The sequence below is a fragment of the Pyrus communis genome, chromosome 12 (assembly GCF_041283825.1).
Source record: "Pyrus communis isolate YQ-2024b chromosome 12, ASM4128382v1, whole genome shotgun sequence".
Lineage (NCBI taxonomy): Eukaryota > Viridiplantae > Streptophyta > Magnoliopsida > Rosales > Rosaceae > Pyrus > Pyrus communis.
This window is the reverse complement of record NC_142576.1, coordinates 23744293-23869027: the sequence shown is the minus strand read 5'-3', so window position 1 is coordinate 23869027 and position 124735 is coordinate 23744293. Positions and strand designations below refer to the sequence as shown.

General features: G+C 36.3%; 12 protein-coding genes and 2 pseudogenes across 25 annotated transcripts; 8 read left to right on the top strand and 6 right to left on the bottom strand.

The window, feature by feature from the left end:
* Positions 1-3713: 3713 nt before the first annotated feature.
* LOC148692543 (uncharacterized) lies at positions 3714-5505 on the top strand. Its single transcript, XM_088681967.1, has 8 exons — positions 3714-4007; positions 4169-4310; positions 4452-4617; positions 4687-4773; positions 4881-4916; positions 5009-5066; positions 5147-5201; positions 5287-5505. Exons 2-8 carry the CDS (start codon positions 4307-4309, stop codon positions 5346-5348), a joined length of 468 nt encoding a protein of 155 aa, XP_088538093.1. The 5' UTR covers positions 3714-4007; positions 4169-4306; the 3' UTR covers positions 5349-5505.
* Positions 5506-12013: 6508 nt separating this feature from the next.
* On the bottom strand, positions 12014-12987 carry LOC148692542 (uncharacterized). 2 transcript variants are annotated; one of them, XM_088681092.1, is made up of 6 exons: positions 12845-12987; positions 12688-12774; positions 12533-12572; positions 12388-12441; positions 12251-12307; positions 12014-12165 (listed from the first exon to the last, which is right to left on the bottom strand). In XM_088681092.1, exons 1-6 carry the CDS (start codon positions 12985-12987, stop codon positions 12106-12108), a joined length of 441 nt encoding a protein of 146 aa, XP_088537218.1. In that variant the 3' UTR covers positions 12014-12105. The 2 variants fall into 2 exon arrangements, 1 of the variants encoding a protein (XP_088537218.1); XR_015954052.1 differs by lacking the exons at positions 12251-12307; positions 12688-12774; positions 12845-12987 and having other exon boundaries at positions 12020-12165; positions 12388-12535.
* A 15175-nt stretch (positions 12988-28162) lies between these two features.
* LOC137744136 (uncharacterized) lies at positions 28163-30152 on the top strand. The gene has a single exon (XM_068484002.2). It carries the CDS (start codon positions 28275-28277, stop codon positions 29457-29459), a length of 1185 nt encoding a protein of 394 aa, XP_068340103.2. The 5' UTR covers positions 28163-28274; the 3' UTR covers positions 29460-30152.
* Positions 30153-33352: 3200 nt separating this feature from the next.
* LOC137745763 (F-box/kelch-repeat protein At1g57790) lies at positions 33353-36224 on the top strand. The gene is made up of 2 exons (XM_068485771.2): positions 33353-33462; positions 34921-36224. Exons 1-2 carry the CDS (start codon positions 33434-33436, stop codon positions 36017-36019), a joined length of 1128 nt encoding a protein of 375 aa, XP_068341872.1. The 5' UTR covers positions 33353-33433; the 3' UTR covers positions 36020-36224.
* Positions 36225-36550: 326 nt separating this feature from the next.
* On the bottom strand, positions 36551-39483 carry LOC137744579 (heterogeneous nuclear ribonucleoprotein Q). Of its 2 annotated transcripts, XM_088681055.1 has the most exons (7): positions 38722-39483; positions 38525-38641; positions 38170-38310; positions 37750-38073; positions 37482-37663; positions 37083-37168; positions 36551-36906 (listed from the first exon to the last, which is right to left on the bottom strand). In XM_088681055.1, exons 4-7 carry the CDS (start codon positions 37787-37789, stop codon positions 36771-36773), a joined length of 444 nt encoding a protein of 147 aa, XP_088537181.1. In that variant the 5' UTR covers positions 37790-38073; positions 38170-38310; positions 38525-38641; positions 38722-39483; the 3' UTR covers positions 36551-36770. The 2 variants fall into 2 exon arrangements, with proteins under 2 accessions (XP_088537181.1, XP_088537182.1); XM_088681056.1 differs by lacking the exons at positions 36551-36906; positions 37083-37168; positions 37482-37663 and having other exon boundaries at positions 37848-38073.
* Positions 39484-41404: 1921 nt separating this feature from the next.
* On the bottom strand, positions 41405-43522 carry LOC137744049 (replication protein A 14 kDa subunit B). Its single transcript, XM_068483911.2, has 3 exons — positions 43396-43522; positions 42284-42533; positions 41405-41687 (listed from the first exon to the last, which is right to left on the bottom strand). The coding sequence occupies exons 1-3, from the start codon at positions 43411-43413 to the stop codon at positions 41623-41625; spliced, it is 333 nt and encodes a 110-aa protein (XP_068340012.1). The 5' UTR covers positions 43414-43522; the 3' UTR covers positions 41405-41622.
* A 7639-nt stretch (positions 43523-51161) lies between these two features.
* LOC137744881 (F-box/LRR-repeat protein At3g58900-like) lies at positions 51162-53123 on the top strand. Its single transcript, XM_068484691.2, has 3 exons — positions 51162-52191; positions 52429-52596; positions 52809-53123. The coding sequence occupies exons 1-3, from the start codon at positions 51181-51183 to the stop codon at positions 53121-53123; spliced, it is 1494 nt and encodes a 497-aa protein (XP_068340792.2). The 5' UTR covers positions 51162-51180.
* A 3283-nt stretch (positions 53124-56406) lies between these two features.
* LOC137746025 (F-box/LRR-repeat protein At4g14103) lies at positions 56407-61869 on the top strand. Of its 3 annotated transcripts, none has more exons than XM_068486072.2 (4): positions 56407-56632; positions 57020-58078; positions 58629-58808; positions 59056-61869. In XM_068486072.2, the coding sequence occupies exons 2-4, from the start codon at positions 57074-57076 to the stop codon at positions 59308-59310; spliced, it is 1440 nt and encodes a 479-aa protein (XP_068342173.2). In that variant the 5' UTR covers positions 56407-56632; positions 57020-57073; the 3' UTR covers positions 59311-61869. The 3 variants fall into 3 exon arrangements, with proteins under 3 accessions (XP_068342173.2, XP_088537495.1, XP_088537496.1); XM_088681370.1 differs by having other exon boundaries at positions 56415-56632; positions 57340-58078; positions 59056-59562; XM_088681369.1 differs by lacking the exon at positions 58629-58808 and having other exon boundaries at positions 56410-56632; positions 59056-59562.
* LOC137744634 (uncharacterized) lies at positions 59598-112544 on the bottom strand. 6 transcript variants are annotated; one of them, XM_088681380.1, is made up of 9 exons: positions 64804-65025; positions 64564-64687; positions 63910-64074; positions 63591-63702; positions 63260-63401; positions 63076-63132; positions 62859-62951; positions 62630-62689; positions 59598-62154 (listed from the first exon to the last, which is right to left on the bottom strand). In XM_088681380.1, exons 4-9 carry the CDS (start codon positions 63599-63601, stop codon positions 62077-62079), a joined length of 441 nt encoding a protein of 146 aa, XP_088537506.1. In that variant the 5' UTR covers positions 63602-63702; positions 63910-64074; positions 64564-64687; positions 64804-65025; the 3' UTR covers positions 59598-62076. The 6 variants fall into 6 exon arrangements, with proteins under 6 accessions (XP_088537506.1, XP_088537502.1, XP_088537501.1 ...); XM_088681376.1 differs by having other exon boundaries at positions 63260-63702; positions 64564-64720; positions 64804-65030; XM_088681375.1 differs by having other exon boundaries at positions 63260-63702; positions 64804-65029.
* Positions 66838-67816, bottom strand: LOC137744578 (heat shock 70 kDa protein 4-like). Its single transcript, XM_088681368.1, has one exon. The coding sequence runs from the start codon at positions 67660-67662 to the stop codon at positions 67057-67059; it is 606 nt and encodes a 201-aa protein (XP_088537494.1). The 5' UTR covers positions 67663-67816; the 3' UTR covers positions 66838-67056.
* LOC148692541 (heat shock cognate 70 kDa protein 1 pseudogene) lies at positions 67672-68903 on the bottom strand (annotated as a pseudogene).
* Positions 79949-83464, top strand: LOC137744577 (E3 ubiquitin-protein ligase RGLG5). 4 transcript variants are annotated; one of them, XM_088681374.1, is made up of 12 exons: positions 79985-80155; positions 80310-80514; positions 80604-80799; positions 80892-81005; positions 81096-81193; positions 81407-81453; positions 81533-81638; positions 81723-81850; positions 82104-82215; positions 82932-82988; positions 83067-83162; positions 83339-83464. In XM_088681374.1, exons 2-11 carry the CDS (start codon positions 80341-80343, stop codon positions 83148-83150), a joined length of 1116 nt encoding a protein of 371 aa, XP_088537500.1. In that variant the 5' UTR covers positions 79985-80155; positions 80310-80340; the 3' UTR covers positions 83151-83162; positions 83339-83464. The 4 variants fall into 4 exon arrangements, with proteins under 4 accessions (XP_088537497.1, XP_088537500.1, XP_088537499.1 ...); XM_088681373.1 differs by having other exon boundaries at positions 83275-83464; XM_088681372.1 differs by having other exon boundaries at positions 83263-83464.
* Positions 85373-87053, top strand: LOC137744576 (UPF0481 protein At3g47200-like). 2 transcript variants are annotated; one of them, XM_088681053.1, is made up of 2 exons: positions 85391-86500; positions 86608-86744. In XM_088681053.1, the coding sequence occupies exons 1-2, from the start codon at positions 85480-85482 to the stop codon at positions 86610-86612; spliced, it is 1026 nt and encodes a 341-aa protein (XP_088537179.1). In that variant the 5' UTR covers positions 85391-85479; the 3' UTR covers positions 86613-86744. The 2 variants fall into 2 exon arrangements, with proteins under 2 accessions (XP_068340456.1, XP_088537179.1); XM_068484355.2 differs by having other exon boundaries at positions 85373-87053.
* On the top strand, positions 97632-99183 carry LOC137744575 (UPF0481 protein At3g47200-like; annotated as a pseudogene).
* Positions 112545-124735: the final 12191 nt, after the last annotated feature.

Here is a 124735-nt window from a genome sequence, read left to right as displayed (position 1 = left end):
TCTGCAACCTTCCACATTGAGTTTAAACCACCTTTCTAGAGGCTGTTCCCAATGAAAAAAAGAAGCAAAGGGTTCTAGGTGTCTTATGAGTGGTAATAATATTAGCTTGCAACCATGCGAAAATAAGAGAAAATAATAATTTTGGGATCACTTAGGAAGACAAAATCACTCTAAAAGTGCTTTTATTATGCCAGTACCAGATGAACCAACAGGTGACATAAAACACAAGACGCCATTCAAATTGATCAAGGAAGAGAGCCTTTCGAACAAAATTTATTATGCACCCATTCAAAGATATCTCAAGGGTAAAAAATCCCAGTACAGTGAGGATTCTAGAAAATTAAGGATGCTTTGAGTCAGAAAAGATGTCGAGAATCAAGGGATGAAATTGAGTGATTAAAGAGCTTGGTTCAGAGTCCTATAGGGGTTAGGATTTGGTCGAGACCTAATGAGATTGGGTTAAGGAATCTAGTCCGAGCTAAATCATACTTCGCCATGGAGGAAATCATTACTATAAATAGAGAGGGGTGTGCATCATTCAAAACCCCTCTAATTCAACACACAATTGCCTAGTGTTAACCTCTCAAACACCTTGAGATTTTTATTTTCTTTTTTCCCGCCAACACATCTTCAGTTTGGATAAACAGCACTGTGGAGGCAACCGGCAACATCTTCAGTTTGGATAAATAGCACTGAAGTTGTAGAATCAGTTGACTAAGGAGCAGATTCAGTTTGGTTAAACAACATTGCTTCAAGACGGACTGGTTATTTATCCAAGTCTCGGCCAACAAGGGTTTCCAAGTCCTTGTTGGGAAAGGTCATCTAATTAGCCTTATCGGTGAAGTGAGATGTTACCAAGTTACTACATTTGGTACACTGAGAGTCAAATTTAATATTGAACTTCGCAGAACTAGCAGCCTTGTCTTCAAACTCTAGAACCCAAAGGTTGAGACGTGTTCCTTCCTTGACCACAGTCGCGAGATCAAGAAGTCAGCAGCGCGCCCAACTCCACATCAATATATTTTACTCTCCGGCCAAGCTCGGTCGATGAGTTGGCATGCCCCGCATTCGACCGAATGACGTAGTTAGCTTATTATTTACTTGGCATACGCGCCACGTAGGCTAGGTAGTTTTTAGGATCAACAAGAACATAATTTATAGTCTTCATATTTCAAACTTGAACCGCCTACAATTTTAAGTACACACACCTAACTCCATTTGACCAAAGAAAATTTTGATTTGGAAGATTGAGAAGAACCACATTGTTCGTGGAATTAGTGGGAAAATTGAGAAGAACCACATTTTCGTTTTTGTAAACGAAGTAAAGATTAAGACTGATCGAGTATGAGTTGTCGCATCAGTGTTAACCTATTACCAACACTTACCTCAAAAATTTGGGTGGCCGAGAAAAATCATAAATAAGTTAGGAAGAGAAATTTCTCAAATAAAAGTTCAATTAAAATAAAAAATAAAAAATAAAAGATTCTTGACTGTCTGAACCTAATTGATGACGAACAAAAGGGATCCTCTTCGGATCTCTTCCAACTAATCCTCCTCATCAAACAATCCGGACCTTTGAAATTTGATCAAACGGCTAAAGTTATTATAACTTTTAAAGTGGGCCTCTGTTTTTATCCATTTGATCAAATTTCAAGGGCCCGGATTGTTTGATGAGGAGGATTAGGTGGAAGGGATCCGGAGAGGATCCCTTTCCAATGACGAAATCTAATAACAAATGAGTCCTAATCGGATTAAAAAGGATAATTTGTTCCATGACAATAATCTGTTCCATTACAACTTGCTACATTAATACTTTATTTAACGAATCCGAATCTTTGCTGGATCCTCGCCGAATTCTCTTTGTGAGAATTTTGGAAATCCGTGAATCCTGTATATTTATGCGGTCAGAAATCATTTTAGTTTTTTTTATTATTTAAAATTAAACATAAACAGTAGTTTACAAAAATTGACCACACGATGTACGATGAACGGACACGATTTACCGATACTAAGGATTTTCACAAAGAAAATCTAGAGAGGATCCTATTGGTTATTTAACTGCTTCTAATGATCTAGGTCAGATGATATCTATATATATAAAGTGAGAGCCCCAGTTTGGTGAAGCTTTCAATATTCCCATAATGTCCTCATTCAATAAAAAAGACAACACAAAAATAACTGCTTATAATAAGGGTAACATAGTGAAATGAAACACAACACACATGGGAGATGCTTACGTGAGATATACTTTTTCTACACTCTTAGCCAAGATTGTTTTTATTCGTTGGATGAATCAAACCCTCCCTCAAAGCTTCACAATCAAACCCCAAAAAAATCAGAAAATAAGGACAAATTGGTAAAAAACTCATAACCGAATAGAAAACTGTATCTATATATATAAAGTGAGTTCCCAGTTTGGTGAAGCTTTCAATATTCCCATAATGTCCTCATTCAATAAAAAAGACAACACAAAAGTAACTGCTTATAATAAGGGTAACATAGTGAAATGAAACACAACACACATGGGAGATGCTTACGTGAGATATACTTTTTCTACACTCTTAGCCAAGATTGTTTTTATTCGTTGGATGAATCAAACCCTCCCTCAAAGCTTCACAATCAAACCCCAAAAAAATCAGAAAATAAGGACAAATTGGTAAAAAACTCATAACCGAATAGAAAACTGTATCTATATATATAAAGTGAGAGCCCCAGTTTGGTGAAGCTTTCAATATTCCCATAATGTCCTCATTCAATAAAAAAGACAACACAAAAATAACTGCTTATAATAAGGGTAACATAGTGAAATGAAACACAACACACATGGGAGATGCTTACGTGAGATATATTTTTTCTACACTCTTAGCCAAGATTGTTTTTATTCGTTGGATGAATCAAACCCTCCCTCAAAGCTTCACAATCAAACCCCAAAAAAATCAGAAAATAAGGACAAATTGGTAAAAAACTCATAACCGAATAGAAAACTGTATCTATATATATAAAGTGAGTTCCCAGTTTGGTGAAGCTTTCAATATTCCCATAATGTCCTCATTCAATAAAAAAGACAACACAAAAGTAACTGCTTATAATAAGGGTAACATAGTGAAATGAAACACAACACACATGGGAGATGCTTACGTGAGATATACTTTTTCTACACTCTTAGCCAAGATTGTTTTTATTCGTTGGATGAATCAAACCCTCCCTCAAAGCTTCACAATCAAACCCCAAAAAAATCAGAAAATAAGGACAAATTGGTAAAAAACTCATAACCGAATAGAAAACTGTAATGAAAAAAATATTAAATTTTTACTATAAATTGAGAGCAAGGAATACAAAAAAAAATACATAGGAAACCGGAAATTAAAACGCATACTGGTCACGAGTCCACGTAATAGATAACCCATGAATGCAATATTGGTACTCATCTTGATTTAAAAAAAAAAAAAAAAAAAAAAAGTAGATGAAAACATAAAGAGACGGATGCCGTTAAAAAAATGAGAAAAAAACGAAAAAAAATGTTGGGAAATTGAGGAAAGAAACGTGGGAGAGAGACTGCAGGTTTTAGTTTACAAACTCTCACGTTATTGTAAAATTTGATCGAATGAAAAAAAAAAAACAAATATGTTTAGAATTAGAAAATTTTGAAAAAAAATTGAGGAAAGAAACGTGGGAGAGACTATAGTTTACAGACTCACGTTATTGTAAAACTAATGGAATAAAAATAAATAAATAAATAAAAAGAACCCTAATATGTTTAGAATTAGAACTGCTATTCAGCAGTTGAACACTTGAAGCGTGTGAAGGGAGTAGTTTTGTAGAACTATAAACACGATCGTGCATGAAAAAAAATTCAAACGTGAGAGAGGAAGCAATTTTGCGGAATGAGATCTAAGTAAAGCACAAAATAAAAGAACCTGACAATAGCAAATTGAAATTGTTTTGCTGGAGCCCGGAGGAGAAGATGAAATTGGTGAAAAACCAACAAGAACTGGTCATTCGATAAAGTATGTGTATTTTATTTTATTTTAATTTTTAATTTTTTTTGGTGTTAATTGAGTTTAATTCCTCCTCCATAGTTCTCAATTATTAATTAAACTTTTGTATTTTGTTCTCTGTCACAGTACTCCTTATTCCTTACTGTTAATCTTCTCATGCATTTTCACAGAATTATTGAATTGAATTTCTTCTACAAATCAGTCTCTGGAATTTACCAATCGTGGAACAAACAAGTGACGAGGTTTGAAATTTGTTTTCTATGTAATTGATTTTGGCATTCTGTTTTTGGCTTGAGGAGGCTTTGGCAATGGGTAAGTTTTTGTTTTTGTTTTCGGTTTTGTTTGAGGAGGCTTTGACAAATTTCGGTCAGATTATGAGTTTCACTTTTGATTATCTTAATGTGCTATACGTGTGCTATGGTAATTTTAAAAATTATTTGTTTTCATTCTTAGGATATTTACAAGAATACCCACAAAAAATGAAGAAGGAACCTATTGATAAGATCTCAAACAGACGTGTCTCTATTTTTACACCTGGTTGGGAGATATCTGTCGGAGTAAAAACTACTGATCTAAGCCAACTGATTCTCAAAGAGTGGAAAAAGAAGAAGCATGAGCAGTATGTATCCTAAATTATATACAAATTTGTTACAAGAAATCTAACATTATATATACCTTCAATATATAGGTGGCGCATGAAAAAGGCTGTGGAAGAATTAAAACCTTCAACAACTCCTCAGATCATACGTATTTGGAATAAAGTCCAACAAATAAGGTACAACACCATTTCTTACCTATTTATTTTTAATGGCATTCTCTATATCATTCTACAAATTAATTATCTCAAATTATAAAATAAAATAAAACAATTTATGGGTGCAGAAAAAAGATTAACAGTGGCCAAACAACTTTTTCTAAATATGGTAAGTCTTCTCTTATTTTCATACAAAAGTATTCTATAAATTCAAATTGCATTCAATTTTCAAATATAAATAAAATTGCATTTTTTGTCAGTTTTACAAGCATCACACCCGTCTCAAAGTACAAAGGTTGAAGTACAAGATTAAGGTAATATTTCTTATTATTTAATTTTGTAAATATGGTTACAATTTGTTACCTCAAACTTGACAAATATATTTATCTTTCAGTATTCTACAAGTAACTGGAATAAAAGTATTGCCATGAGAAAATTGTCAAACTTAAAGGTATTTAGGTTAAGTTGCTTACAATCTTTATAGTTGGGATTATGCATTATAGTTAGACTTCTTATTTTATCATCATTGCTTGCAAATTAACCATGAAAATCTAAAGCATCAAGTGCAAGCAAATGGGTGGCAAGCATGGCTTTGATTTCACACGTAGGCGCTATGTTTACTTATGTACATGTTGACCATATTTTGCTTTGCTTCATATATTAGGAGTTCATCCCTAGCTAGCCTATAACTTTGATTGAAAACTTATGAATCTGAAACATTTTGATTTAAGGACATTAAGTGTTGTCAATATGTATTTAGAAATCAAATTACGTGTCATATTTTCATATTTTTTTTTATTTATAAATAGTATATGTTTTCCCATTTTATCTTCGTTGTTGTTTTAAAGAAAAAATAGTAAAAAATGTATGAGAGATTACTCACATATGTGCAAATTGGATGGAATATATGCTCCTAAATTATTCAACAAATGTGGCAATATGACAATATGGCATGCGATAACACCATTATCACTTTGGAATGATGAGGTGATTATACGGTAAGACCATTATCTCATCAACCTTTCTTCAACTCAAGCAATTGGAACTACGTAGCATGGCCCATGCTCTAATGTTGAACATCTCAGTCCCAACCCAAAATGGCACACCCATAATTATGTACCCACTCCTCTAACTGCATCAACTATCCCATTCACACAACCATTGAACAAATGATCTGCCAACCTGCTCGAATGACGCCAAATATTGCCCATAATACCTTTTTGTCCACCATAATAAAAAAATGTTGTTGTGCACCCTTTTAATACAACCACTAATCCTCATGTTACAAAATATATTGATCATTTCATATTTTCTATACAACATTAAATAATTAAGCATATTTTTTTTTTATATGAGAGTTTAAGGAACCTAACTATTGATCTTCTTCTGTACAATATATAAGGATAAAATGGTACTAATGGAGATAACAAAATTCTAACTAGACTGAGTAACTTAATTACCAAAGTCGTAATAATGATCAAGCATAGCTCATTTTGTGAAATCAAATTCTATCAGCCAAATAAAAAATAAAAAAAAGACACCATAATAATTAGCAAGCACAAAAAAAAAAAAAAAAAAAAGGTGGATTGGTTAGTGTACAATTCATAAATTTCATTTTTTGGGTACAATGGGCAGGTGCAAAAAGACTAAGTTAGATGATTGAACATAATAAAAAATTGAAAATAATAAGAAATTGTTGTGATGGACACAAACACAATTTATAAAATAATCACTCAGAAATATAAGAATATCTAAAACAACACATCTTTGGGGCGCGTAGCGCCCGTGATGCAAAAATGCCTCTTGCACGCACGTTAGTGCGTGCAGAGAGACTAGTACCTTAGAATGGAAAGAGATCCTCTTAGGATCTCTTCGACTAAGGCCACCGGATCAAGCGATCCGGGTCTTTAAAATTTCATTCAACGACCGACCTGTTTTGATCCCTTAAAAGCTATAATAACTTTTAACCGTTGGATGAAATTTCAAAGATTCGGATCACTTGATCTGGTGACCGTGGTGGAAGAGATCCGGAGAGAAAGGATCTCTTTCCCTTTAGAATATGTGCCACTGCTTCCTGATGAGTAAAGACAATTTGATTACTTGAACAATACATTATTGATGGTTTTAATAACAACCATGTATTATTAATCGAATTGGCCTATATCAAAAGAATGTAAATGTAACTGTCATACTGTGATGTGATGTTGCTATTTTATGATGACGTGATATTACTTTAATTTATGAATGTGAAGTGACTACGTAGTTGTTTGAACCTAAAATTATTGGGTTTGGCCGAGTATGGAATTGTTCTCGGCCCAGAAGCTTTGCTCGAGGATTTCTACAAACTAGCCGGTTCATGGGCCGCCTAACTAAAGTCGGCCAAGCCCTGTTTGGAAAAAAATAGTCCAGATGAATAGGGAGTAGGTGGGCCTTATTGCGAAGCGGATGAATGAAGTGGTTAAGTCCTGATGCAGTAAAGATTCTCGGCCAGATAAGGATACCGAAAAGTGGAAGTGGATGTGGCCTAATAAGAGGTTGAATTCAAAATCCTAATAGAAGTATGATTGGCTGAGATAATATGGATTGGGGTAAAGAGTCCTAGTTCGAGTATGGTTAGGATTTGTTCTTCCTGCTATAAATAGAGAACGGAGTGTGCAATTAAGACCCTTCCAATTCAACACACAATTGCCCTGCGCAACGTTCTCAAACAACTTGAGATTTTTCATTTTCGTTTTCCGCTAACACATTTTTAGTTTGGATAAACAGTACTGTGAAGGCAATTGGCGAACATCTTCGGTTTGGATAAACAGCATTGTCGCCTTAAAATCAGTCGACTGCAAGGCACCTTCATTTTGGATAAACAGCACTGCGTCGAGGCCGACTGATTACCTATCCAAGTCTCGGTCGAGAAGGGTTTCCGAATCCTTATTGGCAGAGGTCATTTTATTAGCCTTCTCGGCAAAGTAAAGTGTTGACGCCGAGTGATTTTATGATTGGATACTCACAAGTGAGTTGCAGAGTTCGGCATTCTGACAGCTGAACCATATTTACCATCAAGACATACATCACCTTTGAATATTTGTGTCTATATAGTCTGGTGTCGATTTGACGTGCTTATACTCTCACGAATATAATCATTGTGACCGAATCCAGCGCCGATGATTCGTGAACTTCGCAGAACCAACAGCCTTGTCTTCACGGTCGAGAATCCAAAGGCCGAGATTTGTTCCTTCCTCGGCCGCAGTCACAAGATAAAGAAGTCAGCAACGCGCTCAACGCAACATCAACAAATTTTACTCCTTGGCCGAGCTCGGCCGACGAGTTGGCATTCCCCGCATTGAACCGAATGACGTAGTTAGCTTATTAGTTACTCGGCCTGCGCGCCACACATGTTTTGTAATTTTTAGGGTCAACAGTAGTATACTAAAAGGGGTTTATATACATATATATATATATATATATATATATATATATTTTTTTTTTTTAATAATAAAAAAAAAAGGATTGGCTGATGGCTTCGCCACATCAGTCCACCATTTAGAGATCGAGAAGACTCTCAAAGGCCTTTTAACATTCTTCTGGCCACCATATTGTGATTTACCAGTGCCATAATCGAACCTAGGATGTAGCGTGTGGAATATGGACATAAAATTCATCCCCAACCACTAAATCATCTAGTAATGATAACTAAAATAAGTTTAGGTACATATAGAAATTTCTTGTATTAGAAATATAAGTATAGAAACTTTCACTCCACTTTATCTCTTGGAAAGCGAATTTAATTCACTCCTTTATATTCATTCTTCAGCGAGTAAATTGAATAAATAAAAAATAAATAAAATACAAAATAAAATGGCAAAATGTGAAAAAGAATGTGCAAAAATCACTAGCAGAAAGAATAAGGGAAATTAGCAACATCTCTCTCGGATCGTAAGAGACAACCCATGCCTTAATATCATCAGCTAATTAATCATTTTAAGAGATTGGGAGGCAGTTGGTTGGTCAATTTTGTGCCTTGAATTATATTTATATATTATGGCCTATATATAGAGGGCAAATGGCGTGCTTGGATGCCCTTAAATCAGGGGAAACAAAATTATTAGCAATTAACTTGCAGAAGCAATATGCGTGATTGCATGTGATGGGTTGCCATGTCTCCTACTCGTTAACATTATCTAGGTTGCAATGTCTCATATGACATATGATCACACACTGACATATGAGAGTCCACCCATGCATGTCCCCGGCCGGCCCCTTCTCTCTCACTAGTGTATATGTATTTTCCTTTTTTTTTTTTTCGTATATACACCAACCCACATATATACATGCAGGGGCAGATCCATTTATAGACTCGGGTGGTTCCGGGACTAGTTGGTAATTCGAAGAAGCGCCTATCAGGATCTTCGAGGACCACCCAACGGTTTGGGCAGGTGGTGGACATAGAAGACCACCATGGCTGTGTAGATGCTGTGCAACAGAAGCTTTGAACCAATAAGAATGATCTAATTCTAGACGAAGAGGAACAGGAGAAGACCACCACGACTCTGCTGTTCTTGGACCTTGGTTCCAACGAAGAAAAACGATTTTCTCTCTCCATTTCTCACGTGACCAACTCTCCATTTTTTTTAAAAAATTGTTGTCCAATTAGTTTGTGCCACCTAACATTTTAATTAATAAGGGATGATGTATTACTCAATCAGGACTTTTTGTACCATATGTTTGACATCCTTTTTTTAAATTCACTATCAATTCATACGACATCTGAAAAATATTTCATAAAGAACTATGAACTCGAAATCACTTAAACTTTCATCTCATACCATCAAATTCACTAAAATACAAAATAAAAAACTAATATTTTTGTATGGTATTGTCAAATAATAAACCTAATTAAAATAATAAACTCAAATTCTCAATATAAGTATAGTTTTTTAAGTGTAAATAGAGACTTATTTATATGATATACAATAAATTTACTTAAACTAGGCTAGTTCATCTAGGTCATGTCTAGGCGCATAGGCGTTAGATCTGCCACCTGACTAGCATCTAGCGTACCTTAATTTAGACCATCCAATTTTAAAATCTTGAATCTACCACTACATACAAGTATACATATATATACCAGTATTGCACATATGAGTGCATGTATACATAATATAATTTCGGAGAGAACAAGAATGGTGAAGTAAGTAGTACACTAGCCAGTGTTGATAACTTTATATGCATAAAAGTTGGATCAATAATTAACCAACTGTTACTGAAGTTGACCTCTGCTGGTTTGTCAGTAGGTAGAGTGTTAGGTGATCCACAAAGAAAACAAAGTATGGAAAGGCACGGGTGTGATACTGGCCCAAAAACCGCAGACGTTTAAGTTATCAAAGAGTGTTTAAGGTAGTAAATGATGATTAACTATAAAAGGTAATAGGGGTTTCTATTTTATATAAAAGTGAGGTTGTTGGAGATTCTTAAACTTGGGAAATTAGAAATTTATGACGTTTGTTGTGGCATTCATGCTTGCGGTGATTGGTTTCTAGGTCAAAGGAAAACCTCTCATTGGTTACGGGAATAGTCAATAGGTGTATCTGCCACGTGTCGTGGCACTCAGTTATTTGGTTTAATTCATGTGCTTCAGCATGAATGCTTCAGTAAATTCTTAAGTGATGGCTTAGATGGTAACAAGTAATCGATAAATTCAGAATTGGTTATATACGGTACAAACAATTCAAGCTATAATCTCATCTTAAAAATAAGAGATTTTTCAGTGTGTCGAGAATATGGCTCAGTACATCAAATGTTATAATACAAATTGTTAGATATTTGAAAAAAAAAAATTTCTAAATACTTGTATTATAATAATTAGTGTACTGGAATGTGTTCTCGACACCCTAAAAGTTTCTCCTAAAAGATTACATGATATATTTATATACATAGTTCTTTTTTTTCTTTTCTTTTTGAAGAAATATATAGACTTCATTTGATTATATGAACCTGAGGGAAAATATAGGTAGGGTGGTTGTAATTATTCAATTGATTATGGTAGTTGCTTGTACGTACAAACATGCAGGTTAGGAGAATGTTTAGTACGTAATTGCCAGCATAATTGCTTAACAACCGTCAACCCTTTCCAACCACCCCGTTTCTTAAGTAATAACTAGCCAGTCTGCACGTACTAGCGTGCGTGCGAGAGGTATTTTTGCATCACGGGCGCTACGCGCCTCAAAAATGTGTTGTTTTAAATATTCTTATATTTCTTAAGTGATTATTTTATAAATTGTGTTTGTGTCCATCACAACAATTTCTTATTATTTTCAATTTTTTATTATGTTCAATCATCTAACTTAGTCTTTTTGCACCTGCCCATTGTACCCAAAAAATAAAATTTATGAATTGCACACTAACCATTCCACCTTTTTTTTTTTTTTTTGGCTGATAGAATTTGAATTCACGAAATGAGCTATGCTTGATCATTATTTTGACTTTGGTAATTAAGTTACTCAGTGTAGTTAGAATTCTGTTATCTCCATCAGTACCATTTTACCCTTATATATTGTACAGAAGAAGATCAAGAGTTAGGTTCCTTAAACTCTCATATAAAAAATAAAAAAATATGCTTAATTATTTAATGTTGTATAGAAAATATGATCTGATCAATATATTTTGTAACATGTGGATTAGTGGGTGTATTAAAAGGGTGCACAACAACATTTTTTTATTATGGTGGACAAAAAGGTATTATGGGCAATATTTGGCATCATTCGAGCAGGTGGCAGATCATTTGTTCAATGGCTATGTGAATGGGATAGTTGATGCGGTTAGAGGAGTGAGTACATAATTATGGGTGAGCCATGCCATTTTGGGCTGGGACTGAGATGTTCAACATTAGAGCATGGGCCAGGCTATGTAGTTCCAATTGCTTGAGTTGAAGAAAGGTTGATGAGTTAATGGTGTTACCGTACAATCATCCCATCATTCCAAAGTGATAATGGTGTTATTGTATGCCATATTGTCATATTACCACGTTTGTTGAAGAATTTAGCAGCATATATTCCATCCAATTTGCACATATGTGAGTAATCTCTCATACATTTTTTACTATTTTTTCTTTAAAACAACAACGAAGATAAAATGGGAAAACATATACTATTTATAAATAAAAAAAATTCTGAAAATATGACATGTAATTTCATTTCTAAATACATATTGACAACACTTAATGTCCTTAAATCAAAATGGTTTAGATTCATAAGTTTTCAGTCAAAGTTATAGGCTAGCTAGGGATGAACTCCTAATATATGAAGCAAAGCAAAATATGGACAACATGTACATTTGTAAACATAGCGTCTACGTGTGAAATCAAAGCCATGCTTGCCACCCATTTGCTTGCACTTGATGCTTTAGATTTTCATGGTTAATCTGCAAGCAATGATGATAAAATAAAAAGTCTAACTATAATGCACAATCCCAACTATAAAGATTGTAAGCAACTTAACCTAAATACCTTTAAGTTTGACAATTTTCTCATGGCAATATTTTTACTCCAGTTACTTGTAGAATACTGAAAGATAAATATATTTGTCAAGTTTGAGGTAACAAACTGTAACCATATTTACAAAATTAAATAATAAGAAATATTACCTTAATCTTGTACTTCAACCTTTGTACTTTGAGACGGGTGTGATGCTTGTAAAACTGACAAAAAATGCAATTTTATTTATATTTGAAAATTGAATGCAATTTGAATTTATAGTATACTTTCGTATGAAAATAAGAGAAGACTTACCATATTTAGAAAAGTTATTTGGCCACTGTTAATCTTTTTCCTGCACCCATAAATTGTTTTATTTTATTTTATTTTTTTATAATTTGAGATAATTAATTTGTAGAATGATATAGAGAATGCCAATAAAAATAAACAGGTAAGAAATGGTGTTGTACCTAATTTGTTGGACTTTATTCCAAATACGTATGATTTGAGGAGTTGTTGAAGGTTTTAATTCTTCTACAGCCTTTTTCATGCGCCGCCTATATATTGAAGGTATATATAATGTTAGATTTCTTGTAACAAATTTAGTATATAATTTAGGATACATACTGCTCATGCTTCTTCTTTTTCCACTCTTTAAGAATCAGTTGGCTTAGATCAGTAGTTTTTACTCTAACAGATATCTCCCAACCAGGTGTAAAAATAGAGACACATCTGTTTGGGATCTTATCAATAGGTAGTTCCTTCTTCATTTTTTTGTGGGTATTCTTGTAAATATCCTGAGAATGAAAACAAATAATTTTTAAAATTACCGTAGCACACGTATAGCACATTAAGATAATCAAAATTGAAACTCATAATCTGACCGAAATTTTAAAAAACGCACAATGAAGATTTCAAAGGAAGAAGTTAAAAGAACCCATATGAAGCTAAACTTGGGAATTCATACAATTACATATTATGCTTACATGAAAATGTGTAAAATGAGTACAACCATGCAGGAAAAAGAAGTGAAAAAAAGGAGCTTACACCTAGATTAATTTCCTTTTTACGCCTGGGGAGAGGGAGTGGGAGAAGAATGGCAAAGCAAAAAAGCGAAAAAATTGAAATAAAGAAGAATGATGACTCGGGCGTTGCTTAATACCCGTTTTATCCCATGTTGGTGTCACATCCCGGCCCGGGGCGGATCACTTCCCGGGCCCGTTCCACCACCGTAGCACGATATTGTCCGCTTTGGGCTTACCATTCCCTCACGGTTTTGTTTTTGGGAACTCACGAGCAACTTCCCAGTGGGTCACCCATCATGGGATTGCTCTGGCCTCCTTCTCGCTTAACTTCGGAGTTCCTACGGAACCCGAAGCCAGTGAGCTCTCAAAAGGCCTCGTGCTAGGTAGGGATGGGAATATACATTTAAGGATCACTTCCCTAGGCGATGTGGGATGTCACAATCCACCCCCCTTAGGGGCCCGACGTCCTCGTCGGCACATTTCCGACCAGGGATAGGCTCTGATACCAAATTGTCACATCCCGGCCCGGGGCGGATCACTTCCCGGGCCCGTTCCACCACCGTAGCACGATATTGTCCGCTTTGGGCTTACCATTCCCTCACGGTTTTGTTTTTGGGAACTCACGAGCAACTTCCCAGTGGGTCACCCATCATGGGATTGGTCTGGCCTCCTTCTCGCTTAACTTCGGAGTTCCTACGGAACCCGAAGCTAGTAAGCTCCCAAAAGGCCTCGTGCTAGGTAGGGATGAGAATATACATTTAAGGATCACTTCCCTGGGCGATGTGGGATGTCACAGTTGGAGTGTGAGAGTCTGTAAAACCAAGCAACAACTGTTGATAGCAGTTGTATAACTGAGGGGAAAATTAACATTTGAATTTGGATATGGGAAAATGAGTAGAAACGGAAAAAATGGGATTATACGAACTGGGAAGTTAGTGCTTGTAGTGGGCGAGCTTCATGGTTTTTTGAAAACCCACGGCAACCTCTACCCTTTTCTTTCTCCCACGTTGGTTTCGTTTATTTATTTATTTATTTTTTTAATCTATATATCATTTTATAAGATATTAGTATCTCCTCCTAAAATGGATAGAAATTTGTTGGAGACGTCCTAATCCGTCTAAATTAGTTGGACCATATGCATATGTTAGTATAATGTATTAGATACTTTTTTAATATAGATATTAATATTTTCTCCTAAAATGGAGGAGAAGTTATTCCGTTCTTGTTGTTTTATTTGTTTTTTTTCCCCAATATAACAAATTTGAATTTTTCTATTTAATATCACTCTCCTAAAATAGAAAGCAGTTATTCACCATGTGACCTTTTTTTAACTTTATTTTTTAAATATTTATCTCCTAAACTGATGTTCTCGACTTTATTTTTTAATTTGTTTTTGTTGCCTTTATCATTTATCTCTCTCTCCTCTCCATAACTGCTATCTTTTAGAGGATAATTATCATGATTTTTTATCTCCTTCTAAAATGGATAGAAATTAGTTGAAACATCCTAATCCGTCTAAATTAGTCGGACCATATGCAGATATTAGTATAATTTATTAGATTTTTTTAATATAGATATTAATATTTTCTCTTAAAATGGAGGAGAAGTTATTCCGTTCTTGTTTTGTTTTGTTTTTTTTCCAATATAACAAATTTTAATTTTTCTGTTTAATATCTCTCTCCTAAAATGGAGAGCAGTTATTCACCATGTGACCTTTTTTTCACTTTATTTTTTAATATTTCTCTCCTCAAATGGTGTTCTCCACTTTATTTTTTAATTGATTTGTTTTTATTAAAGTGTTGATTTTTGTTTTTAATTAAAATGTTGTATTCTAGGGTCTTAAAAGAAAATGAGGAACTGGACGCACTTTTTTCTTTGTTTTACTGTCTAAACCGCAAACTGCTAAATTTTAGAGGATAATTATAATGCTTTTTTTTATTTTTTTATTTTCTGAAATTTATTCTTTTCCAATACAATTTTTTTGTTCGGTTATGGTTTTTTTTACCAATTTGTCCTAACTTTTTGAACTTTTAAAGGTTTGATTGTGAAGAAAACAAAGGGGCTTTCTTGGCATTTCTGAATGCTTCACCAAACTGGCCTTCTCCCTTTATATATATAGATTATATCCAAGATTACAACGACGTTTGAGATGCTATTACGTACCGTATATCTTGCATTATAATATTTAGGCGCACCTATTGGAATAAAATTTCAGTGCGCTCGAAACACACGGGGCAGTATATCACGTATTATTATAAAATTAAAGATAAATTGTTGTTGTTGTTGTTGTTTTTTTTTTTTTTTTTTGTCAAGTGTCTCTCTAATTTTATAATAACATGTGACGTACTGTCCATGGTTCAAAAAGACTAAAAGATCTCTCCACCTATAGGCTTTTGGCTTTAATTTCATAACGTCATCTTTTAGTACACTACGAAATGAGAAGAGGATTTGAACCTCAAACACGAGAAAACTCGTACCTATTAAGACAATCTACCACATCGATATTTTTTTTCTTTTAAGAGTGAAAGGAAGGTTCCCTTGCAAAGACAAAGATGACGAAATTAAAATGAATAGCACTTATTTACAAATATATACCCAATGCAAATGCCAGTGAAATATTATATATAGTTAAAGGGAGTTTGGTCTGACTTTTCTCCAACCATCGCTAACTAATATTCGGCCTTTAGTCAATATCCCTACTAATTATGTTTCAGTAGGATTGATGCATAAATCAACCTGCAGTCCGAGATCGGATGAATTAATTGGTTGTATTTTCATTATCATAGCGATTGGTAAGTTTATATGATTAAATTTACAGTATACGAAAAAAAAGTTAAGGTTTCACTATAAAATTAATTTAATTAACATAGAAAGTAACCAAATTACTTGTAAAACACATATAAGGACCATTTTTTCTGATATAATTAATATACTCTAAACAATATATATGAGTGCTTCTAACTCCCTATAAATAGTTTACAATAATTACAATTATAATTTACAAGATTATAAGGAAATTAATAATTACGAAGAACAGTCTAGAATAATTAATCCCAGTCTGTAAGTATGAGATTCCTTTGTCATGTTTAGTGAGGGAATGACATAACCTATTCGATGCACCAGCGTTTCATTTATTTATTTAATTACATGCGATATTTTATTCTAATAAACATTAAAAAGGAGAATGAGGATTGAATTCAAGACGCAAATGTCATAAACACGAAAAATATTAAATATAGTGTTAGTAGAGGAGTATTGTTAAAATTCCAAAGATGATTTAGTGACCCACTACTATTCACATTGAACCATTCAACATAAGATATCATTCCAATTAGAAGTGAAACTGTTTGATATTAAGAAAAATTAACTTAATGAGGATTTTTGATGTGGAACATGCTTTAAGAAGTATATAAAACACATGAAAACCTTTTAATTATGGAATTGTTATTAGCACTCCAAAAATCTCATTCTACACTTCAAACTTTCTTTATTAGGAAAAAAAATACACTTGTGAGGAGTGTAGAATGAGAATTTTGGAGTGCCAATAACACTTTCCTTTAATTAAAACCCTTAATAAACTTCTTCAAGTAAAATGAACAACGGTTAATTTACTCGGTACATAAATCCTAACATATATCATTATTGCCCGAATTTTATGAATTGACATCCTTTTTGGATCTATGTGTTAAGAGTCGATAGACTCGGAAATTGAGACCACTCATTCCAAAACATATTGTCCTTATTAGTCAATTTTACCGACCCACCTCACACAAGTTAAAGGTCCGGATTTTCTTTTTTTCTTCAACGGTTCGGATCTTCGAATTCTTGATATCTGAATATAGAAATCCAAAAAGGATCTCAAGTTACTTTTATAGATTCATTGGCCTTTGCCTTTTTAATGAAATCCTCTTTTTTGACCAAAGAAAAAGAAGAATTTTATGGCTTCATGGCTAAATGTTCGATTAGGGCTTGGCAAGCTGAACTAAACTAAGCCGACTAATGAAAGGGAGCCGTTGTTGGTGGTGGGGTAATGGTTAACTGTTGGGAGTCCAAGAAGAAGTCATAGTTTGTAGATAAAGACGAAGGATGGATGGATTAACATACTACATAATTGATTAATTAAAGATATATTGATTAGCTTGCCAGCCTAATTCCAAAGTGATTAAGCAAAGAAGCCGCCAAAGATGAACTAACTAATACGTGAGCCATGATCGATGACACCTTTAGTAACCTTCTAGAAGATGAAGCTTTTCTAAGACAGTACACTGATCGATTAATATGCTTTTCTTTTCTCTATTTACTATATATTTATTCTTCACTATGTCTTAATTTAGAATCATGTATATATATATATATAGTGTTATTTTAGTTCCGGTTTCTAATCAAGTTAATTATTCGAGTGAAACTTTATTTGTTTAAATATATTGATTGAGGTCCTTAGCCTAATTTAGGAAATTTAACTCATGCATTTATGCGTTTAATATCTCACAAATTATGAAATTTAAATAAATTCAAATAATATTTTTAAATATAATAAATTCTTAAAAATCAATTATAGAGTAATATTGTTCTTCACAAAAATTATAGCAAAAAAATAATGTACCCACATAATTATTAACATGTTTTAAAAAATAACTATTGATATATTTTAAAATATAAAATAAATACATAAATTAGCATGGGTACATTTAGCAAAATTAAAAATGGGTACAAATAAATTAAAAATATGGGTACAAATACAAATAAAAAAAAATAGGGCACAAAAAGGAATTAATATATGGGTACAAATTAAAAATAAAAAGAAAATTGTTACAAATTAAAAGAAAAAGTTGCAAATTAAAAATGGGTACAAACTAAAAATAAAAATATATGATAAAAAATTTAGCCATGGATATAAATATAACAAATGTAACGTTTCTAACATTAAATGAATATATTTAGAAATAAAAATATTTTATTATTGAAATAATTAATGATGTTTATTAAAATCTAGGGACCTTGATCAAAAATTGAAAAAGAATAAGATTTTAATCAATGAAGTAGGAAAAATACAGATAAGAACCTAATTTTTCCATATATGTGTACTTAGTAATAAAATAATACATGATTTTAATATGTTATGAATAATACATGTTCTGTTGAATTGTGAATTCGAATCATCGATCATGAAATTAATATTTGTCCGAAAAGAGGTTACAAGATTTGTTTAAATTATATATAGGGCAATATATGTAATTATATATATGTACAAATTTTAGTTGCACCTGTAGTCACCTTGTGTAGATTAATGTTAACCCAGAACTCTATCTCTTATATGTGGATATTGGATAATTGTGATTGTTCCTTTTGATATTGTTCAAGGGAGCAATAAAATAAAGAACTTATGTGTTTGGAGTTTCCCTCAAAATATTGGGTTAACTACTCTTTAAATTTGCAGTGATTTTATGTCGGAGCAATATTAGAAAATATGAAAATAACACAAGAATTCAAATAATAATAACTATAAAGAAAATCACAACATCAATAATATATGAGTTTAATATAAACAACTAGATATAAAGTAAGAGAGACTGACAAACTTGGAGATTGAGCTTGCATAAATGCAACGTTCTAAAGACAGAATTATGCCCCTACGCTTGTGCTTGTAGTTCAGTAGGCGTCCGTCTCTCAAGATTCAACAATCTATAATCCGAAGTCAAAGCACTTCAATCTTCGAACTCTGGCGAACTTCATATATTCCGTACTCCCAAGGCACGACTTGAAATTTGATTAACAAAGAATAAAAGATATTGGAGAAAACTCTTCTCTTAATTTTTTTTTAGACATGTGGGATGCTTGAGTTTATATAGAACTCAAGCCATCCCTTTTTAAAGATTGTGATTGTTGCCTAAAGTTCCAACAAACAAATGCCACTCATGAATTTGAATTCAACTATAACACTTGACTCTTATTTTTCAGTCATACAGAAATTAAATAATATATATTAATATTACAATATACAATTTCCAACAATTTTCAAAATGAGTTACAAAGTTTTAATTTTCTCATATTGCACCATAAGATATTGAAAGTATCAATGTTTTGTCGTCAGCCTAATTGATTGTACGTTAATTTATTAAATTGATAACAATGTGAGCTTAAGACCTTTACATGGGATAACTTGTAAACTACATTTGCACCGCATTGACAAAGAAAAAAAAATCTCTTTAATTTAATGGATTAATAAATATTCGAAGCGACAAAAAGTTGTAAATTGATACAACTTCAATACCTGTGCAATGTGAGAAAAAAAAATGAAATCTCATAATCCCATTATAAAAGTCAACTCGGATCTAAAGGGTGTAAAATGTAGCTAGACCTAAAAAATGTTACCCTAACAGAGAATGGATATTGTCCAACATTTTGTTTCTGTTTTTTAAGAATTGACATTGCTGGATATTTGTCAACCCTAGGGAAAGTAACTTAATTAATACATAGAAAACCAAAAAAAATTGACCCCATAAAGTATCAAATTATGACCCTAGATTCTCCTTACAAAAAAACCAAACTAGTCAGAGAAATGTTAAGGAAACTCTCTCAATATATGATTAAACATGGATTTTCTGACACCTGATCACAATTTAACGCCAATTTTCGTACCAACATTATAAATATTGTGCCAAAAACATGAGTTGATAGAGATTCTGTAAAAAGTCTCACTTTTGAAAGAATCTCCTCCATGTTTCTCAACCAAACAATCTTAGGAATTGAGTGAAAACTCAAGTTCAAAAAAATCTTCTCTCCGTTGTGAGAGTCCTCCTCAGTGAGTTTCTTTTCTTTCCGTCGTGAGAGTAATCGACTTGTGGCATCTCTGTTGGCCTTGTTTGGGTCCACATAGTTTTATTCCCCTTGTTGCTTTTTCCTCTCATTGGGTCCAAATTGCTATTTCTTTGTATCTAATTGATATCTTCTGGTGTTTTTATCCTTATTACTCGACAAGGCTTTTATTTCCCTTCCTGTCACCTACTACTGTGGAGGGCAGGCACGGGAAAGGAAAGCCCTGTGGACAAAGCACAATTGTACCCTTTTTGGGCCCTAGTTTATATAGCTATAATCAGGATCCTACTTTGGTGGGTGGTGAGGTTTTTATTGCAGTACTGCAAATAAGAGGTTGAGGGAACGAACAAATGGAAGCGCATCCAACTTTCTATCGTACTCAACCACATAAGCAACCAAATCATGAGTTTAGCACAAGACAACAATAGGTCAAGGGGGAACGAAGAGGTGGAAGACTTGGTGGTGCACTTAGAAGAAGCTCTGGAATTAACAACCATAGAGTGAGGTGTCAAGCTAGTGGGGGCTGTGATAAACGATAAACCTTTGAATAAATGGGGGGTTAGAAACATTCTGAGATCCGATTGGAAAGAGATGGGAGAGGTGCAAGTCAAATGGGTCAAGGACAACATTTTCATTATAATTGTCCCTGATGAGAGCTCAGTAAGGAAAATCCTTTCTCAGGTTCCATAGGCTGTTATGAAGAAAAAAAAAATTTTCCATTAAAAGGTGGCCTCAAGAATTAGCCCTGGAGGAAATTCAACTTGTTCATGTTCCATTCTGGGTCCAGATAAGGGGTGTTCCTTTGTGTTTTAGTACGGAAGTGAACATATTGTGCTTCGCGAATGAGATAAGGCATGTTGAGGAGTTAGAGGACTCTTCATTGGCCCGTGGATTCTTAAGAGTGCGGGTGATTATGGACACTGCCAAACCACTTTTAACGGGATGTTGGCTACCAAGGAAGTAGAATCAGGATACTTGGGTAGAATTCAGGTATGAAAAACTCCAAGATTTTTGCTATCGGTGTGGAAGAATTGGGCATATGAACATAGGGTGCTCTTTTGAACCCAGAAAGGGTGGTGGCACTGGATTTGATTAATGGATCAAAGCAACACCTGTTCAGGAGATTCAGGAAAATCCAAGACTTGCTCCTACTAGCTTAAGGGAAATAAGGTTGGCTAGAACGACGAAGAGGCTTGAAAGAGATGAGGGCTTTCAGCGCATGAGTGACACGAAGGAAACTCCTAGGTGAGGAAGTGATGATCGAAAGCAAGGGTCCATCAACCTTCATGAGGTATGCATTACAAAAGCAATGTAGACTAAAGGATAGTTTGGGGGTGCTAGCAGTTTGAGTTAGAGGACAGAGTCCTTTCACTGGTTTATGGAAACGAATACCCAGATTGTTAATCGTTAGTTGGTTCTGGGGTATGGGATATTGGGCCCCCAGACTACATGCATAATGGAAGGCCACAACCAGATAGAGGGTGGTCTGTTAGCGAGTATAGTGGAGATAGATGGGAACCCGCATTACGAACCCATAGTGGACCAGATTTCAACAATTAATAGATTTAATGAAAGGCAAAGCCCGATTAAGGAAATGGAGGCCTAGGAGGAAACAATTAATAGCTCGAGTGAAGCCCGCAATAATTTAGAGGGGTTGATTTCGCAAAAGGTCTTGGCCTAGTCAACAAACCTGTCTCACAGGGGATTAGGCAATAAGAGAAGTCTGGAGATGAAGCAAATAGATTTGGCTCTTTCAGCCCAGAAGAAGATAAAAAAAGGTGAGAGTGGAGCATTGAGGGGGGGGTAAGGAGCGTTTCCGCAAGATGATTGTTAGGGAGATGTGCTTAGAGGGGGAACATGCGATATATGCAGAGGAAAACCTGCAGGAGGTTCCTATTGAATGTAAAGAATATTGGGAATACTTGGAGGAAATAGGGGAACACGAGAAGAAAGCTTTTCTGGCTCGAAAAGAAGAAGGATCATCCCGAGGCGGTGGCGGTTGGCCTTCAACAGTCGCAAGGCATCCATGATTCACCTCCTATAGAACTGTCGTAGTCTTGGGTCGGACATGGTAGTTCGGGCCTTTTATGGGCTGATTAGGAAGTACATACCCTTTATGATCTTTCTATTCGAGACAAAGATGAAAGATCATAGGATTGATGGTGTTCGAAGACATATGGGCTACTCTCATGGGTTCCACATACCTTCAGTTGGTAAGGCTGGAGGTCTAAGTTTGTGGTGGCTGGAAAAGCTTAATGTTAACATATTTTTCTCCTCAAAACATGTCATTGATGTTTGTATATGTCTAGAGGATTCTAGCTCTTGGGTTCGAGTCACTTTTGTTTATGGAATGCTCTATCATGCTGAGAATGTGGAGTTTTGGAATTGGATGACTTCCTCGTTTGGGCCGATTGACATCCCATGACTTTTTGGTCGGGATTTCAACGAATTCATGTGGAACCATGAAAAATCGGAGGGAGCTTCTGTTTTGTATAATAGGCCAGGTTACCTTTAAAGTTTTCTAAATACGGCGAAATTGATGGACCTGGGTTTCACAGGCCCGAAGTTCACCTGGCGGGGTATGAGGATGGGTCAGCTTGTTGAGGAATGTCTGGACAGGGCTGTGATTAATTACTTGTGGCAAGACCTTTGACCCCACACACTGGTCACTCATGGAACGGTGGTTGGATCTGATCACTGTCCTGTTATTATGCAATCCCAGCTTAATGTTCGTAAGGAAAAAAGACTCTTCCATTTCGAGGCATACTAGGCAAAGAATGAGGATTGTAAAGATATTGTGCATAGTTGTTGGAGATGGCGAGGCTGCAAGAACTGGATTGATACCTGGCATAAGAAGCTCTTGGATTGTAGGTCTCAATTATTGACTTGGAGTGGAAAGAAGTTCAAAAGGCGAGGTATGAAAATTAAGGATTTGGTGAACTAACTGGATTCTCTCCAAAATAACTGGGCGGAAAACTTTGAGGAAATAAAGTCTATAACCACTCAAGTTAATCAACTACGGAAACAGGAGAAAATGTTTTGGATGCAACGCTCTAGGGTGAAATGGCTCCAGGAGGGGAATGCAAATACTGTTTTCTTCCATCGCACTACTGTCTAACGGATGAGGCAAAATATGATTGGAAAAATTAAGGGTGAAGATGGTCAGTGGATGGAAGATGAAAGACGCGTACCAAATTTGGTGGAGGATCATTTTAAATCTCTTTTTACCTCGGAGGGCTGTAAGGGTTGGGGGGATATGTTGGATTGCTTTATACCTCTTGTTATGGAAGCAATGAATGCAAAGCTTATCAAACCAGTGGCTAACGATAAGATAAAAAACGTTATTCAACAAATGGGGGGACTGAAATCCCTGGGCCCGGATGGATTTCAAGGTATTTTTTACCACTCTTATTGGGATATTATTCTGGAAGAAGTACATGGTTTGGTTAGGGATTTCATGATGGGTGTTGGAATTACCAAGAGAATTAATTCTACATATATTGTTTTGATTCCTAAAATTGTAAGCCCTAAATCTGTGTCCCAATACCGGCCTATCAGTCTATGTAATTTTTGTTTAAAGATCTTGCAGAAGGTGTTGGCGAATCATTTGAAACCATTGATGCCAGGTTTAATTTCGCATATGCAAAATGCGTTTGTGGCGGATCGGCAAATCCAGGAGAATATTGGGATAACTCATGAACTATTTCATTTTCTGAAGTTGAGGAAAGCTAAGCGAAAGTATGAATTGGGTATCAAACTTGACATGCACAAGGCATATGACCGAGTTGAATGGGATTTTTTTAGAATCAGTAATGTTGAAAATGGGCTTTTGTAGGGACTGGACCAACCTGATTATGAATTGTGTGTGCACGGTGGAGTTTGCGGTTTTGATAAATTGGAAGCCTGGGAATAGTTTTTCCCCATCCCGTGGAATCCACCAGGGTGACCCCCTTTCTCCATATCTATTTCTCATGGTTAGTGATGTCTTTTCTTGGCTTATTCAAAGAGCGGTGGACCAAGGGGAGATTAATGGTATCCAAATGAACCGTCATGGGCCCAGTATTTCTCACCTGTTTTTTGCGGATGATACTCTCATTTTTCTTCAAGCTAAGAGGGAGAGCTGTGAAAATATAATGAATATCCTCAATAATTATTGTAGGGCATTGGGTCAAATGGTCAATCTCCAGAAATCCAGTATTTATTTTGGCAAGAATGTTACTCCTGACTTGCGGACCCAACTTGGTTCAATACTTGGGATGTCATCGGTTTCAAACCCGGGGGCGTACTTGGGATTGCCAACTATATGGGGAAGATTGAAGCGTCAAAGCCTTGCCTATGTTAATGGGCAAATGCTTGGGAATATACAAGGATGGAAAAAGGCATCTCTTTCACTTGCAGGGAAGGAAGTTGTAATTCGGTGTGCAAGGATTCAGACTCTCTAACTGCCAGGTTTTGGTGGGGAGATAAATGAGGGAAAAGGAGGATCCATTAGGTGAGCTGGGACAAGTTGGGGCTGCCAAAGAACGATGGGGGACTGGGCTTCAGAAAATTTCAAGATTTTAATGACGCATTGTTAGCTAAACAATGTTGGAGGCTTATTCACAATCCCAATTCTCTTTGGGCTTGGATCCTCAAGGCTCGCTATTGTCCACATACTTCATTCCTTGACGTTAAATTGGGGAGTCGGGCCTCTTGGGCTTGGGAAAGCCTCCTTGCATGCCGTGACGTTCTCAAGGCTGGAACTCATTGGCAGATTTTGAATTGGAGGGACACCCACCTTTGGGTTGATAGGTGGCTTCCCTCACTTCCTCTCGGACACCCTGACCCCCGATGTTCCAATCATATTACATTGAATATTAAGGTCTCCTTCCTTATTTGTCAAAACACCAAAATGTGGGAAATTAAGTCCTTACGCCCTCTCATCTCTGTGGAGGAGTTTAATGCCATTCGGGATACTCTCCTAGGGCATTCTTCTAGGTGGGACATATTGATTTGGTCAGCTGATAGATGCGGTAAGTACTCAATACGGTCGGACTATCATTGGATTCAATCATCTCTGTCGGGGATTGGGGTTTCTCAATCTTTATCCCCCATTACTTTGGATGATAAGGTTTGGAAAACAGTATGGAAGATAAATGCCCCACCGAAAGTTAGGAATTTTATTTGGTGAGCTGTGCTAGGGGCGTTGGCCATTTTGGAAAAGTTATTCTCTCATTGGTCGGTTCCCTTGCCAATGTGCTGAATTTGCAAAAAGTAGGAGGAATCGGTGATGCATATGTTATTGCTTTGCCCTTGGGTTGAGCCAGTTTGCTTTGGTGTTCGCTTGGCTTTCAGATTAATGGGTATGGAATTTCTTCCCTTGGAATCTGGTTTGGAAAGATGATTGATGTGGCTAATTTCCCATCGAATAGGTCACGTTTCCTTTCTGTTATTTCCTTTTCTTGCTGGCAAATTTGGAAGGCGCAATGTAGTTATGTCTTCAATGCATAAGCCATTGCTCCTTTATCAGGTGGTGCATGTTATTTCCTTCACACCGGCTTCCTTTTGGAAGGCTACTATTCCAAGCTCTCCTATTCCTCGGTCACCTCCTGATTCATCTAGGCCAATTCCCTATTAGTGCCCCCCAAATGACCCATATATCAAACTGAATGTTGATGTAAGCTAGAACCCGGTGAATGGTTGGGCTTACTTGGTAGCGGTGCTGAGAGACCACGAGGGTCAATTTGTGGCTACCTGTTAGCATTCTCTTGTGGCTCCGAAGGTGGTGGTTGCTGAAACGTTGGCAATGCTCCGGGGTTGTGAGTTAGCGGCTGAGTTAGGCTTGCATTGGGTTATGGTGGAATTAGACTCCATTGGGGTAATCTCTTCATTGCAAGGAGATATTTCTAATGGCAGCTGGGAAATTTTTCCAATCTTAGAAGGAATTTGAAGTTTGGGAAATTCTTTCCAGAGTTGTCATTGGTCTTGGATACCAAGATCGGCCAACCAGACGACGGACTGTTTGACATCGAGGAAGAACATGGAGATGTGCGATAAAACTTGGGTTAGACGGCCCCCATCTTCATAGGATGGTTTTCCGTGCCCTCCTTAATAGGTTTTTGCTGCGGGGGTGCTTTGGGGTGATGCTTGCTTCATTAGCAGCGTCTTACTATTCCTAACCCTAGCATTGCCCTCTCATATTTATGTTGCTTTGTTGCCCCTATAGTGGGCTTTCCTTGTACGTTTGGCTTTCGCCTTGGTTATATATGTTTCCAGTTCTTAAAAAAAACTCAAAAGTAAAGCACTAGTGCACTTTTAAGGGTAGTGGTTATACAATCACATCAAGCTTTTATTTAAGTTGCACCACCATAAAAAGGTTTCTAGATGATCATATTGAAATTTGAAGATATGAATTTCATAGCTTTTCAAAACGGAGAGGGAAAGAATTAAGGATCAAGCTAGCTGGAGCTTGGGACCTGCTTCTGCATTCTTCCTTAAACAAAATAATGGACAAACCAAAAGGGAAAAACGATTGTGACCTATTGCTTAAACTCAATCATGCATGTTTTATATTGCTAAAACCGCCATTGTTTAACTTCTGTGCTAAAATTTTGAAATGTCCATATTCAAACAGTTCTTGATTATGGTTGATGCACAAATGTAAACCAATTTAGATCTAACCGTAAGATTACACACACATAAGTTTAGATCTAACCATAAGATTACACACACATAAGAACACAAGATATATGTGGTTCATTCAAAGTTGGGGCTACGTTCATGTTGGTGTAGTTTTTGTTTCCACTACATAATCAGGTTAATTACATTGTACATGAAGGCTCGCACTTTTGAGATGGTGTACAATAGCTAGGGTTTAGAATACAATAAGAGGCTCTTCCTAAATATGGTACAACAATTATTGAAGTTTTTATTTGTTTTTTAAGACATCTCCAATACACACTAGATAATTTAGACTGAAATCTTAAAAATCAAAATTATAAGAATATAGGTCTAACCCTCTAAGAATGCAAGCCTTTGCATTGGAGAAGAAACTTAAAAAATGGATATAATTGTTTAAGAATGTACCCGTCTAACCATTATAGTTCTGCGTCAGTAGATACCGTATAACCGTCTTAGAATGTAAGTTTTTGCATTCCTAATTTTGTATTATGTGATTTATGAAGTTTGATTAATGGATAAAATTGGTTCAAAAATTCCACCAAATTTACACAAGACTCATGATTTCCTTTATGACTACTCATCCAATAGGCTACTAATTTAAGATATTTCATTTAACAGGCTACTGATTTAAGATATCTATCCAGTAATTAATATTGCTTAATTGAAAAATCCACTTTACACTCCACTCTATACCTGAAAATATGAATTCATAGTGACGAAGCCAGAATTGTGGTCCAGGAGCCCAAAACACTCTCCATATTACCACTCCAAACCTAAAAATTCCAGCATATCTTGCTTCGACCAGTTGTTTTACCAACTCTTTTATCCACATCTTTCAATTCCTAGCTAGCCAATCTTACCAACTATTTTTTTTTTTTGTTGGAAATCAATCTAGCAATCCTCTGGGGAACAATTTTGGTTAATCACTTGTGTCACTATCTTTTTTTAATAAAAGTGATATAGTTATGTCAGTTCGCTAAAGTAGTATGTTCACCCTTTCATAACCAAGTTGAAATTCTTCTTCAAAAAGAATAGTTTAATAGAAAAGACATATTTCAAAAAACAGAAATTGAAACTTAATAGAAAGAAGTCTTAATTTGAAGAAATATTTCATAAAGCTAATAATGTGATGAGACATTGGCATGAATTAAAAGTTTAGAACAAAATATTTCCACTTGTGCAACATATCAAATGTTTTTTCGTTCGAGCACCAAAAAAAAGGTGCAGCAAGCAAGCAAAAGTTTGTGGGTCAAATACATAAATACAGGAAATATAAGATATATATTAGCGAATAACAAAAGACGACAAGGACTTCCCTACAAAAAATCCTCGATGTCTTTCGAATTTTCAGACCGTTGAGGCCCGTTGGCCGACAAGGTAACCGTTAAGATTCACAAACCACATCAAAAGAAAAACTTCCACGGCCATGCCCAATCCTCAATCCAATACCCCACAAACATTGCTTCTAATCAGAAAACAGAGAAACAGAGAAAATCATTGACAGAGAGAGAGAGAGAGAGAGAGAGAGAGAGAGAGAGAGAGAACCCCACTAGTCAATGGGCTGCGTTTCATCGAAACTGTTCAAGAAAGAAGATAACAATGGCGGCGGCGAATACGTCATCAACCACGTCGTCTCTCTCACTTCCAGCACCTACGGCGTCCTGAACCTTGAAAATGACCGACAACCCACCAAAGACAGCGCTGAGGAGAGTAAGAGGGTGGCGAAATCTTCGCCTCCCCGTGAAGATCCGGAGGTTATCAACGCTTGGGAACTCATGGAAGGACTCGAAGAAGGAGTGCCCATCGCGAATCCAGCGAAGAAGAGCCCGAAATCGCGTGCTCTGCTTCGCGGGTTTGTGGATTTCGATTCGAGGAGTCCGTTCAAGTTGTTGAATCAGATCGGGTCGCCATTGAAATTGAAGCGATATGGAGGGAAGGAGAATAGTAAAGGGAGAGTGGTGAATGTTAATGTGTTGGGTTATAGCCCGAAACAGGTTCTGAAGCCGAAAAATGGCGGTGAGAATTCGTGCAAGAAGATGTTGAATTGGAGCCCCGGCGTAAAAGGGTCGCCAGTTGCGGCGAAAAGGCAGAGCTTTGGCAGTGATTCGTCGCAGAGGAGTTTTAGTCCCCTGTTTGATCCGGAACTTGTTGCTTCTTACGAAAAGGAAATGTCTGAGGAGAAAGAGCAGATCAAGAGGATGGTTCCGCCATCACCAAAGCCCCGAAAATTGAGGAATTCGTCCAAGGATTCAGAGTCTATGCTGCAATTATTCGAGAAAAAATGCCCACCGGGGGGAGAAAATGCTGTGGTTGTGTACACAACTACACTCAGAGGAATTAGGAAGACTTTTGAGGATTGCAACAACGTCAGATCCATCGTGGAGTCACACCTCATTCATGTTCTCGAGCGCGATATATCTATGGATTCGGGTTTTAAGGAGGAGATAAGGGGACTAATGGGTACCAAGGAGGTTAAGGTTCCACTTGTGTTTGTGAAGGGCAGGTTGATTGGTGGCACCGATGAGGTGGTGAAGTTGGAGGACGAAGGGAAGCTTGGGATTCTGTTTGATGGGATTCCAAGGGCGGTCATGGGATGCAAAGGCTGTGCCGGAATGAGATTCGTGATGTGCATGGTATGCAATGGAAGCTGCAAGGTTTTGGATGAGTTGCAAAAGAAGATGGTAAAATGTGGTGAATGTAATGAGAATGGTTTGATCCACTGCCCAATTTGTTGCTGCTAATTGTAATTCCATTGACAGATTTTCAGGTTTTCATGTTTACGAAATCTTTGGTTTTCTGAAGGCAGAACAAGGATTTTTTTATTTGATTAGTGGGATTCTAAAGTGTGTTTTAGGCCCCTTTAGATGCTGGATTTGTAGTTCAAGATTTTTTTTTTTTTTTTTTTTTAACTTAAGATTCTGGATTTCCACGAATTATATACAGTTTCCTGTTTTGTAAGATGAAATCCTGCTTTGTTGGATTTTTCTTGTGTTGTGAAAAAGGGCAAGTTACAGGGTTGGTTTCCATCCGAGAAGGTTTTGGGTCTCGTCCATGGCGGCCTAACTTGGAGTGATGGATTCAGTCGTCATGTTAGGAGTCAAATTCTTCCCACCAAACCCCCCATTCCTATGAGTAATTCTTTCCAAGAAATGGGAATGTGTGTGGTGTTGAAGCAGTCCCCTATTAGATTTCGACAAGGGTGGCGATGATCAGGAAAGCCTTGATTGTCGAGACAACCTACGTGATCAGCATAGGAAGTTCATCAACATCTTGATAAGATATTTGGAATGTTGCGGGAATGACAAGAAAAGAAGAAGCTGGAGTTAGATAATTGAGGCTTCATACGACGGGGTACTTGTTTATAGAGGACACTACTATTGCAGATAAGTTATTGAGTTGTTCGTTTGAGAAAAACTTCAAAGAGTTAGATATAATCCTTCGACTTGGTAGATTATTTCAGAGGATCGACCCGAGAATTAAGAAAACTATTATTGCTTATCCCGAATGACCTTTCTTGATGCAAAATCTAAATGATCTTCGATTGAAATGATTGTTTGTAGGAGTGATCTACGAATGAGGATTCAAAAATTGAACAGTTAAGATACGTTATTCGTAAATGTAGGGATATGTGCATCTCCACATTGGGAGATGCAGTAGTATCCATAGCTAAAAGAATTTTTTAGAACCAAATACTCTTCCTACCTAAACATAAAAGCATACAGATCCGAAAATCTCCCTAGTTAACTTTAAATTCCTACACATATAAATCTACAAAATATATGCAACTTCTCTAATACTTATTCCTTAACAAGGTTAAGGAGAATTGGACTCCTAACATGACGACTGAGTCCATCACTCCAAGTTAGGCTGCCATGGACGAGGCCCAAAACCTTCCCGGTTGGAAACCAATTCTATACCTTGAGAAAGTATGGAGGAACAGGTACAGAACTGCAAGGTATAGGCTTCCCTGTAAGCATTTCGAGTTGGGGTATAAAATAACTATGGGAGCATAAAAATGCAGCAGGTCGTCCAGTTCAAGATCGTACAGTAAGCCGGGATTGAATGCGTTGTCAGGGTTCAAGTGCCCGGATCCTATGTCTCAGGGTGCTGCTTCAGTTTTACCAGACTGATCGCAAATGGTATTTTCGTTGTTGTCCTTGGTTTTAGCTGCATAAGAATGGAAATTTGATAACATGTTCGACAACCGCTAGACAAGTAAACAGCGGAAGTTTAAGTTGTTAGGAATTTGATCAATAATTTTTATCAAGGTAACCAATACACCTGTAGTCATTAAGGCGGACATTATTTCCGCAGGACTCCATTTCTTGTATTAAGCTTTTAGAACTGCTGCAACACCCGCGACGTGCGAACACACCGTTGAAGTACCTGAACGCATATTGTATGAAATTGCATTGGCGGCTTGATTTTTACTCGGTGGCGCTGCTGCTAAAATGTTGACTCCTGGTGCAGTGATGTGAGGCTGGACAATGAGAGCAAAAAAATCTCAGGACTGCTTTTGCAGCAAGAAAATTTCAACTCTAATAGTTCTTTTATTCCTTGGTAAACAAGTAATTGCAAGCTTACATTGATATTGATGTCAGGTGTTACAGAATTAGGTCCTCTCCACGAAAACAACGCCATCTTTGGTGCCAGTTCTACACCAATTACTTCCCGAGTCTCCAAGATACTTGCGATCGGGCGTCTGGAAAATCAAACAATTAGTCAAACATAGTTCAAACTATTACTCATCTGCAAACAAACCGCTATAAATATGAATGAAATGTTAACCTTCTCGTAGCCATATAATCGGAAAGTTTGCGTCCTTCCACGCTACTAATTACCGAAGTAGGGAGATCAAAAGAAGGAAGCTGCTCGTTGAAGTTATCAAATTGATCGATGAGAATCATTCCAACGGCTCCGCCTTCTTTTACGACCTTTGCTTTCTCCACCACATCGTCGTTGATTTTATCCATGATACAAACCACAATCTTTCCTCTCATCATGATTGAGTGTACCATTTCGTCAAAATCTGTAAATAACATACTGTCAATAAGTATTGAAGTTACTAACTTGACGAGCAAAAATAATGTGTGTGCAACTGTGCAAGAAAACATACCTTGCCTCGACGTGCTTCACCTCATCGACGAAGTTTACCCCATGAAGTGCGGCATCATTTGCTGATAGGAGTTGGTAAGGACCCTATGAGTGTTGGAGGTTGAATCCATAACCCTACAATTCAATATACAGATTAATCATGGATTTTCGACGCGATTAAACGAAGTTATAAGGTTTCTTTAAAAAAAGTATCAGTTACCTTTATTTCTTCTTTATTGCCAAGACGTACAAAGTTATAAACTTCTCGATCAATTGTACTCGCAGCAACGGTAAGAACCCAAGGAGCAACATTAATAGCTACAACAAGAAGCTACGATAATTTACCTTTCTACTATTATAAATAAAGGTACAATGAGGTAAGATAATACACTTTAGAATACACCTCAAACTAACCCAATTCTCTCTCTCCTTACAGCCGCATCCCTCCCCTCTCTGCCTTTGAATAATTTCTCAGTTAAATAGGCTTAAAACAATCTTATCAATATTAGCCAAATTTTAGTCAATTTTACTTCAATAATAACTAAATTTGGCCCACTTCGTAACATATCCTACAAAAAATTTGATCAAATTGAAAAATAGTTCAGTTATTAATTTTTATTTTATAAATAGACAAACATAGTAATTAATCTATAAATAATGAAAAATATTCACAACAATAATCAAATGAAGTGAGTTTTTTAATTTTATGCAAGGAATTTACAATATGGGGTTGGCAAGTTGGTTTCAAACTTGCTATCTGCGAGATTCAAGCGTAAGATTTATGAGTAAAGAGAAATACTTAAACGTGGTCAAATTAATGAAGTGATTTTTGACTTTGATGAATTTTTAATAGAATATGATAACTTCAAAATCAATTGTTTGAACTATGGTTTTACATTGTTCAAATAAGAGTACTTTATTACGTAGCTTAACTTAAATTTTCACTAACCAGATATTTCTGAGTGCCCAAGAATAGTGTCGGTTATATTTTTACATGAAAAATAGAGTAGGATTTTTTTCTCTTCCTATTCCTATTCCCTTTCTTATTCTCTTATCACAATTTGTTTTTTGTCTTTATAATTAATATAAAATATTGATATGATTTAATCGTAACCATTTACGTATAATGAGAGAGATTAAGACACAAATTAAAAGGGACGATAATCCTCCTCCATGCAAAGCGGTTGGAGTCGGTTTGCTGTGTAGTACAGTAATTCTGACAATCAACAGCGCCCGGACAAAAACGAACCGCACACTCACTCACACAGTAACTAACAACACGGCATCCGATTCCACCGATTGTAGCGCGGTTCTTTCACCTGAGAAATTTTCCAAATTACCTCACGAGCTGCAACCAATAAAAACCTGCCACATTATACAAATTAAAAATATTTTCTATGCTGTCGCTTGGTGATTAGTGGTAGCCACTGTAAAACGTTGGAGACGCGTGCACCTGATTCAGCTTGACTGAGCAGCTCACACGTGTTGTTTTCTATGCAAGTGGTGCCGAGAGTGATAATAATACAACTCCCATCCCTCCTCCCCCAAACTCTCTCTCCTCTCTCCCTGCGTCTCTCTCTCTCTCTCTCTCTCTAAACGGCACTGACATTGGGCTATCGCCATGGGCGGAAGAAAGAGGAAGCTGAAATCGTAAGATTTGAATTCTGAATTCTATATTTCTCAGTGAAAGCATTTCGTAATTTGCATGTTTCATTTCTTTGTTCTTTCACTCTGGATTTTGGAAATGATTGTGAGGATTTTATTAATTGGATCAATTTAGGTTTTATGGTTGAAACCCAAATGTATTTAAGTCAAGAATTAGGTTTAATTGATGAAAATTGATGCCAATTGTGAGAATTTTGATGGGTTTTCGGAGTAGGGTTTATGTCTGGCAAGATTGTGAATTTAGGGTCTTGGCGAAGTTGGGGTACGTGAGTTTTTTTAAAAGAATCTCAAATTGATTTAGGATAAAAATTAGGTTGAATTTGTTTAAAATTGGATTCAAGAGTCACAATTGAAAATTTCGACTCGGCTGTTAAATTTGTTAAAACCCCAGCCATTGTTAGATCATAGGGTCTTTTAGGAATGTAGTAATATCAAGAAACAAAGGGTAGGCTTTAATTATGGAAAAATGTTAAATTGAATAAATTCTGAGCAATTTCATGGTTTTCGGTTTCATGTTGTGCGCATTTTAATTTTTTGATAAATTTGGGCATCCAAGGTAAGGGTTTTTAGTGGTTCTTGTGTGATCATTTTTTCGTTTTTATATGAGCTCATTATGTCATAGGTTCATTAATTACTTGTTTGCCGATCTTGCTTAAGCAAAAGTACTGGTACGATCTTGTACGTTACCCAAAAAAATAGGGTAAAAGAATATGATAGTTGATTAGTTACAACCAGGTTTATCTCTTGTCGGTTGTGGGGATTGTGTGTTCGCTTGTCGGATTCACATGTTGTACGTTACCCAAAAAGAATGTGATAGTTGATTAGTTACAACCAGGTTTCTCTCTTGTTGGTTTTGGGTATTGTGTTTATTGGTTGGATTCGTATCATCCAGTACGTTACCCGGAAATGAATATGGTAGTTAATTAGTTACAACCAGGTTTTTTTCTTATCGGTTGTGGGGATTGTGTCTATTTAACGGATTCGTAAGATCCTTTATGTTAGCTGGAAATGAATATGATAGTTGATTAGTTACAACCAGGTTTTTCTCTTGTCAGTTGTGGGGATTGTGTGTTTATTTGTCAGATTCGTACAGTCCAGTACAACTATTGATTTCTTGTGTGTTTCTCTTTAGTAGCGTTAACCTTAATCATATGTTATTGAAACGGTCGAACCTTTAGTATTTCTGAAATGACTTATATGCTCTTCTGTTTTGGGTGGGTGCGGATGTGGTGTGTGGCTGTTTTGGGGAAGGGTTGCGTTTGGCATTTGGGTTGGCGGTTACATGCTAAAGAATTCGGATTAATATAGAAAGGAATTTAAATATGCGGATGATGTTGATTTATTCATATCTGCGTCTTAATTTCATGGAAATAATTCTTTTTCCTTTTCCATTTTGTTATAGCATACTCACCTCATATTTGTGTTGGAATTTATGATGTATAGGTTAGCTGAAACAATCACAAACAGTAACAGAAAAGCAAGCAAGAAAAAGGAGAAATTGGAGCTGCAAACTTGGTCTGACCTTCCTGCTGAACTTTTGGAACTCATTGTGTCTCGTTTAACGCTGCGGGATAATATTCGTGTATCTGTTGTGTGCAAGAGATGGCACTCAGCTGCCATTTCTGTGCGGGTGATCAACCAATCACCATTGCTTATGTACTTTCCCAGATTTGGTGATCTATATGAATTCTATGATCCATCGCGGCGCAAAATCTACTCCTTGGAGTTACCTGAGCTGACTGGGTCTAGGATTTGCTACACTAAAGACGGTTGGCTACTGTTATACAGACCCAGATCTCACCGTGTGTTCTTCTTTAATCCCTTCACTCGCAAGATAATAAAGGTACCAAGATTCGAGTTGACTTATCAGATAGTTGCATTCTCCTGTGCCCCAACTTCTTCCAGCTGCATACTGTTTACGTTGAAACACATCAGCCCCACGGTTGTTGCTATTAGCACTTGTCGTCCTGGGGAAAGAGAGTGGACTACTGTTAATCTCCAAAACCGCTTGCCCTTTGTGAGTAGCATCTGGAACAAGCTTGTTTTCTGCAACGGAGTCTTTTATTGTCTGAGCCTCACCGGTTGGTTAGGGGTGTTCAACCCCGAAGAACGCAGTTGGAGTGTTCTTGCTGTTCCTCCACCCAAGTGCCCAGAGAACTTTTTTGCCAAAAATTGGTGGAAAGGTAAGTTTATGGCAGAGCATGAGGGAGACATATTAGTTATATATACTTGTTCAAGTGAAAACCCAATTATATTTAAGCTGGATCAGACAAACATGGTTTGGGAAGAAATGACGACCCTCGATGGTGTGACACTCTTTGCGAGTTTCTTGTCGTCTCATGCAAGAACTGACCTCCCTGGAATAATGAGAAACAGTGTCTACTTCTCGAAAGTCCGTTTCTACGGAAGGTGTTGCATATCCTACTCTCTCGACTCTTGTAGATACCACCCTCGCAAGGATTGCCATGACTGGGGAGAGCAAGATCCTTTTAAGAAGATTTGGATTGAAGCACCTCAAGACTTCTCAACCTTAAATTGGTGAAAGTTGTAGTGAATAACTCGCGACAGCGCGATCAATTGGATGTTGTGCAATAGTATAGATGGTTTATGTGTAACAAGTTGCTTATTGGGGTCAATCATACTCCTTAAGAAACTCATTCAAATCTGAACTTCTTTCTTAATGTGCACGTTATCCTCGAGTTATGTAAACATTTTCAGACATGATGTACAAATGCTTCATTTTCTAAGTTCGTAAACTTTAGCTTCTCTCCATGTTTTCAGACCCCGTGGTCGAGTAGGTTTAGCAGCCGCGGCGCTATTTTCCTACCCGAAGTTTTGTCTCACGTGGTTTTCTTCCGAAAGGTTTTTACCGAGCAGGTTTGAATGCCAGAGTTTTCTCGGAAACTTATTCACAAAGTACTTTTGCACACCGAGTTTTCGGTTATGATTTTTATTTTTCCATAACTGCTGCTGGTGTGGCTGATTAAAGCATTGTCTACGTTTTAACGAAAGAAACCTGTTAATGGTGAGATTGCATTTTTACGACAAAATTCGGGATGAAGAGCTTGAATCGTACGGAAAAGCAACCAAATTCATAGTTTAACTAAACCTTGTTTTAGTTTAAGCATACTACACGGGCGTCGGCAGAATCAAACTACATTTGATTTTGTAACTTAAAACCAACTGCACAACCACAAATGTGTACATTCCTTCGTACGCCCAAAGTACTTGATTGTCAATCCAAGACGCCATCTTATTTCCGTTTTCTTGAGACAAGAGACAGAACTCACTAATTAATACGGGTTGTAGCGACTGCGGCCACGACTGCTCTCACCGCTTTGCCTTCCACCACTTGAGCTGCCACCGCCACCACTTCTTCCACCTCGGGATTGCGGTGGAGGCATCTGTGGTTGTACTCCCGGCTGTTGCCTAGAGAAAGAAACGCAAAGTTCAACTTCAGAGTAAAAATACGAACTTGAAAAAGAGTAAAATTCCATATGCAAGAGATCAGCAGGCAATATATACGAGACTGATTTGTACAGGCCCGTAAATTAACTATGAGACAGTACATGCAGCAAACAAATACCAAAAGAAACGATACTTACAGGACATATCCAATCCTTCCATCAGGCCAAAGCATAGGCATCATTGCCATGCCAGCAGGAGTTGGTCCCCTACCGTATATCAGTGGCTGCAAGAAATTGAGACCTATATCAGCAAACATATCCAGAGAAAGTTTGCTACAAACTGAGTATCGACATAGGAAGCATCGTAGGAAGTTAAATGAGCAAATTTTTTCCATTTTGACATTGGTCTCACGGGAGAGACGTGTAGTTGCTGTTGTCAAAATTGTTACATAAACAAAGATACTTTTAATTTGTGACTTACTGTATTATAACATACAAATGCAGTTTCCCCGTATGTTCAATATGTCATCAGATTAACAGACAGTTAACCCTATTTATTTATTTTATGCCACAATAATACTATAATTTAAACCTTACTTGCGCAATTCCCGGACCACCATATCCAGCACCTAAGCCACCACCATATGGACTACCCCCTACCATGCCATAACCAAGACGTGGTGGGTAGGTCGGCAGTAAGGCTGACCGTTGTTGAGTTGATGATCCAGAAGACTTCTGATCTGATTGTGGTTTTGCAAGAGAACACTCCAAAACTTGACCTATGACACATAAGATTTGAATTAAGATTCTCTACTGAAAATTTGGCTTGACTACTGAGAATAGTAAAAGAGCATTAGAAAGCTACCATCAATTTCATATTTTTCAGTGTTCTTCAATGCCTTCATGGCACATGCCCTTTCCGCAAAGTGCACAAAACCAAATCTGCTCTTTTCCTGTCCCGCTTTTGCAGGTGGGAGAACCACCTTTGTGATCTTTCCATGATGTTCAAACAGATCCTTCAGCTGATCCTGAGTAATGTCTTTTAAGGATCAGCCCAGCTCACAGTTGGAGCATTGGTGTCAAGCTTAAATTTTGGGGTTGACATCTTTTGTCTTGAGTATTCTGCACAGGCATGATTATAATACTCGATGAACGCAAATCCCCGATTTCGGCTGGAGTTCTGTGGGTCCTGTATAAAGAAGATTCAACCGAAAACTGAATTAGATCAAGATACAAGAAAAATCATCAAGAAGCAAAACAAAAGATTAAGGAATATATCTCAAACCTTCAACAATTCCACAGAAATGACACCTGGTCCAATATCTGTTACAGCCTTCTTCATATCTTCCTCTCCCCAACTTCTTGGAACATTTCCAATGAACAACCGATGCTTTGCTTGAGACGTCGAACATTTAATCCTTTTTCCCTACAAATGGAAGACAGCAGAAAAGTTAGTGTTGCAAGAAATGAAAACCTTAGTTCCAATTTCCATTAAAGATAAGGAGAGCAAGTAATTTATCTCAAAAGGAGAAGTGCGAATGAAAGTAGATGCACATATTAGTAGTGCCACAAACCTGAGTCGATAATTTACAAAAGCAGTGTTTGCGGAAAAGAAGTGACCAAAAGTGAGTTGAGATTACCTTTAACTCTGAATTATTCAGTTCCTCGATTGCCTTAGAGGCCAATTCTTTGTTTCTGAAGGTTACAAAAGCATAGCCTTTGGCCTCACCGGAATCTTTTCCCTTCATTACTCTAACCTGTGAACATATATAGATTTCTATGAGCCTAAATGTAAAAGACACAAGCAGAGCTTTACAATCAACAATATATGTCTTACCTCAATCACTTCCCCAATAGATTCACAAAATCCCCTCAAATCCACTTCGGATGCATCATGAGGAATGCCACCAAGATACACCTCTGACCCATGCGGAGGACGAGCAAGAAGCTCAGCATGCTTCTTTTTCTCCTCCTCGTCCTCTGCATCAGCAACGATCATCTCTTCATCACCATCTGAGCTTTTTCTCTGCAGGTCGCTTGTTGTCATCCTCTTCCTCAACCTCCTCTTCAGGATCTTCTTCTTCCTCTCCTCCTCTTCTTCCACCTCGACTTCCTCCTCCTCCTCTACTTCTTCATACTCAACCTCCTCTTCTATTGTTTCCTCGGGATCATTGTCTCCCTCCAGATCCACCCGCTCGTCAGATTCTACAAGCCTTTCAGATGCATCCCCAGAAACATTTGTCCTTGTTTTCGGCATCTTATATATCTAGAAAGACAAGCTTGCAAGGCAACTGTGAAGAAAGCACAGAGGCCAGAAGCATTCACAGAAGAAAGAATACAGAAATGGAAAGGTGGAAACAACATGAGAGGCCAAACGAAGTTGCAGGGTAGGAATTTCGAAAGAATCTGTGCCATGAGGTATGGATTCGAGGACTTGCAAAGTCAATGATTTTCAATTAAGGGGTCATTATATTGTAAAAATAGTAACAGAGACAGCAACAGAAGAATTCTGCATGATTTATCAAGGGGATGGTGATGCTCAGCAGGCGAAACAAACAATGAAGCAGTGAATTTCTCGGATATTTAGATATCGACATTTGACAGTAAATGGATGGTGTAATTGTTTATCTATCTATCTGGAGAGGTTCATGCACAAGGAGGACAAAAACAAAAAGGAAAAAAAACATGAATAAGAAATCAAACAACATATAGTGGAAATCATAGATATACAATAACACATTGTAGATTACAGCTGAAACAGTAAGAGGGTGACATGTTGCAAAGCACTGAAATTTTCAGATTCTAGCATTCCCTTCGATATAAAGACGGCTATTACTTTCAATAAAACAAGATTATACTGAAGCTTGAGAAAAAAATGAAACCCAACCCGACCCAACCGCATCCCACTTTTTCTTTTTCTTTTTCTTTTTCCCTTATACAAGGGATATTGGGAGAGGGGGAATTGAACTTGTGACCTCTTGAGCAAGGGGGAATGCTATTAACCGACTAAGCTACAAGTCCCTTGCTTAATCCCATCCAATTAAAAAACAACTAAATGCCTCAAATTTTAGAACTTGTAAACTATTCCAACCATCCCAAAATTACCTTAATTCCCCTAGAGTGTTGTTATTCCCACCCCGTGTTTATCTCCCCGCCCACTTTTTAATGAAAATTTTAATTACAAGTTTTCCCATTTGTAAAATGACCGATAAGGATCTTAAAAGATATATAATGATAATAGGTTGGGCACGAATAGGTAACAGGAGCCCTAGACTCACATTGGGTTGTGAAGGGAATAGACAATATGTAAGCCGAATTCGCAAAAAAGACATACAGGATGAAGACAGAAGGAATTCTGGAACGAAAAGGTGGATGCCCTTTCTAGTTAAAGGGCAACAAGCTATAGCAACTGATGATGGTTGGATATTGATGCTAGTTATTGGAGTGCATAATCACACAACAGCAGAGCATTTGAAGGGTCATTCATTTTCTGATAGATTATCATCAAAGGAGACTTCGTTGTTGGGGAAATAGCATTTCAATCTTCTAACTTTTTATGGTGGGTGAGATTATAATGTGGGTGGGGAAATAAACACAGGCTCTTTTTCCCTAAACCTAGCCAACCCACCAACATTTAATTCGTTTCCCTCTTTACATTTCTACGCAGAAATAATACTACCCAAGTGAACAAAAGCCATTAATTTGCATTTTTAGTTATCCAATTAAGAAATGAGAACGGAAAATTGAATATTTCAACGAAAATAAGCCCAAAAAAAAAAAAAAAATTGGAGAGAAAAATCCAATTAAAAACAGTGTAAACTTTGATAGGACCTGGTTCGGTGATTCGAACAATTAATTCGGCTGCGGAACCAATTTGTTCAATTTGGAAACCCTAACTCGGTGCTCTGAGCTTTTTACTGAGCTCGAACCCAACGAACGAAAACGAAAACGAAAAGGAAAAGGAAAAGGAAAAGGAAAAGGGAATCGCTTTTTGAGGGTTGTGTCGTCTTGCGAATTTTCAACAGAGATATGTTCAAAGTTATTGGATTTGTAATCTTTGATATTGGGCCGTAGTTGTGGGTTTTCGGCCCATAATTTATGTGACATGGACAACTTATGGATTTCTGCCCATTATTTTACATCTTAGGTATTCATGATGAATCGTAATGAGTAAAAAATATTCATGATCAGCCTTGACTGAATCGTTGTAAGTTAAAATATTCATGTTATACCCTCTATTGCATTTTTGAATGACTAAACGATGGATTCATAGCAATGATCTTCGAATAAACATTAAAAATTTGAACAGTTCAATTATAAAATTTACACCGTGAAAATACGTTGTTTGCAAAAGATAGGACAAAGTCCTCCATCAATTAGACAGCCCAGCTCACAGTTTTTGCATAGATTAGGCAAACTTGCAGCTCAAGGCATCAAAAAATATGAAGTCGAAATAAAAATTGAAGGGTAAATCATTGAATCTGCAAAACATGAAACAAAAAACTCAACACAGCAATCTCGCGGATAATGAATCGCATGAAGTTTGAAGGACTAGTAAAATTTGAATATCTGAGACTTCTGCATATGTCAAATAGCGAAGATCTTAATCACTTCGCTGCCATAAAATTCGAAAAACTGCGAAATATAGTGTTAAAACTACATGACCAACTACATTAATTGTCCCATCACGATGTAACTAGGAAGCGCCTTCCCGCTTACAACTGAATCTCGTTGTAACTCAGACGAACAAGACTTTATATTCCCCGTTTACAATCTGACAGAGCTGATTGTAAGTGTATGTGTCTGCAAATAGGTGAAGAAAAAATTGAATTATATCAGAACCAGCAAAAGAACCTGGAATAGTAGACTCTAATACCCAAACGATTAAGCACTAAATAGACCAAAAAGATGAACTGTGGCATGGACACCGAAGAAGGGGGTACATTTCGGGTTTCTCAAATTTATAACTACTTCTGGACATAGTTCATTGGTTCCAAAAGATTAAACACCACAGTTTGAGGACATAGATTTTGGGATGCTAAATTAACGCAAGCATTCTATAGAAGTTTCATGCAAGATAACCAATTTGAAGAACGAACATACCCCGCGATTAAAATGGGAACTCACTTTTTAAGGTTATGTTGATGCATGTTTAAGCTCCAGTTTATTTTGCTTTAAACAGTTAGGCAGAAACTGTATATTTCGGTTCTTAAAAGTGTCGATAAAATGAACTGTTTTCTGGCAACTTTAAGCTGAAGCCCCTTTCTAAAGATGCTGAAGCCCCTTTCTAAAGATTCAACTTCACCCAATCCCAAATCCAAGCACCATAAACTTCCGACAGTGACAATTACATATCCCTAGGTAGAAACTGAAGAAGGCTGGGGAAAAAGGAGGCATACCAGTTGTCTCTCCGAGGTTGGTCCACGTGTCAGCTTGGATGGACGTATCACTGTCAGCAATGCCTATGACCTCAACAAATTTTGTAAGAGGAAACGTTGGGATGCCCTTCACAACTAGCTGGCTTTCATCAGTAGATTTTCCAATGATAGTTTCACCCTCAATTTGCACCACCTGAATCAGTGCCCGAACCCGCTTTCCAACATACAATCGCAACAACTCTGCATTGACAAAAACCGCAGGATTCATATCCTGCAAAACGAAACAAAGGTTGATTTGCTCAGAAGCTCGCCAAAATCATAAACTGCTCATTGACTAAATAAATAAATAAATCACATACAAGATGCAAAATCATCTCCAATTTTACAAAAACCCAAAACCCCTTATGCAATTAGATGGTACAGAGAAAACCCCTATGAGAGCTGCAATAAAGTAGTTAAAGGGCTCGTTTGAGAGCTGCTTCTATAGGAAACACTACCTTGACACTTCTGTTAGAAGTGCTTTTATTATAAACATGTCAAAAAATATATTAAAAAACCAAGTGCTTCCTGAAAAAGCACTAGAAAGCGCTCCCTCGAGAGTGATTCTTCAAAAAGCACTAATGGGTCAGAAGTTTTTCACCCAAATGAAGTTAGAAGTTCTTTTGATTATCATAAACACGTTTAGCCCTTCCATAACAAAATCCCAAACAAGCCCAACAATTGAATATTTTCGGCATTCTTTATCTCATCACTCTCATGTGGACGTCAATTGAAATCATTAGAATATTTTCTTTATGGTGAAATTCGTAATCGATTTCGAAAATCAAACAATCGTGCGTAAAGCCTAATATAACTAACATCAACATGAAATTATTCTAACAGCACCCTGCTCAATCCAATTTCATACATAATTAAATAAAAAATGAGGACAAAATCAACGCAGTAAATCAGCACTTGAAAACAATATTTAAAATCGAACAAAAAAAGGAAAAAAAAGCACATTGAATCACTGCGTTTGGTTACTGAGAAACAAAAATCGAAAGTGAAATGAACTTTCCCTTTCGATAGTTTCTCCGTAAGAGCCAAACGGTGGGTTTCTCATTCGAGAGAGAGAGATGGATTCGAGATCTTACTCGACGGCGGGGAGGCATCGTCGGAGAATGGAGTGGAAAGAGAGAAGTAGGGTTGGAAATTGGGAGGTTGAGCCACAGAAGGGCTGGACTCCAAGCGCGGCAAAAATGAAATGATGAAGGGATTTCGCAGTGTGAGGATTTTATGGAGAAATTTTTAGTTGTAACGGAACACGAGTTGTTATGTAAGTGGTGAGAAATTTTATTTTTTCAGTTCTTAACTTTTTAACACACATATCTCACCATTTATATAACGACACATAGTGTACCATTCTGTATGACGATCATACTAAAAAATCTCTCGATTTTATGGGAGCAACTTCACCGCTAACCCTGCAACATGTGGATTTAAGTTTTGTAAAACAATTTCTCAAATAATCTAAAACTACATTAATGAAACTCTTTTTATTAATTTGTTGAGCCATATATTTTCACAAACAAAATATATTACATTAATGAAACTCTTTTTGTTAATCCTGCAACACATGGATTTAACTTTTGTAAAACAATTTCCCGCATAATTTAAAATTACATTAATGAAACTCTTTTTGTTAATAAAAAAAAGTGAAAAAACATTTTTATCTTTTATCACAACAAAAAAGTTAAAGACGGTAACGTAATTTCATAAAACAAAATTTTGTTTTCTTTTTTTAACATCATCTATATGTAAGTTTATCATCTCTAATTTTTTTTCTCTCCCTCTTCTCCTCACTCCCACGTTCTCCTTCACTCTGTTCATTTCCCCTTCAATTTTAACAACTAAAGTAAAAATTCCACACACTTTGTGTGCGGGCAACAGGCATACACTAGTACTCATAACAGTTAGGTATTTTATATACTTATTTTTTAATTTGATCAAATAAAAAAAAAAGTGTTTTTGTTTTTTAAAGTTGAATAAAAATTAATAACATGTTCATTATAGAGATGCTATGATAAAATATACGTAATGTTTTAAAAAAATTAATTAGTTTGTGCGATATTAAATTATTGTCCATAATTTTACGTTGTGGTAGAAACCAAATTATCTTAAAAAAATTAATTAGTTTGTGCGATATTACATTAGTGTTCATAATTTTACGCTGTGGTAGAAACCAAATTATCTTAAAAAAAATTAATTAATTTGTGCGATATTACATTATTGTCCATAATTTTACGCTGTGGTTTGTAGACGAAAAAGATTTTATTAATGGGTAGTGCCTATTCACACACTCATTTTTATTTATCACATACTCCTTACAATTTTTTGTCGGCATATCGAATAAATTGAAAAAGACTAATTGCAAAAATTAACAAGAATGTGTGACAAAGTAAAAATTGGTGTACTAATAGGTAACATGGTAATTAAGTAAATTTTTATATTTTTTATAAAATATTCGCAGCCCAATCTCATGAGAAAAAAGAAATTTTTTTTGCACACATGTAGTTACTAGTCAATTTATAATAATTTTAGAGTAAACTTATTCCCCCTCAATGTCTTATCTTCTCATCTATCTTTTAATGAATTTTTTAATTACAAATTTGTCCATTTGCAAAAAGACTGATAAGGACATGAATTATCTTGTTTTGCTTAATTAAAAAAAAAGGTTGGCTGTGGGAGACGATTTGTCTACCTTAAACCCCAACTCATATTTTCATCTCCTATCATTCAAAGAAAGTAAAACAAATATCAATGGACTTAGATGATGACTTTTTCATTGAAGAGGTGGAAGATGACGCTTCTACGGAAGAGGTAGAAGATTATGTTGCCATTGAAAAGGTAGAAGAATAATTTGTGTGTGGGTCATTTGAATTTGTCCATCGTATTTTTGATTTTGTCGTTGTTGAATTCTTTTGAATTTGGATACCTTTGTCGTTTCCATTTGAATATGCAGACCTTAGTGATTTTCATTTACATATTATTTGTTTATATTTTTTAAGACACAATTTTATAATTTCACATGTATGTTGAATTGTAATCTTGTCTTGGCCCAAAGATAATTGATCCGGCCCATACACAAAGAAAGATCCATGCACATGCTAGAGAATTCTAGCAAAGTTCAAGTTGGTGGAAGAGTCTAGAAGAATGGTGAGGATTCCACCAACATATAAGATTAGTGTAGATAATTCTAGCTTAGGAAGGTAGTAGAATTATCTAGATGTCTCTAGCATGATGCTTCCATGCTTCTCCAAGGTTCCATCCATGCCTATAAAAGGAGAAGGCATCCACGCCATTTGTAACAACCAAGAGAGCAAGTAGTAAGAGGTGAGAGTGTCAAGTAAGAAGTAAGAAGAAGCAACAAAGCTTCTAAGAGTTTTTGAGTGTTTCCTCTTGTACTAGTTTGTGAGAATAAAAAATTTGTATAACACTTTGAGTGTTCTTTGTTTCTCTTGCCTATCAAATTCCACTGCATTACATACTCCTTTGTGAGATAAACATCTCCAAAGTAGTGAAGCATTTTTGAGCTATGGCTAGCAACGTTATGGCAGCCTTACAAGTTCCAGTGCTCGACAACAACAACTTCGATAATTGGAGTATCAAAATAAGGCCCTTTTGGGTGCACACAATGTCTAGGAAGTCGTGGAGAAAGGCTACACTGAGCCAGAAGATGAAGCTACTCTGTCTCAACCCCAGAAGGAAAGTTTGAAAGATTAAAAAAAAAAAAAGACAAGAAGGCTCTCTACCTCATCTACCAAGCATTAAATGACAATGGCTTTGAGAAGGTCTCAAGTGCAACCTCTGCCAAGCAAGCATGGGAGAAGCTTCAAACCTCTTACAAAGGAGCTAAACAAGTGAAAAAGGTTCGTCTTCAAGTATTAAGATGTGAGTTTGAATATCTATAAATGAAAGGGTCTGAATCAATCTCTGATTATTTCTCAAGAGTCTTAACCGTTTCCAATCAATTAAAAAGAAACGGAGAAAAGTTAGAAGATGTTAGAATTATGGAGAAGATACTACGCTCGTTGGACCCCAAGCTCGAGCACATTGTCGTGACGATTGAAGAAACTAAAAACTTGGAAGAAATTAGTATAAAGCAATTAATGGGTTCGCTACAAGCATATGAAGAGAAACATAAGAAGAGGCAAGGGAATGATGAGCAGCTCCTTAAGACGCATGTTTAGCCAAAGAAGAAAGAAGAAAGCTTCGACAACGAGAGAAGCCAATATGAAAGAAGTCGTGGCCGAGGTCGCGAACGTGGACATGGACGTGGACGTGGTTGGAACTTCAACAACCATAGCAACTACGAAAGAGGAGGAAACTCAACAAAAGGTCGTGGAAGAGGACGCTCAAACTTGAGGTATGAAAAATTTCAAGTTCAATGCTACAATTGTCAAAAGTTTGGGCATTATGCTTGGGAATGTAGAGCTCTAAATAGCAGACTTGATGAGAAGGTCAATTATGTGAAAGAAGAGAATGGCGTTGTGCTACTAGCATGCAAGAACGATGATGGAGACCAAGACTATACATGGTACCTTGACACCGGCGCCAGCAACCACATGTGCGGAAGAAGAAGCATATTCGTAGAGCTCAATGAATCAGTGAGTGGCAACGTTTCTTTTGGAGACAAATCCAAAATACCCATAAAAGGAAAAGGTAACATCCTTATTCCCCTGGAAAATGACAGTCACCAATTAATTCAAATGTCTACTACGTGCCCAATATGAAAAGCAAAATTTTGAGTTTGGGTCAACTCTTAGAAAAAGGTTATGATTTTCATACGAAAAATTATATCCTTTTTCTTAGAGATGATAAAGGAAGATTAATTGCCAATGCGAAAATGTCAAAGAATAGGATGTTTCCCATGAACATTCAAAACGATGCTGCAAAGTGTCTCAAGATATGTTGCAAAGACATATCTTGGCTTTGGCATCTTCGTTTTGGGCATCTTAACTTTGGGGGGCTGGAGTTATTATTTAAGAAGGAGATGGTGAGAGGCTTACCGTGTATTAGGCACCCTGATCAAGTTTGTGAAGGATGTTTACTTGGGAAACAGTTCAGGAAAAGCTTTCCAAAGGAGTCGACCACAAGAGCCCGGAAGCCATTCGAGCTCATTCACACCGATGTATGTGGTCCAATAAAACCAAGCTCTTTGGATAAAAAATAATTATTTCCTTTTCTTCATTGATGATTTTTCAAGGAAAACCTGGGTGTATTTCTTGAAGCAGAAATCAGAGGTATTTGGAGCATTCAAGAAGTTCAAAGCCACCGTAGAAAAAGAAAGTGGTTACAAGATCAAAGCCATGAGATCTGATTGAGGAGGAGAATTCACTTTGAAGGAATTCCAAGAGTTTTGTGAAGCAAATGGAATTCGTCGACCTTTGACAGTTCCAAGATCCCTCAACAAAATGGTGTGCCAGAAAGAAAAAATCGAACCATCCTCGACATGGCTCTAAGCATGCTCAAAAGCAAGAAATTGCCTAAGGAATTGTGGGCAGAAGCTATAGCATGTGCTGTCTACCTATCCAATTGGTCTCCAACAAGAAGTGTGCGGGGAAAAACTCCACAAGAAGCATGGAGTGGAAGAAAACCAGGTATCTCTCACCTAAGAGTTTTTGGAAGCATAGCCCATGTACATGTACTAGACGAGAGGAGAACCAAACTCGACGACAAAAGTGAGAAGTTCATCTTCATCGGTTATGACACAAATTCAAAAGGATATAAGCTGTATAATCCGAACAATGGGAAGACGGTGATCAGTCGAGATGTGACGTTCGATGAAGAAGGAGAATGAGATTTTGGCTTGCATGCAGGTGATCTTCACTTCTTTCCTCAGTTTGAAGAAAAGAATGAACAAGGGATGATGGAGCAAGCAATAGAGGTTCAACAAGAATCCACTACTCCACCTGCTTCAGCAACATTAACCAATTATGGTAATTCACCAGCATCAGCATCGTCAAGTGGGAATCTAAATGAAAGAGAAGTACCATGCACAAGAAGTATATGAGATCTCTATGAGGTAGCTGAAAGACTTGATAATCCTACACTTTTCTGTCTCTTTGGTGATTGTGAACCAGTTGACTTCCAAGAAGCAGTGCAAGATACTAAGTGGAGGAAAGCAATGGATGAAGAAATTGAAGCAATCCAGAAAAATGATACATGGGAACTCGCTATTCTTCCGAAATGACACAAAGCCATCGGAGTCAAGGGTGTACAAGACAAAAAAGAATGCCAACAGAGTGGTCGAAAGATACAAGGCAAAATTAGTGGTGAAGGGCTATAGTCAAAGAGCCGGAATCGACTATGATGAGGTATTTGCATCCGTTGCTCATTTAGAAACTATACAATTACTAATTTCTTTGGCAGCTCAAAACAGTTGGAAGATTCAACAAATGGATGTGAAGTCTGCCTTCCTAAATGGAGTAAGAAGTCTACATCCAGCAACCGTTAGTCTATGAAATCAAAGGGCATAAAGACAAAGTTCTGAGGCTGAAGAAAGCCCTGTATGGGTTAAAACAAGCGCCACGAGCATGGAATAGTCGCATCGACAAGTACTTTCAGAAGAACAACTTCATCAAGTGCCCTCATGAGCATGCTCTCTACGTCAAAGTCAAAGATGGAGATATTTTGATTGTGTGCTTATATGTGGATGGTCTAATCTTCACCGAGAGTAATCCAAGCATGTTTGAAGAGTTCAAGAGAGTGATGACCAAAGAATTTGAGATGACTGACATCGGGTTGATGGCATACTACATAGGCATTGAAGTGAAGCAGAATGAAGAAGGCATTTTCATCTCCCAAGAAAGCTACACAAAGGAGATACTGAAAAAGTTCAAAATGAACGACTGTAAGCCCATAAGCATGCCAGTGGAATGTGGAATCAAACTAACCAAGCATGACAAAGGAGAAAGCGTAGATCCAACATTTTTCAAAAGTTTAGTTGGAAGCTTGCGCTACTTGACTTGCATAAGACCAAATATTCTCTATGCCGTCGGATTAGTCAGTCGCTACATGGAGAATCCCACAACTACACATTTGAAAACCGCCAAAAGAATTCTTCGATACCTGAAAGGTACTGTTAACTTTAGCTTGTTCTATTCAAGTTCTGATAACTACAAACTTGCTGGATATAGCGACAGTGATTGGGCAAGAGATTTCGACGATAGAAAAAACACTACTGGATTTGTGTTCTTCATGGGAGACACTACATTCACATGGATGTCGAAGAAGCAACCGATTGTCACACTATCTACTTGCGAAGCTGAGTACATAACTGCTACCGCATGCGTCTGTCATGCAATTTGGCTAAGAAACTTGCCGAAAGAATTAAGCATGTCGCAAAAAGAACCAACAAAGATTTATGTCGACAATAAGTTTGCAATAGCTCTAGCAAAAAATCCAGTATTCCATGACAGGAGCAAACACATAGATACCCGTTATCATTTCTTAAGAGAGTGCATTGCAAGAAAGGATGTGCAAGTGGAATACGTGAAGTCTCAAGACCAAGTCGCCGACATATTCACCAAGCCACTCAAACAAGAAGACTTTGTTAGACTAAGAAACTTAATCGGCGTCACAAGACAAGATTAAGAGGGGATGTTGAATTGTAATCTTGTCTTGGCCCAAAGATAATTGATCCGGCCTATACACAAAGAAAGATCCATGCACATGCTAGAGAATTCTAGCAAAGTTCAAGTTGGTGGAAGAGTCTAGAAGAATGGTGAGGATTCCACCAACATACAAGATTAGTGTAGATAATTCTAGCTTAGGAAGGTAGTGGAATTATCTAGATATCTCTAGCATGATGCTTCCATGCTTCTCCAATGTTCCATCCATGCCTATAAAAGGAGAAGGCATCCACACCATTTGTAACAACCAAGATAGCAAGTAGTAAGAGGTGAGAGTGTCAAGTAAGAAGTAAGAAGAAGCAACAAAGCTTCTAAGAGTGTTTGAGTGTTTCCTCTTGTACTAGTTTGTGAGAATAAAAAATTTGTATAACACTTTGAGTGTTATTTGTTTCTCTTGCCTATCAAATTCTGCTGCATTACATTCTCCTTTGTGAGATAAACATCTCCAAAGTAGTAAAGCATTTTTAAACCCCACCAATGTATGTATATATTAAAGGTTATTTAGAGAATAATAGTGGGTGAAGAAATAACGTTTTAATTTTTTAACTCTTTAAGGTGGGTGGAATTATAATGTGGGTGGGAAAATAAGACACATACAACTCTGCAACCTTTCCACCGTCTTCCTAACGTGCCCGGAGGTGAATGACCCACCGTCGGCAACCGTCAACAAGCGAAGGCCATCGATCGAACCAGTGCAGAATACGATAAGCATCTGAATGCACCAAGCTGTATCAGAGCCGTATTTCAGCTGCTCCGTGCCGCTCTCATCCGCACCAACGCAGAAGATTCCGGCCAATCCGGATCCCGCTCCCGTGCTTCACAGGTTTTCTCTAATTTATTTATTTTTTAATATAAATAATATAAAAAATCCCCTACACTTTTTAGGGTTTCGAGGGCAGTGTTTAAAAAACCTACACTTATCAGTTGTGTTGTGTGCCGCATTGCCGCTGGCTACTTGGAACGGAGCCATTTCTTGACCAATTACCTTCTTCATCAAGCAGTAAACCCCTTGAGTTAGCCCATGGATATACTAGTACTTCAAGTTTTTATTTGATTCCATGATTTTGTTCTTTACAATTATTAACCCTTCATAAACTGTATAGCTTATGTACATAATGCCTTAGGGTTTAGTTGCTGTTCATAATTTCGTGTCGTATGTTTACACGATTTCTGTTCTTATGTCCTTAATCAATTCCTTGTAGGTGTAAGGTCCTCTTATACAAAAACTAAAAGGAACCAAGTGCCATGGAACACAAACGTCAGTCATTGGCAACTGCAATTTCTCAGTCTCAAGGTCCTCGTCATGAGAGATTAATAGACAGATTTAGTAATCTTCCAGATGAAGTTGCTCATCACATTCTTTCCTCCCTCACTTTAAGAGATATCTGCCGAGTGGGCTGTGTGTCAAAAAGGTGCATGCACTTTTTTTTATCCACTCCGTCGTTGAACTTTGATGTAAGGACTTTCGGTAGGCGGCAGCGATTGAAGTTATTAGGTTATTTGGATAGGTTCTTGAGTAAACGTGGTGATAATAAGATACAACATTTTCGTATACGTTGGTTATGTCGAGATGATGATGCAAGCAGCTATTATGATGAGTATTTTCGAGTGATCAACTGGATGTATACAGCTGTAAGATGTAATGTTGAAGTACTTGATCTTTACTTTCCAGGTAAATATGAGCTAGGGAGACCAGTACTAGAATTACCGTCCTGCATCTTTCTCTGTCAATCTTTGAGGTCACTAATGGTGGACTTGCATGGGGATAAGCTTCTTAAAACTCCCTCCTTTGCTTGTTTCACTACTCTACAATGCCTAAAATTGAGCAGTGTTACAATAGATGAGGAGTTTTGCAAATGGATTTCATGTTCATGTAAATGCATTAAAGAGTTAGAGCTTGAATCCGTTGTTGGGATAGAAAAAATATGCATTGAAAGCTCATCTTTAGAATCATTTCGATTTGTGCCTAGTTACCGTCATGTTTGCCATCTCAATATCTCTGGGGAAAAACTTGAAAATATACAAATGTACTGGATTTATCAATTAAGCCAGCTAAGTATTTTCGCTCCCAATCTTAAACGTTTGAAATGGAAAGGGAGGGTGGCAAGTCTCCTAAATCTGGAGAAGGTCATGTGTTTGGAAAAAGCTGAGATTTTTCTCCAGCCTAGGATAAAGGCTGATTTTGGCAATTTATTTGAGGCGTTTTGCAGTATTCAGAGAGTTGAAGTTCTTATGCTAAATGTAGCGATCATGAAGGTACGGAACACTTCCCTAACCCTAGCTATACCCTTTTCAAACCTGCTTATTTTTATCTCAATTCAGTATCTAAACTACAATTAGCAATGTACTAAAAATCAATTCCGAATCAAACGTTTGGAAGGTTTGGAATCCTGAACCCAGCCTGCTCGTTTCTATATAAAATAATGTGGCCTTTATAACATTGCAGGCTCTCGTTCTTTCTCGATATAAAATGTTGTCTTTATAACATTGCAGGCTTTATTTTGGAAAGGTTCCATGCCGGGATTATTAGCTCATGTTGGTCACTTTTGTGTGCGTGACATGAGCTTGACGGATCACCTAGTCAAAGTAATGACCTCTCTGCTTAAACGAATGCCTAACTTGCATACTTTGCACATTGTAACCTCAAAATCTGTTTGCTGTGTAAGTAAAACTGCTGTTTGCTCTCTCTTTCTCTCTCTCTCTCTCTTTCTCTCTCTCTCTCTCTCTCTCTCTCCAACAGAGATTATCCGATGTCTTAGATGATTCCTGTAGTAGTTCGATTGTACTAAATATATATTTGGAAAACTATTGCGTGGTGTTTTTTTTTTTCTTTTTAAGAACTTCAATATATTTGTCTGTTATATCTTTTGCAGGCATCTGGAAAGTTTGGTAACAAATATTGGAAGCTCAAAAACCTAGCTTGTATTAATCAGCTTAAAGAAGTAACATTTGAGATTTCCAATAATGGGACGAATGAATGGGAGTTAGCAAGGTATATCATCGAGAATGCTAAGAATTTGAAGAAACTGTTCATATATTATGTGCCCAATCAGTTTACTCTCTTTAGGGAGATAACTGAAAGCGCGACGAACTCCCCCGCCACAGTTGAGTTTAAGGTATATGATAAATCCAGAAGAGTTTACAATGATGATCTTATTAGTCCTGATGTACAACAGAAGACTAATTGAATCGTCTTCCCGAATAAAAAGCAGAGGTTTCTCTCCTTATTTGCCAATTCCAGCTACTTCTTTCTCATCTCCTTTGCATCTTTGCATTTCTATTTCATTTTGGCCCTTAATTTCTTGTGTTCTTTGAGCTTTTGTCTCAACTTTCCTAAGCTTGTCTCAATTTTAGGCTTTTATGGACCCTTTTCCTCATATGTAACTTCCCATTGTCAGTCTTCCACCTCCAATCTCTGCTACTCGGCCCATCAAGTGTCTCTCCTCGGCGGTGTACTTTAGTGTTGGATGGTTGTTAGGGTGGTATTAGCACTATTTGATAGGATTCTGGGAGTGCTTTTTGCCCGAGTGGCTCACTTAGCCCCATTTTCTGTTCAACCAGTTTGTTCATAGGTTCTCCTTCTTGGTGGTGGCGGTGGATTTGTGATGGCGTCGCAGTTGGTGTGGTGGAGACAACAATCTTCCAGATCTAAGGTTTTTTTGCTGTTGTGGGTTTGCACTTTTTGGACCTATCCATTGTATTTCCTCTTGACCTATGCTTGTATTAGAATTGACTTTTGAGCTTTTTATAGCTTTCTTAATTAATGAAAGTTATCTTTTTTGAAAAAAACAAAAAAAAAAGTCCTGATGTACATGCAATGTGAAATTTCAATGGATAGTGAGATTTTACTTGATATCAACAGTTTTACTATTGATGGAATTATGCTCACTAATACCTAAAGCACAATGCTCTTCGAGAGGTCCTCTAACCCTATGTCATGCATCAATTTAGTTTGGGGTCTTAATATGCTAGTATTAATTTAAATTAAACATAACGAGATTTTGCTGATTTTGAAGTTTTGAACTTTAACCCCAAACATTACTATAAACAACGTGAGCATATATGTGAAACTAGTTTATAGCCCCCGGACATTACTATAAACATTGTGCAAACATGTACATGATGAGCATATAAATGGTATAAAAGATCATGCCATAGTCGGATTCACAATACTCATAAACTACAGTATCAATTTTCTAAGTAAAAGTCATGGCATGATATACGTGTATTCAAAAAATAGTTATGGAAACCATATATAATAAATATAATTTGAAAACTAAAGCCCACTCACTGATTCGTCGTAGGGTCGTAGCTATCTTGCCTTGTCTGCCCTTTGAAATCCTCGAGATCAATCTCTTCTATATGCAATTCAAACAATTAAGGAAAACACTCGAAAGTTCCTTTTTGTTAACTTATTTTGGGAGTTAGAAGTGTTTGAAAAAGGACTCACGCACTACCGCTTGCCGTACCTAAGATTTTTCAGAAGCATGAGGCAAATAACAATGCACTTGAGGTTTTTGTAGTGTCTACAAGGTTAAAGTTCTTATTCTAAGTGGAGAGACAACCAAGATAAAATAGTTGAAATAAGGATTCTACAAATTTCTATTGCTAAAATGATCAAAATCAAATAACGACAACATCAAACAATACGCAATCTATCTCTTCACGAATATCCACAAAATCTCAAAAAATAATCATTTCACCAATCAATTAGTGTTATCACAAATTTTCCAATAATCCCCAAAAATATAACCTTACAGCATCTCCAAAGGAAATGTCAAAATTTCCTCATAGGCATATAATAGTAAAAAAAAAACTCTCTCCAACCGATCCTTCAATTTCTTACGTGACACTGAGTCAATTAAAAGCAAAGCCTTTTGTTGTCAAATTTGACAGTAGTTGCCAAATTCATTTAATAATTATTTTAATAGATTTAATGCAATATATAATAAATATTGTTGTCTAGTCTAAGAATTTGATTGGTTGCCTTCACAAATGGACCCCACAAAGTGATAAAAAAATATTTAGAATGACATTATTATTTAATACATCTGGTAGAACAAAAAAAATATACCAAGGGAGGTGTAGTTAATTTGGATTTCAGGGGATTTTAATGGATTTTTTTGAAGTGATAGATTTCAAAGGATTTTAATAGACTTTTCAAATCTATATGGATTTTAACATATTTATATGGATTTTATTACAGATTTATATGGATTTGTATGGATTTCTTTCATGAATTTTTATGGATTTATAGTTGATTCCTACAACATAAACGATATAAAAATTTGAGACACAAAGTAGAAATTCAGATAAAGTAACCACAACAAAAACACATTGTAAAAGCTCAAGGTCATGTACTGATCTGCTATGCATCAATATCCTCATCACCCAATATCTGTCAATGAAATGCTAAATAGATGAATACACAATCAACCATTAACTATATTCTACACACAACCTTCAAATGGTGAGAAATTCAACGTGAAAGATGCTTTGAGTTAATTGCTCAAGGTAAAAGTTTTTCTTCATTTCCTTTGAGGAAGAGTTGTGAGCAATTGGCAAACCTCTGTTGTCGGTTACCCTTGCTTGCACTTTGATTCCTCTTGCGACCATGTTTCAATGGATGTCCATAGTTGGTGTTTTTCTTTTATCCCCCGACCACCATGTTTCAATGTGAAATATGCTGTTAACGCTTTCAAATCAAATCCAGCAACAACTGCAACGGTACCTCTCCCAGACGAGATGTCGCACCACACCTTGACTATTCCAGTCTTCCATCCTTACTCCTTCAGTCTATACAAACCCCTGCTGTTCTTCAAAAAAAAAAAAAAAAAAAAAACCCCTGCTAAAACCAGCACCGTGGTGCATACGCTGCCAGGCCCCTGAAACCCCGCGACGGCAGCTACCAAGCTCAAGGCCGAAGATGTAATTTTGCCAAGGTGGACGCCTGGGAGAAGAACAAGGTGTCGCATGAGTACGGCATCGAGAGCGTGATAGAGAGAAGTGAGTTTGAAGAGAAGCTTGAAAGAAATCCTAGGGTTGGAGATGAGATTCTTCATAGCATAAATTGGCTCTCAAATCCTACGAAATCCATTACTTAATGAAATCCTTCAAAATCTATAACATTTTGAATACCTATAGATTTATACATTATATTTTAAATACTACACCTGGATTTGAATGTATGTTAATCTTACTTTGACTATACTAGGATTTTGAACTCTTTTAAAATCCTCTTTAAAATCCTAATAGACTACAAGCTGATTTTAAAATCTTTTAAAATTCTTTCAAATCTTAATTTAACTACACCCCTCAAAATATCAAATTACCATATAAACCATCAAATATTAATTTAACATTTTAAATATTACATCTCTTTTAAAAATGTTCTTACGAAGCAGAGAGCCCAAACCCAACCCAAACACATAACAGTAGGCCCACCCAAGCAGGAAAAAAGTCTCTCATGTTAACTAGGCGGTAGCCAAATGAAGAAACGCGCACATTTCTTTTCAATTTCCCTCTCCTAATAAATAGCTTTTTCTGATCGCGGCTTTTTCCAGAAATTTCGACTTAAATAGCTTTTCTGACAGCGGCTTTTCCAGAAAATTTTGATGGGGTTGTTTCTTGTTTGCATGCGATTGCTAAGTGCTTACCGCGATTTCGAACAGAGGCTTTTGCGGTGAATGAATTCTGGGTAAGCCCAGCTTCTACTTGTTTTCTGCTTCTGCTTTTCTTTTTGGTAATCAATAGGAAGATTTGGGATGCCATTGATGGATAAAGCTTCAAACTTTATTTCGTTTTATTTATTTATATTTGTGAAACGAGTGATATTGACGACGTCGGGCAAATGGGTAGACGCTCTTATGGTGTTTTCTGTATCTCAAAATTTTGAATTTAATTTACAGATGGTATGTGAGGCTTTTTTTATGATTTGTTGCAAGTGTTTGTCTCCTAAATTCATTCAAAGAAACCCAGAATTCCCCTGAAAAATTGACACAATTGTGTTCAGATTATATCTAGATTAGAGGGGAAATACTCAATATTTGCATTAATTTTGTTCTCCTGTCCTTAATCTTTGTAGGTGTAGCTACTAGGTAGGTGCTCTTACCAAAACAAAAAGAAATCTTAGTGTGGCATGGAACACAAGGATAAGTTATTGGCTATTGCGAATTCTCAAGCTCAAGGACTCTGTCCCGAGAGTGTAGTGGACAGGTTTAGTAATCTTCCAGATGAAGTCGCTCATCAGATTCTTTCACTTGTCTCTTTAAAAGAACTCATTCGAGTAGGCAGCCTTTCTAAAAGATGCAGAGGGCTTTATCTCTCAACCCCATCATTGAAATTTCGGTCATCGTACTATGGAGATAAGCAGGGCCAATTAAACTTGCTGAATTCTTTCGATAGGTTTTTGATTCTTCGTGGAGGTAATAAGGTACAGAAGTTTCAAGTACATTTGGATCTCTGTTCAAGCTTACCTGATGAGATTTTCCGAGTGATCACGTGGATCCACATTGCAGCAAGGTGTAATGTTGAAGTGCTTGATCTTCAGTTGAGGGTATACAAAAATGATATGGCTTCGTTTGAATTACCATCTTGCATCTTTCTTTGTGGATCTTTGAGATCTCTGATTGTGACTCTGTATACAGTTCTTAAAGTTCCCTCCTTTGCCGGTTCCACTAATCTCCGACACTTAAACTTGAGTTATGTTCATATAGATGACGGCTTTTCCAAATGGATCTCAAATTCCTGCAAATGTATCAAGGAGTTGCAGCTTTATCATGTTGGAGCAGTAAATATCACCATTGAAAGCTCATCTTTGGAATCATTTAGGTTCGTTTCGGTTCAGAATGACACCTGCCATCTTAACATCACAGGTGAGAAACTTGAAGATATACATGTTAATTGGGAATATTATCAACGTGGCAGCAGATCATTAACTATTTCTGCTCCAAATCTCAAATATTTCAAATGGATTGGGAGTTTATTGAACCGCCAGAATCTCAGGGAATTAATGTGTTTAGAAAAGGCAGAGATTTTTTTGAAGCCTAGGAGAGGTATCTGTGAAAACTTTGACAACGCATCCGAGTTTCTTTGCAGTATATGCAGGGTTAAAGTTCTTCTTCTAAGCCACGAGACCATTAAGGTAAAGATGCACTACCCTGCAGACTAATATTCTCTTTTGGCCATAACAAGAAATTTGATTGTGCATATTGTATTTGTTTTGGGATCTATAAAAGGATATTTCATGGAACATATCTTGGCTATGGGGTTATGACATGCCAATAATAGATAGCTAATTCGTGTTTCTTAAACTACAAAGTGGTTTAAAATTTGAAGATCTTTGGTTTTACTATAGTAGTGACATCGGATGGAATGAAAATTAAAGGAGTAATGCCTGTGCGCAGGGTTGAAGAGAGGGACGAGGAATAGATTGCGTTGTTATCTATTACTCCGCTTCTCTTCCTCATGTCTCTCATCTCAAAGTATAAACCTTACCAAAAGTGTGAAGCAATTGATTTGACCTCTGAATTTGGTAGCATTATATGGGCTTGAATATATGAACAATTTATGATTATTCATGTTTCTTGAAAAATGTTTTTTTTGCTCAACTTTGTAACTTTGCTGCTGTATTATTTTATAGGCTTTAAGGGATACTTTCATCTGTTTAAGAGTCTGGCTTTATAATATTGCAGACTCTGTTCAAGGAAGTTTCCATACCCCCGCCGTTTGATAATATTTCTTACTTGGGTTTGCGCATTACGAGCTTGAGTGATGACCTAGTCCCAGCAATGGTATCTCTTTTGAGAGGAATTTCTAATTTGAATACATTGCGAATAGAATCTGACCTTTCCTTACTCTTCCATAAACCTAAAGTAAGTTAAAAGTCGAAGTTGACTCTCTCTCTCTCTCTCTCTCTCTCTCTCTCTCTCTCTCTCTCACACACACACACACACACACACACACACACACACACACACACAAATGTACGCTAGTTCAGGGACTGGCACTTCCTTGTTTCATAGTTTGTATTCATATTGCTACTTTTCGTGTGTTTTGGAATGTTTTTTTTTTTTTTTTTTTTTTTTTTTTTTTCTATTGATTTGGCTGTTGTGTTTTCAGGCACGCGGATGTAATAGGAAATACTGGAAATCCCAAAACCTGAATTTTACAGATCAGCTTAAGGAGGTAACAATAGAGCTTTCCAACGGGTTCAATGCCATGGAGTTAGCAAGGTATATTCTCGAGCAAGCTCAGCATTTGGAGAAAATGTTCATATTCTATTTACCCCACCAGTCATATGTCATAAAAAGAGTAAATCAAAGCAAGAAAGCCTCCGCTGCCAAAATTGTCTTTCGGAAGAAACAGCAGAGATGATGTGCAAAGGTGGTTCTGTATTTTTCAAAAGATTTTGTGAACAGAAGCTTAAACCTTGTAAACTTTGCTTTTAAGGTTTTGAACAAACTTGGTGCTGTATCGTTGTGTTTGGTACACTTGCAAATTCGGTATCAGGTAGAAATTGATAGATCAAATTGTGCAAATAGTGTTAGTGTTTTGGATAGTTTTAGGCTTAATTGTATTTGTAATCAATTCAACAAGTAAATGAAATGAGATTGGAGAAGATATATGGAAGATGAAATTCAGAGAAGAAAGGAGTGCATAGCTCCTTGAATCTACGTTGGATTCGATACACCAAAGTCGGCTTACATGGTGGGATTTATAGCCGTTGCATACCCACACACATTTGCAGCATGACTATGATCATGTGCACAACACATGTTTTCATTTAACTTCTAATGAACTAGACACGTGGCCAAGTATACACCATAGAGATGATATAATCTTGTTCGTTCATTACATTATTTGAATATGAGCTGCTCTAGCACTTAGAACCATTCGAACTCCATTTCCTTCTTCCATTCTTTAGCTGCTATGCATTTGTGATCCAGCTACCATGCTTATCCACCAACACTCCCTTCTAAGCTAGTAGCTGGTTTAACTCCAAGCTTCTCTTTAAGTGTGTAGAATCGATCTTTGGGTAGTGCCTTAGTGAAAATATCAGCAAGCTGATCTTTTGATTTACAATAGATTAGCTTGATGATGTTTGACTGCAATGCTTCTCGAATGTAATGATATCTTCTTCCAATGTGCTTTGTTCTTTGATGGAACACATGATTTCTTGTCAGAGCAATGGCATATGTATTATCGTAGTAGAGATGAGTAGCTTTAGTTTGTTCTTCACCAAAATCTTGAAGTACAAACCTCAACCACACTTGTGTGGTTGCTTATGTAGCACTCATGTACTTAGTTTCAGCTGTTGACAATGCAACACTGTGTTGTTTAACTAAGGCCCAAGAGAAAACCCCACTTCCAAATGAGAAAGCATAACCAGATGTGCTTTCCATATCAGTTTCATCTCCACTCCAATCACTGTCACAATAGCCTTTAAGAAATGATACCTTGCCTTTCTCATACTCAATTCCATAGTCTAGTGTGCCTTGTATACCTGAGAAGTCTCTTAGCTGCTCCCAAGTGCTTCTTTGATGGTCCATGCATAAATCTAGCAAGTAATTTAAGTTAAACTCAATTTAGTTTAGGGTCTTAATATGCTAATAATTTAAGTTAAACTTAAGGAGATTTTGCTGATTTTGAAGTTTTGAACCTTAAAAGCATGAACAGAGCTAACTTGTGCCCACTCGTCCTCGTGAGGAGGGTTTAGTTCGAGAAAGTCGGAACAAAGAGTCTGGGAGTTTTTGCGTACGTAAACCCTATGGGAGCGACGGCGGCTGTATAGTGGGTTCACGGGGATTGTTGGAGAGCTTTGTGAGTGGTAGAAGGCAGTGCAGAGGGCGGGCGAGGATAGGAGGGCTGCTATGGAGGAACTGGATACAGATGGTGTTATGGAAGAATTATGGCAGACCTTGGGAGATAAGTTGTAGCTCACCGATAGAGAGAATGAGGGAGTAGTGATCGATAGAAAGGATGTAGATGAGGCTTTGATCGGCTTTCACTATATGTTATTGGCAGAGGTGTTGACAGTGCGACTGCGAGCGGTGCATGAGGAGGCTTTCATCGATAGATTCACGTCATTGTGGCGTGGGAAGGAAGGTGTCTCAATTAGGGACATTGGTGATTGAAGGTTCCTGATCAGGTTTGTGGCTAGGAGGGATATGCAGCGAGTTCTTGACTCTGAATTCCCTTGGATGTTTCGTGATGACTTTGTGTTGGTGGGGGATTGCACGAACAGGAAGGAGGCACAATGGAATTCATTATCAATGGGAGACATGTGGATTCAGACTCATAAGGTACCACCGTTGAGTATGACGGCGACGGTGGCTTTGGCAATTGCGGGGAAGATTGGCACGGTATTAACGGTGGATAAATCAGCGAGTCGGGAATGTATTGGTACGTTTTTACTTGTTCGTATTCGATTCAATCTAAGGGAACCATTGATGAGAGGTGTGATGGTTACGTTCCCGGATGAAGGTCGGGTGTGGGTTGAATTTCGATACGAAGGATAGCCCAATTATTGCTTTTATGGTCAAAGATCAACATATCAAGATTCTACCAAAAAACCCCAAATCTTCACTTCAATCAAACCACGAAATTAAGGAAAAACAAACACCACAGCTTCAAAGAATAGGCATCATACAAAATCAGTAAACAATATCACCTGATTCACGAAACTCACACCACCAGATCTCCGAATAACATCGTTTTAGATCACCAAAAACCCAATCTTCGAGCAACACCCAAACCAGCGGAAGGCCTCCCCAGAATCGAGAATGGCGACGAGCCAATTCCAACGATGATACCATATTAACACACATAAGAACTAGGAAGAACAATGGATGACAGAGTCGAAGAAGAGAAAGAGAGAGTGAGAGAAAGAGAGATTGTAGTAATGCTTTCAGAAAATATTACAATGTATTCCTTACACAAATGAAAGCCCTATTACCTCTTATATAACGACAGGTGCTAATTACAACAGTACCCTTATACCTATATTAACTAACTCATCTTCTAAATAATGCCATGTGGCATTTCTGATATATCGGTTATTAACCAGCAGATACAGACCACCATCCAAAAGCAACAATCAACAAAACGATGATGGAAAACCTATATGAACAACTGGAATTCTTAGTACAGCTGCATTGGGGTCCCAACACTTCCACATTTTGGACATGACTGAAGGTCTCGTGCACATTCCAAACATGTCTGCACCAAGAAGATAAAATGAATAAGCATTAACAGTAATAAGGTTTTTATTTTAATCCAAAATGGACTCTAAGATTGGCATAACTTCTTACTTTGATTTCTGCGATTTAAAATAGATAAAAGTGGTCTATGAGATTGTCCAATTATTTTGTCATTATGTGATAATTTTCCGTTAAATTGAAGGTTTTTTTTTGTCAAATTTGCCCCTCTCCTTAAACTGGTGGCTTCTTCAATTTAACAGAGATTTTTCACAAAAGAATCAAAATGATTGAAGATGGACTTTCTCAAGGACCACTTATACCGATTTAAATATCGAGAACCAAAGTGAGGAGTTATAATAATCTCAAGAACCGTTTTTTGGCAAAAAAATCTAAAAATCTAATAATAATAATAATAGTAAATAGTATTCTCCTCTAAATCCACCTGAAAAATTATTTGTATTTGAGATAATATTAATTCAAATGAAATTAACTACCTGATGCCCACAACCAAAGACCATGCCTTTTGGATTAGCAAGGCAGATGGGGCACCAAAACTGTTCAACAGCATAAAAAATGTTAGCCCCAGCGATGAACAGTCTGAAAACGCAACGAATAAAAGTAGGAAGCATACAACTGCATATGCATACAAGAGAGTGTAATTGGCCTATTAATTAACAAAAATCTTCAAGGATACCATATGCAATGTATGGTAGAAGATCATACCTTTTCATCCCCACAAATCAATTTTAGTTTGGTAAGTATTGGGGTTTGACAATGTGGGCAATGATAAACCTTCTGTTCGCATGTGCTACATATCTGCACCAAAAGATGAATTACTACACAAAATCTAACCCTTCAACTTTCATTCGAAACCGAGGCTTTTTTTCAGTCTCAGTTGGGCAAAAATGAAGTGGGAGAAATAAAACTCAAATGAAAATACCCGATGCTTGCAACCCAAGGCAATGTCCATTGGATTATCGTAGCAGATGGTGCAAACCTGTTTAAGACCATATAAAATGTTAATCGTAGTCATGAACACCCATAACACGATAAATTGTACCACCAAACATAAGCATCAATGTAGCAGAGACTCGTAGTAACCACATTTAAGTTTAGGTTATTACTTTCTTGCTTGAAAGTACCATTTTCATAAACAAATCAAAATATTTTAGCTCCCTGAATCGCCTATAGTAAGGAGCTATGAGGCCCTTCCGTTCTCCTAACTCTCTCCATTCCCGGTGGAGAATCCCCATGTTGAAAATACCCCTGTTGCAATTATAACCAGCATGGCCAAGAATGGATAGTCTCGTATTAGAACTTCGAATATGCTGTATGGCATTTTTCACCTCCATATCATAAATTCTCTTGATAATACAAGTACCAGCTGTTTGTGAAAAAAAAAAAAAAGAACCGTGTGAACAAAATCTAGATGTGCCAGCTTAGAAGTCTGTATACCTCATTCTCATTGGTCGAACTGGCAGCGGGTGGAGCTGTGGTACCAGAACTGGTTTCTCTATAATGAAAAGGACAAAGAGGAACCTTCTGGGAAAAATTGCCAGCCTGACCGCTGTCCATTTAAAAGAAGGAAATATGTATGCAAATGATGTCAACATGTAATCAACAGGTATTCACGAATGAGAAATATAGAGAACATTGCGAAGGGGACCCTTTTACAGAATATTTTCTTTCCAACCTCTTTTTATCATCAGTGACCAGACCACGAGCATCATATGGTGATGGAGGATAGGAATAAACTAACGATGGATATTCATACCTCTGAATTTTTACAGGATCTGGAAATTGGACTTGAGGAAGTCTCAATCGAGAAGACCACAGCCTCCTCGGCATTGCTGAAATGCATCCACCCATTAACTCAACTCTCCTAGGGAAATTCCCTAATTCTAGACAAAATCCTCTTCTGGTATTCACTATGCAGAACCTACGACAAAACCCAGAAAAAGGAAACTTTGAATCCAAAACTGCAATACATGCGAACGCACAGACCCACAAATACAAACACTTACACAAACCCACAAATATAAAGACAAACACACAAACGCATATGCCTACTCAGTTAAGCATCTCCAATTAGCAACTTAGCAAATGATTAAGCACCAAGAGGTGAAGGTCCGCATTTCAACGAAATCCCATCTACATTTTGATATTTCCAATCTTTATTACTGATAGTTTTATATGCAAACAGAAAGACAACCAGATAACCGTAGGCTTGTAGCTGCCAGAAAGGAAGTAACTGCAGAAACGCAGCAAACTTTATTCGATTCAAGGGCTTCTTTTTTTCTTGTTAATGGAAAAAGATCGATGGTATTCAATCACATGTAATCAAAATATAAATTCTCTCATAAATATTCATAATTTCAAAAAAAAAAAAAAACACCCGAAAGTTGAAAAGCCTTGAAGTTAGAACTACCTTCTTGCTCGTTAGAAGGAAATAAGCAAAACCCTTGTCCTCTCTTGCTCTAAAACGCCGTTCACGTTAGGCTGAGACCACAGGGTGTATAAACGGCCAAAACCCTTCTCTTCTATTGCTTCTTCTGTTGGATAAAATACAAATATACATATTCAATCTGCAAATTTGTTCAAACAGCAGAAGAACAAATCAAGAAAACTTGAATTATGAAATTGCTAAAATTCTTCAAGTGAGAAATACCTGTTAGGTTTAGGTTGGAACTTGGAACTGCCACCGCCGAAACCCTTTACCTCTCTTCCCTATTGCTTTTGGTGAATTCAATACAAACACATTTAGACTCGTTCAAATAGATTAGGGATTTGTCATTGATCGTTGGATCTACAGGTAAATGAGCAACTTTTAATTTTACTTTTAATTTATTTATTATTATTATTTTGGAGATATGAAAAATGTATATAGCGAAATGAGGGTTGACGAAAGGTGATAGGGGAGAGGAAGAAATAATTAAGAAAGGAATGAAAATAAAATCTTGAAAGTAAAAATAACTTAAAATGTTCTGAATTTTTTTATAGTTGTAAAGTAAAATCTAAAAGCGAGCGATAACAATGAAACCATAAAACAACAATTACAAAATTTTCCCAGTAAAGATGGAAGCTTCAAGCTTGGTTCTCTCCTGTTTTTCTTATTTGAAATTAAGTCAATATGTAAGATCGTTATGATGGCAATGGTACGTCGATCAAGTTACTTGATTCTCAAGTAACTCGATATCCAAGTTAGTTGATACTCAAGTGATCTTGCAGTCTTGACGGCGGAATAGAACGAGTAGAGGAGAGAAAAAGGATTTGGTTTGAACATTTATGCAAGTTAAAATTGTCAGTGTCAAAATTCAGATGGAGTTTGATTGGGTTCAACATGTGTTATGAGCTTGAGTGACGATATAGTCCCAGCAATGATATTGCTTCTTAGAGAAATTTCTAATTTGAATACATTGCACTATATATTCCAATTAGACTCACACAATGTAGCCGCTCGAACTGAGCAGAGAGCCCAAAACTATAACACAAAGAAGTAGGCCCAAACGAAATAAATTCTCAGCTTTGTAACCTTGCTGTGCTACAAAGAAGACCCTGCGAGTTGTCCCAAAAAATAAAAAAAAGGAAGACCCTCCGTATTTCTTTTTTTATTTTTAGTCAAAATAATTTTTGAAATAGACATAACTCTTCATTTTAGTCTATGAAGTTTGAAATCAATAGAAATGGTCATGAGTTTGTCGACTGTCTTAGTCATTTCATGAAAAATCTCTATTAAATAAGGACTAATATGACAAAATATCTTCAATTTTCGTCAAATATTTTGATCCATTGTTTATTAAATTGAAGGTATTTTATAATTTTGATCGTTATTTAACATAGATTTTTTTAATGTAATGACAAAGATGATTGATGGTGAACAAACTCAAGAATCACTTCAATCTTTTCAAATCATTAGGACCAAAGTGACGAGTTATACCAATCTTAGGGCCATTTTGGCTAAAAAGCCAAATTGCAAGCTTTCTTTAGAGAAGGATCAACGTCATTCCCACTGGGTAGTGCCATCCACACACCCATTTATACTTTCACACTTCTCTTAATTTTTGGCCATTGGATTGAATGAATTGAAGAAGATCAATAACTAAAAATTTAAGAAGGGTGTGGAAAGTAAAAATAATTGTGTGAATAGTTCTATCTTTCCCATTAGATCAGGTACACAAATTACGAGCTTGAACGAGGACCTAGTCTCGTCAATGTTACCTCTTCTATGATGAAAGACTACTTTGAATACTGTGTGCATAACATCTGATCCACCAAGTACCAAAAGACAGACTGGTAGATCATCTTTAAACCGTTCTGAAGCGGAAGAAAATGATATTACTGTACGTATGTTGCGCCTCTATCACTCTCTTGCACACACTCATGAAGCACATTTTACGATTTTCGAAATTTCTTGCATCAATCAGGAGAATGGTTGAATAAACTGTTTCTAACTTCTCCTCATCGTATCTTGAAAAAAAAAAAAAAAAAAAAAACGAGCAAGAGTACAAATATTATAGCATTTTAAGCACTTGATAGTGAAGATTTAGCAATCGGAATACGATAACATGTGTATCTATGTCAGGCATTTTGTATATGTCTAACGTATTGTGGTCTAGTGAACTAATAGAACTCCAAAAACATGATTTCTTGCATAATTAATTATACTAATCCAGCAGGCAAGTCTGCTCCCAAAACAGGGATAAAAACCAAGAGTCTAGCAAAGAAAACCAACATGTCAAAACAATGGACCAACAAGAAGTAAAATGGGTGACCATCGACTACCACACACCAGCAGATTCTTAACAAACATGGAATGACTAAACCAAATGACGAAAAACTACAAGTAAACCAGTAGCAAATTGATTTTCGGTATGCTATAATTATATGTCGTTACTTACTTCATCCTGTAAATTCCCAAAGTTCATCTTTTGATTGTAATCTCCTTCTTCTGGCCAGTGGACAAGACCTCAGCAGAAGCATTCAGGATACCATTTGCATCAATTGAAAAACAAACATCTACCTTAGCAACACCCTTAGGAGCTGGAGGAATGTCATCGATGTCAAAGCCACCCAAATAATTATTATCTTTGGTTAGCTCATTCTCACCCTCGTAAACTCCACAGGGGACAGAACTTTGGTTGTCGTGACCAGTTACAAAAGTATGGTTCTTCTTGGTGGGAATTTTGGTGTTTCTTGGAATCATAACACGCATGAGCTGTTCTTCTTCACCATATTCTGTCCCAAGTGACATAGGAATGACATCGAAGAGAGTGAAGTCTTGAAGCTTCAAACTTTGATTACCATTCAAGACAGCAGCTTGAACAGCAGCACCATATGCCACGGCCTCATCCGGATTAATGCCGTTGGACACCTCCTTGCCGATGAACACGTTGTGTAATAGCTCCTGCACCTTGGGAATTCTAGAGGAGCCACCAACAAGAACAACATCATCGAAATTGAATATGTCCATTTTGGCATCCTCCAAACATTTCTCCACTGGCTCCATGCACTTGTTGAAGAAATCCATGTTCAGTTGTTAAAGTTTTGCACGGGTAAAAGTTGTATAAAAATCAACACCATGATACAAACAGTCAATTTCAATATCTGTCACAGACGTAAACGAAAGTCTCCTCTTCGCCTTCTCACATTCATTTTTTAACCTCCTAAGAGCTCTAGGGTTTCTACCGACGTCCAAACTATGCATCTTCTTAAACTTCTCAACCAAGTAATTCACCATATTGTTATCAAAGTCTTCACCACCAAGGTGAGTATTTCCAGCCGTCACCTTTACTTCAAAGTCACCAGAACTTATGGTAAGCAGTGACACATCTAAAGTACCACCACCCAAGTCAAATATCGTAACATTTCTCTTGCTATACCAACCAGCCTTATTGTCAATTCCATAAGCAATGGCGGCCGCAGTTGGTTCATTGATGATTCGCATCACCTCTAAGCCAGCAGTGACACCAGCACATTCTGTAGCCTGACGTTGTGAGTCAGTAAAGTAAGCAGGGACAGTAATAACTGCTTTCTTCACACTTGAGCCGAGGTAGACCTCAGCAATCTCCACAGCAAACTGTTTCTCTTGACCCTCATGGGTAACCACAATCATGGGCTTGTGATCAGGACCTTCAGTGACCTTCAATGGCCGGAGCTTCAAATCATTTTGAATAGAAGCGTCAGTAAATCTCCTTCCAATTAATCGCTTTGCATCTGTAAAATGAATGCCAAACTTAGAAACTCAATCAAATAAATTGGAAGGATTGCAAACAATGGTGTAACATAAACCAAAAATTTCAGTTAGCTATATCTCTATTTATTTGTAAATGTCAAGTACTAAAATGAAAAATGTTTCACTTTTTCCAAGTTTCTCATTCAGTCTGACCGATCTAAAAAGATGCTGTTATCAAAGTTATATAATGTCAGTCAGTCCCTAAATCATTTAATTATGTCTTTTACATAACCAACCTCATTAAAATGCAAAAACTAGTTAATTTGGGTACTGTATGTCTGTAACTACCCAAGAAATACCCATAGGATATATTGGGGTGAGGGACTTCCAAATCCCACAATATTAATGTCAAATTAGTAACGGATCGATCACTAAACATTAGGAAGGATTAGAAATGCATCGTGTGAGCATTACAAAGGTTTGTAAGAGGGATTTATAAACACCTTGCAAGCAAGGGTTGACAAATCTCTCTCACATTGCCTTCCAATGCTCATGTGGTGCTTTTTTAATCCCTTGTCTACCAGTTTGAGATCCATTCCTTGCTAACTTATCCTCAGACCCTCGAGACTTGAAAATTCCCTCACCCAACCATAGCATTAAGCACCCATTAGCAGGATCACAAAGCTCAGATTAAGAAAAGTCAATATTTAGCTAATGAAAAAAATGATGATAAAAAAACAAAGCAAAAACACAAAATAGTTTATAAGAATGCAAACACTTGTAGCCTCGAAGGGTATAGATGTGAGAAGATTAGCATTACCAAAGATTGAGTTTGAGGGGTTTCTAATTTGTGAAAGCAACATAAGACGGAGTTGTTCTGTTCCCATGACCATTCACTATGATTTCAATGTGATCATATTGTTGGAAGCTAAATAGTTTTTGAAGTCGAGGGATCGAAGGCAGCAAGGAGCTCCCGAGGATGGCTGTTGTCTGCATCGAAGAAGAAAGAAGAAATGAAGGGTTTTAGTCCCAACGGCTAGTTTTTCAGTTTAAATGTATGTGTGAGCGTGTGAGTGACAAGTGTACACTCCAGATTAGATCACTTAAAACCCCAAATGAAGGGCTAGGATGCAACCTGGAGTAGTATGACTGAAATGGTTGTTAAGCCTCTTGTCAATCACTCTCTTAAACAAGTATGGGTCATGGCAATGCACCATACCCTAAAAACATTCACCTACTTAATGAAGTAATGGCTGATGCATTGAACACAACCTTGAAAACCGTCAAAAACATGTCCAAAATTCTCTCCATTCTAACCCAAGAAAACCACCAAAACAAACAAACTTTAGCATGGCCTCAGAGCTTAGTTTCTGATCTTACAACTTTCTGGGAGTAATCTGTGCAAGTTGAGATCTTGGGAAACACCTACGTAGTGTCCTCAACAACAAAAATCAACAAAACAACCCTGAAATGAAGGGATTTAGCAGTAGCAGTGAGCTAAAAGCTCCAGTCTTTGATGGGGAGAACTATGATTTTTGGAGAATAAGAATGACAACCATTTTCAAGTCCTATGATATATATGTGATATGGTTCAAAATGGTTATGAACTACCTGAGATAGAGGTCGATGCTCTAAAGTAGGACCTCACAAAAACACAACTCAAAACACTGAAGCAGAACCGGATGAAGGATGCTAGAACACTTGGAATGATCCAAGGTGCTGTCTTAGACACCATTTTCCCGAGGATAGCAAATGAAGAGACTGCAAAAGGAGCTTGTGAAGTTTTACGGCAAGAGTACAGAGGAGACACCAAAGTCAGAAAGGTAAAACTTCAATCCCTTAGAAGAGATTTCGAGTATATAGGAATGAGGGAAAATGAGTTGTTGAAAGATTACTTTACTAGGCTATTTGATGTTGTAAATAAGATGAGAACATATGGTGAAGAACTGCCAAATGAAAGAATTGTCCAAAAATTGTTGATTAGTTTGACTAAACCCTATGATTTAATAGTGAGTGTCATTGAAGAAACCAAAGACACTAAAACTCTTAGTGTGCAAGATGTGACAGCATCCTTAAGAGCTTTTGACCAAAGACTCGAGAGGCATGCTGATTTTGCCACTGAGAAAGCATTTCAATCATTCTCTGTTGGATCTAGTAGTCAAGCTAGTGCAAGCAAACAAAAACCACAGTGGAAGGGCAAGAACAAGAAATGAGAAGGAAAGGGGTATCAAAACCCTAGACCTAATCAAGGCAGCAACTCAAATGAAGGTCCAAGAACCAAGCAACAATGCAAGCACTGTGACAAATTTCATCTTGGGGAGTGTTGGTTCAAGGACAAGCTTAGATGTCACAAATTTAACAAGTTCGGGCACATTATGAAGGATTGCAGATCAAAGAATGTGTAGCTAGTGAACTGCGCAAATCAAGTGCAAGGAAAAGAAAATGTGTTCTATGCTTTCAGTGCAAAAATGCAGAAAAACAATGAAGTGTGGTACATTGACAGTGGCTGCAACAATCACATAACTGCACATAAGTCATTACTCATTGATATTGACACAAACTTCATTGGAAAAGTGAAAATGGGAGATGGAAACATTGTCAAAGCCACTGGAAGAGGAACACTGGTCATTAACACCAAGAAATGAAGAAGATGCATAAAAATGTGATGCTAGTGCATGGATTGGATGAGAATCTACTTAGTGTGGGTAAATGATGGAGAATGGCTATTTCCTACTCTTTGGGGGAACTGTGGTCGAGATCTATGATGACAGGTGCCTATCAAATCTAGTGACTAGAGTGGAAGTGAAAAACATAAGCTTTCTACTTATGTTGAAGTACTTAGAGAAAGTGGCAAGGAAAACAAGTGTGACAGGTTCTATGAAGCTATGGCATAAGAGGCTTGGTCATTTAAACATGACAAGCTTACAAAATCTGCAAAAGCATGAAATGGTGTAAGGTATACCAAAGATGGATTAATGCAATGAAACCTGTGGAGGTTGTGTGTTTGGTAAGCATCACAGAGATCCATTTGAAGTTGGAAAGGCTTGGAGGGCAACAAAGCCACTTGAATTGATTCACACAGATGTGTGTGGACCAATGCAAACAACAACAATCAATGAAAACAGGTATTTCCTAACCTTCATTCATGACTACTCACGGATGTGTTGGGTGTATTTCATGAGGTTCAAGTTTGAGGTATTCACAATATTCAAGAAGTTCAAGGTAATGGTGGAATTGCAAAGTAGATACCAAATCAAAAGACTGAGAAGTGATAGGGTAGGTGAGTACACCTCACATGAGTTCAATGCATTCTATGAAGATGTGGGGTTGGAGAAGCAACTCACTGTGGCATATTCACCACAACATAATGGGATTGCAGAAAGTAAGAATAGGACTATAGTCGAAATGGCTAAGTTTACGATGCATGAGAAGAACATGCTCTATACATTTTAGGGTGAAGTTATGAATACCTCAGTGTACCTATTGAATAGATGCCCTACTAAAGCACTAAATAAAAGACACCATTTGAAGTGTTTAGTGGAAGGAAGCCTTCTGTGAAGCATCTGAGAGTGTTTGGCTCAGTATGTTATAGTCACATTCCTCAACAACTAAGGCAGAAGTTGGAAAAATCAAGCAACAAGGGTGTGTTTGTGGGTTATGGAACCAGTGAAATAGGGTATAAAATTTACAATATGTCAACTCAGAAGATAAACCTATCAAGAGATGTTATCTTTGATGAAGACTCAACATGGAATTGGGAAACAAGTGTAGAAGAGAAAGACAAAGTATCTCTACAACTTGACCTCAACAATGGGCAAACAAGGCAGTCTATGGAAACCTCAATTCAAGAAGAAATTACAGAGAATGGTGACACACAAAGGACTCCACAACAAGCAAGCATGAGTCCACAACCGAGTCAATCACAAATAACAACTCCAAGTTCAACTCCAATGAGCTTAAGAAGCTTGGATGAGATCTATGCTACATGTAACTAATGTGTAGTGGAACCAGAAACATATGAAGAAATTGAGAAAGACAAAGCTTGGAAGAAAGCAATGAAGGAAGAACTTGAAATGATTGAAAAGAATGACACTTGGGAACTTGTAAATCGACGAAGTGACAAGCTTGTGATTGGTGTGAAATGGATGTACAAAGTGAAGCTCAACCTAGATGGTTATGTGCAGAAGAACAAGGCCAGATTGGTAGCTAAAGGCTACTCATAGAAGCCTGGAGTAAACTTCAATGAAACCTTTGCTCTAGTAGCAAGGTTAGACAGCATAAGGACCTTGATAGCCCTCGTAGCCAAGAAGGGTTGGAAGTTGCATCAATTGGATGCTAAATCTGCATTTCTAAATAGAGTGCTAGAGGAGGAGGTGTTTGTGGAACAACCTCAAGGGCTCACTAGCCAAGAGTTTCCAGAAAAAGGTGTACAAGCTAAGGAAGACACTCTATGGCCTAAAGCAAGCTCCAAGAGCTTGATATAATGAGATTGATTCCTATTCACTGAGAAATGATTTCAGAAAAGTCCTGGTGAAGCTACACTCTACACCAAGACAAAAAGCAACAACAAGACACTCATTGTCTCAATCTATGTGAATGATGTTGTCTACACTGGAAATAATGCTACAATGATTGAAGAGTTCAAAGAAGAGATGATGAAGAGGTATGAGATGACTGATCTAAGCCTCTTGCATCACTTTCTTGGCATTGAAGTAATTCAAGAAGCAAATAGCATTTTCATTCATCAAAAGAACTATGCTAAAACATTGCTTGAAAAGTTTGGGTTCAAGGGATGAAACCGGACTCTACACCCCTAATTGTAAATGAGAAGCTTAAGAAGGATGTTGGAAGTGAATCTGCAGATGCTAGTCTCTACAAAAGCATTGTTGACAGTTTATTGTGCCTGACTGCAACAAGGCCGGATCTAATGTTCTTAGCAAGCCTACTTTCTAGGTTTATGCAGAATCCTAGCAAGATACATATAGGGACAGCTAAGAGAGTGCTAAGATATGTGCAAAGAACACTTGATTTTAGGATCAAGTATGAAATGGGGAAATCAACTATCCTAATTGGATTTTGTGACATTGACTGGGTGGCAGTGAAGATGATAGCAGAAGCACATCGGGCAATGCTTTCACCTTTGGTTCAGGGGTATTTTCATGGGCCTTTGTGAAGCAACAAAGTGTTGCACTGTCCACAGCCGAGGCAGAGTATGTGAGTGCATCAGAAGCTACAGCTCAAGCTATTTGGCTAAGGTTCATACTTAAAAACTTTGGGGAACTGCAAGTTGATGCCACACCACTTCTGTGTGACAACAACTCTGCAATCGCCATGACCAAAAACCCAGTATTTCATCAGAGAACAAAGCACATCAAAAGAAGATATCATTTCATCAGAGAAGCATTGCAGGACAACACAATCAAGCTAATTTATTACAGCACAGAAGATCAGATCACAGACATTTTCACAAAAGCATTACCTAAGGAGAGATTCAATTACCTGAGGGGATTGCTCGAAATGACTCCTAGAAGCAATTTAGAGGGGAGTGTTGGAAGCTAAACAGGTTCTGAAGTCGAGGGATCGAAGGCAGTAAGGAGCTCCTGAGCATGGCTGCTGTCTGCATTGAAGAAGAAAGAAGAAATGAAGGGTTTTAGTCCCAACGACTAGTTTTTCAGTTTAAATGTATATGTGAGTGTGTGAGTGACAAGTGTACACTCCAAATCAGATCATTTAAAACCCCAAATGAAGGGTAAGGATGTAATCTGGAGTAGTATGGCTGAAATGGTTGTTAAGCCTCTTGTCAATCACTCTCTTAAACAAGTATGGATCATGGCAATGCACCATACCCTACAAACATTCACCTACTTAATGAAGTAATGGTTGATGCATTGAACACAGCCTTGAAAACCATAAAAAAACATCTCCAAAATTCTCTCCATTCTCTGCCATTCTAACCTAAGAAAACCACCAAAACAAACAAACTTTAGCACATATCTCCACATTGCTACACATGAATACGTTGTCCCCAGATCAATTCCAGTTGCGTGGCCTCTTTTTCCACTCATTCTCAACTCAGGAACTGGGAAAACACAAAACAAGGAGAAAAATATTGCAAAGCGTGTTGAATGAAGAATGCCTGGGTAAGTACAATCCTCGGTTATGTCTTCAAGTTGTGAAGTAAGGTTTCACAAATAAACGCGGCAATGAAATTGTAAACAAATGAAATAAATAGCTTATCATCAAATGACAATAGCATGAAAAGAGGGAGTAAATGGAAGAAAGAATAACTCTTGGTGGGAGTGAAGTTTCCTGTCTTGTGTTTGGAAACGCAGGGAAATAGGGTCATGAAATACCATTTAAAGTTCCCTCCTTTGCCGGTTCTACTAATCTCCAAAACTTGAAGTTGAGTAATGTTCGAATAGATGAAGGCTTTTCCAAATGGATCTCAAGTTCCCGCAAATGCATGAAGGAATTGCAGCTTTATGATGTTAGAACAGTAAGCCCTAGTTTGGTACTGAGGTGATTATGAAAAAAATGACTATAAAAAAATGCTGGGAGCTTTTTTATGTTTGGTAAACATTCAACTTCAACTTTTTTTTCACAGTTTTGGGTGAAAAAAAAGCCAAAAACACAAAGCTGCAAAACCTAGCTTTGATAAACTAGCTTTTTTCCACATCTGTTTTACATAAAAGTTTATCAAACACTATAATACTGCTTTTTTTTTTTCAAAAGCACTTTTACAAAAAAGTTTACCAAACACGTTACTGCTTTATTTCGCAGCTGCTTATTCTCACAATACAGCAGAAGCAGTTTTTTTTCAAAGCACAACAATTCAAAACTAGCCCTAAATATCACCATTGAAAACTCATTGTGTCATTTCACAGTGGCATTTGCCATCTTAACATCTCAGCTGAGAAACTTGAAGATATACATGTAGAGTGGGAATATTATCAACCTGGTAGCAGATCATTAACTATTTCTGCTCCAAATCTCAAATACTTCAAATGGATTAGGAATTTCTTGAACCGCCAAAATCTCAGGGAACTAATGCGTTTAGAAAGGCAGAGATTTTTAATAGTTATTAGATTTAGATTTAGGTTCTAATAGTTATTTGGTTCCTATGTTTAATTTAATACCAATATTAGGTGTTGGTTCTAATTAGTTAGTTGGTCCTATTTGTTTAAAGGACTGGAATCTCGAAGACAATGTGAGTGGTGGTAAGCATAAACATGAAACATGAGAGAACTAATGGGTAATTGAAAATTGGATATATAAAGTTGTAAGGAAGGGCCAATAGAAAGTGGACAATATTGTGATATAAATAGCTACTCCTCTGTACTCATAGATTGAACAAAAAACCAGGAAAATGTGTATGCCTTTGAAATCGGGATTACTTTTAAGCCCACAAATATTTGATTACTAATTTAGACATGTGCACAAAATATAAATATTTTATTTTGGTAACCATGAATTTTTTTAAACATTTAGTTTGCAAATAGTTTAAAATCGAAATCAAAACTATTTGAAACCGAACCGAACCACAATCAAATAGTTTGGTTTGGTTCCAATTTGTGAGAATCCATATTTAAAAGATATTATCAGTTTTTGAATTTCTTTTTTAGAAAACTTTGATAGTACGATGAGAAATTTAAAAAATATATCTAAACTATATATTAATAAAACGCTCTTTATCAACAAAAAACTCATAAAATTATTACCATACCCTTTAATACAAAACCGAAAGAATGTATTAGAAAAGAAAACAATGTAGGTATTTAAAGTACTTTTGTACCAAAAAGTTTTTACTATTTTTTTTTTCTAAACCTCACAGCAATGTCACTTTGTCAATACCCTCTCTAACTCATTCTTCTCTTTCCTAACTACAAACCCCTAGTTTCTTAGGATGCTTGCCAACCTATTAAAAACAAGGGTATATTATCAATTTCCCCCCTGAACTTGTGACCATTGGCCAATTTCCCCCCTGAACTTTAATTTTGGCCAATTTCCCCCCTCAACTCTCATAATTAGTCAATTCCCCCCCTGAACTTTAATTTGGCCAATTTCCCCCCTCAACTCTCAAAATTAGTCAATTTGCACCTTACTGTTAATTTTTTTTTTTTTAATTTTTCATCTATTATTTTCTTAATTTTCAATCTTTCTAATAGCTTCCAACAAAGTACTAAAATTAACATAAACTCACCTGCATAATATAGGGTAAAATGTACAAAAACATAATACAGTTAGTATGTGACATGGGTTGATTATAAGAAAAAGTTATGAATCGGGTTTAAAGCATGTAGAAGAAGAAATAATAACAAAAAGAAATAATAATCCTAAACTCATGGATCAAACCTATTTCAATAAAATGGGTTATTCTTAATAAGGAGTCGAAAATTATGAATAGACTAGCCATTTTTTTACTAAAGCTCGATTCTCCGCAATTTACTTGAACTTAGCTTTCACTTTTACAAAGAAAATTGTATTCACATACAAAAATTTACACATCAATCCTTTTTGTTATCAATTTTGTATAGTCAAAAATCAAATAAAATTACTCCATACTGATTTATTATGACTAATAATACTATCTATGATAAATTGTAAAATTCTAAATTTTAATCTATTTGTAATAGGATAAAGAAATAGGAACATGATTAACATACATCTTATTTAGTTTCTTACACACACTTGTTTAATTATGATCAAATTAAAAATTTAACAGTAGGGTGCAAATTGACTAATTATAAGAGTTGAGGGGGGAAATTGGCTAAATTAAAGTTGAGGGGGGAAATTGACTAATCATGAGAGTTCAGGGGGGAAATTGGCCAAAATTAAAGTTGAGGGGGGAAATTGGCTAATGGTCACAAGTTCAGGGGGGAAATTGATAATATACCCTAAAAACAAATAACTCCTCTCATAAAACAAAAAAAATGAAAAAACAAATATTTAAAAAATATAAAAAATATATTTCTCAACATACTGAGTGTGTGACCTTTACTAGTGTGTGTGTGTGTACACACACATATATACTATTATTTTCTAGTTTGACTTAGGGTTTTCACGTGAGGTGCTACAACTAATATATCACATGTACATATACTTAGTTAGCCAATAAGTTTGCAATCTTATATATTCTTCATATTGAAGTTTCAGTACATGCTGTTGACTCACCATTATTGGCTTAGCATGAGGTGTTGGTAGGAAAAAAGGAAGGGTGGAGCTGTCTCTATAGCTAGAGGGGTGGCATTCTCATCATCTTAAAAAAAAAAAAAAGTTATTGTGGACTTTAAAGCTTTTTATATTTAAAAAAAAAATAACATTCTTGTTTAAGAAGAGTGCATAATAAATATTTTAATTGTCAATGATCACTCCCAAACATAAGTGGTGCATTAGAAAAGGCATCCGGAAAAAGAAACACAAGATATTTGTAGTGGTAGGTATTAGAGTAAATGCAAATTAAAAAGAATAAATTGAAGAATGACTTTGAGGTACAATTTGAATCGTTTTTTTTTAAATGTTATTTGCCTCACTTGAATGAGTTTGCTAAAGGGTTCTTGACAAATCACTTACAGGATACAACAATGTTTGAAATTCGATTAGCAAATAACTAGAAAGAAATTGTATGAATGTGGGAGAGAGAAGAGACAATAAGGAAATTGTGTAAACAATAAATTTCTGAATTAATTTCTCTTCTACAATTTACCAATACATAGAGGGGATTGCACCCGTTAGACATATCCTTTGGTTCTTTTATTTTTATTTTTTTTTTATTTTTTTTTAAATGGGGTCAACTGGTGACAAGTCACAGTTTTCCATCCATTCCGGGGGCCGGAAAGACTCATAGAGGCATTTCAACCTCCCCTGATCACAATTCTGACTTGCACACCAGCAGCGAATTTCGAACCCGAAACCTCCTTTTTAGTTTTAAGGAAGTCTCGTAATTCGTCATTTACCACTGGGGCACCAGATCGTGGTTCATATCCTTTGATTTTGGGTATGCCTTCTCGTCATGGAATACAACTGAATTAATATTACAGCAATATGCCCAATACGTATGCCTGATGCAAAGCATCAATTATCAAAGGTTATATCTGTTAATAAACTATGCACTAGTTAGCTATGGATCATATCTTTTAGCAAAGTTGGAAAAGCAACATTGCTTTAATCTGGTGAAGAGTAACTCGGGCAAATACCCAACTTCTTCCACACGAATATGTTAATATATTCAACAGTAGGATCTCTTCCACTACAGCACTAACAAATAATGAACTGGAAAAGCATGTTTCTAATTGGTAGTGGATGATCTTTTCTTAACTTTAGTTTATTCCTATGTGATTTTGTTTATTCCTTGATGACTTGAGCACTAATGGGGGTGATTTTTGTTTTTTTTTTTTTCGGTTTGTCGTGTTAATTTTAATAATATGCTCACTTTATATAGATTCTTCAACCTGACTCACTAATCTTTAGAGATATGAGAATGAATCTATATAATTTTTTTCTTTTTTTGAACGCAAATCTATATAATTCTTTAGAGAGAGAAACGAGAGAGAGAGAACTGAAAATGTATTTCTCCATTATCAAATACTTAAGACATTACATCCATTGGATTAATAACATATGACAGATAAATGACACGTGTCCTATTATTTATTTATCACATTTCACTATGGGAATGAACTCGAATCATTAGGCACTAAAACGGTTAATAAGGACTTCGTTAGCTTTCTACACCGATCATTAGCTTTCTACACCAATTTCGAACCATTAGCTTTTTACACCACTTATTTAGTTTGGAAGAATTCGCTTTTTCTTGTTTTTGGAAAATTCTGCCTTTTCGAAAAGTAAATTGCCATTTGACATTTTGAATTATTTGAAATCAGTCGATTGATCCTTTGAACTATTTTTTTAGGGTATATTCCATCCACAACTTCGTCAAATTCAAAGAAAATTAGCATTCCTTCATCAATTCTTACTTGTTAACTATAACCACCAATGAACTTATGACATTTGAAAACAAATAATGTATAATGACAATGTGAGATGGTCCATTACATAAACTTTTGGTTTCGCGGGTTGATCGAAAATGACCCGTTATTTAACGGGTTGACTCATTAACAACCCGACCCATTAAATAGTCATCAGAATACTAATTTTAACAGGTCGGGTTTAAAATGCTAGGTATCAATTTGAAATTTTAATTCTTAGGAATTTAAAACCAACAATCATTAATTAACCAAATTGCAATAAATTAAAAACAAATACAACCAAATGCTTCATCACATAATAAGGGGCATTATGTAATCTCAGTCATAAAATAAATTTAATGAATTTTTTTTGGTTAAAACCCAGCCAACGGTTTAGGTCAGGACTCAATATATGATGAGTTAAAGTCAAAGAGTTTTAAGGGGAATCCAAATTAAGGGTTTAGTTGGTGATACTAACACCCCACTAAAAACACACTTACCACAAAGCCAAAATTGTTGGAAGCATGCGTACAATATACAAATATGCGTACGATCAAAGTTGTTGGAAAGCTGAGAAGGGTCAAGTGGCCAGAATAGCCAAGGATGAATTGACACGTTTCATTCTGTCGGAATCTTTAGGCACTGTTTGAAACAAGATTTGAGGGAAAAAAGATTCTACGGGTATATATTCGGGAAACGAGCTTTGAGCCAATGGGAAAGCGTGTAAATCCTCAATGCGAGATCTCCTATGCCACGAAGGGTAACGAAAAATTGAAAGCAGCGGCATATAAATATAGGCGGTGCAAGTCCCTGGAAAAACAGTCCTGCCTCCGACCTTGGCCGCGTACTACATAGTTATCTGCTCTCTAATTCATTATCTTTAGGTATCTGTCATTTTTTTGATAAAATTTGGGCCCTAATCATGGTTTCAGCTAAAAATGTTGTTTTAGCTGAAAAGTAGTCAAATGTTCATCAGTGCTTGTGTTCGTGTCTTGTAGCTTCGGATTCAAAAAATTTCTTTTTCTGGGTTTCGTCCAGGATTGGAGAATTTCTGCAGAGAATTGAGCTAATGGGTGGATTTGGATGCTTTCCAACCATGCTGAGGCGGCCGAAGAAGTCTCGATCAAGGCCTTATTCAAAGAGTGTATATCCTCAAGCTCGTTCCCAAGATTCTGAAGAAACTCAGTGCTATGACTCAAAGCTGTACTCAACAACTGCTGAGAATAACAATTCCCTGAAGGCGGTGAGATTGGCATTACTGGACTAACATTCCGTTGAAAGTTTCTTACCTGCCACTGCCATTGCCAAACTTATTTATTTTTCTTGATGCAGGTGACTCGGGCTCTTGCACGTGTTGGTCTCGACTCTTCCAAACTTATTGTGGGTATCGATTTCACAAAGTCATTTAACAGAAGAAGCTTGCATCACATTGGGGACAGTCCAAATCCCTTTGAACAGGCGATATCCACTATTGGAAAAACCTGCGCTCCTTTTGATAATATAATCCCCTGTTTTGGATTTGGAGATGGTAATTATCAAACCATTACTTTCCTTTTTGTTTCTCTACTATTTTATCCTATGGAAAATGGGGATGTGAAACACTGTTTTTATAATTTTCAGCGACAACTTATGACAATGGTGTCTTCTGTATACGTCCGGATGGCAGACATTGCGATGGTTTTGAGGAAATATTGACAGCCTACAAGAAAATTGTTCCTTCTCTGCGACTGGCAGGTTTTTACTGTTGCATCCTACGTATTTATTGCTCTGAGAAGTCCTCATATTCGCTAACTAGTCATTCTACTTTATTCTTGTTTCTGGCAGGTCCAACTTCATTTGCACCTATAATTGAAAAGGCCACGTCTATCGTTGACAAGAGTGGTGGCCAATTCCATGTCCTGCTGATAATTACGAGCGGCCAGGTATTTTGCCTAAATATCATTTTCTTTAGTTGAATATATACTAGTAAGTTAATCTACAAAACAATTTGGTTTTCTTGTTGGCTGGAAATTTTGTGTTTGAGCTTACATTTCAGCACAAATTCAGGAGTCTGCGTCAGTATTTTTAGTTTCAATGTGAGTAGTAAACATTTGATGTAGTGTGACTAACTTGAAGTGGTGATACTGCATGATAAGCTTGGTGTGCAGAAGCAGAACACATTTGATGCCATCGTTGAAGCAAGGTGAGTGGTAAACTTTGTATTAATAATAGTTGTTTGTTCTCCCAGTCATTCTTGATCTGGTATGCTTCTTATATCCCAGCAAGTTCCCTCTATCAATTATACTAGTTGGTGTTGGTGATGGGCCCTGGGACATCGTGAAGAAACTTGGTGACTCTACTCCTAGTCGGTTATTTGATAATCTCCAAGTAAGCTTTTAAAATTTTATGTATTCTTGATTCTAATGATTATTGGAAAATACTGAATAGGAAAGAACGTTTCTTTGTTTGCAGTTTGTGAATTTTACAGACATTATGACAAAGAATGTGCCACCTTCGAAAAAGGAGGCTGAATTTGCACGAGCAGTTCTGATGAAAGTTCCTTCTCAGTATAAAGCAACAAGAAACTTCTCTATGTTGGGGTACCAGTGTTCTTGATATTTCTCATCTGTAAAAGCTTTTGATTATCCGTTGACATATTTCTTCGAATGAAATTTCTGTTTCTTTTTTCTTTTTTTTTTCTTTTATTCTTTTTTTAAATTGGCAGTGGTTGGAATGACAATTTTCCCAAATGGTTTCCTCCTCACAATGTTCTTATGTTTCTCATCCGTGAAAAGCTGTTGGTTACCTGTTGACATCTTTTTCATACATACTTTCTTCTTTTTAAATGGACAGTGGTCAGACTGGCAATTTTTCGCAGAGGGTTTCTCTTTGTCCTCCTCATTATAGAGAAAGGAGTTCTGTTACCACGGCTCCAACTGTTGTCAGATCTACCGATGAGAATGAGGTATACAGATTTCTAAGCTGTCACATCTAGATTTTGTTCACACAATTCCACAGACAGCTGGTACTTGTATTATCAACGGAATTTAGGACACGGGGGTGAAAAACATCATATTGCACATCTGAAGTTCAATTTAAATTATGCAGATGTATTTTGATTTGTTTATGAAAGTGGTACTTTTGTGTTGAAAAGTGATACCTATGAGTATTTACTACATAGATGTTTGTGATTTTATAGTTGCTACTTTCGTGTTGAATTCAAAGCCCTTTGGAACACGGGCATCACGAGATTAAGCTTAGGTCTATTCTTGCTGCTGGTCTTTTGTGTATGGTTTTGGTTTTTTTTTTTTTTTTTTTTTATTGTTCTGTGCAGTCCTTGTATATTGTAGACAGACACATTTTGATTTACTCGTGAAGATGTTTATTTTGAACAATAAGGTGCTAACCATAAACTTAAAAGCAGTAACTGTTCGAAACCCTTTAGGACATGGGCCATAGCAGAACCCAATTTGTTTTCATAATTCCATTTGGCGTGGGTATGGAGTTTTGACAGTCCACCATCTACTGCACAGAAACCTTGAAGCTTTTGTGTGCCTTTATGGACCTGTATCACATTTGGATAATTACATGTGTTTGCAATTTTCTGCTACGATGGTTCTACGATTTATTGTGTCTTGGGTGTTGAGGATCAGGATTAACATTTTGTGTTGTCTTGTGCAGGTTTGCACCATCTGCTTTGCTAATTCAGTGAACATGGTCTTGTATTGCGGGCATCAGGTATTTTGATTTGAGTTTTGCTCAGCAGACATGCTGTGATTGCTGACAAGACCTTGAACTTTCTTCCCCTTTGTGCAGATATGTGGCGAATGCAAACGACAAATTTATCATTGCCCATGGTGTCGAATTCAAGTGGGGACCGAAGATTACAAATTGATATAGGGATTTGAAAAGGTTTGATAATCTTCCATCTACTTTGTATGCATATGCAATTGCTTGCTTCGTTCTTTTAACACACTGTCTTCTGAGTGTTCATTTACATGCTGTTGAACAGTTTTAATTGCAGCCGTACCAACCGGAGAGCATATTATTGCTATTATTTCCTTTTACAACTCATCTTTTTGGTGCAGACATGTTTCGAATCTATGCGAGTGAGTTCAGAAATAATATTTCGTACAAGTGGCTATATTGATTGGGTCTTATTGCGGCCCTCTATTTATTTTTTATTAGATCAAATTTGATTGTGCAGATTCAGATTGTATTTGTTTTATGGGGTCATATGGTCTGGTTTGAGTCAAATATTACACAGTTAAGAGCAATTCCAGCGTATGAAATCTCCCCCAGGCAATACACTATGATATCCACTCAATGAACAGTAAATGCCCTTAATGAACAATAATCGTTTTTTGCATCTCCACCGTTGCACTTTAATAGCCCAAACAATAGGCAATAAATATTAGTAATTTTTTTATTTATAAAATAATACAAAATAATTGTAATTGTAATTTCAGATAAGATTTTTAATTGTTCTCGTTGCGTCATTATCCAAAAAATTATTAAATAATACAAAATAATTTTATTTGTAATTTCGGATAAGATTTTTAATTGTTTTCGTTGCGTTTCTTGTCATAAAATCCGAAAATACAATTATTGGACATGGATTTTCAATAAGATTTTTAATCGTACTCGTTGCACCACGTGTCATTATCCGAAAATACAATTGTTGGTGATGGATTTCTGATAAGATTATTAACCAATTACGTTGCGCTACGTGTCATAATCTGTTTACAATCTTAAAGGATAGATTTCCATCATATTTTTTTTTCGGATTTTTTACAATTTTTTTTTAATTTTTATTCAATTAATTAATCTCTGCCATTGGATATAAAAAAATTTGAATTCCAACACTCCAGATTGTGCCACGTGTCACAACGATAACTTTTCTTAATTTTAAAACTATTTTTCTTTTATTTATTTATTTATAAAGCAGATTAATATCAATCGTCGATCTTAGATCGAACGATTGATATTAAATCAAAATTTTTTTTATTACCGTTGCAAATCGGACGGTCCAATTTAAAGAGCCGTTGAGATCAAACGGACCGTGGAAAGCCACGTGGCTTCCCAACGGTAACTGACGCAGACTGCATCGCGGGCCCTTGGGGTTTGAAATATGTCGGATGACGCGTCCCCACGTGCCTGACAGAAAAAAAGTTAAAAAAGGGATTGACGCCAGGCTGACGTTAGCCCTGCGTCAAGTCCACCTCGGGCTCGCAGGCTAGCGATTAATCACATGCCTGTTGGTCGGGCCTGCCCAGTCCCTCGGGCTCCCAATGCTGGAGGCCTTCAGCCGGGCTATTGAGCCCTGTTTGATACACTGTCCCTCGAGCAGTCCACAATGGTGGACTTGCTCTAAACGATTCAAATATTATCTTTTTTTTTTGTACATACGTACAATTAAACAATTCAAATATTATCTATTTTTGTGTATACAATCAAATTTCTTGTTATAACCAGATTATCTTATTATTGGATTAGGTACATAAGCTTAAATTAAAGACATTTAATTTCTTCTTATTATATTTTCTTGGGAAATCTCCAAACAACATTTAACATTTCCGAACATCTGCATGAACATTTCCGAAAGCATTAATATTCAACTGCTTCAAAATTGGCTTTAAAAACTTAAGGCTTTCCTTAGAGAGTAAGCATTGACAACCATTTGCAAAAGAAAAGAATGCACTAACCAAACTTGTTGAAAACGTACAGAAAGGAGTAGGGCCAGATGCTGTAAATTTAGAAAAATAAATCATTGGTGGATGAAAGAGCACTATGCTGCTACCATTTAAATAATAATCCCGGAAACTTCTGCGTGCTTGCAGAACTTCTACCAACAACTTTATAAATGAAATTTCGACCAAATGAAATTATCGTTGATCAGAAATGAAATTTCAACGAAATTTTCCAGTAGACAAACAACACGACTTTTATTATAATATTCAAAATAAACTGTTATTAGCATTTCAAAAATTTCATTCTACACTCCTCACAAACGTATTTTTCTTTCTAATTATAGAAAGTTTGGAATACCAAATAAAAATTTTCAAGTGCAAATAACAATTCCCTATTTAAAAGCGTGACATATAGACAAACAACACAACTTTTATTATGATATTCAATAACACAACGAAATTTAGCATTACCCTCCATGAGTAATCTATATACATAAACATGATGCTCCCATGTTTCCTTATTCACAAATTGTAGAGAGATGGATTATAGTGGGGCTATCCAAGTGGTAGCAGCGCAAAATTGTACTGCAGAAGAAGTCGTGATTGATATCGGCGAATCTGCAGTTGATATGCAAAGCCGTCTTGAACAAAACAGACGAGAAATTCCAACAACAAAAAATAGGAGCTCGGTGTGCATATATAGAGTTCCTCCCGGCCTCGCCGGAATCAGTCCAAAAGCCATTCAGCCAGAGATAGTCTCCATCGGGCCATACCACCACGGCAAAAAGGAGTTATCGGAATTTCAGAGCTACAAATGGTGGTTTCTTGATCGCCTCCTTTGGCGAACAAAGCGCGGCCTACAAGACTACGTGAAAGCCATGAGCAGGTTGGAGAAAAGCACGAGAAATTGCTATTCCGACCACCACGAGTTGAGCGTCAGCGACTTTGTTGAAATGATGGTTCTTGATGGGTGCTTTATAATTGAGCTTTTTCGATTTGTTTGTGAGAGCAATGACGATGATCACGTCGTTGATGAAAATGATCGCGAGGGCAACCCGATCTTAGCCACGCCATGGTTGATTCCAATTCTCACGAGGGACCTCCTTAAGCTTGAAAATCAACTCCCTTTCTCTGTCCTCGAAACATTATACGACATCTCGAGGGATCAACGTAAAGCCGCGGTTCCACTAGTCATTCAAGCGGTGAAGTTCTTCAGTAATTCATTACTTAGGCCTACTGAGGTCCTTAAAAACTCAAGATTGTTGGAGCCTGAGCACTTGCTTGACTTGTTTCGCTTAACCTTCCTTCCCCTCAAAGGTACTTCAAATGATCAGTACTCTTCTCAAAAGTTATACCGTCCATCCTCCGAGTCAATCCAGTGTACCACAGAACTACGATCCTCGGGGATCGAGTTCAAGGCACGCAAAGTAGCGGACAGCTTCCTTGACATCAATTTCCAAAACAGGGTTCTATATATCCCACCTTTAACCATCAATGACTTCACCACTACTTTCGTCATCAATTGCTTGGCCTTAGAACAATGCCTCCAATACAGTACAGGTACGTGGTTCAGCACTTACATTACTTTCATGAGCTGTCTCCTCACTTCAACTAGAGACGTCAAGTTACTGTGTTCTAATGGGATCATCAGCACCGGCTTCTCACAGAATGACCAAAACGTAGCTGAGATGTTTAGAAAGTTGGGGGAAAAAGCTGGATTCAACATAAGAGATTGCTACCTCTCCAAGCAATTCAGAGATGTGGAGGCCTATTACAGCAGCCATTGGGCTACTTTCATGCGCACCTATTTTAGCAAGCAATGGTCCTTCATTACAGTTTTTTACGCCTTCATCCTTCTTGTCGTTACCGGAGGCCAAACTGCTATGGCTATCATGAGCTACATCAACAATTAAAAGAACAACAATATTGATATTTTGATGAAGGGGGCTCTTGGCTCTCCCTCAAACTTTCTGTTTTGTTTTAACGTGAACAATAATTGGCTGCTCAAAATTTTGAAAGAAGTCCTCTCAAAACACTGTGACTGATTCACTGAATTTCTTGCTCATGAAACTGTTCATATTGTAAATCAATAAAGTATGAAATGATTTAGTCATCGAACTATATACAAGCAAATGGCAAGAAATCGCCCACAAAATATTTCGAGGACTTGTTCCTTCAAAAAGTTTAGTAGCAAGTTTTTTTTTAATCTTGGAGGGAGGCGTTGTTCTCTCCCTCAAATATAATACGGGCCCATTTGGTGGACTACATAGAATTGGGTTGGCAGGGATTGATTAGGCTTTGTAAGACAGAACTTATAACTCATATATAAAGACATGTTATATAATCCACTCTATTGTAGATTCATAACATACGTCTAGCTCTCATTTTTTACAACAAACAATAGACTAGACTCAAATCTATTTTAATTGATCACAACTTATTCCAACCAGCCCACCAAATAGGTCCTACACGTTTTGCTCTTCCTTTTGTCAAAAAAGTCTATCTACTTACCTTCTTTCACACATTATCAAATTAGATATTTAGAAAGACTTTTACATTGGTGTGAATTTGGCTTCTCTTACACAGTTGAACTACTCATCTAACAACCACTACTCTGGTATTCTTTTTACCAAAAAAAAAAAAAAAAAAAAAAAAAAAAAGGTCTTGGTTCTAGTTGTTGTGGCCTATATTTAACTAGGGGAAGAGAAAGGAGCGGCAATAGGGGAAGAAAGATGGATAATAGGCTTGAGGAATTCTGTGTGTTATTTCTTAGACCTTGTACCTTTATGTATAGTGATAAGGAGGAGAGAAACTTGCTTTCCAAGTAATACAAAGTTTAATAGGAAAAAACTTCTAGATCCCAAAGGATTTCTAATCTATTTCTACTTAGGAGAGTCCCACTTTTGAGAGTCTCTTTAGCAGCTCTTTTAATATTTTAACAACAAGATGAAGTATGCTTTCCGAGATTCTTTCCGGCAAATGAGCCATGTTTGTCTGTGTGCTAGAAGACAGACAGATAGTAATTTGACATCTGTCACAGGTTTGATGGTTCATTGGGGCGTACATTTGGGCAATTGAGTTTTCAATTATGCCAATCGTTAATTATATAAATCTCAGGGACCAAAGTGAAGAGTTATGCCAATCTAAAGGATCGGCTTTCCTATGAAGACTAAGAAGTAGATTTAGCAAGGATCATTAACTTTGACGAGGTTCAGTCATCACCAGAAGACTCATGCGAAACAAGGTGAAGAGGGCTCCAATGAAGAAGAACCTTCTCAAGAATCTCAAACGCCCTCCTGATGTTGAACTCTTATGCGAATAATGTAAGAAAGATGCCGCATATGGGAAGGTGAGGGATAAATGTTACATAACATACAGCGAGAATGTCACTATTTTACTAACTTCATACCTGAAAATTCACTTGTGATAACCCTCCCAGATCCATCCAATCTAATTAAGGATACGACACTACCCATATCATGTTGTCCAATGATACTAAATTAACCCTTAAAGAGGCACGATATTCTCCTCATTCCGGAAGAATGTTGTTAAGCTTTAAAGACATTCGGGATAATAATTATCACGTTGAAACCAATGACGAACATGAAGCTGAATCATTATGCATCAATTCATATGAATATGGCTAGCGTATTCATGAGAAGATTGAGCACATTGGCCAAACCCCCTCCCCCTAATCTTGTGAGCTCGTGAGGCTTTGGTCTTTGATCAAAGGTGTTATTCGTTCGTCAAGATTGAAAACGCCGGAATTTTGCTATCATAAATTAAGGGCATTTGTGTCAAATCAATCCCTCAACTTGAACTTGCGATTTCTTCAATTTAACGGAGATAATTAACATAAAGACCAAAATGATTGGCGGTGACCAATCTCAGAAACAAGTTCTATTGGTTTTAAATACCAAGGACTAAAGTAAAAAGTTATGCTAATATGAGAGACCATTTTAACTAAAAAAAATCCATCATTTTATAAGGCCAATGGCCTAGGAAGGAATATTCACACAAAATTAAAGAATAACTTACTAGAAATTAAAAAAAACGCAGATGGAATTAAATTAAAACTGGGGTGCCAGGGGTGCTAGCACCTACTTAATTATATATAATGAAAATATGACTTTAGCTCTAGAAATTTAATTTTCTTATTTAAAATCCAACATAATTTAATTTTCTGATTAAAACCTAGTAATTAGGCTCCACCTAAGTAAATTTCTTAATTAAGTTTGACTTTGCACAATTTGTATTTTCTAAATGTCTAAAATATCCCAAATTACTTATTTGTTATCTACAATTAATTATATGGATATTATGTGTTAATATTTTTGTTATCTACAATTAATTATATGGATATTATGTGTTAATGTCATGAAATATTTTTCAAACTATGCAAATTGAAACTGAGAATTAATGATTCTAGAAGAAAAATACATAAAATAAAAAAAAAATGTATAAGGGGTTATTGATGTTATTTGTCAGCGCATATAATTTAAGCTAGTATTAGGAAGACTAATTTGCCTACCCCATGGATATTACTCCTGGTCTTCCACGTCTATCTATCTACTATGAAAAAGGTTTATGTACTATTTACTTTGATAAATATAGGTAAATTAACAAAAAAGTTATTAATAAAAAAAATTATTAAGTATTTCATTGATATTTTTCCATGGAATATTGTAATAATTTTGTATGGAAGAGATATCTAAGTGAGAATTCAAAATATAAGTAAATTAATTTATATTTTAATTTACCTACTTAGAGTAGTGTAAAAACAATTTTCACATTTTACATTTCACAAGGAGTAGGTAAATTCTCCTGGGTTTTGAGAAATCATTGCTGGACTTCTCCAAAAGAAAGAAAGAAAAATACTATTGTTGGATAGACTTGACAATAAGCTACGGTGGGAAATCAATCTGCCATTCATGCTTTATTTATATTTATTATGTTATAAGATCTAAACACAAATATAATTTTGTATTATTCATGATTAACCCTCTTAAGAAATGCTTTAACGGTGGCAGGTCCCACAAGAGGCCAGCCGGCCGCCAGGGGCACTGGAGTTTCAAACCAACTTTTGGCATTACAACGCGGAGTATCTTGAAGTACTATCTTAGAAAATTTCTTAGCTTTGATGGAGTAGCTAAAAGGTTATACTAATTAATTAATTAGGCGTGAAGTTGCTTCAGAAGCAGGTAAAAGCTCAAGACAAGCTCAGCCAGGCTACCAAAAAGTGGCATCAGAAATAGGCTTTTTTCTTTGGGAAAAAAAGAGGCCTTTCTCTATTTCTAAGCACTCAGTAAATGTTCAAAAAAAAAAAAAAAAAAAAGTTAGTAGGTAATGGACTTTATTTTACAAAAGTTAAGGATTAATAATGTGTGGGTATAAAGATTGGAAATGGAGCCCTTTATACGGTAAAGGACTTTACATTACAAAATTTATTATTACTATTTAGATGTGGGGATCTGTACCTTGAAATCCAACGAGGCGGATATGAAATTAACATCTTCCGACTTGAAACCACCCTATATACCCGTTTTAACTTCTTTTTATTTATTTATTTATTTAACAAACGATGTTATCTATCATAATGAACTTTGGGCAATATGCACCTGTTTTATCTGTTCATCCATTGTTGTTAGTTGCATTTGTTGTCTACCTATGACTGGAAGGAAAACATAATGTTCCTATTAAGTGGAAGTAGATTATACATGCACTTGATTTGAGAGAACTTTTCATTTTGTGAAATTGAGTTTATATTATTGGTTCGAGTTAAAGTTTTTTGAATCAGGATCAACAGAATTTTCAGCCTTTAGTTTTTAAATACGTGTGAATTGGGTTGGTGGGTTCTGTACAACAGGTAACTTTTGTTCGATACTCACTTGTTTTAATTTTTTCACAGGTAGCTTGTTTTAATTGGGATGAGTATTGGTTTGGTAATGATGTGTTTTTATAAAAAGTCGGTATAAAAAAACAAGCTGAGCTCAAAAAAGTATTTGGTAAACACTTAAAAATAGCTTATTTTCATAGTTTTGAATGAAAAAAAGCTGAAAATGTGAAGTAGCAAAAATGAGTTTATTCTCACAGCACAGTAGAAGTAGTTTTCTTTCAAAGCACAGCAATACCAAACCAATTGGGTGAATTGTGTTAGTTGTTTCTTAGTTGCTATTATTGTCTATCTACAAGGGTGGAATGAAATTAAATTACTTGTGTGAAATGAATTTTGTATCTATTTACGTACCAGAATGGGTGGAAAACTATTGTGTTTTGTCTTCGATCTGGGAATTGAGTTTTTATAACTAATTTGTTGTAGTCAACCTACACGGGTGGAACGAAAACAACAGGAGCTTGAAAAACAGAAAACATAGAGAAGCTGTGCAGGATATTAATTAATAGGGCCCTGAAGAAATCCTGTACGAATAAAAAAACAACTACTTAATCTGCATAAAAGTTAAAAGTGATGAAATCCCTCCGTAAAAATATATTAATAAGTAATTTAAACTCAAAAATTATTATCAAGAAATCGGAAAGCATAAGATAAACGAAACTGAAGAATGAATTTTTTATTTTTTTATTTTTATATGGATAACTAACAATGGATATATATAGAGTTTGAATGATGACACAAATTTAAAACGTGACAAATATATGAAGAGCGCATAAAATAGTAATTACAATAAAAAATAAAAAAAAAATCAACCTAATTAGAAAAAATGCTGACATGCAGCCCTAGTCATTAGACCTAGGTCAAAATTAACCAAACATTAGACTAATGGTAATGTTGGGCCATAAAATTGTATCAAAAGGGAACATTTTTGTTTCTATAAACGAATTAAAAAATATCTATAAAGAATAAATGTATTATGCCCTTTTAAGTAATAATTTAAAGGCTTTTTAGCCAAAATGATTCTTGAGATTGTCATAACTCTTCATTTTGGTTCCTAAGATTTAAAATCGATAGAAGGAATCTCTGAGATTGTCAACCGTAAATCATTTTGGTCATTCTGTGATTTTTTTTTTTTTTTTTGTTAAATTGAAGAAATCACCAGCTCAATTGGAGGATCTCAGGAACCACTTTTGTCGATTTTAAACCTCAGTAACCAAAGTGATGAGTTATGTCATTTACAGGGACCGGTCAAATTTGAAGACTATGAAGCATATTTAGCGAGGATCATTAACTTTGACGAGGTTCAGTTGTCACCAAAAGACTCATGTGAAATGAGGTGAAGATTTTCAATTATGCCAATTGCTAATTATATATCCTACGTAAATTATTGTTTGCAATCGCTCATTACTATGTACATAGAATATATAATTAGCGGTTGGCATAATAGAAAAATAGAATCAAATTTTAATGTTTTAAGCTCAGTGTTTGATATTAAATTTAAGTTTGAGTGATCATGTAGCCTAGGTCACCAGGTGACACAAATAAAATAAAAAAAACGCAAACAGTTGTGATTACCTAATCAACAAGAAAAACACTCTCGAGTAATATTTGTCATTTATCACTCCGATAATTTTCTTTCTCACTTACTATCAGGGATAATTATATTTTTCTTTTTTATTACAAAGGAGGGTTTCAAACCCTAAATTTCTAGCTTACTCCTACTCAATAGTCAATACTATACTCACCCTTTAGCTTAAGTTAAGTTTATTTTAAACAAAAACCATGCTATAACTTTATTTAATAAAAAAAACTTAAATTTTAATGGAAAAACCTTTAAATTTTAATAAAGAAGACAAAACAATTTAAATTTTAATGAAAAGAACACAATTTTAATATTTTTTTTAAAAAAAAAAAAAAAAAAAAACTACCGTGCGGGATACGCACCTACACTGTTTATGAAACTTAACAATACTTCACTATTTATGAAACTGAACACTATTGATGAAACTACTATTTATGAAATTGAAAGGTACTATACTATTTATTGGTCCAGATTCATAAATAGTGCCTAGTTCTTAGTTGACTTTCATAAATAGTGTCTAGTTATTAGGTTCTATTTCATATATAATGTATAGAAATTGGTATAGTTTCACAAATAGTGTCTCATTCTTGGTCAAGTTTCATAAATAGTGTCTAGTTCTTGGTCCACTTTCATATGTAGTGCATGTTCTCGGTCATGTTTTATAAATAATATCTAATTCTTGTCCAGTTTTATAAATAATGTATAATAATTGGTACAGTTTCATAAATAGTATCTATTTCTTGATCTAGTTTCATAAATACTGTCTCGTTCAATTTCATAAGCAGCTATTTTTAATTTCGTTAGCTATTGGAATTCCCAAATATTTTCACTCACTTTTCCCTCCTCCAAGACACAGACAAGAACAACTAAATTATCAATTTCTTGCAAAATAATCACAACTGACATTTGTAGATTCCAATATATTTGCAAAATGATCATAACTAAATTATAATATTCCAATATATTTGCAGATATGCAGATGCAGATTCCCATATCCTCCTCTATATAAATCTCTTCCTCTTTAACTTTACCACTTTTTACTTTATTTGTGATGGAAAACAAGACACAGCAACGACTTAAATGGTGGAAACCACACAAGGAGAAAAAGATGGATCATGATTCAGCAGCAAACTCCAAACGATTGACTTGCCCAGTCATTGTATGCTTTTCGCGTTCGTTTAAAAGCTGGCTGTAATTTCCTCTAATGGTGTGCAGCAAATGTTGGAGATGACGGGAAGAGAGAAGTAAAGGGGTTGGTGTGCTCACGCGCTTTTAGTTGGGGTTTTTTTTTATTTATTTATTTTTTCTTCTCTTTTTCTCTCATGTCCTTACCATTAAATAAAATTAGTGGTTAAAATTCAAAGTTTTGAAGTCATTTTCATTAGTTTTTTTTAAAAGAAAAATGTGGTTTTTGAACTTTAATTCTTGAAGAAGATTAAAATTTAATAAAAACCTGGCGTTAGATTGAATATTGATTTTGGTCCTTTAATGTGTTCTCAATTCAAATTCATATTATATTTGTTAGATCCCATATCGCCTAGGGGAGTGGATTTTGTAAGCTTTATATGTATATTTCCATCTCTACCTATCACGAGGCTTTTTGGGAGCTCACTAGCTTCGGGTACCATTAGAACTCCGAAGTTAAGCGAGTTCGAGCGAGAGCAATTCCAGGATGGGTGACCCACTGGGAAGTTCTCTTGTGAGTTCCCAGAAACAAAACAGTGAGGGTGTGGTAGGGGGCCAAAGCTGACAATATCGTGCTACTGTGGAGTCGAGCCCAGAATGTGGTAGGGCCTGGGCTGAGATGTGATAATATTTTTGTGTTAATATTTAATAGATATCTTAGTTAATGTCATTATATTGAAATTTTAAATTTATTATTATACACATTTTAATTCATTAATTTTCTTTAACTTTCTCTAATTAGTGTACCTAAACGTTTTGTGTTAATATTTAATAGATATCTTAGTTAATGTCATTATATCGAAATTTTAAATTTATTATTATACACATTTTAATTCATTAATTTTCTTTAGCTTTCTCTAATTAGTGTACCTAAACGTTCATATCATAATATATTTTTCTAAATTAGTGTACTCAAAAGTCCGTACCTAAATATATTGTAGTGAATTAGTGGTAGATAAGAAAATATGCAAAAATGTAAGTGTAACAAAAATTCCGTACCTAAATATATGGTACTAAACTAGTGTACTGAAATGTCAGTACCTAAACATATTATACTAACTTAATATATTGAAATGCTTATACCTAAAAATATTGCAATGAATTAGTAGCACATAAGAAAATATGCAAAAATATAAGTGTATTGAAAAAATCTGTATGAAAATATTTTGAGAAGTTCTATTTGAACCCTGATTTTCTATCTCTACACCCAACTTAAAAATTTATCCACCAAACATTCAATTTTACCCTTAAAATTAATAAATAATATTAAAACCTCCACTCGAAAAGAAAACACCATTTTTATCTCTACACCCCTTCGTATTTTCCGATAATCCAAGCGTTGGCACATCCTTGACGACTTCAACGACCACCATCCCCATATTCTCTTTACTTCTTGACTTAATAGGAACCACAATGCTTTGCTTGTGACACTGTCGAAAATGGTGCCGCCCTATTCTCGTCCATCAACTACCCTCCTTGCCGGCCTCTTTTTGTTTACCAATCGGTTGGAGCTTGTAGTTCTTCTATCTTTATATCATCAACGTCGATGGCGAAGCTGACAAAGCATTGTTCCTAAGCTGTCAATGTCAACCATTTGTAATTTGCATAGCAAACTGTATGCTATCTGGTTTCTACACAGAAAAGATCCAACATTACACTTTTATATGATGAATTAGAATTAGGATGAAAATAATTATAAAATAATACGGCGTGTATTAAGTCTCATTGGTAATTCTTCCCAATGGATTCAATTCATCTGGATCATACTGTGCATCAGATTTTTGAGTCTTTTTCTCATTACGCTAATTTTTGGAGGCAATTGTCTATGACGACAACGGCGTGTTGGGTTCACAGGTAAAAAGTGAGCGGGTGTGGAGATAGAATAGTGTTGTTGCTCTTCGGGTGAGTTTTGAGTTCTAATATTATTTATAATTTTAACGATAAATTGGGAGTTTGGTGGACAAATTTTATAAGTTGGGTTTAGAGATACAAAATCAGGGTTCAAATAAAATTTTCCAAATATTTCCTTATATAAGATACTTCCTATAATGAGAATTAAAATTTATAATATTTTTATAAAACTTAATTTATGGACACCATAAAATTATAAATAAAGAAGAGAGAAATTAAATACATATGCTGGCATAAAATAGTCTTAAGGACTAAAATCAATTTTTAATCTTGTATAAGATATTTTTCTAAACTTATCTTATTTAAGAATTAAAATCTAATTTTCTAAATAAAAAAAAATTGACGAATTTTAAAAGAGCGCATTGCTTTTGTAATTGAATCTTGAAAGATAATTAAAGGAAGTACGATGAAAAAGCACTGTATTAATCTAATGTTAGTGAATTGTTCCATCAGGCTTTTAATGGAACTTTCCTGGCCCTTGGCAAGGGCATTCACTTGCAACGACAAGAGATGCATGGGAACTCCACAAAAGTCAATAATGCTATATATATATGGGCAAAAAATTGTTTACTACTATCATGTTTCGTGGTTTTCAACATTTAGTACATCAAGTTTTTTTCGTCTCAGAGTCATACCTAAAATGTTAATTTTGGGACAGTCTCATACATCCGTTAGTCAAACTGTTAATTCTCCCGTTAAGTGATGATGTGGCGTCCATGTAGACAATGAACTCCTAACCCAGAAGAAGAAGAAGAAGAAGAAGAAAAAAAAAAAAAAAACCCAGTTTGTTGTTTCCAGATCCAGTCCAAAAATAATCTCAAACTCAAACTTCCTATCTCAAAGTATTTTCGAAATTCACCCGCACTGAAAGTCCCAAAAATATGGAGTTCATTGTTTGGGTTTGTGGTCATGGTCGGGGGGGGGGGGGGGGGGGGGGGCGCGCGGGCCTCTGCCGGGACGAACTGGGTTTCTTCTTCTTCTGGGTAGTAGATTAGGTTATTTTTTTTTTTTTTTTTTCTTCTTCTAGGTTGCAGATTCGGTTTTTTTTTTTCTTCTTCTTCTTCTACGTTGGGGGCCCCCGCCGGGGGGGGGGGGGAAGGGATGGTTTTTTTTTCTTTCTTTTCCCTTCTTCTTCTTCTAGGTTGGGGGCGGCGGGAAGGCAGGTGGGCAGAGGGGTGGGACGAACTGGGTTTCTTCTTCTTCTGGGTAGTAGATTAGGTTATTTTTTTATTTTTTATTTTTTTTTCTTCTTCTAGGTTGCAGATTCGGTTTTTTTTTTCTTCTTCTTCTTCTTCTACGTTGGGGGCCCCCGTCGAAGGGGGGGAAGGGATGGTTTTTTTTTTCTTTCCCTTCTTCTTCTTCTTCTTCTAGGTTGGGGCGGGGGGAGATGGGATGGTTTTTTTTTTTTTTTTTTTTTTTAAATCTTTTATTTAATTAATTATTCTAATATTTTTTTAATGCCACGTGGCATCCAATCATTGTCCACATGGGCACCACGTCATCACTTAACGGGAGAATTAACAGTTTGACTAACGAATGTATGAGACCGTCCCAAAATTAACACTTTAGGTATGACTTTGAGACGAAAAAGCCTTGATGTACTAAATGTCGAAAACCACGAAACATGAGGGTAGTAAATAGTCTTTTGCCCTATATATATATATATATATAGAGAGAGAGAGAGAGAGAGAGAGAGAGAGAGAGAGAGGAGAAGACTTTAAGGAAAAGAGATCTCTATTTTTTTTTTATAAAAATAGAGATTAGTTGTGGGGTCGAAAATCGTTTATTTTTCAAGTTGTATTTCATAGATCATCCTTCCAAAATATTAGGCAAATTGAAAATGTTTAAAACATTTAATTGAGTTCAAAGAAATGAATATAAGAAACAATGAAATTTGATCTTGATAATTAGATAGGCAAATGGTTTCAGATTGAATTAAATTTTTGCAAGGATGATCTATGAATCGAGATTTACAAAATAGATGATTTGGATTGTGAAAATTCGATGTAGAGTGGGCCCCACACCTAATTCTTTTTTTTTTTTCCTCCAAAAAATGAGGATCCTTTGCATAAGGGCCCTATATATTCCCGACTTAATAATTATCCGTTGTGTGTGTGAGAGAGAGAGTATGGATGCTGATCTTGAAAAAGGGCATGGATTAAGCCCTCCAGCTTTTGCGGGAAAGCACAAAGAAATAGAAGCAGCTTCCGATGTTAGTAATATAATAGATCACCCTGGCAATGAAAAAGAAGAAATTCTCTTCCCAAGACCCAGGGATGGGACCTTGGTGTCCATATACAAAGTTCCTGCCAGCCTTGCCGGACTCAATTCCAAAGCCGTTGAGCCAGAAATGGTCTTCATGGGGCCATGCCACGGCGACAAGAGAACGTCGTCGGAATTTGAGGAGTACAAGCGTTCGTATCTTAATGCACTCCTTACTCGATCAAACCGTCTTCAAACAGAGTACTCCGAAGCCATGAGAAGGTTGGAGGGAAATACAATAAGTTGCTACTCTGAGGATCATCGTGAGTTCATCTCCAAGTTGAAGGGAGATGAATTTATAGATATGATGATGCTTGATGGGTGCTTTATCATTGAGCTTTTTCATCGTATGAATACGGAAGATCTCACGGACGAAAACGATCCCATCTTAAGCAGGCCATAGTTGATTCCAATTGTCACCAGGGACCTCCTCAAGCTTGAAAATCAGATCCCTTTCTCCGTCCTCCAAGAATTACACAAGATCTCCACGAATCAACGTCAAGAAGGCTACTCTCTAGTCCTTCTTGCGCTGAATTTGTTCAATAATTCGTTGCATCGGCCTATTGAAGTCCTTAAAAAGTCACAACCGTCAGAGGACCCCAAGCACTTGCTTGACTTGTTTTACTCAAGCCTTATTCCGCAAAAACAAAGTACTGTCCCGAATGGTCCATCAACCCGAAAAAACAAAAAAAAAGAACCAAAGTACTGTCCATCCTCCGAGTCAATCCAGTGTACCGTACAACTAAGATCCTCCGGTATAAAGTTCAAGCCACAAAGAGCGGACAGCTTCTTGGAGATCAATTTCCAAGGTAGCGTTATTAGCATGTGTAAGGAACTACAAATCCCACCTATAACAATCAACGATTTCACCACTACCCTCTTCATCAACTGCATGGCCTTGGAACAATGCCGCCAAAACAGTCCTACGTGGTTCACCACCTATATTGCTTTCATGAGCAGTCTCATCACATCACCTAGAGACGTCACATTCCTTTGTTCTGATGGGATCGTCACTACTGGCTTCTCATACAACGACCAAAACGTGGCAGAGCTGTTCAAAAAGTTGGGGGAAAAAGCTGGCTTCAACATAAGAGAATGCTACCTCTCCAAGCAATTCACAGATGTGGAAGCATATTACAGCAGCTATTGGGCTACTTTCATCCGAAATTATTTTAGCAGGCCATGGTCCTTCATCTCAGTTTTCTACGCCGTCTTCCTTTTTGTTTTAACTCTGTTCCAAACTGTTATCTCTATCTTGAGCTACATAAACGACCGCAGTTAGAATTGCCTCGTTTTGTTCTTGTCTTTGGATTTCGCTGGGAACCTTGTGAGTGTGTTTGATACGGCCTAGGGCCTTTTGTTATTTGCGTGTTGTGATGGTATATGTGACTCTTTTCCTTTTGATACTTATTGAGTTGTTAATATGTACCCATTAAGGCCTGTTTAATTTGGTATCACCAGAATTATAGAGGTGAGATTGGTAGTGGTGATGATGATATAAAGTGAAATCAAACTAAATAAATCTTAACGAGTACCCATTAATAATTCAATTAACTGATTTGCAGCCCTACTGATAACGCTTACTACCTAGTTAATTAGGATTGTGAGCAAATTCGCACTTTGAGAAATAAAGGAGGTGCCAAGGCCTGATTCCATTTTTCTTCTTGTTTTTTTTAACATCGAGCCCCCATCCCGACAATCCCTTCCAATAAACGTTTATGTATACTTTAATGCCCTCAATCCCCCTTCCAGTTATAGGTTGCAACTCCCATCCTCACTAACTATATTTACTTTGATTATTCGGCGGCAACAAGTATTGTTTATGTTCCTGCAGTGGTGTTAAGACCATCTCCAATGGTTGGACTAAAAATTAAATTTTTTAGCTCGGAAAATTTAGCTTTTAGCCCAGAAACATCTTTTTTGCTCCAACCGTTTTAGCCTGGGATTATTAAAAAATGAACTTAGGCTATTTTTTTTTGTTAAATTAATTTTTTTAAAAAATAAATAAATATGTAGACTATCGTAAATTAATTTTATGAACATTTTTATTTAAAAAAAATTAAATTCCGATAAATATTGGGTAGAGTCCACTCCGATTTCTGGGCTAAATTTTGGGGGATATTTGGCATTGGTTTAGCATTTAGCATTTAGCCTAAATTTTCCCCTTGGGTTGGAGTGGGTTTGGGGGGAAATTTTGGGGAGTAATTTGGCTTTTAGCCCACCATTGAAGTTGGTCTAAGGCTATAAGGATCTGCATGTCGTTCTTTGATGAAGATGAGGTTCACAATAGTGTTTACATTAATTAGTCACATGAACTAATATACATTTAATTGTTTCTACCTGCTGTAGGTGCATAATTGTGCTTAGGTACATTATGATGTTGTCTTTCTACAGATAGATAATGCTATTATGCCTATGCCAAAGGTTGATAATAGTATTCTACTTCTTTTTGAAGATACACAATTCCTGTAGCGTTGTTTCTTCTCTACGATAGTTAATTATTTACTTGTTTTGCTTTGTTTTTTTGTTTTTTTGTATTATCAATTTGTATTGTACCTCTTCAATGAATAGGTTTGATACATATGCATAGGTAACGTATATATATAATTTGTTTACTTGTTGATAATGTTCTTATGAATTGAAGTTTTTATGGCAGCAATGCAAGGTTTCAAAATTTAATGTGCAAATAATGTATTTAATCAAGATATTCAAAATTATTTTCCTTATTTATCTAAAGGGTAAGTTCTTGAGTGAAAAAAAACATTCAAAATAAGAAATTTAATAGACATTAATTAACAAAATAATTATTTTGAGCTTTTTCTAAAATGGCTTCAAAATTTTAAATTTTAACCAAAAGTTATCTACTAACTTTATTTGATGGTAAAGACATGAGAGAAAGAGAGGGAACCAAAAAAAAAATATATATATATATATATATATATTTTTTCCTTATTTATCTAAAGGGTAAGTTCTTGAGTGAAAAAAAACATTCAAAATAAGAAATTTAATAGACATTAATTAACAAAATAATTATTTTGAGCTTTTTTTAAAATGGCTTCAAAATTTTAAATTTTAACCAAAACTTATCTACTAACTTTATTTGATGGTAAAGACATGAGAGAAAGAGAGGGAACCAAAAAAAAAAAAAAAAAACTAACTAAAAGCACGTTTATTTGATGGTAAAGACATGAGAGCAATTCCACCCCTATCCACTTTGCGCCAGCACCCAGCCCATTTATCCACTTAATTGAACAGTAATAGGCCAAAGCATCTCCATCCCAAAAAAAATGTGCTGGCACCTAGTCTAAAAATGCGCTGGCACAAACGATCTCCACCCCTACAAAATGCGCTGGCACCCAGTCCATTTAAAATATTAAATAATTATTTTATAAAATAATAAAAAAAAATAGTTTTAATTTCGGATAGGATTTTTAACCAATCTCGTCACGCCACGTGTCATTATCCGAACCTACTATTTTTTTAATAGATTTCCGCTAAGATTTTCAACCAATCCCGACAACCCACGTGTCACTTCCTGTTTACAATAATTTAGGCAAGATTTCGATAAGATTTTTAACCAATCTCGTCACGCCACGTGTCATTATCCGAACATACTATTTTTTGAATAGATTTCCGCTAAGATTTTCAACCAATCACGTAGTGCCACATGGCATTGTCCAGAACCTCATCTTCTTTTTTTTTTGTCCATATAAACCCTACATCCCTACATCCATCCTCACACTAAACTCAATCTTTTTTTTTAGCTCAGAATTCTTCTTTATCGTTTTCAAATCTTGAGTTCTTACAATGTCTTCTTCAAGGAAAGCGTATAAACAGTTGCAAGAGCAGCAGAAAAGGTTGTTGGCACAACAGGAAGAATTGGTCAATCTTGACCAAGGTGGAGGTGGAGATGAGGCATTCGCAATGGAGGAGGATGAGGATGATCACCATAGAAGGCGGAGGGCCTCATATTCCCGCCGTATCATGGAAGCTATGGGTCAGATAGCCAAACCCGGACGTGCGGCAAACATCGATAGAAGAAGGGAAAGACGAGGTAAAGATCTCTTGGAAGATTATTTTATTCCCAACAGCGTTTTCCCTGATCATGTTTTTAGACGTCGTTTTAGAATGCAACGAAGTTTGTTCGCTAAAATCATGAGTGATGTTTGCAACCATGATCCATATTTTGTGCAAAAAGAGGATGCTTTTCATGTTCTAGGTCTTCTTCCTGAGCAAAAAATTACGGCTGCCTTGCGAATGCTTGCATATGGAGCATCTGCAGATCAAGTGGATGAGATCGCAAGGATGGGAAAAACAACAGTTCTGGAGTCCCTGATGCGGTTTTGCTCTGCAATTGAAGCCATCTACACCAATGAGTACCTTCGGTAACCCACGACAAGGGACATGCGAAAGCTTCTGAGGAAGGGTGAGATGTGAGGCTTCCCTGGCATGATTGGAAGCATCGACTGCATGCACTGGACATGGAAAAACTGTCCAAGTGCATGGCAAGGAGCTTATGGCGACAGAAAATGAGCCAAAAGCATCATTCTGGAAGCGGTGGCTTCTTTTGATACATGGATTTGGCATGCTTTTTTTGGTGTTCCAGGAGCTCAGAATGACCTAAATGTCCTTGCCCAATCTCCAGTGTTTGACGAACTGCTACAAGGGCGTGGGCCGAGATGCACATATTGGGTTAATGGTAATAAATACGAGGGACCATACTACCTTGCAGATGGTATTTACCCAAGGTGGTCAACATTTGTCAAAACAGTGCCACACCCGCAGAGTGAAAAAGAGAAACACTTCGCAAAGTGTCAAGAAGGGTGTAGGAAGGATGTCGAGCGTTGTTTTGGTATCCTGCAAGCTCGTTGGGCCATTGTCAGGGCTGCAACTAGAATGTTTGATGTCGAGGCTCTTCGATCCATCATGATGACGTGTATTATTCTCCACAACATGATTGTTGAAGACGAGTATGATTATGATGCCGTCAATGAATACGAGCAGGATCCGATGAACAACTCAAAAACACAAATCTACTATGCTCATGACCGGACCGAAGATCCCGTGCAACACGAGCCGTTGGAACGGGATGGACGTTACAATGAATTGATCGTTCAACGATACACTTCATTGCAAGAGCCATACTGGCACATAGCCCGCCAGAATGACTTGATTGACCATCAATGGAGATTGCACGAAGGCGAAGATAATTAAAATAAGGCTTGTGGTTGAAGAATAAAGTGTATTGTTTTTTAAGTAATCTTATTTAGTGTGTTTGCTTTTTTTTTTTTAAAGTTTAAATGGTGAGGTTATGTAATTTTATTTGGTGTTTTAAGTTTAAATGGTGAGATTATGTAATTTTAAGTTTAAATGGTGTTTTAAGTTTAAATGGTGTTTTATGTAATTTTATTTGGTGTTTTAAGTTTACATAAGAAATTAAATAAAGTTCTAAAAGTAAATAAGAAATTAAATAAAGTTCTAAAAGTAAATAAGAAATTACATAAGAAATTAAATAAAGTTCTAAAAATAAATAAGAAATTACATAAGAAATTAAATAAAGTTCTAAAAGCAAATAAGAAATTACATAAGAAATTAAATAAAGTTCTAAAAGTAAATAAGAAATTACATAAGAAATTAAATACAGTTCTAAAAATAAATAAGAAATTACATAAGAAATTAAATAAAGTTCTAAAAGTAAATAAGAAATTACATAAGAAATTAAATAAAGTTCTAAAAGTAAATAAGAAATTAAATAAAGTTCTAAAAATAAATAAAAATTACATAAGAAATTAAATAAAGTCTGTGGAGTTAGGATATGTGGTGCTAGGATCTTGGTTGCTAGGATTTCTGTAGCTGGAACCCCCTTGACTTGTTTTGGCATCTCTTGCACGCCTCCTTCGCACGACATCTCTTTTTTCTGAAGTCCAAAAATATTTTGAATTCGGAGACAGTCCTACTAGAGACTTGTTCATAGTGTCACGATCTGTTTGAGCCATCCTTTATTCTCTAAGCATCTCATTCTCTCGATGAAGTGCTTCTCTAATCATCTCGTTCTCTCGATTAACTATTTCTCTTTGTCTCTCAGCCGCCGCATCACGAGCCTCAGTAGCTGCAATAATTGCTGCCATAGCAGCAACTTTTTCCTCATCTCTAGCCTTTTCCCATGCAATGTTCAGTTCACCTTGACGAGTAAGTTCCTCCATATATTTAGTGTAGTCATTTTTGGAAGAACTACCTTTTTTCTTTGATGCCTTTTTACCTTGAGGCCTGAGGGACTGACGAGTCGGTTGGGTCTTTGACACTTGTTCAGGCGTCCCTTCCGTGTCTTCAAATGTGTTGGCTTCTTGTTCGGCTGTGTCTGCTTCTGGCGAACTGTGTAGACCCATACCGTGCATGACAACTTCTGGACCGGTTGCCACAATTTTGTATCTAGGGCAATCTTTGACAATTTGCCAACATTCCCATTTGTTGAATGATTTGTTATGGTTCTTTGCATTGTAGAATGCTTGTGCTTGTAGTGTCTATAAAAATGTGGGATAAGATAGTATTAAAAAATACGGGTGTAACACAAATAAATAAATTAAAATATTGATGTACGTGGAATGCATATAAATTACATAAGAAATTACATAGAAATTACATAAAATATTGATGGGCGTGGGATGCATATTACATAAAAATTACATAAGAAATTAAATAAATTAAAATATTGATGTGGGTGGAATGCATATAAATAAATAAAAATATTGTTACTTCATTCGCTAAACTTGTCCTACTACGCAGATTACCAAAAGCATGAGAGATGGCGTTTTTCCAACAAGTAAAGGATGCGTTGAGTTTTTTCCAACGACCTTGAAGACCTTGACTAGATCTGGCATCTTTTCCATGTACATCGCAAAACGATTTCGTAATTTTACTCCACATTTCTCGCTTATCCATCTCATTACCCGTAATCGGGTCATGAGTAGTGCGAACCCAACATTCACACAACGTAACATCTTCACTGAGCTTCCACGAAGTCATTTTTTTCTCTCAAAGTGTACAAAATATTCAAATGTAGAAAGTGTAGAAAATATTGAAATGTGGTATAAGGTGGAAGATGAGGTTAGGTATTTATAGAAAAAAAAAATTAATTTTTTAAAATTTTTCTGTATGTTTTAAAAAAATTTTGACATTTTTTAATTAATTTTTAATAAATTTTAATGTTGTAATTAATCTGGACCGTTGGATTTGAAAAATAATCAAATCCAACAGCCAACACGCTGCCGCGTGGCCAACGGTCAAATTTCTGACTGTTGGGCCTTTTTTTTTTTTTTTTTTTTTTTAATTTTTGGTGAAAAACACGTGGACCGTTGATCTGTGATCGGACGGTCCAATTTAAAAGTGAAATTTAAATTTTTTTTACCGTTGGAAATCCAACGGCCTACAAAAACTAGCTGTTGGAAATCCAACGGCTCTGAGGAGGGCCACGTAGCCCTTTGACAGACTGAGTCCACTTGCCCTGCACGCGGGCCCCACTGCCTGCAGACGTTGTCCGCTACTCGCGAGGCAGAGCGCGTGTTGTGCACGCGCCAAGAAACGGACCGGCCTCTGGGTCTGTCCATTTTGGGCTGGGCTCTTGACTGGCACGGGCTGGGTGCCAGTCACTTTTGCGGGCTGGAGCTCATTCACTGCATGCCGGGCCATTTTCTTCACTTGGTGCCAGTCACTTGGTGCCGGGCTGGACTTGCTCTGAGAGAAAGAGATAAAAAAAAAAAAAAAAAAGAAAAAAAACCTAACTAAAAGCACGTGAGCACACGAACCCCTTTACTTCCCTCTCCTCGTCATCTCCAACATTTGCTGCACACCATCCGAGGAAATTACAACCAGCTTGAAAACAAACGCGAAAAGCATACAATAACTGGGCAAGTCAGTCCTATGGAGTTTGCTGCTGAATCATGATCATCTTTTTCTCCTGTGTGGTTTCCACCATTTATGTCGTTGCCGTGTCTTGTTTCCATTACAAATAAAGTAAAAAGTGGAACAAGTCAAAGAGGAAGAGGTTTATATAGAGGAGGATGGGAATCTGCATCTGCATATCTGGAAATATATAGGAATATTATAATTTAGTTATGATCATTTTGCAAATATATTGGAATCTACAAATGTCAGTTGTGATCATTTTGCAAGAAATTGATAATTTAGCTGTTCTTGTATGTGTTTTGGAGGAGGGAAAAATGAGTGGAAAGGTCTGGGAATTCCAATAGTTAACGAAATTAAAAATAGCTGCTTATGAAATTGGACAAGACAGTATTTATAAAACTAGACCAAAAAATAGATACTATTTATGAAATTGTACCAATTACTATATATTATTAGATACTATTTATAAAACATGACTAAGAATTAGGCACTACATATGAAAGTGGACCAAGAACAAGGCACTATCTATGAAACTCGACCAATAATGAGACACTATTTATGAAACTATACCAATTTCTATACACTATTTATGAAATAAGACCCAATAACTAGACACTATTTATTAAAGTAAACAAAGAACTAGACATTATTTATAAATCTAGACCAATAAATAGTGTAGTACGGTTCAGTTTCATAAATAGTACAATACCATTCAGTTTTATAAATAGTGTTCAGTTTCATAAATAATGAAGTATTGTTAAGTTTCATAAACAGTGTAGTACTGTTCAGGCGCAGATCCCGTATGTTAGTTTTTTTATTTTATTTTATTATATATATATATATGTATATATTAAAATTGTGTCATTTTCATTAAAATTTAAGTTCTTTTGTCATCTTTATTAAAATTTAAAGGTTTTTCATAAAAATTTAAGTTTTTTTTTTTATTAAATAAAGTTATAGCATAATTTTTTGTTAAAATAAACTTAACTCAAGACATTTTCATGAAAGCTCTCTAGATTTAATTAAGCCTATTTCAAGAGAAGTACCTGACTAAATCGATCTGGCGATCCCATCCTCATCGCTATCCATGTCCTCCACACATTCTTTGTTGACACTACGAATCTCACATCGAGAAAATAAGGGATTTTACATGTGTTTATAAGCAACTGAAATCATCATATATAATTAGGTAAATTACAAAAAACTACTTCAAATATGGGTCGCACCATAATCTCATACATCATCTTTTAAACATTGCAATGTCAAACCTAGTCTTATAAATTCATTGCAATGTTAGACCTCCGTAAACTTTTTTGTTATTTTTTTATTAAATGCTTACGTGGCACACAAGAACCCATTCCTTACCTAATTGAATTTAAAAATTAATAAACTAATAATTTTTCATCTAAACAATAAATGAATAAAAAAAACCTCTCCCTCTTCTCTGTCCTCACTTCTCTTCTCCCAGAACCAAGAACGTGCTTTTCCTCAAGCCATTGAGTGGAACTTGACCAGCTCCGAGCCCGGGACCGAGTCAGGCACGCCTGCCTCTTGCAGAACGTGTTGGGCATCGTCGAATTTTCAGTTGAAGGCATCTCTGATGTCTGTAACGGCGCGGCAAGACGAAGATAGGGGTCGGGCGGTCGAAAGATCATTGTAAGGAATGGGTGGAGGAGGAGACGTTGAGGTACCGCGGGGGCCCGGGGGTGGTGGAAGCGACGGCAGAATTGGCCAATTAAGCCATTGATGGTGAAGTCTGGAGATTGAAGGGCTGAATCGAGATCGAACCGATTACCCGCAAAAAAAATCTGGGTTTTTTTTTGTTTCAAAATTTGTTTGTTTCTGAAGAGAGAGGAGAAGAGTGGGGGAGTGGGATGAGTGGCCGGGGAGGATGGGGTGGGAGGGGGGGATGTTGGCGCGGGTGGGATCTGGGTTTTTGGTTATGAAGGAAGGAGGGAAGTGGAGGGGCAGATAGAAGGAGTGGGGGAAATTGAGGGTAATGGGTGGTGGGGGTGGGTCCACAGTTTTTTAATAAAAAAATTTAGATGTAATCATTTAATTAATTTTTTTAATTTGAATAGGTGAGGATGTGGATCTCACACTTGTCACTTCATCACTTAACATTCAAATTTAACACAAAATTTAACACAAAATTTAACAGAGATCGACATTGCAATGAATTTATAAGATAAGGTATGACATTGCAATGATTAAAAGATGAAGTATGGGATTATCATTCAATCCATACTTGATATAATTTTGTGTAATTTAACCTATATAATTAATTAGGTTTTAGAGCAGCATAAAAGAATCAAGTATTCATTTAAGAACATTTTAGACAGTTTTGGGGAGACGAAAATTCCAATTCGGACATGGCTTTAATACACAAATTGGAGATGTTAGGCGGCGGAATCAAATTGCCCCTTCTATTTATTGTATTTTCCTTATTAATATCATGTAGTCAAGGCTTGAGGGGAGACTTGATTAATTAAAAAATATATATTTGCTTTTCCTTATAAATATCATGTACTAAAAGGAAAATGGATTCTCTCCGAATTTCTTCCACTTAATCATCTTCATCAACTAATTCAGACCTTTAAAATTTGATCCAACGGCTAAAGTTATTATTTAGAGTGGGCCCATGTTTGTAGCCGTTTGATCAAATTTCAAGGATCCGGATTTTATGATGAGGAGGATTAGGTGAAAGGGATCCGGAAATGATCTCTTTCCTACTAAAGGCTTGAGGGGAGACTTGATTAATTTAAAATATATATTTGTTTTGTGCAAGTGAAGTGAGTGATCTCTCCTGAACCCAGATCCTCTTCTGATCTCAAAAGTCGGAGCCCAATGATCAAATGATCCGGGCCGTTGAAAAGTGATCCAATGGCTACAATTATTATAACTTTTAGATGAGTCATCTGTTTGTAGCCGTTGGATCAAATTTCAACGATCCGGATCATTTGATCATTGGACTCCGATTTTTAAGATCCGGAGAGGATCTAGGTTCATTTCTCCTTTCTCAAATCAAGCGTTTGGTTTGGTCATATCATGTACTAAAGGCTTGAGGGAAGACTTGATTAATTAAAGAAATATATTTGCTTTGTGCAATTGAAGTAAATGATTTCTCCCTTCTCAAATCAAGCGTTTGGCTTGGTCATTTTTGTGAATTTCACGATCAGCAACGTTGATCTTGTTGTTTGACTGTGGCGAAGAAAAGAAGACCCAGCACGCAACTTTCCCAGATTAACGTTTTTGGACGTTTTGGGTATTTTGAAGATCAAAATGGCATATTTTGAGGAAGATTCCTTCTGAGGATTTGTAGGGGACATCTTCAGCTTTAAAAAAAAAGACCTTTTGGGACCAAATCGGAGTTGATTTGGTCAGTCAAAAGATAGATATTCTGAGAAGTCCGAATTTTAGTTTAAATAGGAAACTTTTTATTTTCTGTTTTATTGTTTTATCATGTTTCTTAGTTTTATTCTAAGACCTTTTAGGGTTTTATTTTGTAGTTGTATAAATAAGGCTTTTTAGCCATTAGAGAAAGAGAGGAGAAGAACGCATGATATTTTGGAGAACTTTGCTAGGCTTTGACGATTCAAGTTAATTTTCAAGGTGTTTTCTATCCATGTTTTTAATAATATTTTGTTTTATGATTATTCGTAATTAATTCCATTTGCTAGGGCAAGGCTATAAGCCTTAATAAGAATATGTAGTTTGTTTTCAATTTGTTTATGATATAATCCATGCAGGTTTTGAGTTATTAATCACCGTGTTTATACTATCTAAGTGTTTCAGTGATTGTCCATCATTAGGATATTTAGAAAAGTAATTTGATGCAATTTTGGCGGAAAGCTGTCCCTGGAATTGACCAAGGCTTCTTGTGGTTAATATGTGTAACTTCTTAGGATGGACGACATGTCTTAAAGGTTATATGGTTTTTCAAAAGGTTTTCAAAAAACTTAATGAGTCTTGCATGTTCGCATTCGATTTGGACGCCATAAACGGATTGTATGTTAGATATACATTCTATGTTGGGGGTTCCAAGTAGGGCATACTTTAGGAAAACCTAACCTTCAAAATATGCATGTGTAAGTCATAAATAATTAGAAGAACTACGTAGGATTGTTAAAGTGACGGCGGAACCATAGTGCTCAAATTTATTTTTCAAAACCATTTTCTTTTGTTTTCTTTTCTTTACTAATTTATTTAATTGTTTTTAATATTTTAGGTCACAAAATCACCTTCTTCCAAACTATGTTTTCAAATAATTAATTAATATTTGGTTTTAACATAAATTATTCATTCAATCCTTATGGAGAACGACCTTGCTTGAGCTGCTATGCTATGATAACCTTGCACTCTTGCAACTCTTGCAAGTATTTTTAAGTGTTTTTATCCTTACTTTTGCAGGTGGTAAAATCCCTATCAATACCCTTTCTAAGGACAACATATATCATGACCTTCAAACCGAAGGTCACATTACAAACTTCCGGAAAGCTAAATGATGTCACAATGAACTTGGGGGTTTCAACGTGTGTCGTCCTCTATTCTCTACACGACCATTCCTTTGTTTCGATCCAAGATCAATTTGCCCTCTTCAAGAAACAGTACCACCATCCAAAAGCAACAATCTAATTACAAAGAAGAACTAGAATTGTTAGTACAGCTGCATTGGGGTCCCAACACTTCCACATTTTGGGCATGACTGAAGGTCACGTCCACATTCGAACATGTCTGCATGAAGAAGATAAAATGAATAGAAATAGCAAATAGTATTCTCCTCTAAATCCACCAGAAAAATTATTTGTATTTGAGATAAATATTAATTCAAATGAAACAAACTACCTGATGCCCACAACGAAGGGCCATGCCTTTTGGGTTAGCAAGGCAGATGGGGCACCAAAACTGTTCAACAGTATAAAAAATGTTAGCCCCAGTGATGAACAGTCTGAAACGCAATGAATAAAAGTAGGAAGCATACAACTGCATATGCATACAAGAGAATGTAATTGGCCTATTAATTAACAAAAATCTTCAAGGATACCATATGCAATATATATGGTAGAAGAACATACCCTTTCATCCCCACAAATCACTTTTAGTTTGGTAATATTGGGGTTTGACAATGTGGGAAATGATAAACCTTCTGTTCGTATGTGCTACATATCTGCACCAATTGATGAATTACTACACAAAATCTAACCCCTCAACTTTCATTCGAAACCTAGGCTTTTTTCGGTCTCAGTTGGGCAAAAATGAAGTGGGAAAAATATAATTCAAATGAAAATACCCGATTCTTGCAACCCAAGGCAATGTCCATTGGATTATCATAGCAGATCGTGCAAACCTGTTTAAGACCATATGAAATGTAATCCTAGTCATGAACACCCAAACCACGATAAATTGTACCGCCAAACATAAGCATCAATGTAGCAAATACTAATAGTTACCACACATAAGTTTAGGTTCTTACTTTCTTGCTCAAAAGTACCATTTTCATAAACAAATCAAAATATTTTAAACTTCCTGAATCGCCTTCAGTAAGGAGCTATGAGGCCCTTCCCTTCTCCTAACTCTCTCCATTCCCGTTGGAGAATCCCCATGTTGAAAATAACTGCGTTACCATTACAACCAGCATGGCCAAGAATGGGTACTCTCATATTAGGACTTCGAATATCCTGTATGGAATTTTCACCTCCGGATCATAAATTCTCTTGATAATACAAGTACCAGCTGTTTGTAAAAAAACTGTGTGAACAAAATCTAGATGTGCCAGCTTAGAAGTCTGTATACCTCATTCTCTTTGGTCGAACTGGCTGCAGGTGGAGCTGTGGTACCAGAACTGCTTTCTCCATAATGAGGAGGACAAAGAGGAACCCTCGGGAAAAATTGCCACTCCGACAGCTGTCCATTTAAAAGAAGGAAACATGTATACAAATGATGTCAACAGTTATTCACGAATGAGAAATATAGAGAACATTGCGAAGGGAACCCTTTTACAAAATATTTTCTTTCCAACCTCTTTTCACCATCAGTGACCAGACCACTACCATCATATGGTGATGGAGGATAGGAATATACTGACGATGGATATTCATACCTCTGAATTTTTACAGAATCTGGAAATTGGACGTGAGGAGAAGGTCTCAATCAAGAAGACCTCAGCCTTGGCATTGTTGAAATGCATCCACCCATTAACTCAACTCTCCTACAGAAATTCCCCAATTGTAGATGAAATCCTCTTCCGGCATTCACAATGCAGGAACCTACCACAAAACCCAGAAAGAGAAAACTTTGAATCCAAAACTGCAAGAAATGCGAACACGCAGACCCACTAATATAAACACTTACACAAACCCACAAATATAAGGACAAACACACAAACGCATATGCCTACTCAATTAAGCATCTCCAATTAGCAACTTAGCAAATGATTAAGTACCAAGAGGTGAAGGTCCGAATTTCAACGAAATCCCATCAACATTTTGATATTTCCTATCTTTATTACCGATAGTTTTATATACAAACAGAAAGACAACCAGATAACTGTAGGCTTGTAGCTGCCAGAAAGGAAATAACTGCAGAAACGCAGCAAACTTTATTCGATTCGAGGGGTTCTTTTTTTTCTTGTTAATGGAAAAATATCGATGGTATTCAATCACATGTAATCAAAATATAAATTGTGTCATAAATATTCATAATTAAAATAAAAAATAAAAAATAATAAAATAAAAAAAAACGAAAAAGAAAAAGAAAACACTCGGAAGTTGAAAAGCCTTGAAGTTAGAACTACCTTCTTGCTCGTTAGGAGGAAATAAGCAAAACACTTGTCCTCTCTTGCTCTAAAACGCCGTTCGGGTTAGGTTGTGAGCCTGTGACCCGCCGCAGTGGCCGCGAGTGTATAAACCGCCAAAACCCTTCTCTTCTATTGCTTCTTATGTTGGATAAAATACAAATATACATATTCAATCTGCAAATTTGTTCAAACAGCATAAGAACAAATCAAGAAAACTTGAATTATGAAATTGCTAAAATTCTTCGAGTGAGAAATGTTAGACGGAGTCAATCTTATCAGAAACTCAGCTCCGAAACAAACTCTTCAAAGGATAAGATTGCAAGGTTAGGTTTTAGTTTGAATAGCTCAAGGATAAGTTTGTTGTGATTTTGTATTTTTTGAATTTAAAGATCTCCGTGTAAATAGGGTATTCAAAACCCTACTTGTAATCTGAAATTGATGTGTATAAATATACGGCAACCCATCATTATATGGGTGTGCAACTGAGTTGAAAACCCTAGTGTTCTAAAGTTTTACATGGTATTGAGCCCTACACCCTAACGACAAACAATCCAATTTTTTTTCCAAATCATTGTCGCTTCCATGGCTGAAAATAACAACACCAACTCCACCACTCAAACCAATCCTTCCCACCTCCCCGCTACTCATACTTCCATCATCTCATTCTCTTTTGCAATGACTAGTGTCGTTAATATCAAGCTTGACCGTTCGAATTATCCTCTATGGCTGGCCCAGATTTTGCCTGTCTTCAAGAGCCATGACCTGATGGGTTATGTTGACGGCTCCATTGTTTGTCCCCTTAAGAACATGGCTGGTAGCACTAAGGTTAACCCAGCATACACAACTTGGATTCAACATGATCAGATGATTCTCAGTTGGATCAACGGCTCCCTCACTGCTTCTGTTTTGTCAACAGTAGCAAGCAAACGCAGCTGCTGTGCAACCTGGGAAGCACTTGAGCAGAGGTATGCGTCAACTTCCCAGAATCGTATTTTGTTTCTGCGTACTGAACTGCTACAGGCGAAGAAGGGTGATCTTTCTGTAGCTGACTACTTGGATCGTATGAATGCGATCGCCGACAACCTTGCTTTGGCCGGACAACTAGTAAGTGATGATGAACTGGTTCAAATTATTTTGAATAATCTTGGTTCTGCGTTCGAGATGACTGTGAATGCAGCACAGGCTCGTGATACTCCAATCACTTATCCTACACTTGAAGCTCTTCTGTAAACAACGGAGAGAAGGATGACAAAGCAAGCTGTGCCTATTGAATCTGCTTTGATTAATGCTTTTGTTGCTTCATGAGACCGTGGTGGTCGCTCTCGTGGAAATGGACGTGGAGGTTATCCGTCCAATCGTGGTGGTGCCATCAACAATGGCAATCAACGAGGTTTTATCCCTCGCAACAATAACAATCAACGTGGTGGTGCATCTACAGGTAGTGGTGACTGGTGCAATCTCAGTGGAAAAGACATTAAATGCCAAATTTGTGGCAAACCTGGCCATCCTGCTGTTGATTGTTAACAGCGGATGGATACAGCTTATGAAGGATGTATCCCAACCAATCGTCTTGCTGCCATGGTGTCTTCTCAAATGACATCTAATAATGGAAATTGGCTTCTTGACATGGGTGCCAATGCTCATGTCACCCCCGATCTCCAAAATCTTGTCAATCCAAAAGAGTACAACGGTAATGAAAATATTGGTGGAGTAGGTAATGACTCTGGACTTTCCATTGCACATTCTGATTCCAATCAAATTTCAACTAAGTCTTGCTCATTTAACCTCCATGACATTTTACATTGTCCATCCGCATCCACAAATATCATTTCCGCACATAGATTCACCCTAGACAACCATTGCTACATACTAATCTTTCCCCATTTTTTTTCTTGTTAAGGACCTCAAAACAAGGAAGACGCTTTTCCGAGGGAGATGTGAGAATGGATTATACCCATTTCCTGGTGGCGGTGGATTGTCCAACTATCCTATTTCAGTGTGTGTCGATGTTAGAGTCTCGCCTCAAAAATGGCATTTACGTCTTGGTCATCCTGCTTCGTCAATTATTAGTTTTTTGATTGCCAATAATAAAGTACCATCATATGGTACTAGTAATGTAACGTTTTGTGATTCTTGTCCATTGGGCAAAAGCACTAAACTACCGTTTAGCAAGTCTGTGTTCGTGTCTCATTGTACTTTGGAACTTTTGCATTCTGACATTTGGAGTTCACCTATTATTTCTAATGAAGGTTTTCGTTATTATGTGTTTTTTGTGGATGACTACTCATGATATTCTTGGATATTTCCTATGAAAAATAAATCTGAAGTGTTTGGAATTTTTGTGACATTTAAAACACATGTTGAAAAAATGTTAAACAAACCTACTAAAGCTTTTCAATGTGATGAAGGTGGTGAATACATGAGTCGAGATTTCAAAACTTTTCTTGCTAAACATGGGATCTCTCAACGTTTTTCATGCCCAAAACATCCTGAACAAAATGGAATTGCCGAATGAAAGCATCGTCATATAGTTGAAACAAGTGTTATAATGCTTTCTCATGCTCATATGCCTAAAAAATTTTGGTTTGATGCATGTTCAACAGCTATTTATATCATAAATCGGCTTCCAACAAAGGTTTTATCCAATATGTCTCCATACGAAAAATTGTTTCAGAAAAGTCCAAAATATGAGGCATTTAAAGTTTTTGGTTCAAAATGTTTTCCATTATTGACACCTTATACACGGCATAAACTCCAACCCAAGTCCAAATCATGTGTCTTCTTAGGATACTCGTTGAATCATGAAGGATACAAGTGCTTGGACTTATCCACGAGACGAATTTATTTGTCTCGCCATGTCTTATTCGACGAGGATTCCTTTCCTTTCAAGGAACTTGCATCTCCCAAGGAAAACATCACTACCACAGGTACTCTCTTGACTCCTGACTTAATTTTAAACACAACATCCTCACCAATCTTGTTACCTTCCATATCTTCACCAAATCCTATCGTGTCTCAACCTAGCATAAACCAACAGCCTGAGTCAACCTTGTTTTCTAATGACCAACTGCATATCACTCTAGTTTTTTATCCTCCAGAAAATGTTTCGAATATAGACCTTAATCCTCATTCACCTATAAATCCTAACCCTAGTTTAAATAGGACTCCTCAACCTAGTTCTCCATTAGGTCCCACCAATGAGCAAGACTTGGTTCCCTTTCCATCCACGCAATGTTCTCAAAGTCCATCTAATCCATCAACATTATCTACCACGTCATTTTCCACACGAGAGACTACTCTCCCACACTCAATGACAACCAGGTCAAAATCTGGGATTCAAAAACCAAATCCAAAGTACGCTTTGCATGTAACAACTGACTCCAAGTTTATTGAGCCTTCTTGTTTTAGTCAGGCCATTAAATATCCTGAATGGAAAGCAGCAATGACACAAGAGTTCGGTGCTTTGCAAAGGTGTGGAACGTGGACTCTTGTCCCTTATCGTCTTGGAATGAACCTACTGCTAAACAAATGGGTGTTCAAAATCAAGAGACGTGCAGATGGTTCTCTCGAACGTCACAAGGCTCGACTTGTTGCTAATGGTTATCATCAGCAATCCGAAGTGGATTATAATGAAACGTTGAGTCCAGTTGTGAAACATAGCACCATTCGACTTGTTTTAAGTCTTGTTGTATCAAAGAAGTGGAGTGTGCGACAGTTAGATGTACAGAATGCGTTCTTGCATGGCTATTTGGATGAGGATGTGTAGATGAAACAGCCGCTAGGTTTTCTTGATCAACAGCATCCCAATTATGTGTGTAAATTGCAACGCAGTTTGTATGGTTTAAAACAGGCTTCCAGAGCCTGGTTTCGACGATTCTCGGATTTTCTCCTTCAACTTGGGTTTGAAGAATCGTTATGTGACTATTCATTGTTTGTGTTTAATCAACAAGGAGTCTACTTGATTTTACTTATCTACATGGATGATATTCTTCTTATAGGCAATAATGATAAACAAATACAATGGTTAATCACGAAGCTTGGTACTTTGTTTTCTATGAAGGACTTAGGTCATTTAAGTTATTTTTTGGGTGTCGAGGTTACTTATTCTGGGCAGAATATGCATCTTACACAGTCCAAGTATGCGTTGGATCTGCTGGAACGCACAAAGTTTACTGATGTAAAACCCATTTCCACTCATGTGCCTACGGGACATAAGCTAAGTCAGTATGATGGTGAACTTATTCGAATCCCGAACAATATCGAACGGTTGTTGGAGCATTGCAATATTTGACGATCACCAGGCCTGATTTTTCTTATGATGTCAACCAGGTTTGCCAGTTCATGCATATGTCTCGGACTATACATTGGATCGCGGTTAAGAGGATCCTATGTTATTTAAAGGCCACGTATGATCATGGTCTTGTCTATACACCTGGCAATGTTCGATTAAATGCTTTCTCTGATGCTAATTATGCAGGAAATTCGGATACTCGTCATTTAACTGGTGGTTTCTGTATCTATTTAGGAACAAATTTGATTTCGTGGAGTTCAAAGAAACAAAAGAGTATTTCCAGGTCCAACACAGAGGCTGAGTATCGGCAACTTGCTTATACTGCAGCTGAATTATCATGGATAGGCAGCTTGTTTCGAGATCTTCATATTTATCTTCATCAGCCGCATATTTGGTGTGACAATGTTTCATCGATTGCTTTGGCCTCCAATCCTATTTTCCACGCACGAACCAAACACTTAGAAGTAGACTACCATTATGTATGAGAAAAAGTGGTAAGCGGACAGCTTTTGGTTAATTTTGTTTGTTCCCAAGACCAAATTGCCGATTTGTTCACAAAGGGTCTGTCTTCATTACGTTTCAAATTGTTAGTTTCCAAGCTTCCAATGGTTGCTCGACCTGTCAGCTTGCGGGGGGATGTTAGATCGAGTCAATCTTATCAAAAACTCAGCTCCGAAACAAACTCTTCAAAGGATAAGATTGCTAGGTCAGGTTTTAGTTTGAATAGCTTAAGGATAAGTTTGTTGTGGTTTTGTATTTTTTGAATTCAAAGATCTCCGTGTAAATAGGGTATTCAAAACCCTACTTGTAATCTGAAATTAATGTGTATAAATATACAGCAACCCATCATTATATGGCTGTGCAACTGAGTTGAAAACCCTAGTGTTCTAAAGTTTTACAAGAAATACCTGTTAGGTTTAGGTTGGAACTTGGAACTACCATCGCCAAAACCCTTTACTTCTCTTCCCTTTTGTTTTGATGAATTCAATACAAACACATTTATACTCGTTGAAATAGATTAAGGGTTTGTCAGTGACTGTTGGATCTATTGGTCAATGAGCAATTTCGCATTTTCCAGTTGGTTTCCAAGCAACATTTTCGTCTTCTTGTACACTACTTCCCGCGTTGTTCCCGCGTTTCCGTACCATTTATATGATTTATCGATCTTTCTTTTAGGGCCATACTGCTTTAGGCCGTGACCCATGTATGGAAAGCCCAATTAAATTTGATCGATGGTTGTTCTTTTAGAGCAGTTCCATCGGAGGTGGAATTGCCCAGCACCCTGTCCAAAACACAGGCCAGCACCCTGTCCAAAACACAGGCTAGCACCCTATCCAAGTGCTCCAGCCCGTAAAATAGCCTGGCACCCAGCGCAAGCCAGGCAACAGACTAGCCCATTTCGTACAGACCCAGAAGCCGGCCTATTTGGCTAGCGTGTGCACAACACTCGCGACTGGGCGCAAGTAGGAGACAAGGGTGTAGACGGCGGGGCCCGCTTGTCAGCCACTTGTGTTTACCCAGATGAGGGCTACGTGGCCCTCCTCAGAGTCGTTGGATTTCCAATGGCTAGTTTTTGTAGGCCGTTGGATTTTCAACGGTAAAAAAAATTTAAATTTGACTTTTAAAATGGACTGTCCGATCACATATCAACGGTCCACGTTTTTTTCACCAAAAAAAAAAACAAAAAAAAAAAAAGGACCCAACGGTCAAAATTTTGACCGTTGGCCATGTGGCAGCTCGTTGACTATTGGATTTGATTATTTTTCAAATCCAACGGTCCAAATTAATTACAACATTAAAATTTATTAAAAATTAATTAAAATTTGTGAATTTTTTTTTAAAAATATAGAAAAATTTTAAAAAATTAATTTTTTTTTTCTATAGATGCCTAACCCTCATCTTCCACCTTACACCACATTTCAATATTTTCTACACTTTCTACACTTTCTACATTTAATATTTTGTACACTTTGAGAGAAAAAAATGACTTCGTGGAAGCTCCTTGAAGATGTTACGTTGTGTGAATGTTGGGTTCACACTATTCATGACCTGATTACTGGTAATGAGATGGATAAGCGAGAAATGTGGAGTAAAATTAAGAAATCGTTTTGCGATGTACATGGAAAAGATGCCAGATCTAGTCAAGGTCTTTAAGGTCATTGGAAAAAACTCAACACATCCTTTACTTGTTGGAAAAATGTCATCTCTCATGCTTCCGGTAATCTGTGTAGTGGGACAAGTTTAGCGGATCAGGTAACAATATTTTTATTTATTTATATGCATGCCACCCACATCAATATTTTAATTTATTTAATTTCTTATGTAATTTATATGCATTCCACGCCCATCAATATTTTAATTTAATTATTTGTTTTACACCCGTATTTTTTAATACTATCTTATCCCACATTTTTATAGACACTACAAGCACAAGAATTCTACAATGCAAAGAACCGTAACAAATCATTCAACAAATGGGAATGTTGGCAAATTGTCAAAGATTGCCCTAGATACAAAATTGTGGCAATCGGTCCAGAAGTTGTCATGCATGGTATAGGTCTACACAGTTCGCCAAAAGAAGACACGGCCGAACAAAAAGCCAACACATTTGAAGACACAGAAGAGACGCCTGAAGAAGTGCCAGAGACCCAACCGACTTGTCAGTCCCTCAGGCCTCAAGGTAAAAAGGCATCAAAGAAAAAAGGTAGTTCTTCCAAAAATAATTACACTAAATATATGGAGGAACTTGCTCGCCAAGGTGAACTGAACATGGCATGGGAAAAGGCTAGAGATGAGGAAAAGGCTACTGCTATGGCAGCAATAATAGCAGTTACTGAGGCTCGTGATGTGGCGGTTGAGAGACAAAGAGAAATAGTTAATTGAGAGAACAAGATGATTAGAGAAGCACTTCATCGAGAGAATGAGATATTTAGAGAAGAAAGGATGGCTCAAGCAGATCGTGACACTATGAACAAGTCTCTAGTAGGACTGTCTCCGAATTCAAAATATTTTTGGACATCAGAAAAAAGAGATGTTGTGCGAAGGAGGCGTGCAAGAGATGCCGAAACAAGTCAAGGGGGCTCTAGCTATAGAAATCCTAGCAACGAAGATCCTAGCACCACATATCCTAACTCCACAGACTTTGTATAATTTCGTATTTATTTGTACTACTTTATTTAATTTGTTATGTAATTTCTTAACATTTTTAGAACTTTATTTAATTTCTTATTTATTTTTAGAACTTTATTTAATTTCTTATGTAATTTTTGTACTTTATTTAAATATTTGAATAAGATTACATAAACTCACCAAATAAACATTAAAAAAAAAAACACCAAATAAAATTACATGACCTCACCATATAAACTTTAAAAAAAAAAAAAAGCACACTAAATAAGATTACTTAAAAAATAATACACTTTATTCTTCAACCACAAGCCTTATTTTAATTATCTTCGCATTCGTGCAATCCCCACTGGTGGTCAATCAAGTCATTCTGGCGGGTTATGTGCCAATATGGCTCTTGCAATGAAGTGTACTGCTGAACGATCAATTCATTGTAACGTCCATCCTGTTCGAACGGCTCGTGTTGCACGAGATCTTCGGTCCGGTCATGAGCATAGTAGATTTGTGTTCTTTAGTTGTTCATCAGATCCGGCTCGTATTCATCGACGGCATCATAATCATACTCGTCTTCGACAATCATGTTGTGGAGAATAATACACGTCATCATGATGGATCGAAGAGCCTCGACATCAAACATTCTAGCTGCAGCCCTGACAATCGCCCAACGAGCTTGCAGGATACCAAAACAATGCTTGACATCCTTCCTACACCCTTCTTGACACTTTGCGAAGTGTTTTTCTTTTTCACTCTGTGGATGTGGCACTGTTTTGACAAATGTTGACCACCTTGGGTAAATACCATCTGCAAGGTAGTATGGTCCCTCGTATTTATTACCATTAACCCAATATGTGCATCTCGGCCCATTTCCTTGTAGCAGTTCGTCAAACACTGGAGATTGGGCAATGACATTTAGGTCATTCTGAGCTCCTGGAACACGAAAAAAAGCATGCCAAATCCATGTATCAAAAGAAGCCACCGTTTCCAAAATGATGCTTTTGGCTCCTTTTCTGTCTCTATAAGCTATTTGCCACGCACTTGGACAGTTTTTCCAAGTCCAGTGCATGCAGTCGATACTTCCAATCATGCCAGGGAAGCCTCGCATCTCACCCTTCCTCAGAAGCCTTCGTATGTCCCTTGGCGTTAGGCCTGGCAATTCCTGACACGACCCGATAATACGACACGACACGAAATTAACAGGTGTTCGGGTCGACACGATAACGAATCGGGTCGTTATCGGGTAACCCGATAAGCACCTATTAAGATAATGGGTTGATTCGGATATACACGTGGGTAACACGATACACGATAAGCAGAATATTATTTTTATAATTTTATAACCCTAAAAAAAATACTGTAATAATTATATACATTAATTTAACAATTTTATACCCCTAAAAACTATAATAAATAAATAAATAAATAAATAATATATATATATATATATTAAATTAACTATAAAGTCTATAATAATTATACCCCAAAATATTAACTATCTATAATAATTATATAATTATATATATATATATATATTAAATTTTGAATTAAATTTTATAAAAATTATAATAATTATTAATTAATATGCATGATGCATGATGCATCCATTGATTTGATTCTATTCCATTCCTGCCGCCTTTTTTGAAGAAAAATGGAGGGAAAATGAAAATGATAAGAAAAGTTGAAAATGAAACAAAAAAGTGAGGGAATTAGGGAAAGATGCTGGAGGGAAAAGTAAAAATTATAAGAAAAGTTGAATAGGAAACAAAAAAGAGAGGGAAAAATGAAAATTAATACAAGTGGTGAGAAATTTTTTTTTCTTTTTTTAAGTTATTAACTTTTTATCACACATATGACATATCTCACTATTTTTATAATGACACACGTGATGCACTACTCCATGTACCAGTTAATTATACGTACAAAATAAATAGATTTAAATCTACTTAATAAAGATATATATATACACACACACACACACACACACACCATTGGAACTTGATGGGGTACGAATTCTCCGAAACTAATTTGAACGATCCCAACCGTCAAACTTGTTTGTATATGCTTTGAGATCACATCACCAAAAAATCTCAAAAAACAAACATTCAGAGATCAAGTAACGTGACAAAGCTTTTCGACGGTTATAAATGAAAAATCACGATTTAACGGTTATTTTAACTTCGATTTTGATGATTTTTTATAGCTACACTCCTTGACCCTATATGAATACAATGAATGAATTCGATCTTCAATTTAAAATATTTACACAAGTGGATACTACAAAATCTTATGTTATACTTGATGAAAGTATAAATAAACTCTAAGTGTTAGTTAATCTACTGTTTTTATGGGATACGAATTCTCTTAAACTAATTTCAACGATCCCAACCGTCAAACTTGTTTGTATATGCTTTGAGATCACATCATCAAAAAATCACAAAAAACAAACATTCAGAGATCAAGTAATGTGACAAAGCTTTTCGACGGTTATAAACGAAAAATCACGATTTAACGGTTATTTTAACTCTGATTTTGATGATTTTTTACAGGTACACTCCTTGACCCTATATGAATACAATGAATGAATTCGATCTTCAATTTAAAATATTTACACAAGTGGATACCACAAAATTTTATGTTATACTTAATGAAAGTATAAATAAACTCTAAGTGTTAGTCAATCTATCGTTTTGATGGGATTCGAATTCTCCAAAACTAATTTCAACGATCTAAACCGTCAAACTTATTTGTATATGCTTGGAGATCACATCAGCAAAAAATAACAAAAAACAAACATTCAGAGATCAAGTAACGGGACAAAGCTTTTCGACGGTTATAAACGAAAAATCACGATTTAACGGTTATTTTAACTCCGATTTTGATGATTTTTTTACAGGTACACTCTTTGACCCTATATGAATACAATGAATGAATTCGATCTTCAATTTAAAATATTTACACAAGTGGATACCACAAAATCTTATGTTATACTTAATTGAAGTATAAATAAACTCTTGAGTGTTAGTCAATCTATCGTTTTGATGGGATACGAATTCTCCAAAACTAATTTCAACGATCCAAACCGTCAAACTTGTTTGTATATGCTTGGAGATCAGATCAACAAAAAATCGCAAAAAACAAACATTCAGAGATCAAGTAACAGGACAAAGCTTTTCGACGATTATAAACGAAAAATCACGATTTAACGGTTATTTTAACTCCGATTTTGATGATTTTTTACAGGTACACTCCTTGACCCTATATGAATACAATGAATGAATTCGATCTTCAATTTAAAATATTTACACAAGTGGATACCACAAAATCTTATGTTATACTTAATGAAAGTATAAATAAACTTCAAGTGTTAGTCAATCTATCATTTTGTTGGGATACGAATTCTCCAAAACTAATTTCAACGATCCAAACCATCAAACTTGTTTGTATATGCTTGGAGATCACATCAACAAAAAATCACAAAAAACAAACATTTAGAGATCAAGTAACGGGACAAAACTTTTCGACAGTTAAAAACAAAAAATCACGATTTAACGGTTATTTTAACTCCGATTTTGATGATTTTTTACAGGTACACTCCTTGACCCTATATGAATACAATGAATGAATTCGATCTTCAATTTAAAATATTTACACAAGTGGATACCACAAAATCTTATGTTATACTTAATGAAAGTTTAAATAAACTCTAAGTGTTAGTCAATCTATCGTTTTGATGGGATTCGAATTCTCCAAAACTAATTTCAACGATCTAAACCGTCAAACTTGTTTGTATATGCTTGGAGATCACATCAGCAAAAAATCACAAAAAACAAACATTCAGAGATCAAGTAACGGGACAAAGCCTTTTGACGGTTATATACGAAAAATCACAATTTAATGGTTATTTTAATATATTTTTATATGGTATAGTATTATTATTTTATTTCTTTTCATAATTATTTTGGTAAACTTCTCATAATTTGAATGATTTTTAATGTTTGGTTTTTCTACACTTAGTTTATGCGGAAGAGAGTTCTGACGTGGAAAACCTTACTGAAAACATCTTCAACATAACTCTTCAAGGCAATAGATCAAGCCAAAGTTTCAATACAATTTCATGATGATCGATGTAAATTGAAGATTTTGTAGATAGAGGTGTAAACTTTTGAGAAAGATTTACAATCTTGAAAACAAAAACTCTTTCATTTTGCATATCCTTGCACATTTAATATTTGTAATAGATTAGTAGTGTATGTATTATTTTTTTATTAGGCTTTTATTTTCGAGTGTAGATATAGTACTTAAACGACAAATGTTTTAATGTTTTGAAGTAATATTTATGTGGCAATGTGTGGTATGTGCAAATTTTAAAAAAAAAAAAATATTGTTGTCTTAATAGGTCATAACGGGTCGGGTCACTTTACCCGTTGGGTAAAGTGACCCGACCTGTTAAGGACCCGTTAAGATAACAGGTGTAACACGACACGACCCGTTAAGATAATAGGTGTTACACGAAAACGACACGAACACGACAGACACGACCCGTTTGCCAGGCCTAGGTGGAGAGATCGTTTGTGCCAGTGCATTTTTAGACTGGGTGCCAGCACATCTTTTTTAGGGTGGAGATGCTTTGGCCTATTACTGTTCACTAGGGTCTATTACTGTTCACTAGAGTCTATTACTGTTCACTGAAGTGGATAAATAAGCTGGGTGCTAGCGCAAAGTCTTTAGGGGTGGAGTTGCTCTTAAGGTCAACAAGAAAATGCCAACACACTGTGTGTGAAACTTTTTGAAATTTTATGGGAATAAATGATTAGAAAGTGTGGGTTAACTTGGTTAAATATCCTTATGCT

What these genes read in the sequence shown, in the direction of transcription:
- LOC148692543 (XM_088681967.1), top strand. An exon ending in AATAAAGTCCAACAAATAAG is followed by an intron (nt 4,774 to 4,880) that starts GTACAACACCAT and finishes TTATGGGTGCAG; the next exon opens with AAAAAAGATTAACAGTGGCC. An exon ending in GGTTGAAGTACAAGATTAAG is followed by an intron (nt 5,067 to 5,146) that starts GTAATATTTCTT and finishes TTTATCTTTCAG; the next exon opens with TATTCTACAAGTAACTGGAA.
- LOC148692542 (XM_088681092.1), bottom strand. Translation starts at nt 12,987, where the DNA reads ATGAAGAAGGAACTACCTATTGATAAGATCCCAAACAGATGTGTCTCT. An exon ending in AAATAACTTTTCTAAATATG is followed by an intron (nt 12,442 to 12,532) that starts GTAAGTCTTCTC and finishes ATTTTTTGTCAG; the next exon opens with TTTTACAAGCATCACACCCG. An exon ending in GAAAATTGTCAAACTTAAAG is followed by an intron (nt 12,166 to 12,250) that starts GTATTTAGGTTA and finishes CATTGCTTGCAG; the next exon opens with ATTAACCATGAAAATCTAAA.
- LOC137744136 (XM_068484002.2), top strand. Translation starts at nt 28,275, where the DNA reads ATGGGCTGCGTTTCATCGAAACTGTTCAAGAAAGAAGATAACAATGGC.
- LOC137745763 (XM_068485771.2), top strand. Translation starts at nt 33,434, where the DNA reads ATGGGCGGAAGAAAGAGGAAGCTGAAATC. An exon ending in AGAAAGAGGAAGCTGAAATC is followed by an intron (nt 33,463 to 34,920) that starts GTAAGATTTGAA and finishes TATGATGTATAG; the next exon opens with GTTAGCTGAAACAATCACAA.
- LOC137744579 (XM_088681056.1), bottom strand. Translation starts at nt 39,141, where the DNA reads ATGCCGAAAACAAGGACAAATGTTTCTGGGGATGCATCTGAAAGGCTT. An exon ending in CTATTGGGGAAGTGATTGAG is followed by an intron (nt 38,642 to 38,721) that starts GTAAGACATATA and finishes ATATGTTCACAG; the next exon opens with GTTAGAGTAATGAAGGGAAA. An exon ending in TTTCTGTGGAATTGTTGAAG is followed by an intron (nt 38,074 to 38,169) that starts GTTTGAGATATA and finishes TTCTTTATACAG; the next exon opens with GACCCACAGAACTCCAGCCG.
- LOC137744049 (XM_068483911.2), bottom strand. An exon ending in CAACCTCGGAGAGACAACTG is followed by an intron (nt 41,688 to 42,283) that starts GTATGCCTCCTT and finishes ACCTATTTGCAG; the next exon opens with ACACATACACTTACAATCAG.
- LOC137744881 (XM_068484691.2), top strand. Translation starts at nt 51,181, where the DNA reads ATGGAACACAAACGTCAGTCATTGGCAACTGCAATTTCTCAGTCTCAA. An exon ending in TAAATGTAGCGATCATGAAG is followed by an intron (nt 52,192 to 52,428) that starts GTACGGAACACT and finishes ATAACATTGCAG; the next exon opens with GCTTTATTTTGGAAAGGTTC. An exon ending in CCTCAAAATCTGTTTGCTGT is followed by an intron (nt 52,597 to 52,808) that starts GTAAGTAAAACT and finishes TATCTTTTGCAG; the next exon opens with GCATCTGGAAAGTTTGGTAA.
- LOC137746025 (XM_068486072.2), top strand. Translation starts at nt 57,074, where the DNA reads ATGGAACACAAGGATAAGTTATTGGCTATTGCGAATTCTCAAGCTCAA. An exon ending in TAAGCCACGAGACCATTAAG is followed by an intron (nt 58,079 to 58,628) that starts GTAAAGATGCAC and finishes ATAATATTGCAG; the next exon opens with ACTCTGTTCAAGGAAGTTTC. An exon ending in TACTCTTCCATAAACCTAAA is followed by an intron (nt 58,809 to 59,055) that starts GTAAGTTAAAAG and finishes TTGTGTTTTCAG; the next exon opens with GCACGCGGATGTAATAGGAA.
- LOC137744634 (XM_088681377.1), bottom strand. Translation starts at nt 63,487, where the DNA reads ATGGAGGTGAAAAATGCCATACAGCATATTCGAAGTTCTAATACGAGA. An exon ending in TGGTACTTTCAAGCAAGAAA is followed by an intron (nt 63,133 to 63,259) that starts GTAATAACCTAA and finishes GGTCTTAAACAG; the next exon opens with GTTTGCACCATCTGCTACGA. An exon ending in CCTTGGGTTGCAAGCATCGG is followed by an intron (nt 62,952 to 63,075) that starts GTATTTTCATTT and finishes CTTTTGGTGCAG; the next exon opens with ATATGTAGCACATGCGAACA.
- LOC137744578 (XM_088681368.1), bottom strand. Translation starts at nt 67,662, where the DNA reads ATGGATTTCTTCAACAAGTGCATGGAGCCAGTGGAGAAATGTTTGGAG.
- LOC137744577 (XM_088681371.1), top strand. Translation starts at nt 80,341, where the DNA reads ATGGGTGGATTTGGATGCTTTCCAACCATGCTGAGGCGGCCGAAGAAG. An exon ending in TCCTTCTCTGCGACTGGCAG is followed by an intron (nt 81,006 to 81,095) that starts GTTTTTACTGTT and finishes TGTTTCTGGCAG; the next exon opens with GTCCAACTTCATTTGCACCT. An exon ending in GATCTACCGATGAGAATGAG is followed by an intron (nt 82,216 to 82,931) that starts GTATACAGATTT and finishes TGTCTTGTGCAG; the next exon opens with GTTTGCACCATCTGCTTTGC.
- LOC137744576 (XM_068484355.2), top strand. Translation starts at nt 85,480, where the DNA reads ATGGATTATAGTGGGGCTATCCAAGTGGTAGCAGCGCAAAATTGTACT.